The sequence below is a fragment of the Choloepus didactylus genome, chromosome 1 (assembly GCF_015220235.1).
Source record: "Choloepus didactylus isolate mChoDid1 chromosome 1, mChoDid1.pri, whole genome shotgun sequence".
Lineage (NCBI taxonomy): Eukaryota > Metazoa > Chordata > Mammalia > Pilosa > Megalonychidae > Choloepus > Choloepus didactylus.
In genome coordinates this window covers 116,713,221-116,857,399 of record NC_051307.1, presented here as the reverse complement: position 1 = coordinate 116,857,399, position 144,179 = coordinate 116,713,221, and the positions used below count along the sequence as shown (strand labels likewise).

The 144,179-nt window shown below is 35.0% G+C and overlaps 1 long non-coding RNA gene across 1 annotated transcript; it reads left to right on the top strand.

Annotated features, from left to right (window-relative positions):
* Positions 1-43,589: 43,589 nt before the first annotated feature.
* On the top strand, positions 43,590-112,586 carry LOC119537837. The gene is made up of 3 exons (XR_005217470.1): positions 43,590-43,637; positions 110,155-110,233; positions 112,319-112,586. It is a non-coding gene; the product is annotated as an uncharacterized LOC119537837 (long non-coding RNA).
* Positions 112,587-144,179: the final 31,593 nt, after the last annotated feature.

Genomic DNA, 144,179 nt, shown 5'->3' with positions numbered 1-144,179 from the left:
TTAGTTAAATCAAGAGGTTGAATGAGATTCAATTTCCATTTTGTAGGCAAAAATCCTTCAAAGATGTGGCTGTATAACTACTTTTGCATCATCTTAATGAGGTTTATAATTTCTGTCTCTGTTAATTCCACTCTCTGCTAAAATGGCTCAATGGCAACAGGTGAGTTCATGACACTCTCCTCTTTCATATAGTCCTCCAACAAACATTACATCTAATATTCTATTTTGTTAATATATCTTCTTAAATCTAAGAACAAATGTGTAAGCAATTTTGTTGAATATTGTAGAATTCTTCTCCACTAAATTTATACCAGTATGCATACCTACCAGCACAGTATAAGAATGCCTGTTTCCTCACATTTATACTGGGAGAAATTATTGTCAAGCATTTAGATATTTGATAATCTGATTTGGGAAAAATAATATCAGCATTAGAATTTTAATTTGTATTTCAATTATGAATGAGTTTGAGCAAGTTTTTATATATTTATAAGACACTTGCATTCTTTCTTCTATGAAGAATCAATTACATTTTTGCACATTTCCTGTTGGATTGGTTTGCTGTTTTTATTTTGTTGTTGTTCCCAATTTTTTTGAAATATTTTAATGTTGAGAATATTATACCTTGGGATATAAGTTGCAAGTAATTTTTCCTAAGTTTGCATGAATATTTTGACATTTTTGCCACTCAGAAGTACAATTGGTCAAACTTTTTTTTATGGTAACAGGAATTTGAGATTATTGCTTATCTTACTTCCAGAATACGAAGTGATCCATGACTATATGTGTATATATATATATATATATATATATATATATATATATATGTAATTCTTTTCCATCTAAATGTATGATCCATTTTATATTTGTCTTGGTATGGTGTGAGGAATAGATCTAATTTAATCTTTTCATTTTTCCATATGGCTAACCAGTTGCACCATTTATTAAAAATTCTGTCTTCTTCACTGATTTTGAAAGAGACAGTATCATACAGATTTGTAAGATGTTCTTGAATCTGTTTCTGGGATTCAATTCTATTTCACTGGTCTCTAAAACTAGTCATCTGTCAGTACTACTTTGCTTTAATATGAAAGCTCTACTATATAATTTAACATCTAGTATGTCAAACCCTACTCCACATATCTTGTTTCTTTTAACACAGTGGCTTTCTAAATACATTTTAATACCCGGTACATTTAACAATACACCCAATCATTGCTTTTATTATTCAGGCTTGTGCAGGCTTTTTTTTTTTCTCTCAAGAGTTTTATAATCAATGATCTAACTCCATAAAACAACAACTTAATGTTATATATACTGGCTTCATGTGTAATTCATAAATTCTTAAGGAGAACTGACATTTTATGATGTTGTGTCTTCCTAAGAATATTGCTTACATTTCCCATTTTTTCAAGAATACATTTGTATTTTTCAAGACTGCTTTATTGTTTTCCTCATATATATTTTCTAATAGACTTTTCCCACCATTCTTTCTAGGTATATTCCAAGTATTTTATTTTATTTTTGATGCTGAAAATGGGGTCTTCTCATCCATTGTATGTTCTATTTTTTTTCTAAATATGAAAGCTATTAAATTATCTGTGTTATTATGTTGATTTGATAACTTTTCTCTCTCCTCAATTTTTTATTGATACTCTTATGTTTTCCATTTAAACAATGTTATCGTTTGCAATCACAGTTTTGCCATTTTCTTTTCTAAATCTCATGTCTCTAATTGTTTTTTTATGGTCCAATTGCATGGTCTAATATCTTAAAACCAGTGTTACATATCAGAGGATGTGCTGGTTTGAAGCCGTTATGTACCCCAGAAAATGCCGTGTTCTTTTAATCCATTCCCATGGGTGCAGACCTGTTGTTGGTGGGAACTTTGGTTAGGTTATTTCAATTGAGATGTGACCCAGCCCATTCGAGGTGGATCTTAATCCTTTTACTGAAGTCCTTTATGAGAGGATAAACTCAGAAGCAGAGAGATTAAACCAAGAGAAGTCCACAGCAAGAAAAGCCCTAGAGAAGCTGAGAGAGAACCCACAGAAGCTCAGAGAGGAAGCCACTGGAACCAGAAGCTGAACACAACAGATACTTGGAAGAGAAGCAGACACTGGCCATGTGCCTTCCCATGTGACAGAGGTGTCCCGGATCCCAGCAGCCTGTGTTCAGAGTCCAAGTATTATCCTGTTGTTGCCTTAATTTGGACATTTTTATGGCCTGAGAACTGTAAATTGTAAGTTAATGAATCCCCATTGTAAAAGTCAACCCATTTCTGATATATTGCATTCCAGCAGCTTTAACAAACTGAAACGGTGGAAATAACATTCATCCTAGATATGTTTCTGACTTAAACAATGAGCCTCTTGTGTTTTTTCTTTAAGACAACAGACTTTGGGCCTAACAGATAGATATAGATATAGATATAATTATAGATATAGATATAGATTAGATATAGATACAGGTACAGATATAGATATAGATATATGTAAGAAAGGGTTAAGTTTAGCTTTCGCATAAAGGCAACATGGAGTAGGGAAAATGGAAACTAAACAAGACTGGCTCAAATGGGCTCTGCAGTTAAAGGGAAGGAGAGAGCCCCGACATAAGCCCAGAGTTGGTGCCAGTTATAACGAAAGGCAGGAACTCTCGGCTGGCAATTTAAACTGGATGAGCTCTCTCAGATAGGCTGTACAATTTAAAATCCCAAAGATGAACTAGTTAGCTCTCTCTACTTGTCAATAATTCTTATGTGTATTTATGCCTTCTCCGATATTAGAAAAATACAATCTCAGAACATTACTAATATCACCACCAAGTAGATTATTTAAAATGTTTAAATTTTTGCATCTGCTCTGTGTATAGTCTCGTCAGTTTGGCCTACATTCCCCTATAATGGAAATTAGCAAATACCCTAAGTAAAAAAGAGGGAAGGAATGTTGTTTTATCCCAGAGCATTTCCCCTTTTTTCTGGGATTATGACCAATGAGGTCCTGGTGGCTTTAGTTGTTTTGCATCAAGTAGTAGTTATTGTTGTAGGTGTTTGGTATTTTATCAAGCTTTTAAAATTATTCTTGTAAGGAGGATTAGTTTGATACAAACCACAATGTTAACACCAGAACTGCAGTATCTTTAACTGTTTCCTTCTCCTCTTACTACCTTTTAATTTCTTATCTGCACAGAAACTCAGAGAAAACTTTCAAAAATGGAAATACGAGTATATTACTCTCCCTGCTTTTAGTCCTCCAATGGCTTCCCTTTGCCCTTGAAATGAAATCCAAACTCCTTGCCATGTCTCAAATATTTTCTACAAACTGGTGCCTGAGAACCATTCTTACATCTTCTCATTCCACTTCTTCCTGTACTCCTGATTCATTTTTGTTTCTCAAATGCCCAAGCTTATTTGTTCTCTAGAGCTCCTGTATACCTTATTCTTTCTTCCTGGAGCCCTTTAGTGCTTCTTTTCAAGATTAGCTCTTCTTTATCCTTGACACAAAGGCCCTCCTGATCATGCTTTCCTAGGTAACATCCCCTCCAGTCTCCATCAAGCTGTCCTGTTTTATTTTCTTTGTAGCAATTATAATTTTGAAATTATTATTTTTTGTTTATTGACCATTTTATTATTCTAGGATACCTAGAAAATAACAGGTGCTCAAGAAATATTTGCAACATGAATGAAGAAACTGTAAGTTGTAACTATTTTTGATGTAAATAAGAGTGACATTGTAAAATTTTGGGCCCTTCAAACACATTACAGCAAGAAGTAAACATTGACTTTAACTTTAAGCATAACATCTAGGATCTGGTTTGCTCTGCACAGTTTGTGTGTTTGGTCTAGCGATTTAATCTTTGGTAAGCTCCTGTTATTTTAAGCTGTAAAATGGAGCAGTGAAAGTTCCCTTTCAATTCAAAAATTTATATTGTGACTTAATATACTGTCAAATTTTAAAATTATAACTTATAGTATAATCTTGTTCATTTAAAAAACCACTGGTGCATTGGTTTCAATAGGGATTTTATAGGCTATATTAATTTTACAAGGAAATTTCATTCTCTTTTCATATCAATTATCTTTAACACATTTATATGTGTTATATATACTAAGCAATGTTTGAGCAAAGATCACAATCAAAAGGAAGCTTTAATATGCATGTCATGGAGGAGAATATGAGTAATATTAAACTTTCCTAGATAGTTTTTACTCTGCATATTCAACTTGCTGCATTTTACATGAATATGAAATATAGTAAAACTGATGGAACAATCCTCTTGTTAGAACAGTTATGAGATGAAAGCACAAAATCTACAAGGAAAAGTGATTAAAGAAACATACCTCTAACAATAAAAAGATGAAGTTCATTTCCCCATTTACATCTATGTTTGGTGTTATGAATATTAGATCATATTTTTAAACTCATTGATAGTTTTGTAAGACAGCCCATTTTTGACAAGCTGCAGCAGTGCTACAAATATAAAAAGATTCATGAATTAATTTTAATATTTAAATTACAAAATCCTCTGGTAAATCTGAAATTTAGCCTCACAGTTAAACCAAATGTTTCTTTAGCATTTGGAACATCTACCGTGTTTTAGACATAGATTAATGTGAAATGTCTTCATTTATAGGAAAGTACTATAAAACTGTCTTCACAATTGGTCTTCTGGATATATTATAAGAGAATATAAGAGTCTCCCTTTTCAGCCATTAAAAAAGGTAATAAAATTCAAGCTTATTTCTTCAAATATTACCACTTAATAATATAATATAGTCTTTTCATAAGAGTAATATTTTAACAGATTGAAAAAATTACATGTATAGTGTAACTAAAACCATTAAATTCCATTAGTGTCATATGTCTGCAAAGGGTTATTTCTAATGTTTATAGTTTTCACATGTTATTAGTGATAGACTGATGCAAAGATCAAATGAAATAATTTGTTCAGAGTTTAGTATCAAATCCCTATTTTGCTGTGATCATTCCAACCACATTAGAAACAACTTGTCATATTTTATGTTCATAGAACTTATGTTTTTTAATGAATGTATCTTTATTGTTTTTCATGATTACAAAAAGATTCATTAAAAATCAAATTAGAATATATCATACACAAATCAGAAAATGAAAATAGTTTGTACTTCTAATCTCCAGAGAAACTACTCCTTTTAATGCTTGGCAAAGCTTCTTTCAAATATTGTTTTTACGTATTGCAGATAATAGCATTCTTCAGGAGCGATGGATGACCATCAGTCATGGCTATTTTAAAATGAAATCATGAGCTAATAAAGAGGAAAATTTACTGACAGCAGTAAGGTTCCTTGAAGCTGTAGTGGAACTAGAAGTGTGCAGACCAATGTTCATTCATCAATAAACAACAGTGTTATTGCTGTGGGGCCAAAACAAATGCTGTCTGGTATAAAAGAGAAGCAAGTTATGAAGTGAGCCTATGAGATACAATTTTTAAACAGGCAAATGCATATTTTATTTTATTGAAATTTACTAAATACCTAGACAAATTACACTATTTCAGGATATATACACATATATAGAAATTTTCCTTCACTGAAAAGGAAGCAAAAATTTATCTGACTAGTTTCTTTGAAGGTGAACTTTCACAAATAGCTTGTTTGTAAGTAAAGAGCTCAAATGGTCTTTTAGATAAGTCCTCTAAAATCAAAACGAAGAGAAAAATGCCTGCTCCTCCCTTTCAGAAAGTAACTTGTAGCCACTCCCACACGTTGGTGTTTTTGTGATTGCTGAGGGCTGGGAGGCAGGAGTATGGAACCCATAGATAGGTTCAAATCTTTCCTCCAGCACACCTAATCTATGAATCCAAATGAATTTTCCCATTTATGGGTTTTAGATTGAAGAAAAGAAATATTAAATTGCCTTAAGAAAATAGATCATGACATTGACAGCTAATAATGAATGTGGTTGCAAGAATTTTTATTTATCATGCCCAACTTACTATAAAAATAAAATGCACTCATTTAAACACGTTTTAAATGACCATCACTTTCCTTATGACATGGCATTCATTAGAGACCAATCTTAGGAAAATTCTTTCATTATTTCCTGGGTTTTTCTTAATTCTTTCAAAAATAAGTCAACAATTTTCTGATGTCCCAAATTTACCCTCTTACACTGAAGATATTTCAAACACCTCCTCTCATTATTCCCCTTTGCATGCATGGAAAAGCAAGTCAGATAATATTGCATAATTGATAACCATATTTATTTTGAGATGTCTTATGAAATACTTCAAACATGAATGGTAGTAATACTATAATAACAAAGAGCATTTTATGCCCTGCCCCCCCAATAAAGAAATAAACCTTATGAAGGAATGGAATCTCTTTAGTTCCTTTCCTCCCTCACCACCAGAGACAAATACTATCCCAAATTTGATGGTCATGCTTGAGTACTTATTTATAATTTTAATACATGTGTATATGTCCTTAAGTGATATATATTTTATTATTTTACCCTTTAAACTTTATTAGCATGTATCATACTTTGTGTTTCTGCAATTTGTTGAATTTTATTTTTGCTAAATATCATATTGGTGAGATTCGTTGGGTTGCTGTCTAGTATATTCAGTATCAATGTAGTAGTATATCCCGTTATATGTCTACTCCACAACTTATTTATTCTTCTGCTTGAACTTATTTCTTTGTCATGCCTTTTCACTTATCCAGAAGCACAATTGTCAAATTAATAAATTGTAATGTAGATGATTCAGCTCCATCATTGGACCCTCCTAGAATTTAGGTTTCTTTCTCTGCACCATCCTTGTGTATATGAGTTGTTTCGAATCTGGTGGGTCATCAAAATCACCTGGAGATCTTATTTTTAAAAATATGACTCTACCCTAGACCTTCTGAATCAGTCTCTGAGGCTATGGCCAGGAAAATGTATACAAAATAATAAAATAAAAATGCATTGGTGATCCTAAGAGACAAACAGATTTGAAACCATTCCATTAACAAGGGTATGCATTTAACTTTATTAAGTAAAACATACATATGGAAAATTTCAAGTGTCATAAACCCACAAGTCAATGGACAAGGATAAACTTTTTGTAATTTTGTGTGCGTTCGAAGTGAAGTAAAAATTATTTTGTCAGCAGCTTATTTTAGCAGACTTGAAAGGCTAAAAAATAGCCAGTGCTATGAGGAAAATAAAATTAAAGTGACAAGGCGATAGTAAATAATTAACAACTTGTCCATTTTTTGTGTAATTTATTTCCTCCCAGTGAATCCATATAAAACATCCCCATCTTTCTAAAGACATAGCAGGGTAGAATTATTATTGACTCTAGCCAAAAACATAGTAACAAAATGAAATAGGAAAATCAGAAGACGATAGAGCTTGAAAATTATGAGTCCCTGGGGAGAACATTTACCAAAGATGCATAAAGAATGAAGCAGGCCAATGAGATTTCATATTTAGCAGAATCATAACAGTTCTTGGATACATTAACCAAATGCCAAATTAGGGTCCTATTTGTCATCAGAAAGATGCCTATAGGAATGTTATGAAAGTGTTATGAACTTGCAGATGCCTTGAGAAAGCATAGGGTGATCAACATCTTGTTCAAAAAACAAGTTCAGCTAGTAAAATATAAAAATTATAAAAGGGCAAGGGAGATAAAAGCCATGGGAAAGCACTGTCCTAAGGAACCTTCATTGAAAAGGAATAAAATGATGCAAAAGTTTTCTTTTCGCATTTCATAAGAGGACTTGGTTATCTGTGGACACAGAGAACAGGTATTTATTAATGATCATGTAAGTTGAACTGAGGTCACTTCACAGAATGTTTTATAATGAAAATGTTATTATTATTATTAACATTAATATGAACATCTGAATTGCTACAGTATGATTTTTTAAACTTGTATCAGCTCTCATTCTGTGATCTTGGGATGACTTCTTTCTGCATAATAATGAAATTATATATTAGTAGTGTCAAATTCTTTGGAGATATGAATATAGTACACTACAAATGTATTTGAATTTAGATTATTTCTCATCTTATCTATCTTAAAAAAATTATCTTCAATGTTCAAAGTGCAACAGTCATCACCATTTGTCAGAGTGCACAAAAATGTGCAAATAATTTTAATATTTGCACATCCATACTATAGAGAGAGTTATTATATACTATCTTTTATTGTGTATGTTTATTTAGATGCTTCTCTTCCACATATCACTTTACCTACCTATCCTTCTTGGAGTTTTAACTTTTTGAATGCAAGAAAAAAATTCACATATATATGAATGAATCTAAATACATTAGCAAAGTAGGTAAGTTCTTATAAATAATGTAGTAAGTTCCTATTGAATTTTGAGAGAATTATACTGTCATCATTACATACCTTTATAAGCAATATGAAATTGCCTTATATTATTACAATTAGATGATATTGATTAAGCTTCTAAATATGTGATGTTATAAAAGTATATGATCCATGACTACAGGGTCGTGTTCGATGGATGTTCATTGGGTGTACTAAAATTGTGTGAAGAATATATTTATCTTTTTTTAAAAAGCCAATGATCCAAAGTATAAATAAATGATTATATAAATATGACATAAATCTTATAAACAAACAAGTTTTTTCACAAATCTTCCTTAATTCTCCTATCAAATATCTGTCTATCCAAGTCCAGATCTATGATTTCTGTGTAATTCCCAATGATAAAATAGTATCTAAAGCAACAGAAGTTTTTTTCTTTGGATGATGGAGTTTGGTACGCTTTCTAAAAAGAGAGAGAAAGAGACAGAGGGGGAGGGAGGGAGGAAGAGAGAGTGAGATTGAAAGCGAGGGAGAGAGAGAATGTGTGTGTCTTAAGTGCTAAGGGCAAGAAATGTTTTCGCTAACTACAGGCACTTAAAAACATGACTCACCATATGACACCATGGAAAACTTCTAGAATATAAATTAGACACAGAATTGGAATGAATTCACAGAGACAAAATTTAAATGCTCTAATACTAATCTGAAATTACCCATTGGATCAATAAATAAATGCTAGCTCAATTCTGCCTTTTTTTTTTTTTTTTGCATTTTTACTTTTTTTATGGATTTAGATCATTACTGAAGGTATTTCAGTCCATCTGCTTCCATTCAATTACAGAAAATAACATTTGAACAGGAAATTTCCCTGAAGACATTGTTTTAGCTTGTGCCTGCTTTGGACTTCAGTCTGGTAGCGAAAGGGGCAGAATTGGACACTATAAAAGTATAACTGATTTTTCTCTAATGCAGGGTTCCTCAGGCAGAGGAGTGCAAATCAACAGTATGAGAGTTAGAATAGGCACAGTTCACACTGAAATTTTATGTTATATATTTCTTTTAAATTTTGTATTTCACCTGAAAATATCATATCCCAACTTTTTATTTCTGGCTCATGCTACATGTCAGCAGAAGGGCTCTGCTCATTATATTTTCTCAGGAATCCAGGAGGATAGAGTAACCACCACCCTGTGATACTGCCAGCTCACTATGAAGCATCAGACTTTGCAGGGGCAAGGGAAGAGAGCAATGGAGAACTTAGCACTGGTAACTGAATGCACTGCCCCAGAAACAACACAGACCAACCCTGCTCACATTGCAAGGGCCAGAATGAGTTCTGTGTCCATACCTATTTTCAAAAGGGTGGAGAAAACAATTCTCCAGATACCTGGAGTAGAGAAGAATCAGATTTTGTGAACTATTGGTAAAGATCCTAGCCTTTGAACAGAAATGTTTATTTCAGTAACATTCAGTAAATGTTTCCTATCTGTTGTTTATTTATTTTTCTATGTTAGTGATATGTGTATGCGTCATGGGTATAACACAGTACATATGTAAGAATGAAAGAATAATTTCAACCCAATTTTATATTGGAAACAGTTTTGTTGTAGATTTTTATTATAAAATGTCTGTGAATAAATTTCAAGATGATTCAAAACATGTAATAAGGGTCACTTACCCCACTCCACCTTTTCACATCAGTTTCAAGTAACAGTTGCTATCAGAACCTGAGTGAAGCAGGAAGAGATATTAACATGCTTTGTTAGATCAGTCATAGGCTTTAGATTACACAGATCTGGGGGCTGAATTTTTCTCCTATTAATCATTTGTCCATGGGCCAGTTACTCAAAAATTCCTGAAACTCAATTTCCAAATCCACAATGAGCCAAGTCCTTCTGTTGACAAGTAAAAATGAGATTAAGAGAACCTCTTGCTCAATGTTGTTCTGAGAATTCAAGTATATCTCTAGAAAATGTGTAATATGGTGTACGACATGGAGTGTTGTAGAATGAAAACATTATTGCTATTATTAATATCATCATGCCAATATATGATATTCTTTAAATTACTGTTATTCTGGTGAATGCTTTTAAAACTCAGCTAAGAAAATGGTTTGCTGTGGGAATGTCTAGAGAAAGCCTTTATAATGTGAAATACCCAAAGACCAGTCAACCAAAGTCTATGACAGTCTACTCTGTGATGGTATCACTAAACACAAGAGAAGTACTAATTAAATTACTTCTGTATTTGATGGTGGTTTAAAGTTTCTGAAAATGCCAAATTATTTCTGAGACAAGTAAAGTTTCAGGGTATCCCAAATAGGCCTTGTGGTATTTATTATAACCTCCCCACACCCTTCATCATCTAAAATAATTGCTTACTGTCAGGATTTGATAACAAAGATTAAAGCAAGCATACTGGTAGTTCAGATAAATGAAACAAACCTTGCATTTGTCTTAGGATTAGGCCCATTACTGAAGAAAATGTAAATAATTTCCAAGTATATAACTAAGACTAGGATAGTAATTGGTAACTAGATTTTAATACAAATAAGTGTATTTCTTGCCTTTCATTTAAAAGTTTTGATAAAGGGTAAGCTACTGGGAAACTATTCCTGCCTCCAGCATAAATCAATCAATATTATAAAGTATACAATAATGAATCATTATTGTAATTTTGGGTCAAGGGAGTAATAGAACATGGAAGGAAGACATCTCTAGTAGAAATATACAACTGATTTGTTTTGAATACCTTTCTAAACTGCATTCCTGTTATCCTCCTCAAGTCATTATGGATTTATTTGCCTTTTGTATAGTGAAATTTGTTTCTACAGGCCATGTTAAATGTTATTAATGTGAAGAACAAAAGTTACAATACATTCTTGTTTATGATATGTAAGTGAACCATAAACTTTATTTGTTAAATGCGTTTAAGCAATATGTTTCACGACCTAGTAGATGAATTATAACACTAAGCCATTCTGAATTAGGACTAGCTAAGAATTGTTTTATCTATGTGATACTGAGGGAAAAAATATTTTTGTCTAATGGATGACTTTATTTGTCCTAACTGCTTGAGGTGACTTATTTTATGAACTAGTTTTCCTGGGTTAGGAAGGAAGCTGTCATATTTTTTTATAGTATTGTGACTCTCCATTTTGCATACTCTCTTCAAATATGTCCTAAATTTCACTTGAAGTTACTTCAGTCACCATTCTGGGCAGTTTAAGTCTTTAATGTTTTTTGTCCCAATTTACTAAAGAATAGAGATTTTCATGCAAAGCTAACATAAATACTTAAAAATATTTAATACACTTTTTCCTAATAAAAATTCATAGAATTTTAGAACTGGAAGGAAACTTACAGACCTACTAATTAAAATGTCCCATTTTAAAAAAGAAAAATTTAATCTCCCAAAACATTAATTCCTTGTCCAAAGTCAGAGAATACAGTATCAAAACTTGAATTAGAAACAGGTGTTTTGATTCTTGGTTCAGATATCTTCTTACCTAACTTCAGAGTGTCTTCTATTATGCATATGAATGATATGGTTGAAGAATAAAAATAACAATAGACCCACAAAACTATTTTCAAGGGAATTGAACATTTATTCAAATATTGGTTTTGTTAATAATATTGGACCAAAGAAGGAGTGGGCAAATGTTTCAGCCCTGTCTTGCTGTTAATATTTCTTTACCAATAGGGAGTACTGAGGAGTCCAAACTGCTGTATCTAAAATAAAGAGTATATACATGAGAGGTAGATGAGTGGGCATGAGGGAGAGGCCATTAGTTATCAACATTAGGTCTCTCCGTATGCCACATTAGTTAGTGGCAAGGAGTGGTTGCTTGTTAGAGAAGCAGCTGCTGGCAGAAGCAGAAATCAGTTTTCAGGAGGAAATAGATGGAAATATGGAGAGCAATTGTTCTTAATACTCTAAATAGAATGCAGAAGACCTTGTAAAGTGAAGCATCTGAATCTTTTTGATTAGCTCTCAATGTTGTGATAGTTTCCTTTAATACAATACAGGGATTCATCCAGAATTTCGTATTGCTCTTGTAAATGGAACACAGTGAAAACTTTAGAGATCATTGTGCATAAAAATTCTTTCTAATTAAAATAGTTTTCCCTAGTATCTATTGTTGAAAAGATATCAGGAAACATTTAAGTTTTAAGTAAAACAATGTGGAAATGGTTGCCAACGGTGTAATTTTCTCATAACAAAATCTGTACTACCTGAAGAGTTGAAATTAATTTATACTAAATCATTATCTTTCTATGGCAGGCAGATGTTAGGGTTACGGTATTAATGAACTGTGGATGCGTTTCATTCACAGATTAAGATCTGCTTTTAATAAGTTGAGAAACTAAGGTCTAACCCTTTTGGCAGCAGATTGACTTTCTAATTATCTTAGTAATAGCTCTAAATTATTATTCAATGTAGGTCTGTGTCCCACTGTTAGTGGGTCATGATATCTCTCTGGATTCACACTTTTTTCCTGTTTTATTAAATGACTTGTTATCTGCAGAAAATTCAAGTTCATTCTCTCACTTTTTTTTATAACATTGATATGGTCAGGAAGATATTGGTGCATTTGAAAAATCTGGATGTGAACTAGGAAACAGAGCAGCTGTTTTTGTTTTTTGTCTTTTGTTTTTTGTTCTTTTTAAGGTTCATTCCCTCTACACTCCTAAAAAACTCATCAACTTCGGTAATTTCATATCAGAGCACACTGTTTTTCCTTTCAATTTTATTTTCGCTCTGATGCATTCAATGCTTCTGGATGAATTTATATTACTTAGAATAATAAAATTATATTAAATTGCATCAGTAAGAAGGCATCAAATTATAAAGGATGGCCCAAAGGACTATGCTCTAATGCCACCTCTGACAGAGATTAATGTTTGATTTTCAGGATCCACTAACCTTCGTAAGCCTCAGTTTATTTATCTTTAAATGGAAGTAAAAATATTTTCTCTTCTTGAGACATCAAGAACCTTTAAGAAATTACCCACTTTGACCTGTTAATTCAAATTTTCTTGGATTGCCCCTAGGAAAAAAAATCCATGATTTCTAAAAAATAAATAAATATATGATTAGAGGATAAATTAGGCTAAGAAAAAGTGACAAATATAAATTTCTGTGAATGTAGGAATTGTATAAATAATGATGCTACTGCATCACAGAATGCTATGAACCATAACAAATAATTTTTAAAGCATTTTAACAAGATGGTATACACCACTATATATTACATAGGTAAACACACTGATACTATTAACTATTAACATACAAATACTTTGCTAAGACAAAATATAACCAAATGTGGATAATAGAAAAAAAAATTGAGACAAGATTTGATACTTGAAAGGTTTTAGTAAAATTACTCAAAAGTGATTAATTAAAAATGTCAGAATGCACAAATAATATCAAAAATGAAAATTTGCACCACATAATATAGATATTAGATAAAGAGAATTTTTATAATAGAAAAAAATTACCCAACACATTTGAATATTTTGATGAAATGAAACCCTAGAAAAAGAAGAAAATATATTCTACATCTATTAATGAGTTAAATCTTTTAAAAAATTTTCTTTGTGAAGATAAACACAATTCTAAGTAGTATCATTCATGATTTAAAACAAACATTCAAGTAAAAAATAACACCAAATCTTAAGGAAATTCTTCTATAGAAAAGAAAGTATAAATTAACAAACCCCTACTCATTTTATGAAGCTAGCATCAAACCTTGCTAACATCAAACTTTATAAAGATACTAGAAAAAAAGATAAATTCCCAACCAATCCCTCCCATTAACATAATATTAGCAAATTGAATATTATCAAGTTAGATCTAGTAACTTATGGAAAAACGATAATTCATGATTAGTCTGGAGTTGCTGCAATGGTATGTCATGAGAACACTGGCTCAGGGCACAATAGAAACTTTCAGCAAATAATCCCTTTATTACTTGCACAGTGTAAAGAGTACAGGAACGGACTCTGGGGCTACTTGTTCCTGTTTCCCACGCTTAAGTTCTGGCTGGACTTTTTCATTATACTTAGCATCTACACCAGGTTGTGGAATGACACATGACAGAAAAGGAGGTGGAGGTAGTGGGAGGAAGGAGGATGGCCACTTTGATGGGGTCTGGTTATGGCCACTTAACAGTTAGCTGTATCTTCCCTAACAATTAGTCATTTCTTTTTTTTTTTCAGATACACAAGGGTAGTTTAATACTTGACAAGCAACATAATTTACCAGATTGCCTTTTAATAAAGAAGAAAAAATTTTAAAACTAATCATCTTATAGATCCAGAAAAAACTTGAAAAATCCAATACCCATTCAATAAAGAATAGAAAGAAATTTACCCAATGTAATAAAGACAATCTAGAAGAAATGTATAGCAAACATCGTAATTAAAGGTCAAATACTGAGAACTTTATCCCCAAAGTTGGAGATGAGACAAAAATGCTCAACCATCACCTCTTCATTTCACCATTAGTAATGAAGGGCATAGTAAGAACAGTAAGTCTGAAAACACAAAAGATAAGGATTAAAAAGTAAGGAATAAAACATTATTTTCAGACAAAATTATTATATAGGTTGGAAAACCTAAAAAATTAAATAGGATAACCCTTAGAATTAATCTTAAACATATGAAAATCCCTGGATACAAGTTCATAAACAAAAATCAATTTTATTTAGATATACTATAAAAATAAATAGATAATAAAGAGTAAAATCAACCTTTAAAATGGTATCAAAACCATGGGAATAAATCTAATTAATGATATGCATTCATTAGATACATATTGAGAGAAATTAAAGAAAGCTCAAATAAAAGGAGAGAGAGAATATATTCCTGGATTGAAAGACTCAATATGATAAAGATATCAATTTTTCCCAAAATTGATCTATAGATTAAATGTGAGATAATCAAAGTCCCAGCAATTTTGTGTGGGAAATTGAGAAGCTAACTTCTAAAATAGAAATGGAAATGCAAATATCCAAGCTAATACTGAAGAAAAAGTGATAAAGCCAGAGGACTTTCACTATTAGACATGACGACTTTTATTACAAACTTGAATAAGTAAGGCAATGTGGTACTGAGTTCTGTAACTAAGAATAGTGCAGTGGAACAGAACAGCAAGTCAAGAAACATATACTGTTAATTATGACAAAAGTGATACTGCAGTTTATTGGAAAATGATGATCCTTTTCAATAAATGATTTTAATTCCATTGGAAAATATATAGAATAAAAATGAATCCTATCTACAACCTCATACCATACATAAAAAGCAATTCCAGTTCAATTTTTGATCTAAATGTAATAGGTAAAGCAAAACTTAAAGAAAAAACATATATACAAACACTTAAATACAGTAGGGAAAGGCAAAAGTTTTTTAAACAGGACATAAAAAGCACTGTATAAAGGGGAAAATATGTGATAAATAGAACACTATTAAAATGAAGATTTTTTTTCCTAAAAGACATCATTGGGAGAGTAAAACAGAATACCACAGACTATATACTTATCCAACAAAAACTTTTATCCACAGAATTCCTAAAATTCAATAATAACACAGTAGAAAAATAGCCAACAGACTTCAACAAGGACTTCAAAATAGAAGGTTCCAAAATGGCTAATAAACATCTGAATAGCTACAAACTTCATTAGTCATCAGGGAAATGCAATTAAAAAACAAAATGAGGCACCACTATAAACCCACCAGAATGACTAAAATTACAGAGACTGGCAAGTGTTAGTGTGAGTGTGTAACTCACTTGGAAAGCTCATATATTGCCGGTATTAGTATACACTAGTACAATCACTTGGAAACATTTTTGGCAGGATCTACTATTTCTAAACATATGCATACCCTATACTGGACAATTCTGATTTTAGATAAAAAGCCAACAGAAGTGCATATGTCCACCAAAATACACATACAAAAGGTATTCACAACAGCACTATTCATGATATACAAAACTGGGAACCATCTAACTGGCTGTCAAGAGAAAAACTGAGAAATAAGATGTGGTATATTTATACAATGGAATGTTTTAAACAATTAGAATGAACTAGAGCTATATGCAAGAATATAGATGAATTTTGAGTGAAAGAAGTCAGACCCCAAAGAGTATGCACTTTCTAATTCCACCTATAAAAATTTTTTAAACAGGCAAAACTAATCTGAGGTGTTAAAAATCAAAGAGTAGAGAAGCAAGAAGATGTCAGCATAGAGAGGAGTGGAAGCCAGTTAGTTCCCCTGAAACAATTCATAAACAACAGAAAAATTAGTAAAAGCCTGGAATAACTGCGGGGAGACAAACATGACTGTCCACTCATCATGCACCAACCTGAACTGGGAGAAATGCCTGGGATTGCAACATAAAATCTATAAGTGAAAACTGAGGACCCACACCGAGAGCTGAGAACCCCTCCTTCCCGGAAGCCACACGGTGCTAGAGAGCAGCATTCGAACAAGAGAACATATCTCAGCCCAGCTCCAATTGAGGTTTTAATGTTAACTCTTCAATACAGACAGAGAATCCCCAACAAGTAGACAGAGGCTTTTGGTGATGACTAACCTTGGGAGAGTCAGGGTATGTGTCTGTCTCAGGATGGGGAGCCCAGAGGATCGGGTGCTATCTCTGGCTGACAGGTGAATCTGGGGGCTTTCTGTCCCTTACTCTCTCTGTTAACCTGGGCAGCTCAGTGGAGAAAGCCTCAGCCATTTTTAGCTCGCAGTGCTTTGCAGTAGAGAAAGCCTCAGCCATTTTAAAATAGTGGCACCCTGTCCCAGACAAGAGTGGAGATAGCATAGTCAGAGAAACAAAGAATCTATTTATATGCAAATGACCCCTCTGTAGGGGGCATAGCTTCCCAAGAGGAAAGAGGAGGGGCCCAGCTCTACTACCTGCCTTACATTCAGAACCAGATCCCAGAGCCTGGAAGAGGAGAGCCGTGGGCCACAGCCCCTTACACCAGCTCATGACAGGCTGACAGGCACCACCTGCTGGTCAGAAAAGCACAGGGTGTGTCAATCCTCCAAGACACAACATCAGGGAAACCAGATACTGAATATTTCCTTCTTCTGTGACCTGAGCATGTTCTCATCTGGGAAAACCTGATTGAGGTGGCCTAGGAGGTCAGATGCCTAGACAACAGAAAACTACAACCTACACTAAGAAAAACGAAGTTATGGCCTAGAGTGTTCAACAATTGTGATAAAATGTACAATATGTTTTTTCACAAGGGAGAACAAATGAATGCCAACCTTGCAAGGTGTTAAAAATAGGGAGGCATTGGGGGAAAAATACAGTCAATGTAAACTAGAGGCTATAATTAACAGAATCACTGTATTATGCTTCCTTTAATGTAACAAAGGCAATATACCAAGGTAAATGCAGATAAGGGTGGAGGACAGGGGAGGGGTGTGAGACACTTGGCATTGGTGATGTTGTCTGACTCTTTATTCTACTTTGATTTAAGATTTTCTTTCATTTTGCTGCTTCCTAGCTGTCATTTTTTTTCCTCTTTCTTTTTTCTTTTTCTCTTGCTTCTCTACCTTCTTTAACTCTTCCTCTGGCTTTGTGGAAGAAATGTAGATGCCCTTATATAGATAGTGGTGAGGGTGGTGAACACATAATTATGTGACTATACAGGGAACCCCAATTGTTTACTTAGGATGGAACGTATGGCATGTGAGCAAAAACATCTTAAAAGAAACAAAAATGGGTTGAAGACAAAACCTTGAGGGCAATATATAGAGTGAAATAAGCCAGACACATAAGGACAAATATTGCAGGGTTACCAAGATATAGAATGAGGCTAAAGAATGGGGAGCAGTTGCTTAGTATGAGCAGAATGTTCAACTAGAGTGAACTTAAACATTTGGAAATTAACAGAGGTGATGGTAGCACACTGTGAGAATAACTAACAGTGCTCAATGGTGTGGGAATGAGGTGGAAAGGGGAAACTCAGAGTCATGTATGTCACCCAAAGGAAAGTTGGAGGTCAAAAGATGGGAATGTATAGAACTGAATCCTGTGATGGGCAATATCCATGACTAATTGTACAAATATTAGAAATCTCTTCCATGAACCAGAACAAATGTATGACAATTCAACTAGCAGTTAATAATAGAGGGGCATATAGGGAAAAAATATATACCTATTGCAAACTATGTACTACAGTTAGTAGTATTTCAACATTATTTCATAAACAGTAACAAATGTACTATACCAATACTACAAGTCAACAATGGAGGGGGGTGGTTAGGGATATGGGAGGATTTGAGTTTCTTTTTCTGTCTTTCTTTCTATCTGTCTTTCTTTTTTCTCTTCTTTGTCTTTATTTCTTGTCTGGAGTAATGACAATGTTCTAAAAATTGAACAAAAATTAATTGTGGTGGAAGCAATAGAGTTATTTTAGGTTTTTTTTTTTTCTCTCTTATTCCATTGTTTTCTTAGGGGTTGTTAATTTTCTTGGGGTATGGTAAGAACATGTTGGAAGCAATGTAGTTATTTTAGATTATTTGTTTTTCTTAGTCCTCTGTTTGGACATGGTTTATTAATTTTCTTGGGGTATGGTAGGAACATATTTGTGGCAAAGTAGTTATTTTAGGTTATTTGTTTTCCTTAATCCATTGCTTTGTTTGAAATGTTGTGAGGTTTTTTTGGTTGTTGTTTGCCTGTTTGTTTTTAATTTTTTGATAAACAAAGTTAAAAAATTGAAAAAAAATCAGTAGAAAAATGGGAGTAAAAACTAAATGACAAATAGGGTGGGATGGGGGGATGGTTTGGGTATTCTCTTTTTACTTTTATTTTTTATTCTTATTCTGATTCTTTCTGATGTAAGGAAAATGTTCAGAAATAGATTGTGGTGATGAACGCATAACTATATGATCATACTGTGAACAGTTGATTGTATACAATGGATGACTGTATGGTTTATGAATATATTTCAATAAAACTGAATTAAAAAGAAAAAAAAAATTAATTGTGGTGATAGATGCACAGCTGCATGAGGGTAGAACCAGGGGCAATTGATTGTACACTTTGGATCTTTGGATAATTGTATAGTATGTGAACAATCTCAATAAAAATTTAAAAATATCAGAGAGTAGTTACATTTGCAGAAGGAGAGCAGGGCAGTAGGATGGTGTGCTGGTTTGTAGTTATGTCTCCCAAAACACCATGTTCTTTAATGCAGTCTTGTGAGGGCAGACATATTAGTGTTGATTAGGTTGGAACCTTTGGATTGAGTGTTTCCATGGAAATGTGACCTGCCCAACTGTGAGTGACACCTTTGATTAGGGTGTGACCTCTTGATTGAATGTTTCCATGGAAATATGGCCCCGCTCACTCAGCATGGGTCTTTGATTTAATCACTCTAGCCCTATAAAAAGAGCTCACAAACAGAAGGACCACAAAGCAGCTGTGAGTGAATAAACCCCCTTTATAAAAGCCAATCCATTTCTGATATTTTGCATTCCAGCAACATTAGCAAACCAGAACAGATGGCTTCTATTCTGTTGTCAATATTCTTTTCTCAATCTGAGTGCTGGTTACACAAGTGTGTTTGTGTTGTTGTTCTGGTTTGCTAGAGCTGCCATTATGCAAAATACCATAAATGGATTGGCTTTTATAAAGGGGATTTATTAGGTTACAGTTCCTAAGTTCTAAGGTCATAAAAGTGTTCTAACTAAGGCATTAGCAAGACTTTCTTTCACTGAAGAAAGGCTGATGGCATCTGGAACACCTTTGTCAGCTGGGAAGACATATGGCAGGTGTCTGCTGTTCCTTTGCTCCTGGGTTCTGGTTTCAAAATGGCTTTCTCCGAAATTCTTCTGGGCTTCTGTCTCTCTTAGCTTTTCTCTCTCAGCTCCTGTACATCTTTGCTTGTTCTGCCAGGGCATTTCTCTCTAAGCATCTAGGGATCCTCTCTTAGCTTTTTGAGGCAAACTCTGGGCTTCATCTCTTAACTTAGTATCTCCAATCATCTCCAAGCATCAGTGTCTGAGTTGGCTCTTGAGCTCTCTTAAGTAGTCCAGTGAACTAATCAAGACCCATCCTGAATGGGCAGGGTCCACATATCCATGGAAATAATTTAATCAAAGGTGACACCCGCAGTTGGATGAGTCACATCTCCATGGAAACACTCAATCAAAAAATTCCACCCAACAGGATTGGATTAAAAGATCATAGCTCTTCTGGGGTCCATAACAGTTTCAAACCTGCACAGTTGTGAAAATCTATTTAGCACCACACTTCCAATGTGTGCACTCTTATGTGTGTATACTATACATCAACAAAAATTTTATCTTAAAAAATGATAATAAAATATGCACAAGTGGCATTTAATTAGGTGGATTAAATGATACCATGTGTGAGAAAGCACTTTATAGTCTGTCAAATCATCACAAAATCACAGAAAATGTGATCACTCAGCTCTGAGTGCATAGAGTCAAGAGATGAGTTCTGTCCCAATAAAATATCTCTTTGTACTCCACTGACCTCTTTTGCAATTTTCTTTATTGTCTGTGTTTAGAGAACAGCTTGATTCCCACTGAATCAATTGTGAATGCCAAGAAATCCATTTGATATGTCATTCCCAGATTCACTTTCAGAAGAAAGTAACTCTGTTTCCTCAATATTAAGTTTCTGGAGAGTAAGGGATTAAGTATTCCAGTGATCTTTAGGATCACTAAGTACCTTCTGTTCCTCTACTCTCCCAGGACAAATTAAATACTTGGATAGGTAATAATAAAGACTCTCCTGCAAATACTAAGAACTTCTAATCATCAAAAATACCCAAAGATCTGCTCTTAGAATCATTCTTTAGAATGACATTTAAAAGCTTCAAATAGTGTTAAAAACTGGACTTTGGAACCAGAATGCATGAAGCCAGATGTACACATTTAAACTAGTTTTGTTCTTTAACTTCTGAGATTCCTCTTCAGTAAAATGAGTATAATAATCCAATAATTTTTAAAAGGATCAAATAAATTAATACATATAAAGTGCTAAAAAAGTGCTTAGAATAGAACAAGTGTTCAGTGAATGTGTACCTAGCAAGTCTATAACAGATAAAACCTGAAGTCTAGTTTATCAACTTGAAATTGTGGTCTAGGTTGACAGACTTCTATCCCTAAGAGCAACAGTTTCCATCACTCTTGAGACCTAGCTGTCTTCAATGTGTTGTGTGCAAGATTTCTATGCTTATCTGTTTTAAGCCTGTAGAAGGGAAAGAGTATGAAGAATTGTATGTGGGGAGCTGTGAAGTGTATAACACTTTAGCTCACATTCTTTTGGTTTGAACCCAGTCATGTGGGCTCACCCAACTCAGAGAAGTGAGAAATATGGTCTAGCAGTGTGCACAAAAAGAAAGTGCAATGGAGTTGGGAAAAACTTGTTGGTTTCTGCCTTAGTCTTTCTTTTGTTTTCCCCTTCTTGTCTTCACTTACTAACCCTTGTTAATTTTAGGACTTTGACCCCACCCAAAGGGGAGAATAGAGAAAGTCAACATTTTCTAAATTTGCTGCTTTTAAAACTAGGGACAAGTTACATCAACAGTTACTAAGAAAGATTTTAATTGTGTTTAATGTGAATACCAAGGGTAATAGAAGAATATTGAAAATGAGTAAAGAAAAGTAAACTTGGTACTTGGAAAAGCCCAAACAATCATTCCTAAAGCTGTTTAATGAAGTCAGCCAGTGCAGCAAATATAGAGAGTCAGATAATTAAGAGACTCATAAGATGCCACAAAGCCTATGAATATGTCTTTATTAAAGACAAGAGATAAAATACAGCAGGAGATAGAGAAGGAGCCAGGAAGGTCCAAATTCCCAAGGCATGGCTTCCAGGGTCCTCTCTCAGTCACACAGGGTAAGTGTCATCACCAGACCACAAACCACCAGGATAGGTGCAAGGTATCTCAGTCTCAGGAAAACCCAAGCACAATGTTACCAAGAGGTTTTGGATACCCCACTGGTCACTTAGCGAAATCAGTTTTTATAAGAGATAAACCAGTTTCGAACATCAATTTCTGCATTTCAAGAAACAATTTAGAAAAACTGGTCCAGGACACCTCCAGGGGAGTTTTGGTCTTAGCACATTACAAATCATTAGCTAGACTATCTCATCCATTTCTTATCCAAAAATCAAGGTGATGGTTCCAGACATCCCAAGGGATAAGCATAGAGCTAACACAGATGATCTGAAAGGTAAGCCTGTAACTACACAGACATAAATTAATCCTAAATATTTTTTAAAAGAAGGTCAGAGTGTTCATCAACTAGAGGCATCCAGGACAGTTTTAAGACTTATGAGGTTTGCATACACAAATCTGAAGCTCTGATTCAATAAGTTTTGTTTTGTTTTGTTTTGCTTTTTGTCAATTTCCTCTATGAATTTAGAATGTTGCAGTATTAAAGTAAGTGAGGAAAATGTTGCAAAATGAAGGAGTCACACATGGACTTTAAGTAGGAAATGAGGTCATGTAAATGTATAAAAGTTTTCTTTAACCTTTAAGATTATAATATATCAACTTCACATATGTCTTCCCATGTTCTACTATATGTAAAGATGTGTTCCAAAGAAGAAGCAATGACATAGCTTTTGAGAGCAAAAAGGAACAGTGTTCCTAGAAAAATACAATGACAAGTCGAAGACACGTGGATGGAGAGGAAGATGATCAAATACTTTTCAGACCACATTATCTCTAGGTGAAGAAAAAGCACAAGTCTTAAAATTTAGGGAACAGGATAATTGTTGGTTTTCATCTGTAGATTTTCAAACTAGGTAATATTCAAAGAGCTTCAGCCCTTCATAATTTGGAGTAAATAATTATTTAATAAATCATGTAGTCTGAAGCCTTAAATGACTCACAGAATGAGACATTAACTGGAATTTGCCAGCTTCAGTCATTTGTTAGAGACAGTGTCCTTGCTTTATTATATAAATTTTGTAAAACAATATCTAGCATTATAAACATTATGTGTATGGCTTTGTATTTATTTGAAATTTTGTTTTAATTACATCACAAAAACATTGTGATTCCTTTTTAATAACATTTTTTTGTATCATCTGAAGATCTTAATTTGTATGAACATGAATTTAGAGACACAAACTGTGCTACCTAATTCAAGGCTACTCTCTCATTGAATCCTTTTTTTCTGTAACCAGATGACTCAAAAGAGTACTCCACTTCTTTGAGAGGCAAAGCATGAATAAATATTTCTTTTTAAAGAAAAATAAATGAATAATGGATATTTTTAATCTGATAAGAAAGTGAGTTTAAACAATAAACATTTTTAAAGTTAACTTTAAACCATATTAGTTTGCTATTGCTGCTGTAACAAACTACAATAACTTGGTGGCTTAAAACAACACACATTTGTAATCCTATAGTTTTGTAGTCAGAATTCTAACACACAACTCACTGTGCTAAAATAAAGGTGTCAGGAGGGTTGTGTTCCTTTCTGAATGTTCCAGGGGAGGACCTGTTTCTTCGCCTTTCCCTGCTTCTAGTGACCACTGCATTCCTTGGCTCATGGCCCCTCCCTCCATCTTCAAAGCCAGCAAGAGTAAGGAGCCCTGTGGTTACACAGGGTTTATCCAAATAATCCAGGATAATCTTTCCTTTTTAAGGTCAAGTGATGTCCCATCTGCAACCTTAATTCCCATTTTTCCATGTAAGGTAAAATGTCATAACTCGTATAGATTTAGAGCTGGACATCTTTGTGGAGCCATTAGTCTGCCTACCACAGTAACTAACATCACACCACTGCTATCTATGCTTTTAGTGTGTAGAAAGCTAAAGGTATTTCTTATTTTGCTTTTATTTTTCTTATTGTAATTCATTCATTTATGCCCCACTTTATTTCAACACAGTGTAATATGAAGTTACATTTGCTAGTAATGAATACACTTATTTATTCATTAAATATCTATTAGTGCCTACTATTGAGCAGATGTTTTTTAAAGTGCTGAAGATACAGCAGAGGAAAAAAAAGACATAAATTTCTGCTTTCATAATCTTATAATCTAGTGGGAGAGACAAACAATAACAATATAAATAAGGAAACTATATATTATATTAATAAATTTGTGAGAAGTATACAAAGTGTTGTGTGTATACGTGGATGGCTGACGGGGATAACTCGGGAGGGTCCATGACTCTTTTAGATTGAAGAGCAAGGAAACTATGAAAAGGGCCATCTAGCCTGTGGATGGACAGTGCTGTAGATCTCTCTTTGTTTAAGATGACAACTAGATGCAAAAACCCTGAATTCAGTACCCTATGAGTAAAGGAAAGGCACATGGAAAACTAAGAGAGATGATTGATGAAGCAGCAGAAATCACTGCCAGCCAGGTCAGTCTTTACATAATACCAAACCATTAAACCCAGATAGCAGCAGAATCAGTGACATTCAGGGATGTGGCTCTGCTAAAATGGCATGGACATCCTTGTGGCTTTAAAAGTTCCACACCCCCATGTTTCATCCTCCCAGCTGAGACTACATACTTAATTGCTTTTCCTATCAAGAAGCAAAAACTGTCCACATTCACTCTTGTGTCTCTTAGTCTTTATTTTCTCTTTAACAATATAAAGGCCAATGAGAAGGTGACATTTTGATTTAAGACTTAATCCTGAGAGAAAATCAGGATACAAAGTGACTCCAAGGATATGGCTTTAAGCTACCTTAAAAAAGATTTAATTTAATGGTTTATGAAAGATTTTGGGAAGAGCAGATTTGGACAGAATTACAAGAGCTTATTTTGACTTTGAGTTTCCTAGCTGCCACAGGAAAGAATATAAAATATATGACTCAAAAACAAGGTGTCCAAACCAAATTTATTCAGGGAAGTGAAATCTTATTCAGGGAAGTGAAATTTATTCAAGGAAGTTAGAAGTGACAACTTCTTCAGCACTGCTAATTTCCTTGAGGAGGTATTTCTCCCAAACAGACAGCTGGTCTTTTTCTGAGTCTTTTCTGACTCTAAGTAGAATGACTTTTGTTTCATTATTTTGGAAAAAAAAATCAGTTATGCACGGCTCATTCTGTTTCCTTGGGAGAATGTGGTAGTATCATTTGGAAATATTTTGCTTTATTAAGAAAAAACAGATTCTGGTTATTTTATGGAAAGCCTTCCAGCCTTTAAACTGGACAACAATTTCATTAAATTTAAAAATACACTGTTCTGGCTAAAAATAGAAAGGTTGCATTATGAATTAAGTCTATTCAATATCCACTGTTTGTGACTTTTATCCTTCACCGATACTTAGATAACATGGTACAAGTTACTGCTTATGCAGCAGGTGCAGTATTTTTTGGCTTTTATTCATAAGGTGAAAGAAAATACTTGTTGCATTTTACAAAAATATTACTTATTTTGACTGAATAACAGGCCAATTAAATCCCTGTGGTTGGTATTTCTGTTAATCAAATATAAATTTTATGGAAATTATATTGAATCCCTAGAGATAGGAATTAGTGTATCTGTTTATATATCATACTCCACTAATCCATGCAAATGAAATGGAATAGCTGGAGGTAGATATTTATTTCCTCTGAAATTTGCTTTTCATATTTATGTTCATGCTATGTTTCATTATATCAAAATAATGCAAAAATTGCAGTTACAGTATGTTTGGCAAAAATTTTGCTTTCTTCTCCCTTAAATTATTGCTTTCTCAGTGCATTATTGTTTAATAAAACTGAATTAATAAAATGGAACCATTAATATAACCCCTGTATTCTAGAAGCAGTTTGGCAATTCGTGTTCCTAATATAAAATTAGCATGTAAATTATACCATAGAAACTTGAAGAGTCAGTGGCAAATAATTTTTAATTGTTGATAGGATAATAAACATCCCATTATCATCCATTATTCTGAATAACTCTTACATATTAAGACACAGGTTTCTACCTTGTAATTAAACTACACAGAGTCTATAAACATGCTGATATTGATGGGTACATGTAGTAGACAAACCTAAGGAAGGCCTCCCCAGGAATTGATTACTTGAGGATTAGGTCATCTTGATTTGTGCTGACAGTTAAATATTAAATCTAATGTAATTAATGAATTTTTAATTTATTATTTGCTTAAAATGTTTGAGGTGGCTTGTGAAAACACAGGTATAAACTAAATACAGAAAAACAAAACCAAATAAAAAGAATGAAGTGTAACAATGTGCATGATGTAAAAAGAAAAATGAACGTGTATACAAATGTTTCTAGCAGTATTATTTTTGGAGCCAAAAGGTAGAAATAACCAAAATGTACATCAACAGATGAATGGATAAACAAAAGGTAGTATCCCAGATCCCATACAACAGAATATCATTCAGCCATAAAAGGGAATTAAGTACTGGATACATTGTATAATGTGGATGAACCTTGAAATTATGGTAAAATTAAAAGAAATCAGACACAAAAGACCATACATAATATGATTCCATTCATGTGAAATGTCCATAACATGAAAATGTACAGAGAAAGAAAGTTGATTAGTGATTACTTAGGGCTTGTGAGGCAGTGGTGGAATAGGGGAGTGATAGCTAAAGGGTACAGGGTTTCTTTCTGAGGTGATGAAAATGTTCTGAAATTGACTGTGATGATGGTTGCACATATCTGTGAATATACTAAAAAACTGAGTTGTAGGTGAATTGTATGGTATGTGAATTATATCTCAATAAAGTTTTTAACAAAAAATCTTACTTTTCTTTCAAGAGCTAACTCAAATGTTCCCTTCTCCACTGAATCTTACCCCAATCAGAAGCATCTATATCTTCCTTTAAATTCCAATCATTGCTTACATCTCTTCTTAGCACTTATTTTTCCCTACCCGTTTTCTTTAACTCAATAGTTTTTGGATCTTCCCCATATGAGAAAATATCTTGAAGAGGAGATACACCTCAACCATGTTTATATTTCTCACATACTGTGCATGGATTTGGTACTAAACTATTCTTGAATGAATGTGACTACTGAGTTTTTTTGTGTTATGTGAATATAGTTCTTGGTAGAGCACTAATATTCTGTAATTGGTATCATTGCCTTAAAATTTATATTTCATCGAGTCAACTTTCTAGCCAATTATCCACTTTATAAATATCTAGAAATATTCATTTTTAATACCAAAACATGCTTATTTTTCCTTTAAAAGCAATCTTTTCGCTCTCATCTTTTCTCAAATCTTTTCCAACTGCATCTTTTGGAATAAAACAACTTTTTGCACAAAGCCCAGCTCAACACAGGGATAATCTGAATGATTTCTGCATTTCAATATACTGAGATTGGAGGAGATTAAGACTAAGATCCATTAAGTTAATACAAGCATTTCTCAACTTGTAAAGTATTTTCATGAAAGCTTCATTTTATAAATGATGTATTGCAAACTTTATTCAGACTGCTTAGATATAGAATATGCATCGTGCAGTTTAGGCATCAATATTGTCCTCTAAGGAGAAAAAGAGCAGCAGTTTTTGATTGCAAGAAAATTATAGGTTTTCCTATACTGTAAATATCAAAGACATTAAAGGCAGGCAGAGAGTTGTAAAATGTCTGTCTTTCAGTAGCTAGACAATAAATAGAAAATGAACATCATCTTGGGGTGTCATGCACAGAAAGCAAAATGTTCAATAAAAATTATTAATTACTAGTAGTTTCTTATTTTTCTTATTTATGCAGGCAATATATTTCAACTAATTTTCTGTACCTTTAAAGAAAAATATTAAATGTATTATGAGGAAGATGCTTTAGCTTGGTGGTTCACAGTAGGAAGATAATAAGTAATCACAGAGTTTTCTTGATTTCTTAAATTTTAACATGTCATGCTGTCTGATAGTAAATGTTAACTGGGAATTAGTAATTCCAACTGACTGAGGGATTTGAGGAAAACTGTTAACTTCTATTTGAGATTTAAAGTTGAAAATGGAAGAAAAATAAATCTTTATATCTCAGAGGAAAAAGTAGCTCCTTATATTATGGAAGTATACATTTATGCTCCTGTAAGAGCCCTTGGAGGCAGCCTCTTACTAACCCACCTTTGCAGAATGAGAAAGCTGATGTCCAGAAAGTGAAGTGACTTGCCTGTGGTTAAAGCTTATTGGATCTAAATAAAGGTTAGAACCTGATTCTAAACTGAATTAGAACGCAAATCTGTCAAAAGTTTTATACCGCAACTTGCTTTACTTTACTGAAATGCTAATTAGATCAGTTTGGAACTTATTTGTGTAAAAAAATTTTTTAGAAGTAACTGGACTCAAAAATCATATTAAATGGTTAAAAATTTCCAAATAATTACTTTTATTTTTTTACATATTCAAAGTTCCTATAGCTTATGAGGTGGCATATCTGTATTCATAAAGCAAAAACTTTGTTTTTTAAATTTCTTTTCAGTATTTCCATTTTATGGAGGCAGGCTAATCTGACTTCAAAAATTTAGTCATTTGGAAGTAGTACAAGGTTGATGTTGCTGTCTTCCAATAAACTTGCTTCATTTGTAGGAGTTCCTGATCTGAGTGGTTTCATTCTGTGTACTATTTCTGGAATTTGACCTAGACCTTTAATTGAGTCTGTCTGACTAGCTACATGTTGTCATCTTTAGTTGTCTGTTAGTGATGCAGTTTCTCCAAGTGCCTAACTATATACAGAGTACCTATGGCTCCAGTCCTTTCTGGCCACCATAATCACCAGTGAGCCTCCCTTTGAAGTATGTTCCAGAATGAGCCTGATGATTGTCCCATTTCAGATCCCTTGCTCCTGTCTTTTTGCACAACTGGCTAATGGAAATGGGCTGCCCCTCTCTTATCTACAAAACAAAAACAAAAACAAAAAAAACTAGTCTAGTTTAGACTAGAAAAGAACTCTAGTCGAAACCACTCTCATTATTTCTTTCCCCAAACAATAGCTCTTGGCACTCCTGGCCACCAACAAAAATAGGCATGCCATTCCATGCACAGGGAAAGACTAATTTACGTAAGATTTTCTGCTGCTGCCATAGCTAAGAGATTCCTAATGAGAAAATTGTATACATTCTGACTTCTCAGCAAGGCCAGCAAAGATTTTGCTGGTAAAAATGATGCAGAAAACTGTGTAGGAAGCAGAATGATTGTAGCAGTTCCTGTACCACTCCATCAAGACATACCATTTTTTGCAGTTGTGTAGTTTGAGGACATTTTATGATAGTTTGCCATCCTTTGTTTCTGGGCTTTAAGAAACTGCAAAAAGAACTGACAATGAATTTTTTCCTTTGGGGAGGTGGGTAGGTGGTAAGGTGTTGGAGAGTAGCAGAAGTGAAACATGGTGGGTGGAAGTAAATCAGATTGGGTATGTTTAATGACCCATAATAAACTTCATCAATATTAAGGGAGGCATTAATATCAGATCAATTCATGTAATTATTCTTCCATATTCTGAACTGGAAAGACTACATTTACAGACAGCCTAGAAAGAGCACTGGGATGAGACCTGATTTATCACAATTCTACCTCCAGGTCTGTGGACTATACTTAAATTCACATGATTTTTAACCACTACCCTATAATTATATTAGACTCAGTTACACAGTGTAAAACAAATATATATATATATAATTATTGGAAAGACTTGCAATCCACTTATTCCTCCAGATACTCAAAACTTTACAATTGAGCTAGTAAAAAATAAAAATCAAAAAAGGAAAAAGCAGAATTTTAGGTATCTAGAACATAAAATTCTTGGTTTCCCAAAGAAATGACTTAACTGATCTAGGTTTTGGTCTCAGGACATTGGCCAGGTAAAGAGACTCTATAAGTAAAAAAGCATATGAAATTTATCATATTTTATGAAAATCTGCATTTGTATATACTGCATTCCTCAATCCTTTCGATAAAGACACTCAGCAGAAACTCTTTATTCTTGGCATGAAATCTAACTATATACTGTTAAATAATTTGGTTTTTTTGATCTTACTGAATTTGGGAACTGAATAACTATTGTCTCATTACCTGATAAGAATATCTGCACCATATCTCTGACCCATCTATAGCAAGTGCACAGTTTTTTAAATTTTACTTTTATTGTTAGTTTCACTCCTGACTCCGTTTTATATCCCTAGTTTTCATAATTACTTCTTCCTTTTTTTTTCTATTTTTTCCCATATTTAAGGTATACAGTTTCATTTGTTTTTCCTAGAAAGGAGTCTGACATACTTCCTGAATGAAATTGGAGAATAAAGAAGCAAAGAGATGCACAACTTTTCAAGGAACTCTCTCTATGAATGATCTTTAGCAATCTAATTAACCTCTAACATTATTTCTTTTTAAGTAAAACTGGAAACTAATTTCTCTTTATTTCTCTTCTTTCTTTTTAAGTAAAACTAGAACTAATTTCTCATATATTGTTTTGAGAATTAGAATTATTTTAACATATGTGTAAGTACCAAATGCAGTCCTGGAATCTAGTAAATGCTCAGTAATAGCTAATTGCATCTGAAGTTATATTCAGTCAAGTGCAATATTTCAAGAAAGATTCATTGACAAGTTAGAGTATAACCAAAAGAGACAACAATTGATTTTCACACGGAAAAACAAAAATGTCATATTAATATGATTTCAAAAAATCCCTTTTTTTCTTTACAATAGAACAAACCTCCAAAATGCTTATTTGTTTATTTGTGCTTGTATATGTTTGTATAAGCAAAGATGACATTGAAGAAAAATCAAATTCAAACTGTTGACTATCATTACCTTTGAGGGATGAGAATGGAAAGCAGTGAGAGGACTTTACATTTATATTCATGCCTAGTTTTAAATAGCAAAAATGGAAAACAAGTGGAGGGACCATTGGCATTTTTTCCATGCTTTTTTTTTTTCCATTTTTGAATTGTTTTATTTTGTCTATTTCTTTTTGTAATCAGATAAATAAATAAAGTACTAAAATAATCACTGAAGTGAGGGATCTGGAAATCATTTTATAATATGAAAACTGAGGACATTTAGCCCAATGAAGAGATGACTAAAAGCAGAATTATGGCCATATACAAATACTTGAAGGGCTCTCAAATGAAGGATAATTTAGGCTTATTTCTATAATGCTTCAAAGAACTGAAAACTTAGATTGTTAAAGAAATAACAATATAACCAGAGTGTAGCAAATCTTAACTGGAGCTGTCACTCAATATTAACATTAAGAAGACTTCAGATGATCATTTTCCAGAGCGTTACATGGAAAAGGAGATTGCTAAGGTAGATCCCATTAGATTCTGAGGTAACTTCTTTACTGTTATTTTCTTTACATGATAAAAGATATCTATGTGCCTTTGTATACCCAAATTTGCTAAATAAACCAGCAAAAATTCATTGAGTAACATCTACGTTCTAAGTAATATATTACATATTAGGAATAAGTAGGGTAATAAGATGTGTCCCTTCAAAGAGTTTATGGTCCGATTAGGAAGACATTCACAAATAAGTAATTTTAATAGACATGATACTCATTAGGGCAGAAATACATGCAAGGCACCATGGAAGCATAGCAAAGAGAAGGACAAACTCAGGATTAAAAAGCGATTTCTTATTAGGTTTGGATATTTGTTTTGAAATGTCATCAGCCATATTTTCAACATAAATTAGAACATAAGTAAACTTTGTAGACAATTTGACTTTAGCTTTGAATGTAATCGGGGCATGGTTATATTTATAAACTATTATATAAATAAGAATAAAATGTTGTAGCATCCCAAGGCATTCAAAATAAGCCCACTGGAAGTTTAGAAATGCTTAAGAATCAAGAAAATTAAAGACCTTTCAGTGAGGTGAAAGGCTTGATTACAGGGTGATTGCAAAGGACGCAATGATGCAATTCCAAGTTTGAAAGTTATAAATGATGCAAGTGATTTCAACAGCAGGAGGGTTGTTTGTCCTGATGTGGAGATGTTGCAAACCTCATGAATTTCAGATCTGTAAATTAGGAACAAAGTATTTATAGCTTGTTAGAAGCAAACAAAAGAGAAGTTATGCCAATAGAGATCAATGTATGTGGCTCAGCCTTACGACTAGCGGTTGTTCAGTGCTACCCTCTTTCCTCCACTCTACCCCCAAGGAGGAAATGTGTTGCTGTATCATATCCAAGAAGACCAGTGATGAAGGTAACAGGGTCTGCAAATTTGGAGGTGATATTAAAAAATAGGTTAAAAGCCCTTGTGTCTGCCTTTCATGATGTGTTTAGATGCTATCTCTTGTATTCCTTCTCCTGTTCATTTTTTTTTTTTTTTTTGTGGGGGGGAGTTGCTTTCCTCTTTTCTCCCAAGTAGCGAGTGCAGGAAGAAGCTTCTGCTCTAAGGACAGCACAGAAAACTAAGCCCAACATTTCATGTTAACAGACCATAACATAGTTCTGCAAGGTACCCAAGGTACCCAAAAGTTTTTGGTAACATTAACTTTATAATTTGTTTAACATTTTTTCATTCACAATGTGCCAGAAGTCTAAATATCTAATTTCATCTTTATTTTTAATAGAACTAATGATGGCAGATAAAAATAACCACACCTGCTGTCGTGACCTGGTTTCTTACAATTACAGTATTATCAATTGTACCTATTGAATCAGCTATTGTAGACTGTCAAAGAAAAGAAAAAAGTATTGACCCAAAAGAAGGTCAAACCAATACTCACACAGACATTAGTTTTATTTGACACTATATGACTAAGTTTGTATTTCCCCTCATATTTTATTTCAAAAGATTCCTAATATGCTGTAGCCAAACTAGGTGAAATGAGAATGGTTCAACAAAGAAGTTGCATTAAGATAGCTGTATTTTACACATTCACCAAGTGAGGTTCCTGAAATTACTGGAATTCAATGCAGATAAATGCCAGATCAATAGGCTTTTAAATCACAGAAAAGTTGGGGAGTGGCAAGGGAAATTGAAGTGTTCTTTGTTTGAATTAAATTTCTCCTGCATATTTTTCTTTAGTTGAAACCTGTTCAAAAGTCACTTCACTAGAAGCTCTTAGTGAGGAGAAAGAAATGTAAATATATGCTGTTTGGTTTATCATAGTCTTATGAAGTTTGAGAAGATTTTTTCTTTTGCGTATGTATTGTTTTGCAATCCTGTATTGTTTTATTAGACTGACTTTAGTAGATATATAAGAAAAGGCTTTTTATCACAAACCAAAATGTAGTTATCATGTGTACTATGGCCCTAATTATTGAATTAAGCATTTTGATTAATATTGCTTTCTCTACAAGTTGTAATTTATCATGTCTATATTGTTTGTTTCATCATCATTGCAGAACTTTTTATCAGTACATTGCATTAGACCAACTTTATCTTTATTTTATTTCCTTGTTTGTAAATCCTGGACATAATAGAAAACGTTTCTGAATGATCAAATACTTCTAACAACAATTTATCCTTAATGGGGTAATTTGTGCTTCCAGATTTCAATATAATATTTTATGCCCATATAATGACAATGGCTTAAGCCAAACAGTGGATAGAACAACGATATACGAAGTCATCTTCAAAAGCCTTATGATTTTATTTGAAACATTCATTGAGGTTCCCACCATTTTTGATCTAGCAATTCAACCTCCTTCATTTTCTGCTATGACAAATCATCTTCTCTAGCAAATTTTCTTCCTGCTTCTTGCTCACTTTGTTGTTGTTGTTCTTCTCTCATCTATTTAGTTATACACTGAAAACACAACTTGTTTTGAGAAAAACTTTGTTAAATCAATGGTTAAATCTTTGATATATAAAAAATTGAGAATGATGACTATATTTTACATTTTTTAAGTTGATGCCTTAGAGAGAAATTATCCTCTTAACCTAGGGACCTTCCTTGGCATATTTTATTATGTAGCCAAAACTAATGTTTTGTTTTGTTTTTTTGTTTCTTTGTTTGTTAGACATTTAATTGCCTTTTATAAAAGCAGTGAGCCAGAGTGCCAGCATACCAAGAGACAGATATTGGTCAAAAGTTGTTTTACTGTTCCTTTTATCTCTTAAGCAAGACAACGTTAAGCCACACAGACACAATGTCAACATTGATTTTCTGTTTGTGCTGCTAAAACTTCTTTATCCTATAATATTAAACTCATCAAGTTGATGCAACAAATCAATAATAATAATAATTTTTCCCATACCCAGAGCCAAACATAATGGGCATTTCTGGGTAACTATGTCAAAGAAGAATTGGATCCTGGTCCTTTTTATAACCTTCTAGGTGTCTGAAAGATGGGTGTGATGATATACAATCACAACTTACTTTTCATCATATTGTGATTATCAAATAAAAACACATTTAGAAAAATAGCAATTTCTAACTTCTGTAGCATTAGCTCACACTCACTATCTAAAAACCTTTAATTATGAAGTTTGAACTCTATGCAATATGAGGAAATTATACAATTGGTCCCAAAAAATAACCTCAAGAAGAAATAGGGTCTCAACAAATACAATCTGGCCTAATGAAAATAAATCCCCAATGCATAAGTGCACTAATAGATTCCATTATTTGTAGATATTATCCAAAGTTTTATCTTTGGTCCTCAAACAAAAAAGGACACAATGTCAGACCATGAAAACATAGGTTAGGTTATACAATAAAGAAATTATCTACTTGAAATATACGTGCTTATTTTCATTAAACATGGTGCTGAATATTGTCCTACACAAGAAAAAAACCAGGTTAATGTTCCAAGAACTTAGAGTTTGTTATCAGAAGGTTTCAATTCTCAGCTCAAACAATTATAAACAATGAGATAACAAATAGAATATTATCTCTGAGCCTCAGTTTCCATACCTGTAATAATAACATGTAGCAGAATTATTTAAAGGAGCAGTTAGGAATACATGTAAAGGTTTATTTATATGACCTATAAATTTTGTTTACATTCATTCAGCATGTGGTAGCAGCCAGTCATTCTACTAGGAACTGGAAGGTGAAGTCTATATGTTTGAAGTCTGTATTCTGGTGAGGAGAAATAAATGTATAAGCATCAATATAATATGGCGTTATGGGTTAAATCATGTCCCCCAGAAAAATAAATTTCAAGTTCTAATCCCCTGTGCCATGAATGTGACCTTATTTGGAAATAAGGTCTTTGAAGATATGATTAGCTAAGAAGAGGTCAAACTAGATTTGGATAGACCCTAAACCAATCAGACTGATGTCCTTATACAAAAAGAAAATTTGGAAACAAACATAGACATAGACAGACACTGGGGAGAAGGCCATGTGAAGAGGAGGAAGCAGAGATTGCAGTGATGTATCTATAAGCTAAGAAATACAAAAGATTGCAAAGATTGCCAGCAGATACGAGAAGCTAGAAGAGACAAGGAAGGATTCTTGCCAACAGGTTTTAAATGGAGCACCTTGATTTTAGACTTCCAGCCTCCAGAACTCAGAAAATAAATATCTGCTGCTTAAAGCCATCTACTTTGTAGCACCTTGTTATAGTAACTAAGACACTGTAAGTGAGGAAAAGCTAAATAATTTGGGGCCCCTAGGATGAGAGAGACTAACCCTGTCATTGGATGTTTCATGTAAGAGAAGGTTTCATGTAGGAGACAATATTTGAATGAGTTTTGAAAGAAAGGAGTGCTCCAGGAGGAGAGAATTCATAGGTAAATGAACACCACATGTACGTGTAAGAAGAGAGAGGGCAAAAAGAGCAAACAAACAGTGCTTCAGAAATTTGAGGAACGTGGTGTGGATGGAGCATATAGTCTGTAGAAGAATGATATCTTAATGAAGCTTGAAAGAGTCAGTAGGGACAGATTGTAAAGATCCTGAAACACAAAGACATTTAGACTTGATGTGAAGGATACAATTGAGCTGTGGTTCTTGATGAAAGAAATGTTTTAGAAAACTTAGTATTGCTATACCATGTGAAATAGTTTGCTGTTCTCAAGACCAACTAGTATCTACGATAACAATTCAGTTGGGGGGTGGTGAGAGCAGGGGATAAAGGAGAAATGCAGTTTTGGGAACCAGATGCTGTGTTTGGTTTGGGACACATTTAATTTCAATGATTGTATTAGATATGTGGAGGAGACAGCAACTGGGCAAATAGTTTCTTACTCCATTGAAACTTTTATTTCACAATAAACTTTTTCAACTTTGAATGTCTTCCCATTGTATAGAACAAAATCAAAGCCATGTATACATGACTCTCATTGACCTCTGTGTATTTCTCCAGTGGCATCTCCAATTGAAATCTAGGTTTTAATATATCTAGTAATAATTTCACAAACCAGTGATGCTCTTTTTAAGCTCTGTACCTTTTCACACTCTGCTTCCTAAGCCTTGGATTTCTCCTGCATACACTTATTTGTATGATATTTGTGATAGGGCAAACTCTATCTGACTAGGTTCTACATCTATTTTCCCCCTTCTGGCATGCGGTAAACACACACAGACACACACAAAATTTAGTAAATAAAACAACATGAATAATGAAGTGTGAAGCACAAGGTCAGAGTGACTTTGCACAATGAAGGTGTGTCTTTCGACAAATATTTGTTCCAAGCATTCTCAAAGCTAGTGAGATAGGTTTCTCAGCAGAGTTAGCATACAAGAACACTCCTTTACCTACAATGTGGATCTCTTTTTTCAAAGCATAGTGGCAATAGGGTATGGTCTGAATTTCATAACTATAAACCTGTTTAAAAATTTAAAAGTCAAATGCTTTCTTAAAATACCTCATAATCTCTTCTACTATTTTTCACACATGATATGTTTAGACTAATAGTAAATATTCTCTATTAAATGCAATAAAATGAAGTCTCAATCCATGTTTTGACAGCGTGAAATAAAAAGAATTTGAGTTCATCCTTTCTTGACTTCTCTGCGCTCATCTCCACTGTCTTGCACAGAGGAGCACTGTTTGAGAATAATTAAAAAGTGAGGCCAGAAATACCAAAGTTAATGTCATTACTGTATATTAAAAGATTATCTCACTATCAAAAGAAATTGTTTTGTTCTCTTCCTGACCACCTAAATGAACAAAGCAGGATAATGACATTCTCATTATTTTAGGAGCACATTTGCATCTGTAATGAAAGAGTCCCTAAAGGGCACAGACACCACAGAGGCAACTGTCTGAATTAATTAAAATTGTTTCCTTGATTAGATTAAAAATGCAAGTGTAAACTGCATATCAGGGAAAGTTTCTCTCTTTTCATCAAAACACAGGAATAAGTGTTTTTAGCAAAAAGCCTTGCAGGATTAAACTTCAGAAAACAAAATATGTTTGCATTTATTTCTCTGCTTCAAAAAGACCTAACTCAATAAGTCAATACAAATAACAATATTCATATACTATATTTTATGGTATCTTCTAAATTCTTCAAGACTTAATGAATTCAATCCAAATAGAATAAGGTTATTTAAAAGGAAAACACATATACCCCACAATGATAAAATGCATGTTTAAATTTTTGATAGATAACTCTCTCTAAATTGCTTATATTTTCTTATCATTTTTATGTGAATGCATATTTATCAAGATAAGGAATCATTGGCTCCTTATGTAAAACATGCTCCTCAGTTTCAGAATGAAATCAAACACCTCATTGTCACTTTAAATATATGCTTTCATGTGTGCAAATCAATTCAAATGAGTTATTAATATAGTATTCAACAGAGCCTTTAAAATGTGAATTACCTTGAAATTATGATACTTCTTTTCCAACATTTTTCTAATATAATTTCAGTCACAAGAACAAGAGATTTTTGTGAAGATACAAAATAACATGATATATATCCTTCTAAGATAATTCCACAGGAACACAGATTCAAATTTACTTTGATCTTCTGTACAATGCTAATTAATACCAATCCCATTTTTATGTGCTTAAGCAATACAATGTGAAGACATTGGTTAGTAACTATAGAAAACAGAGTAAAGAAGAATTTGAAAAACGTAGAGATGCACACCTTGTCAGTGCGCTACAAAGCCTTCTAAAATACCCTAGACCCACACTTTTCTACTTCCTCTCTGATTTCCTTTATTAATAATAGTCATAAGTGATTACATTCTATATTTCTTTTACTATTTCTTCTGCTTCAATCTTGTCTTCCCAAAATAAATTTAAGATTAGCAAGAGCAGGAATGTGTGAGTGTGAGTGTGTGTGTGGAGTTTGCCCCAATCCTGATTTTACCAAGTTTTCCTACACAAGCACAGATACACACCCACACACACACACACACGTTTCTAAGAGATACAAATTACATCTTCATAAATTATAAAGTTCTGACACTCCCTCTCCATCTCTCTTCTATTCTCTTCTCTTTAAATTTTGGCTCTTGTACTTCCTAGGATATGTGTCTCAAACAGAATGTCAAAAAAAAGAATGCATATCTCCATGTCAGCTAAGAAAGAACAATGCTCGGTGCATTTTAAGAGTTATTGGAATTAAAATACTTTGATGCTCTATATTGTTCCAAGAGGCAGTAATTTGGTTCAACTCACATGGAAAAACACCAGACTAGTAAGGAGAAACTCTTACTTTATTGGATTAATGATGTATTTCAGTGGCTTAATAGAAAGTTTATCTCAGAAGCTCATTATACCAGAAAATGGTATCATACTACGCAAATGCACTTGTTTACTTTAAATGTAGATAGGAAACCCACATTTTGGTGTTTAGTTTTCTAAAACCCATTGCAATAATTATATGATGCTGAAATGACTTGTCATGAATGGAAATTTTGAGCAGAAATTTTTCCTTTTATAGAAGCAGAAAATTGATTGGTGGAGATTTTTCCTTACTAAATTATTTTAATGCTGTGTGGGCACATCATATAGATACAGATTAAAGGTAGCTCCATAGCCATATACCTAGTATTTTTATCTCATTACTGCCCAGAAGTCTTCATTCCAAATGGTAGACTCTGTATTAGGAAGGGTGCAGAGAACTTTACAATATGCTGTGAAGGAACTAATTTCCTAGGAAAGAGGTGCTTGTGAAAAAATAAATAAATATAAAATAGAAAGTGCCATTTGAAGTTCAGTAAAGTGTTAGGTGAGTTCATACAGTGGAGGGAAAATTTACTTTCAACAGACATCCAGGAAAGTCTTATCAGAAGAGACGATGTTTGTTAGGTATAATATTGTAAATAAAGCAGTGAATTTAAAGTTAAAATAAACCTCATCTAAAAGTAGTGCAGACTTGGAAAATCTCAGAGGAGTGATTAGTTGGGTAGGTTTCAGCATCAGATGTAGAAAAGGAAACAGAAGAAAGTAAAGTTAGAAAGATAAAGAACCATAGAGGAGGGCAATAAATTTTACCCTGAAATTTGGTACACAATTCAGTAAGAAATTAAAGGTGATTGAGTAGTGTAATTTCATCAATAGAACTATGCTTCAGAGACAATAACATTTCAGCAAATTATAAAATCAGTTGGAAGGGACAACATTAGAAATGAACATAAGCTTAAGAAGTTATTTCAAAAATCCATGCAAGCTATATTCAAGTACAGAGAAGAAAAAGGAACAAAACATCATGTAAAATCATTATATCATGTTGACAATAACATTAATGGAGTATCTAACATTTTTATTGAAACTTTCCTATTTATCAGGCCCTGGGATAAGCACTTTACATGAATCATTTTGTTCAATCGCCACTAAACTGTATTCCTGGATAGTAAAAGTATCTATATATTATAGATGAAGAAACAGGGGTTGTAAGAGATTAAACAACTTGCTCAAATTCTCCTATCCAGTAATTAGTGGAGACAGTATTCAAGTCCAAGCTTTCTGAACTTAAATCTATGCTATCAACAACTCCAAATTTGATACTTAGTTGTTTTGGTGCAAAACAGAAGAAATCTCAAAGATAACAAGAGATTTGAGCCTAGGAGGCTGGAAGAAGAGTTATGCCATTGAAAGAAATCGGGGACATTGATAAAAGTGTTTCCTTTCAGAAAATTTTGATCTCTGCAGTTCTGGTTTTGGTCTCAATGACTTGACCTTATGTCTTAAGAATTGCACCCTGGTTATGGGCTGCTACGAGCATTGAAAAGCAGAGGGAAATGGCCTTGGCTTGAGTGATCACCTGTATTCCAGCACTCAAAACTATAATGTAATTCATTTTCATGCATGCCAAGAGGGAAATGGTATGATTGAAATTTACAGATGAAGTGAAGGGCTCAGAGAGGTTAAGCAAATTACCCAAAGTTATTTGGCTAATCACTGATAAAAGCAAAATTATAATTCACATCACCCCCTTGTCAGAGTCCAATTCCTTTTCAGAATATTCAGGTTCAGATAATTTTATAAATCCAATAATTAAAACTTCAAACACACCTCAATTCCAAGAGACTGCAATGAGCATCCTTTAAAAAAAAAAAAAAAAGAAAGAAAAGCTTGTTGGCTGTGAGTGAGTGTTAATCTACAATTCCTTCATAATAATTACATTAAATGTTGATACATGTCCAAATGCACCCTTCTTCCTAGGTTCTTATTCTAAACTCATCTTACTTCTTATATGCATGACATTCCACATACATAATTCACTGAATCTATCCTCAGATGTCCATAGTGACCTGTTAAATTCTGAGATCTCACAGACTTCCCAAAGAGCTCACCCTCTTTGACTTCTCTGTTGACCACACCTTCCTTCCTTAAGTTGTCTCCTTGGCTGTCATAACACTGCACCTTCTTTCTCTTCCACTTCTTGGTGTTGGTCTTCATCATAGCTCCTTTTCTGACCAATCCTTTAATATAATCCTTCCCCTGAAATCAGTATCCTTTACAAATATTAACACAATTAATCCTCAAACAATTCATTTTACAACTTATTTTACAGATTTAAGAATTGAGCACAGAGAAGTCAAGTCAATTTTCCTTTGTCATAAGTCTTGGTCAGTGCCACTGAGAATTGAATCCCTGTGACCTGACCCCAAATTCCATTCTCTTATTTCTCAGGGCATGCTTATAGGAAGATACCTGTTGATCAAACATCTACAATAAGTACTTGCTAGTCAGAGAGAAACAGGGGAAAGAGAAAAGAAGTCTGACAGTGTGATATGTTTTAGAAATAGATAGAAGATCGATGTGATTAGACTTTGGTGAATGAGTGTGAGAGGGGAATAATAAGAGACAAAACCTACAGATAGGGAAGATCAGAATATGCAAGGCCCTAAAGGACATGATGAGAAGTGTTACATTTATTCTAAGTTCAGCAGAGAGTCACTGGAATCCAAATGACCTGATTTAAATTGTTGAAGATTACTTTGTTGGGGAATAGATTATGGTGTCAAAGGGTAGACGCCAGGAGACTGGAAAGATGCTGCTTGAATGGTCTAGATAAGTGATTGGCAAACTTTTCCTGCAGAAAGACAGAAGATAAACATTTTAGGCTTTGAGGGCCATCCAGTTTCTGTTGTAATGACCACTCAACTCTGCTCTTGCAGTAGAAAAGCCTTCACTACAATACATAAATGAATGAGCTTGGGAGTACTCCAATAATACTTATGGACATGGAAATTTGAATTTAATAGAATTTTCAAATGTCACAAAATATTCTTTTTCTTTTGACTTTTTCAATCATTAAAAACTATAAAAATCATTCTTATCTTGAGGGCCATACAAAAACATGTAGTGGGCTAGATTTGGCCACTGGCTATAGTATGCTGATCCCTGGACTAGATGAGAGATGATTTTGTCTCAACTAGATTCATAGAGTTAGAGGTTCCATTTATTAACATAAGAAAGTCTTGATAGGAGAAGGTTGGGATGGTGAAGAGTATAGAATTTTATTTTAATATGCTATATAGTCAATTTTTAAAAATTAAAAATTTTCTGCAATTTATTTTGCTTTCCTTGAAATGTTATAGCACTCAGGAGCTCAATTTCTCACAAGACAAACCATTTCATTCATGAATACTGGTAATTCAATTTATTAGGAAGTTTGTCTTTATTTTAATTCTAGCTTTTTCTTCAAAGACTTCACAGAAGAACTGGTATCTCTTCCACATAGAAATGTGGAAAATTTTTGAAGGCATCTATTTTCTTCTTGCTTTCTCCCAGTTTCCAGGCTAAACATACCCAGCCATCAGTCCTCATTAAAAGACTAGGTTTCTAGAATACTTACTAAACTGTTAAACCACTCTAACTTTTTCTTTCTTTTAAACATCCTCCTTAGAAGTCTAAGGATTGAACATAAAATGTGCCCTTGTCTTAAATTATCAACAAAACTACATAACTTCTCACTTGCCTTTGCTGACAAGAGTAATAAAAGCCTTCAAAAACAATACTCAGTGCAAATCAATCTATGTCAACATCTATAAAACTTAGCCTCATCTGAATAAGGGACCAGCAGTCTACTATATTGCAGGGTTAATTATCAGTCACTCTGACAAAAGTCTCCTCCATTGCAGCCTTCCAGTCCAGCTGGAATTACTTACAACTAAGGTCAAATTACTATAGCCACAAACTTCAAATCAAAATACTACCAATGACATCCATTAAGCTGCTTCAAACCATAAATCCCATTTCTGCATAGAGAAGAGTCAAAGATAATTGCTCCCCTTCAATAAAGCATCAATTCTTCCAAATGAATCAAACAGAAGAGGCATAAAACCCTTTTATCTCCATGTCTTTCCTTTTTTTAATGCATTCTTTATGATTGGAGCTCCTGCTTTCTATTTATGGTCGCTCTGGCTATGAAAATATGCCCTAATATGATCACCAAATGTAGATGGGCTCCTCTTTATAAGTTTTCTTCTAGAAACAGTGTTTGAGAATGAAAACCCAGAGATAAAATGGAACTGACTTTATGAATGACTTATGTAGCAAGAATCCTACTGAGCAGTACATAGCTACCTCCCCCTAAAAGAAGCATTTAGGAAACTACGCACTTCAGTTCTCTCTGGTACCACTGTTGCATTAACACTCATCACTACCAATGACTATAACCTGATTTTCTCTAAGAACAGCTTGCTTTATTTTCACGTCCCAAAGCCAGCCTTCTCTAGGAACCCAATTCCATACAGTCCACTTATGACAGATGTGGTGTTTATGTAGACCCTATCATAGACTCATATTTGGCCTGTGTATAAACAACATCTAATAACATGAAACCCACAGCAAACACCAAAGAAGTTCTTGCTTTCATTTCATTGAAAATGCTGAGTGTTTAGTTCCAAGTGGAGAACATAACCTCTCAATTATAAGAGCTCCAAAACAGTAACGGTAGTTAGGAAAACAGAAACCACTTTATGTATTTCAAACAAAGAGAATTTAATACATAGAATCTGTTCCCTATGTGACAGAACATCTGAGAAGCCAAAGAAGAGACAGTGAGGTAAGCCAGAGATTAGAAACAAAAAGCAGCTACAATGTCAGAGATAGGAAGGGTACATAGAGGAAATAGTTACAATAAGGATTTTGCAGGATTTAGAATCACATTTCTGTAGATACTGTTTTGCAGGAGTTAGGATCGTAAAGGAAGAGACTGTCTGGCAGGGATATACTGGTTCAGATTACTGAATATTTTAAGGGTAAATTATCTTCAATTGTGGACTTATCCTGGCTCAGGCAACAAGATAAAGATCTGGTTATATCTGTTTCTATTCACAAATTTTCTTTCTTGGTGTTGGTGTGATTCTTAGACTAGCTCTATTCTCTTGGTCAAAAATGGCAGCCAGAAGCTCCTGCATATGCTCTCTTCTTCTTATCTGGTAGGGAAAAAGAAGAGAGAGCTTTCTTCTCCCAATCAGTGAAAAAAATGAGATGTCAGATGACAGTTTAAGGCAAGTGCCCATACCTGAACCAAACACTGTAACAGACATGATGAGATTACAATGAGTGGCTTGGGCAATCAAGACCCACCTCAAGCCCCTGTGGATGAATTCCACCCAAAATGCTTGTTTAGCATTCAGTGGAGGATAAGTGAAATGAAAATTTGCACAGTACTAAACTATACCTACCTTAGGAATGAATGAATGAATGAATGAATGAATGAATTCATCATTAAATCAATATGAATTTGTTTAATCATATAAAAATAGATTATAGGAAAGCTTTGGAATTTAAAAAGCTTTCATCAGGTGACAACACACTGAGTCTTATGCTGAGGAGCTCTATGCTATTAACTACCATGCAAAAATAATTACAATAACATTAGCCCCTATTTATTCAAGACCTACTATGTGCTAACAACTCTTGTAGGTATACCTCATGCATTGACACATTGAATCTTTACAACACACCAATGAGGTAATTACTTTTAACATTTACATTTTACAGAGGTAATTACTTTTATCATTTACATTTTACGGATGAGAAAATTGAAGCATGAGGAGGTTCATTAATAAGCCCAAGCTCACCCAGGTAGGTCAAAGAAGTTGGAAATCAAACCTATATACTCTAGCACCGAAGAAAAATACTCTTTGTATCTATGTTAAATGGTGTATTATGGAAATGAGAGCCAAGATTCTGGTAAAAGTTTGGGTTATATCTTATTTTTGAAAGGAAATCACCTACAGTGATGTTAATCTATTCTTCTCCATGGCCAGACTGTCACTAATCCCAATTTCAGTCAAATATTTGAAATAAATTGTTTGCATGATTGAAAATGTTCTAGATGTTTATGATATTGGGTAGCATCTCATCTTGCAGTATCACATAAAAATTCAATGTTTCCACTTCACCCATAGAAGAGAGCCTAAATTCACTACCCTGACATTCAAAATATCCATAAGCCAGTCCCAATCTACTTTTTTCAACTTTAATTCCCATCACCCATGTATTTCAGTAGCATATTCCAATAAATGCACCCTTTTCCATGCTGCTTTATGCATCTTTCAGCAAATTCCAATTCCTCCACAAAATTTCAGTAATTCAGTGAGGAATATAATATGCTTTTTATGTGACATTTTGAAAACATTTATATAGAACTCTCTTGTAGCATTTGATATAGGACACTTTTATCATTATTGAATATTCATAGTATTCCATGCAAAAGTGAAAGTTCATAAGTACAAGATTATACCTCACTCAATTATATACACCTATAGGTACCACCCAGAGCTCATAAATGTGTCTAATAGTTACGCTAATAGAATTAAGGAAATCAGAAATAGAAATGCTGAAAAAGTATTTTATCCAGTTGTTTGAAATGTCTGTATCTCAAGCCAAAGAGGAAGTATAAAAACTTATGAGAAAACCTGCCATTAAAAGTTACTGTTTTTATAAAAGTAATCCATACATAATTGATTAAAAAAAACCCAGAATACATGATATATTAATGAAGAATTCTATATTTTCATACTTTCTGAGATTCAATTACCATTATCAACATTTATAAATATTTAATTTATATTTTATTCCTTTTCAGTGCATCAGATTCAGAAACATAGTGTTTTTAAGGAATTCTATCTTTTCAAGTGTTACTTCCTTTCTGATTAATTTCCTATAATAAATTATGTATTTTAGCTTTCCATTTATCATTTTGGAAATATGATTCATGAATTGCTAAGACCCTTATAATTCTTTGTACTGTAAATAAGGCAGAAATTTAACTTGTGTTATTATGAAAGTTTGATATCACCTATAGGTAATTCTCTACCATAAAATTTAGTTAATCAAAATTCCTATTTAATTTACACATGCCAGGGTTTCACCAAAACTCTCCAGATAACATTAAATCCTTCAAGTAATTAACATGTAACCATAAGCTCTCCATCAGATATCATATAAAAAAGAGAAGTAGGGTATCAAGAGGTAAATATTGAGAACTTCAATATTTCTATGAGAAAAATAGTTCTAGAGCCATGCTTTCCAATAGAACTTTCTGTGATAATGGAATTGCTCCATATCTGTACTGTGCAATGTGGAAGCCACTACCCATATGTAGTTACTGAACAATTAAAATGTGGCTAATATCAACAAGAAAATACATTTTAATTTTTATTTAAATTTGATTAATTTAAATGTAAATAGCCACATGTAGTTAGTAGCTACCATATTGGACAGTGCAGGTCTATAGTATAGTATGTCCAGAATAGGTCCAATAGGAAATTGGCATTGGAAGGTGCTAAGCAGCCGTGTGGCAGCTGAGACCATTGGATACCTAGTTTGAATATTTGCTAAAACAGAGGAAAGGAGAATGCTAAATACAAGTTTGCTTTGTATCATAATTATGTATTGGATTCACCTTGCTCATCTCCAGAGGTGATTTTATTGTGGAGGAATAGACTAGCAGAGTTGCCAAGGTTGTTTATTTCCCCCCAACACTCATTCAACATTTTGCACATAGTAGATGCCTAATAAATTTTTCTTGAATGAATACATAAAATTAGGACATTAAATTCTTGATGAAAATACCTGAAAGTATATCAACAAAATATCAACAAAAATAATAGTACTTTTGTAGGCATGAATTTAAGATCTTAACGTAATAACTCGTATATAACATTTTCTAGTGGTAGTTACCAGAGTCATTTTTGACAAGTAATTGCTACATCAGGGATAAAGTTTTTTTTATGTATTCTAAGTCTCTGTTCTATTAAAAGTGGATATCTTAGTACAAGGTGAATGTTAATTACTTGTTACTTGAGCATTCCCATTAGTTCAATGGTAGGATAAGAATGCCACCAATTACTGTTTTGCTGAAACATTTCATGATGAGAATCTGTTAAACTAATGATGAGACAGGTGTTCATCACTTAAGGGAATCCTGAGAAGACTGAGACATTTTCCATAAAGACCTAGTTTCACTAGTATTTAGATCATTAATGGAAAAAAAAAAAAGTAAAAAAGTTTCATTAAATTAATGCTAGCATGTTGTAAAATAAAATATTAAAAAAAAGTCAGTTAGAGCCAGATGGTTAGAGTACTTTGCAATTATTTTAAGATAAAAAATACAAATAAAAAAGCAAAAGGACAAAGTATGTTTAGATTTACAAACAGATGTTGAAAAAGTTTCAGCAACTACCAACTTAATTAAAATTAAATTTTGTTGAATACCTACTAGTTATAGGGTGCTATCCAGGTGGACTGCACCCTAGCAAATAGAAATAAAGTAAGGGTTACACATCCTAATTGAGGAAGATAGGAACATAGACTTGAAATGTAAATAGCAATAAGAGTTTTTAATAGGAGATATAGTCATAATGAATTCCTGGGTAGATTTTAGAGATACTATTTGCAAACAAGGATTTTTATTTCAGCCTAGAGTTGGCGGAGGAGCATCCATGGCTTTATGATGGAGATGAAAACTCAACTGAGTTTTGAAGGATTAGGTTAGAAAGGAGTTAGGAAAATTACCCAGAAGACTGAAATGGCATTGATAATCTTGGAAAAGGGAGATAGGAGAATGTATAAGTGTAAGAAAAAGAATAAGTATGTTGGGATGAAGCATAATGGGGGATTAAACTGGAAAGTTTTGTTGGAAAAGAAAGTGTGGAGGGCCTTGCAAAACACCAGAGATTTGTAAATTGAACAGAAAAAAAGGCCCATAAAAAGAACCTTCTGTGCATACAAATGTGAGTCATCTGGAATAGGTGTTTGCCAATGGGAGATGCTGCCTGAAGCGCCAGTGGTCTGTTTTTCATCCACAGACAAGGCTGCTCTTATGCCTTCCCTGTACAAAAGGAAACTGATGGGAAAGGAGGTCAATGGGCCAAAAACCTGCCACTGAAACACAGACTATATCTGGGCATGCCACTCTGTGAGATTTTGGAGCTTCAGAGATAATGGAAGGAGGAGATCCATCTAAACACCTTCCCTTGCTGGCTTCTGTCTTCTAAATTTCCCCAATAAAACTTCTTTCAGCTCATATCATGTAATATTGTTTTTCTCAAGTCTTATTGAAGAACAGGCAGGGACCATACATAATAGTAAAATTTTATACCAAAAATTATACCAAATTTTTCTTGAAGGTGATTTGTTCCGGGAGGAAGTAAGTGGTCTCATTTTGAATATTTTTTTTATTTAAAATTCAATAAGGGAGAATAAGGCATTCCCATAGTGGAATGCTGGACCTGCTTAGAGGATCAGAGTTAGACTCTGCCATCTACTGCATATACAAATGCTTCTCTCCTCTAAAGAAAAATTGCATACCGGGCTAAGGGGAAAAGCCACTGAAATTCATAATTTAGGGCTGTAAAATTTGCAAGACTCAAGAAGGTATTAGGATTTGATTATTACTTTAGGGAGGGGTGCTTTGTTATAGGAAATTGTCAAAGTAAATCCTCAGGGAAGGAGTCAAAGGGGAGAGAGCGCAAAAAGAAAGAGAAAGAAAATGAATAGAAAATAAGGAAGTTTGTGGATGAGACACTCAGCGGGTGTCTTTGTGAGCTTTCCTTCAAGAGGCTAGGCTGGACACTTCACCTCATATGCAGCAGGAAGGAGTAAAGCAGTTAAACCAGGGCACATCCAATCTCTAGTTCTAGCTTTGTGCAGTTTTGCTACAACTTCAATTCCTTTAGTAAGAACTGCTTAAACATTTCCTGATATACACTGTATAACCTCTTGAAAAATCAGATGAAATGACATGCAGAATGTGTGGAGAAAGAGAACCACCTTCTTCTCTCATCATTGATGGCAGCATTATTCCAGTCTGCTGGGAAGGAAGAAGCATATTCCAATCAATGACAAAGCGCTGGAGGAAAAGCAAAATGATGCCACTACCCCTTCCCTAGAGGTTAGATGGAGACACCCTGTATGACAAAAACACCCTTTGTGATGGTTTGAAGCTGTATATACTCCATAAAAGATCATGTTCTTAAAGCTAATCCATTCCCGTGGGTATGGACCCAGTGTAAGTAGGATCCTTTGGTGAGTAGGACCTCAAGTTTAGATGTGACCCACTTCATTCAGAGAGGGTCTTAATCCTCTTACTGGCGTCTTTTCTAAGAGGATAAAATACAGAGAGAAAATAAAAAAAAAAAAGCCCTAGAGAAGCTGAGAGAGGACACACAGAAAACAGAGAGGAAGCCACTGAAGCCAGAAGCTGGAAGCAAAGAAACACAGGAGAGAAGGGAGAGATCAGCAGACATCGCCGGTAGCCAGTCTTCAGGGAGAAAGCATCATCTGTTGATTGATGCTTTAATATGGACATTTTCATGGCCTAAGAACTGTAAACTTGTAAGTCAATAAATCCCCATTTTAAAAGTCTGCCCATTTCTGGTATACTGCATTTCCACAGCTTTAGCAAACTAAGAATCTATCACAATGGCCATATAAGAATGTAATATATGACCAAAGTTTCATTACAAGTAAATGAGGAAGAGCAAATTCTTCAGCCAGTAATCTAGGAATACTGACTAAGCATTGGGAAACTGAAGGGGGAAAAAAGTAGTTTTCTAGCACACACCATACTCCAAAATAAATTCTAGATGTCTAAAGATTTAAATATACAAAATCCACTATAAAAATACAAGAAGAAAATATTCTGGATATATAAAATTAGGGAATCAAATACCTTTCTAAGGATGAAAGTATAAGCAGGTACAACAAAGAAATGACTAATGGATTTGAATATTTCAAATCTTAAAATTCTTGTAAGCAAAAAATTTCCAAATAAAATGAACAAGTACATGGTTAAATGGACAGAAGAATGTATAATAGATTAAAATGTATGATGAAAACAAATCAAATTAGAAAAATAGGAAAAGAGCATGAACTACCAATTAAGGAAAAGATATAAATATCCCATAAACAAAGGGATAAAACACTCACCAATAGTTAAATAAATACAAAATGTAACAACATGATATAAGAGTTTTTGGCCCTTCATTTGGGCAAAAATATTGACTAAGGGCAAGAGTAAAATGGAAATTCAAATTAGATAAAACTAGGCTTTATGAATGCCATGTGCTGACACAGTATTAGGAGACTTACAACATTTGTTTAGCCATCACCACATCCCTCTGGGTAGGCTAATAGAGCAACCCCATTTTACAAATTGAGGAAACTGAGGCTCAGAGACCTTGTCAGTTGACCAAGATCAAAAAACTAGTAAGTACTAGAGCTCAAATGAGACCACAAATTTATTAGATTCCAAAATCCGTCTTTCTAGGGTGTTATATAGTGTTCCTTTAGTCCTTAATAAGGACTATTAAAGATGTTTGATTTAGGAAGTAACATGATAAAATCAGTAATTAAGAAAAACTGATTGGGCAGAATTAAGTCATAGGGATGTGTATATAAAATTTTAAATAAATTGGTCATCAATAAAAAACAATTTGCATGCCATGCTTTTGCATGTTGGTTCTCACAAATTTAATCCCTGCTAAACCAGGAGCACTTACTAAGGTGGTGTCAGTATTTATGCAGTATGCCTGCATGCCTGAATATTTCAGTAGCAATAGCATCCCACAATAACCACAATCCCTTTCCATTTCAATGTGCATCATGTAGACAAGAGACTTTTAGTGACATTTTCTGAGAAATCAGTTTGAGCCAAATACAGTAAGGATTTAAATTGCCAACCTCATGGGAGCAAAACTGACACTTCTCAAAGTGCCTTTAGCAGGGATTTTGGTGACCCATCAAGGCCAAGACTGAGGTGAAATCTCCGCAAGGAGGGCACTACTAAAAGCTGCTCTACATGATACCCATGGATACCAGAAGACAGTACAGGCAAGTGACCTATTCAATTTGAAGAGCTTAAATCCTAGAAACAGCTGGCTCCACATTACAAAAAGCACAACTGGTTTTGTTTATGTGTTTTGTATTTCCACTTCAATAGCAAAAATAATTCCAGATTGCAACAACAAAATAGTTCCTGGATCGTTTTGGAAATACACCATTTTAATGTACTCCTTTCATGGCTCTATCATAATTTAACTATGCTTGAAATTGTAAGTATGATGTTTAGACCCAAAATTGCATTTTATTCTTTTAATAACATGGTATGGAATTTTAAATGCTGAGTAACTAAAAACAAATCAACATGTTGTTCATACATGGTGTGTGAGATATTTTTTTAGTAACATCTGCCTTTCCAGATGATTAACCTTCACCATTATAGCTTTATTCCATCCTCAAAAAAAAAAAAAAAAACCACTAATACAGCAATTCTTACAATTCTGAAAGTTGGAAAGAACACATACACCTGAGTGACTCAACAGGAGACAAATGAAGCTGTGCTTTAGCCCTATACTTTCTTGAATAATAAACAGAAATGGAAGAGAGGATAAAAGATGAATATCCTCATACCTAGTATGTATATTAGAGATTTTTTATATTATCTTTTCATTGTATTAGATTTCATGCATAAAATCACCATGTACCTGTTTGTTCTGCAGATTAAAAACAAATTAATGCCTTTTATTTGTGTTATGTTTTCACATCTTCAGAGTTTTACATCAAAATATTTCCTTATGGCATCAGGCAAAGTTAAGCATTGCAATGCAACAGATTTGAATTTCCTTGAAGAAGGAAGACAACTCAGAGTGGTGGCTCCTTTTCTTACTATTTATCAGTGGTGAATGTATGAATTTAAATAATGTATTCATTAGCATATTTCAGTGTCCTGTAATAATTTAAGAGCTTCACAAATGCAGAAGGTATATCTATACAAATTTCTAGTGAGATAAGCTCTTATTTTTCCATTTCTTATATATGCAGAAAGCCATGTCAAATTTTTAAATTTTTGTTTACATTTATCATATTGTACTATATAAGGATCTGTTCCCACTCCTAAAATGATGGCAAACCATTTAACTCTGTTAATTTTCTTATCAGAGCAAATTTCACTCAGAATTTTTAATCCAATGGATAGACTTTTATTATTTTGTCTAACACATGAAGCACTTGTGGGGCTGTGGTTTGGTTAGCTTTCCTGATTTGATATTGAAATTCCTCAGTTATGTTCTATCTCTACACTATATTTCCTCTTAAGTTAAAAGGATTCTAAGCTTTCATTGAAATGTTATGGAAACCTCAAATTCAATTTCTCAACAGGTTTGGGGAATCTGATTTCTGTTTTAGGATGCTTCATCTCCTGACTCTCAAAAAAATTGGCATATAGCAAGAGGTTTTATTGGGAAATCCACATGCCAGTTATTTGAAGTTTATGACAGCTATCACTGAAATTGAGTTATGTGACTCATCTCAGTTGAAAACCAATGAACAAATAATTATTGAACAATTCAAAATGGAAAGAAATATATTTCAGGTAGTGGATAAAATGCTAAGAAATGTCAGTCAGATTCCCTGGCCTTGAAAATTTTAAATCTAGTAAGAATTAGAACAATTTTACCCCAACTCTAATCAAGGACATACACATACACACTCAACATTATATTATTAAAATACAAGTAGGGATTATATGTGAAATGCATATTTTCATTCAGACCTAGATGAATAAGCCACAGTTAACTGTAAGGAAACTGTAACTACAAAGCAATCAAACCTGGCTTATCTATTTAAACAGCTTCCTTAGGAATGACAAGAGGGTGTATAATATCAAGATTTTCCCTTCTTTAACATTTCATTGAGGGGTCACAAAAGGTAAATGTAATTGTCTTATGTTTTTGATGCAAAGCCAATTGTTTTATTAATTTTGTAGTATTGAAGGCAAACACCAGGAAAAAAAAAAATGATTCCTAAACTCAGTCTTAGAAGAATTTAGAATATCCAGGGAACTTTTTTCTACTGTAAGATCTTTAATAGCATAGCAAAATGGAAAAACATTTATCCAGTTCAAGCAGGGTACTAGCCAAATCAGTACTGGGAGATGATTCATGCTAAGGATACCAGGAACATTTAGAACTCACAAGAGAAAGAGTTCTATTCATTAAACTACAATTTTACAAAGAAGGTCATTTAATCACATAGTATTATTCATGACCTACAGGAAAAGAAAAGGAATCAGTATCAGTTCTCAATGGAAATTTATATATTTTAGAAAATCAAAACAAAAAGAAGTAGGTGCTTAGCAATGATTTACTACATTTAAAGGAATAATGGCTGGTTTTTGTATCTTTTTTTTACTTGGATTAAGATTAATGTTATTTAAATGTACATATCGTGTTTAATAATATCTGCACTTTATTTAGGTTGTTTTTACCTAATATTCAGACCAAGGGACTTTATAACAGTAACATATAGTACGTGAATTTCAGCAATAAATGTTAGAATAGCTGACACTGCACACTACAGCCAAATCCTCTAATAGAGTCACAAAATTTTCCATAAACTCATCTTATTCCTTCAGCAAAAGTGATCTCCAGCATAGCTCTCCAGCAATAGGTTTTACATTAGAAAAATTTAATTCCCTGGACAAAGGAATGGAGAACATTTGCCATATTATGTTATTAACTTTTTTTTCAGTATAGAATCAGATTTCTCTAGCTCTTAATAGAAATCCATCTATTGTTCTCCCAGAGTCACAGAAAATATATCTCTCTAAACAATTCTACATTCAACCCACCTAATATCAAATACATAGTTACATAATATTATATACTTGTTTCTGTGAATGCATTTACCTCTGTTGTTATTACCATCATCATTTACTAGAATATAGATTATAAGAAGGCAAAGAGCAATGAGAGGGAAAGAAACAAGTGTTAGTATCTATTATCAACATTTTCTTAGCATTGTTCCCCTCTTTCCTTCATATTTTGCATGCCATCTAATTCACAACTACACAAGAGATCATCACTTTGGCAACTGTCAACAATTTTAGTCCACACGAAGAATTTTGGCCTTCCCAACAACTGAGGATGAGGTGATTAAACAATGAACATTCAATGCAGAGCTTTGATTAATGTGCTTAATGTAAAAATTAGTACCTGAAACACAGAGGCAATCCAGAAATTATGTAGACATAATCAAAAGCCACAACTCTAACACAAATTACGTGGGCACCTGTGCAATCATCTCTATTCTTTGGCCAACCCCTCAATCAACAGTACATCATTCTAATGGAATGAATATATGGTCAACAGATTTGTGCATAAATACAGTTAAAATGACCAGCCTATCTTTTCTAAAATATAGTTATTTTAATAACAAAGATAGAGGTTGGCACTAAAAAAGTCAGAGGACTTTTCACTTTAATTTATTTTCCAAGTTTTCAATATAAAATAAGAAAAACGAGGAAGTCTTGTCAATATTCAAATGGCAGTACACAAGGTTTTCCACAAGTGGAAGCTATTCAGTGAAGAACTATAGTTATTTACTGTGAAACAAGGAGAGATATGACAACTGGAAACTTTCAAGTAATCATATACTTTAATTTTATTTTTAATTTTATTTCTAATGCCCTTCAAACCAGCTTTCCTTATACTAAGTTTTCTATTGAAGCTATGACTAATGTATTCCTGTTAAATCCTGGGGTGTATAGGGGGTGGGTGGTGTGGGGTATGGAGCTGTTTTAAACTAGACTTGTCACCAGTATATAAAAATGTATCATAACATAAAGACCAAACAAATGTGTACCAATAAATAAATAAATAAAGCCCTGAATGTTACCTGGGATAGTCATCTCTACCCAAACATTATCTTGTACACAATGCTATTTTTCAACAAGAAACTACAACTAATAACAGACGCTATTTTTTGCTTCTGAACTAATTGGGTTCTCAAGTACTAGAACACTGTTTGTGAAATTAAGGATATACTGACTTCCCATGCTTATGCAGGGATGCTTTTGCACCCTGTTGTGGAAAATGCATAATTATTATTAATGTTTTACAAAATTATTTTATACAAATACCCATTGTTACAAAACATTATTTTGATAACTACTGATGTTTCCAGTTTAAATGTTAGTAACCTTTCTTTCTTCTTTCTTCTGCACTAGAAGGTTTAGAAAAGATAGAAACAACCACTGATAACTTTTTAGTCCACTGAGTTCCACTGTTTTCTTTATGCAACATAGTTTATATCATGATGTACATAAGATTGTTAATCCTTTAAAGCCCTGTTCTTTCCCCTAAATTATATCACATATTACTAGCTTTATATGGAAAATATAAATATATTACAATTTGGGGGTTTAAACAGTACTGAGTGAGATCTTACTTTGATAAGAAAGTAAGTAGGAAGAAATTCTAGATAAATTGGATATTAAACTTTCATAAGTAGAAGGAGAAACTGAGAATGAGATACAGAAACTAATAAAAACAAAATAGAAGTGTAGCAATCCTCCAATATAAGTGTTTGAAGAATAATAAAAAGATGGGGAAAAAAGAAATAGGGTGCTGTATTAACCCAAAACATTTACACACCAGAAAGTGACTTTTTCGTACTGTATTTATTTACTGAGGAGAGAAAAGAAATAACTAACATTAATAGAGTATCTAGTGTGTTCTAAGCACTGAATCAGTTACTCCACAAACGGCTTCCTTAACCAGTACAACAGTGTCATAATGTTGTTATCATTATTCCCAATTCACATGCAGGAAACAGGCTCAGAAAGACAGGTTTGTTCAAGTTTACATGATTAGTAAAGGTTATGAACAAGAATTCGACTTTCCAGTCACTTGGAAACTGAAGCCTCTATCCTTCTTTCCTTGCAGGAAAATAGAGATTCATGCCACAAGGGAGCTAGAGATGCACAGAGGCCAGAGAAAACATTAAACTGTAAATCTGCTCCTTCAAAAAATTAGCAAAGTCAGGATTGTTAGCAAAATGAGCCTGAACCTTGAAGAAGATATGAGAAATATCCTATGAGAGGGAGACTAATAATATATTTGAGGAAAATGCACATAATATAGATGGTAGACACCTTATCAAAAAATTAGTAGCATAAATGTTACACGATTAGCCTTAGCATTTGGGGGTCAAATTTTCCTTTGTTTGTTTGCTTGTTTTTCTTAATATACATATTAAACTGGGGGTCAAATTTTCCTTTGTTTGTTTGCTTGTTTTTCTTAATATACATATTAAACTTTGAACTTTAAATTGGATAATAGTTAAAGTAATGAAAATATATAAAAAGTTCTTTTATACACCAATCATTCAGTCAATACAGTGACTAAACATGTGTCTTATAGTAAATCTACTATTTTGAGCCTGATCAGTAATCGATTCTGGAGTTACATGGATATTCGAGGGTATTACTTTCAAAACATTACAGTAGACTCACTTCAAAGATAGAATAGTTGTATTTTACCTTATTTCACCTGATAAGTACAATTAAAACCTTAGACATTATAAAGAAAACAAACATTAGAAGCTCTGAATGGTTGAAAGAAGAAGGCAGAATGGCTAGGGAACTTGGGACCCAAGAGCTACACAGTGGCAAGATTCCTGGGTTTTTTTTGGCCTCATATGCAACACTTGGAGCTGAAAAAGCTGGCAACACAGAAATGCATTGGGCATAGAAAAAAAAAAGCCCCAGCAAAAATCTGTCTTTTCTCCCCAAAAGACTAGGAAAAGATTAACCTAGCAAGATGAAACCATTTAGACAATAACCGCTTTACTCCAGACAAACACTGCAGAAACGACTGTGGCCTTCTCCTAGTCAGAGCAGCAGATGCTGAGTGGAGAGCCTAGAATTCCTCCCTTAGCTCTCCAACGTGGCACCCAATGACGCCTCCCACCACTACCAGTGAGGTGACACAGGAGACTGAGTAGGGAGGGAGCTGGGAGTAGTGAGGAGACCCTACTCTGCCTTCTGGAACAGTGTCAGAGGGGGCCTAATAGAGATTTAGGACATTTATCACTACCCAGTGATAACAAGGCCATCATTGCGTAATGGTATCTAATCAACATTTATAGAGGAATAAAACCAACAAGCACAAAATAAATTCTACATAGTGTCTATGGAATATATAGCAAGACAGATCATATCCTGGGTCATAATACAAACTTCAACAAATTTAAAAGGACTGTCACCAGACAGAGTGCATTCTTTGATCACAATGGAATCAAACTAGAAATCAATATCAGAAAAAGCAGGAAAATTTCCAATAGCCCATTTTAAATAAATCCATGGCTTAAACAGGAAATCTCAAAATACATTGAAAAATACATTAACTGAATGAATATGAAAGTTCAACAAATCCAAATTTGTGTAACACAGCTGCAGCAAGCAGTGTTGAGAGGGAATTTTATAGCGCTAAATGCCTGTGTTGGAAAAGAGAAAAATTCTGAAATCAATAATCAATGCCTCTACCTCAAAAATCTAAAAAAAGAAAAAGAACAAAGTAAACCTGAAGTAAACAAAAGGAAGGATATAATAAAGATAAGAACAGGTATCAGTGAAATTAAGAAGAGAATTTCCATTGAGAAAAGTAAATGAAAAAGAGGTTTATTACTTTGAAATACTTTTAAAATTGACAGACCTCTATCAAGACTGAAAAAAGAGAAAGGAGAGAAGGAAAAAAGGATCAATAACAGAGAGGAAATAAGGGATATTGCTGCAGATCCTGCAGCCACAAAATAAAAAAAAGATAATAAAGGAATGCTAGGAACAACTCTACCTAAACAAATTTGGCCGCTTAGATGAAATAGACCAATCCCTCAAAAAAATGCAAACTACCACAACACAGCCTTTATGAAATGGATAATCTGAACAACTCTCTAACAATTAAGGTAATTGAGTTCATAATTTTGAAACGCCAAGAAAATAAACCTCTATACTTGGGTGTATTCACTTGAATTCTACTAGATGTTTAAAGAAGTAACACCAATTCTACACACTATCTTACAGAAAACAGAAAGAAGGGAAATTTCCAATTCATTTTATGAAGGTGATATTACTCTGAGATCCAAAAAAAGACACAGTACAAAATAGAAGACTATATTATAATATCCTCCATGAGTAGAGCTGAAAATATTCTTAACAAAATATTACCAAGTAGAATTCAGCAATATATGAAAATAATTATGTAAAATAATCAAGTAAGGTTTATCCCCAGGATACAAGGCTAGTTCAGTATTCAAAGCAAAAAAAAATGTAATCCAATTTATTAACAGGCTGAAAAATAGAAATCATATTATCACATCAAACCATGCATAAAAAGCATTTGGAAAAATTCAACATTTCCATGATAAAGATGATTAGTGCACTAAGAAGAGAAGGGGGCTTACTCAACTTGAATAAAGAATATCTACAAAATAACTACAGATAACATCCCAATTAGTGGAGGAAAACAGTGTTTCCTCCTAACATGGCAAGAAAACAGGGATGTCTGCTCTCACCTTGTTATTCACATAGTGCCTGAAGTTTTAGTTATTGCAAGAAGTCAAGAAATGGAAATAAGCATATACATATCAAAAAGGAAGAAATAAAACTATCCTTATCTACAAATGATATGATTTTCCATGTAGAAAATTCCAGGCTATCTACTAAAAAAAAAAAAATATTAAACTAATATGGGAGTTCAGCAAGATGGCAGAATATAAAATAAATATACAAAATTAAGTGCATTACTAGTAATCACCAATGAATGCATAGGTACCAAATTTAAAAATATAATAACATTTATAATATATACATTTACAATATTACAACAAAAATATGAAATACTTAGCTGTAAATTGAACAAAACATGTACAGGATTGTTATGTTGAATACTACAAAGCTCTGATGAAAAAAATCAAAGAAATCTAAATAAATGGATTTATTTATTCATGGATTGGAAGACTAAACATAGTTATTGTGCTGGTTTGAATGTGTTATGTCCCCCACAAAAAGCCATATTCTTTGATCCAATCTTGTGTGGGCACACAAATTAGTGTTGATTAGATTGTAATTCTTTGATTGTTTCCACAGAGATGCGACCCACCCAACTGTAGGTGATAAATCTGATTAGATAATTTCCATGGAGGTGTGGCCCCGCCCATTCTGTGTGGGCCTTTATTAGTTTACTGGAGCACTATATAAGCTCAGACAGAAGGAGCGAGCTTGCCACAGCCAAGAGGGACACTTTGAAGAAAGCACAGGAGCTGAGAGAGGAGCTGCAGATGAGAGACAGTTTGAAGATGGCCATTGAAAGCAGACTCCAGAGAAGCTAAGAGAGGACAAACGCCCCAAGAGCAACTGAGAGTGACATTTTGAAGAGGAGCTGTGGCCTAGAGGGGAACATCCTGGGAGAAAGCCATTTTGAAACCAGAACTTTGGAGCAGACACCAGCCATGTGCCTTCCCAGCTAGCAGAGGTTTTCTGGACACCATTGGCCATCCTCCAGTGAAAGTACCCAGTTGTTGATGACTTACTTTGGACACTTCATGGCCTTAAAACTGTAACTTTGTAACCAAATAAACCCCCTTTATAAAAGCCGATCCATTTCTGGTGTTTTGCAAAAAGGCAGCATTAGCGAACTTAAACAGTTATAATGTCAATTCTCCCCAAATTGATATACAGGTTTAATGTATTTCCTATCAATATTCTAGGAAGATTTTGTAATGTTAGACAAGATTATTCTAGAATTTATATAGAAAGACAAAGGAAATAAAATAGCTACAACAATTTTGAATTAAGAAGAACGAACTGGATGAATCAGTCTACCCAATTTCAAGACATAATTTATGTATAGAACCCCAGAACATTTAGTTTTGTTGGAGAGATAGACAAGTAGATGAATGGAACTGAGCAAAGAACCAAAAATAGATCTGCACAAATATGCCAACTAATTTTGGATTAATTTGTAAAAGCAATTCAGTGGAGAATTTTTCAACACATGGTACTGGAGAAAGAGGACATCAATAGGTAAAACAAATAAACAAAAAAAGAACTTCAATTTAAGTCTCAAATATTCTACAAAATTTAACCTAAAATGAACTATGGACTTAAATACAAAATAATTTTTCTAAACTATAAAACTTTTAGAAAAAATGGGAGGAAATCTTTGGGATCTTTGGTTAAACAAAGTGTTCTTAAATCTGAGTTAGACGAAGTGTTCTTAAATCTGACCCAAAAAACAGAGTTCTTAGATCTGACACAGAAGTCCAGTCCATAAAATAAAATGGAATTCAGCAAAATTAAATTTTTTTTTTCTGGAAAGACCTTGCCAAGAGGATGAAAAGAGGAGCTGAAGTCTGAGAGGACTATTTGCAATCTATATACCTGACAAAGGGCTTTTATCTAGATTGTATGAGGAACACTCAAAACTCAACAGTTAAAAAAATACATTCAGGAAATGGGTAAAATAAATTAATAGGCATTTCACCAAAGAGGATATGCAAATGTCAAGTAAGCTTGTGAAAATATGTTCAACATTGTTTCACCATTAAAGAAATGCAAATTAAAATGGAAATAAGATATCACTTCTAACCTATCTGAATGACTAGAATTTAAAAAAAAAAAAAAAGCTGAAAACACCAAATGAGAGTGAGGATGCAGAGAAACTTGATAACTCAAATGTTGTTGGGAATGTAAAATAATACAATTACTCTGGAAAACATTTTGGCAATACCTTAAAAATTTAAACCTGCTGCTTTCCTACAACTTAGCATTTGCACACCTGGGCATTTATCCCAGAGAAATGTAAACCAATGTTCATACAAATAACATATACGTGAATGTGTAGAGTAGCTCTATTCTTAATAGTTCCAAACTGAAAACAGCCCAGATGTCCTTCAATGGGTGACTGGTTAAACAATCAGTAGTATATCCACACAATGGAATGCTACTCAAGAATGTAAAGAAAAAACTTCTGATATACCAAAAAGGTGATGAACCTCTAGAGAATCTTGCTAAGTGTAAAAAATATATATCTCGAAAGGCAACATACTATATTATTCCATTCATAAAGCACTCCACTCTTTGAAATGACAAACTTATAGAGATGGAGAAAAGATTAGTGTTGCCAAGAGTCAAGGACGGTTTATGCATGATTGTTCTGTAAACCCACAACTTCTCTAATAAGATAATTTTTAAAAAGAGTTAAGAGCAGTGGCAGGGAGAATGAAATTCCAAAAGGGTGTGGTTATAAAAGGGCAGCACTAGTCATCCTTTCAGCAATAGAAATGCTCTGTATTTTGACTATAATTATATCAATATCCTGGTTGTGATACTGTACTATTGTTTGGCAAGATGTTATCATTGGGGGGAAATTGGGTAAAGAGTACAGAGGATCTCTCTGATTATTTTGTACAACTGCATGTGAGTCTACATTTAGCTTAAAATAAAAATTTAATTGAAAAATAAAACAAACTTTTGAACGTTTTCTTGTTTTAATATTCTCAGATATGAAAACAGAATGTCTGTTCATATCATCAAATGCCAAGACACAAATTTGACAAGTGAAATTCTTAGTGAAAAGGCGAAGTTTCAAAGTATTTAGGGAGCCAATATACCCAGAGTATTGTTTTCTCTCACAGGAAACTAGGTTTAGGGACTTGTATTTCATGTATTTGTTTTCAACAATACTTTTTAAAATTTATCCATTTGATAAATGTTTACTGAGCACTTGTTATGTGTGTGGAAGTATTCTAGGTAGAGATAAGTTGGTAAGCAAAAGCAGCATGCCTAATGGATTGTGATTATAATAAGTGATATTCCAACTTGTATTTAATAAGATTCAAGTTTGCTAGAAAACTTCTCTGACTACACTACTGCTATTTTTTCTATTTCTGATTTTCTGATGGAATTTATTTATTCACCAGGTTTGTTGCTTTAGACATATATGCATCATTTTTCTTCAAATTTAATAACGTCATATGATTCTCATGTATGAAAAGTTCCATTTGCACTGAAAATACAATGGGTATGGGGGATTCTTTTTTTTAAAAAAATAACTTTAAAAAAGAGAAGATATTTAAACTTAATTTATATACACTGCATAGACAGTTTTATGTTACACAATACCAGAATGGGGTCTATGTGTTACTTTTCATTTAGCAAATAACAGCATCTAATTTGACTGAGAGGAGTATACTTGTGAAGGAAAATCACTAAATATTTTTTCCAGACTGTCAATATTAGTACCTTTAAATGCAATGTCCATGATACTAAATTCATTTATTTTTTGGAAGTCTTGAAATGGAAGTCTAAACATTTGCTTAAAGAAATCAAACATAGTGTGCAGCTCCATAAACCAGACTAGCCCATAAAATGAACAAGCAAATAAGAAACACAATAGCTATTTCATGGATAGCTGGGATTTATGTAACAAGTAATTTTTTCTTGCCTTCGGTTCCCCAGTCACACAATAATCTGTCCTTGAGTTGCAGAATATTGTGTTTTTATGGGATTTGTTTGGGAGGATTGAATTTAAAGTCCAGTAAAACACAGCTCTTTTTTCATTTAATATTTTGAAGACAAAAACACACTCTTACTTTAGCTCTTCAATGCTCCTTATTATTTCATGGATACCTCCTATTGTTTTTAAATTTGACATCTATTTTCCTGTGGATATCCTTTCTTAGTCTGACATAATAGGCAAAAAATATTTTATGATGAGAAGGTCTTAGTTGTTCTTTAAGTTTCACTATAGAATAGCTGCTTTTTTTTTGTTTTTTTTTTTGTTTTTTTTTTTGTTTTGTTTTGTTTTTTAGAAATAAAGGCTGCAATAACTTACCATAATTAATTCCCACTGTTAGTAATACAAAAATCTAGACCTTGGTTCCTCTTTATTGAACTCTTCCTAGAAACAATCCAATGTCAGATTTGGATTAGGAATGCCAAAGTCAGATCTTATTTAAGGAGCAGAAAAATGCTTTTTAAAATATTGTCCATATTTTTTTTAGAAATCTCAAAATTTCTGCCACCCCCACTATCCTCCAGACCATAGACAAATTTTCACAAGACAAGCATTTCTGATCGTGGCAAGTTATTTCTAACCATTTCTTGACACAGTGCATAGAAAGATGAAGAAGTGAAATAAATAAATTAGAGCAGATTTTTATCTTTGGGTCCCAATAATCTCAACATATGCCACACTTTCTCCCTTTTACACCATGAGACTCATAATAGCAAATTAGATGAACCAAGATAGCACAGTACTTACAGCTTAAATATTAATTTTATATATACTATATCTAATCTCATATGTTAAGCATTATTGATTGATATAATAATTGCCACATGCTGAAGAGGAAAATGTGGATCAGGACACTTAAAGGACTTACATCACACAGTCATGTAGAATTCTTATTTGAATGTGACTCAGGTAGTATAGTCTATGAATGTGAAAATAATTTACTGTTCTTTGTTTATTTGTTTTCTATAGTCAATACTGATAGGATTTCACTTCTTTTTAATCCAGAATCTGCCATACTGACATTTTCATTTACTCATTTTCAATTTTATTTAGCACTAATTAGGTGCAAAATATTTAAACAGACACTGATAGGAGAAAAAATAATAAGCTATAAATGCATACCCTTGAGGAATTTATGAGTTAACACATAATTTAACTCATAAATTCCTAATAAAAATAATAATGTATAACATTTATCGAGCACTCTTTAGATGATGGACACATATATATTTGCATTTATTAATCCATTTAATCTCATGACATTGCTATGAGAAAGATACTGTTATTATCCCCATTTTTTATTATAGAAAATCTTAAAAATTTACAAACTATTACAATTTATAAATGAGTTTACCAAGGTAGTTGGGTATAAAGGCAATATATAAAAATCAATTATAAAGTTATATACCAGAAACAAACAAACAGAAAATATAAATTCAAAAATACACCATTTGCAAAAGTGTTACATAACCAAATACTTAGGAATAAAGCTACCAAAAGATGAGCAACCAAAAACAGGGGTAAGACAAAAGAAAACTAAATAAATGAGAAGATAGACTAGGTAAATAATTTGTGAGATTCAGGAATTCAAAAATGTCAATCCCTTTAATCTGTAAACTCCTTGCAATCCCAATGTTACAAATCCCATTAGGATTTTTTATTTTGCAAATTTTACAAGATAATCCTAAAAATTATATGGATATGCAAGAGAGTCAAGAATAGCCAAAAAATCTTTAAGGAGAATACAGCTGAAGGATTTATACTACATGATGTCAAGATCTATTCTAAAGCTAAAGTAATTAAGACTGTAATATTGGTATATGAATAGAGAAACTGACCAGGCAACAGAATACAATCCAAAAATGCAAAGGGGGAGTGAATTTCAATGGGGAAAAGATAGTATTTTCAATAAATGATATGGATCAACTGCATAACTCCCCAGAAAACAATGTATCTTCATCCCCACATCACACCACACCAAACAGAAGCAAAAAATAAAGTTTTCATAGATTAATTTAAGAGAACATCTCCATGAACCTAGATGGGGCAAAAATTTCTTAAACGTAATGCCAAATGTGCTAACCATAAAAGAAAAAGCTAAACTGCATTAAAATTAGAATTTCCTTTAAACTAAGAGACCTTTAGGAGAGTAGAAAGGCAAGCCCTAAAATGGGTAAAAATATTTGTCCATACAAAGGACTTTTATCCAGAATATATAAAGAAACATACACTCGGATGCCAAATGACAAATGGCAAATACTCAAAAAGATGCTTCGCAAATGAAGATATCCAAATGGTCAGTAAACATGCGTAAAGATACTCGTTATTCACTGGTAATCAGGCAAATCAAATTTAAACTGTAGAAACCATCACATACACACCAAAGAGGCTAAAATGAAAAGGACAAAAAACACCATGTGTTGAAGAGGTATGGAACATCTACAACTCCTGCATGCTGTTTGTAGGATATACATTGCTATAACCTCTTTGAAGAATTATTTGAAAGTATCTACTAAAGCTGAACATGTGAATAAGCTATGACCCAACAATTCTCCTTGTGGGTATATAACTAGCAGAAATGTGTACAATAAAGAGTTGTTCATAGCAATACCATTTAAAACAGCCCAGAACTAAAAACTATCCCCAAGCCAATCAATAGTGGAATGTAAAATAAATGTTTGCATATCCATAGAATGGAACCCTTGAAAGCAATGGGAGTGATCTACAACTACATGCAACAAAAGGGAAGAATCTCACAAGCATGATGTTGCGATAAAGAAGCCAGACATAATTTTGTTTATGGAAAACATAAAAATAAGCATATCTGATCTGTGCCCTTGGAAACTGGGTAGTGATTATGCTTGGACTAGTAAGAAGTTAAATGGCAGTGATTGTAAGAGGGCACAGAGGATGAGGAGAAGGTGGTTCTGACATGATGATAATGTACTGTTCTTGGGCCTGGGCCCTGATTGCATGGGTGGGCTCAGCTGGTGAAAATTCTACCAGCTATACAGAGTGTGATACATGAACTTCTAAATATATACATTATACTTCAAAAAATAAATTCTAAAAATTGTTTTCAAAGAAAAATCACCACCGATATGGTGCTTAAAATCCCTGGGTTCTAAACCAATCAAATATTATGACTTTGAGTTCACAGACAGTGATGTAAAAAGAAAATCAGTTAACAAATTTTAATTTAAAACGTAATTCTCTTTTATGAATCTAATGTTACTCTATATCTTAATATAATGAATTGTTTTATTTCTAAAAATCATTTTTAATTAAACTTTCTTTAATGTATACAATTTCCATCAATAAATTTGTGAATGTTTGCCACCTGGCATCAATTTTATTGGAGTAGGAAAATGTGCAACAAAACCAAGCAGCAACTATTTGGAAAAAAAATCAAGTGTTGCTATCCTAGTTATTTAGTAGCTCAATGGAAAATTTAAAACAGAATGTCTCAGTCAAAAGTGCAGTGTGTGTTTGGGTCTCTGAGATAACCTTTTCCACTCTGTATCTTAAGACAATACGCTTGGGTACATTTGTACTATTCTCCACTTTTACCCACACTACTGTTTCCAAGCACTGAAGCCATATGTAAAGCCAGTTAGAGGGAAATAATTACCTCATATTTCTTTAAAAATATTTAATGGAATCCAATGTCAATCCAAGGACAAACTGTGACATAGTGTAATGGGTGCCTCCCAGCCTCCTATTTTCTTCAGGCCCTCTTGGTACTCCCACACTTGCAAACACACACACACACACACACACACACACACATTAATGTCTACTACCAGGTGCTCTGTGTCCTCCAGGCCTGTGCCCATAGAGGAACCATGTGCTGAACCAGTCCTCCAAGAAGAGAGCAGCATATGTCAAACTTTTCCTGTCATTCCTGTGGACAAAATTCACCAGTATTCCATTCTTTCAGGACAAGCTTATTTTCCAAAGGGGCAGCTAAAATTGATTTGACCTGTAGTAGTAAGTATAAATGTGCCAATAGCCCTTGTTTCCCCTCTGGCAGTAATACATCTCTCACAACTGAAGGTCTCACTAGATGCCATGTGACATTTGCAGGAGAGATTTTTTGTGCAGAAAGGTCCTCCCGGTGCCCTTAGTCTTTGAATGCAAGTACCTAGGCTATGGTCTTTTCCTGCAATCCACTCTCATATAATATGTCAGTGTTTGCCATCCTGTTTGAAAAAAAATGATCAAAATAGATTTCAAAATTGGCAATGTTGAAATATTTGTTTATAAAAAAGTAAATAAGCAAATTTGAATGACAGTCATCTAAATCTTCAGCTAGATGGTAAAATGTTAGTCATCTTGGTTTAATTCCACATAGCACAAAACTCTACCTATATCCTTTTAATTCAATTGTATCTATCATTTGAGAAGATAATTATTTGAAAACTTATCCCACTTATCCTCTTTATCAAATTTCATTTTTTTATAATGTGGTCTAGAAATGCCATGCTTGTTGGAATTTTCTGAGCTTTGACATTAAAAACTCAATTTTAAATAATTAATCCAAGTGGTTTAATAGCTGAAAGAATATCTTATATAAGTTTTACTCAGAATCTTTGGAATAGCAAACTACCATTTTTACATTTCTGATTAAAAAAAGATGATCGACACTGAAAAAAACAGGTCTGTTTTAAGATTTTCCTATCAATTTAAGCTAAAAAAATTTGCTATTCTTGTTATGACATTTTCTCAGCACCCAAGTGAATGTTATACATATGAAAACCAATTTCTTTGAAAATCTCATATGAATTGCTTCAGAAGATTTCATGGGACTTTTTAGTTGGATATAATCAAAGGGAGAAAAACGGAATAGACATTATGACTCAGCAGTTGTTTTAGTGAATGAGTGCTCTAAAGGTCTTGACATTTATTTCCTTAGAAGGGACTCACTTTCTCATTATTTATTTATAGCACCAAAGAAGAAGGTACAACATATATAATGCAAACCATTTTGTATTATTGAAAAAGGCATGGGAAGTCTACTGGTGTGGTATGTAGACAGGAAATAAAGCAAGGTCAACAAGGATTAAGGTCGTAGCCAAGGGTGAGATCTGAGTTAGGAGCTGTATCTGGAAACTTAGAGAGGTTACAGATATCAGTTAGTCAGAGACGGGAGTGGGAAAAGCCAGGTATCAAGGAACTAATGGAACCCCAAATGAGATCTTTCCAAGAATACTGTTGAGTAAAAATGGCAAGTTGCAGAAAAATATATGAAATATTAGGATTCCAGTGAAATAACAGTAAAAATACACACAGCATTACTGTATATAAGATTGCCTATTATTAGTTCTTACTCTTTCCTTCTCTTTTTTTCTCTCCCTCTTTCCATCTCCAAATAAATATTTTAAAAAAAAAATCTCTAAAAGGGTACATACTAAGCAATTAGCAGCGTTATTGCTACTTCCAGACTTCCAGGGAAAGAAGAGGGATATTATTCAGGTTGGGGAGCTAGTATTGAAAGGGTACTTAGTTTCAGTATAATGTCATAATTTTTATAAAGAGAATGTATTCATGTAATAATTTCAGTATAATTAATTAAGAAATATAAATAAAATAAAGTAAATTACTGATTCAACTAAAAAAACAGAAATGAGAAGCCACAGACACTACATAGGGTAGCAGAAACTGGGAAGGGTAGATCAGTGAATGCAACAGAAATAGTTTCCAGCTGCAGACCCCAAAGTTTGCATCATATTACCCTATGTCCCTTGCCCAATGAGTCATTCAACAAATATTCATTTACCTACAATGTACCACATACCATACAGCTGTTGGGTAATTGATGGTTCCTAAATCTTGTGGAAGTAAAACAATTTCACTACATAATGATATGAATTTCTTGTACTCTGGAGGCCTGCACACAATAATAAACCTCTATTGTCGCTCTATGAGGTGAAGAAACAGTGTAGTAAAAACATTTCAAGGAATGATGTAAGCAGTAAAGTGCAGAGGAATTTATAGAACAAACTACTTCAATTTGGATTTTAGAAATGTTGACCTGAACAAGGTCACCTCATTAACTAGTATGTAACCTCTAGAAAAGCCTTGACCCATTACTGGGTTCCTTGACATTGGACTTGGTCAAGATGGATGCTGATCTCTGTTCACAAACATAGCTTCCTTCAAATGGCATCCCAGGAGGTACCAGAAGAAACTGCAAGACACAGGAAAGTAAACAAAACCCCACAGTCTGGCATGCCCACAGGAAGTTACACCATCTTCAGTGGGCTTGATAACATTCCATATAATCATCAAAATTGATGAGCAATTACAATTGACATGACAGATTGCTGTGCATCTTATGATTACTCTGCTGATACTGATAGATTTAAGATTGTGTATATATGAGATGACCACTGCTTGCATTTTCATAGAATTAGTTTCTTACTAAATTTAGCAATTTTTAGTTGTGTCTGTTCTTTAATTTTCCAGATGACTCAAATGCAGGCATTGAAGATTTTCTCCTAAAGGGGAAGCCCATCCTGACTCCCAGACAATCCTGACCAAAGTAAAGAAAATATTTGGAAATTAATTAGGTAAAACAGCTGAGATCAAGAATTAGTATGTAGTGGATTTGAGGAAATGCCCACTTAAATTTGCAGTATGTAAAATTTGGCTTATAGTTCTGTTTCTCATTTGATATTTTGTTAGAACCTGCCAAAATTTGAAATGGTTTCCCTCTCTTGGCCCTCCCTAACTTGATTGCTTTAATTGGGACCAGATAATAATTTTAAGTAAACAAGCGGTATAGACCAGTCAAAGAATTTCCCTATGAAATTTTCCCAATGAAATGTATTGCCAGTATTATTTGAGCTATCTCTTCTTTTTGAAAGTGAGAGTCTTCAGTAACCAGGGTATTGACATTAATACAGTCAAGATACAGGACATTTCCATACCTACAAAGATCCTATTGTTTTGCTCTTTTATAGCCACACCCTCTTCTCTCCCACCCTATTTAACCCTACTTAACACTCTACCACCTACTTAACCCCTGGCAATCACTTCTATAATTTTGACAATTCAAGGACGTTATAGAAATGGAACCATAAAGTATGTAGTCTTTTGAGATAGGCTCTTTTTCACTCAGCTGACTTTTCTGGGGATTCATTTAGGTTGTTATGTGTATAGACAGTTTGTTTCTTTTTATTGTTGAGTAGTATTCTATGGTATGATTGTGTCATTCACTCATTGAAGAATACCTGGGTTGTTTCCATTTTTAACCTATTTTAAATAAAGCTGCTTTAAACATTTGTGTGTAGGCTTTTTGCATGAACATAATTCTTCAATTCACTGGGATAAATGCCCAGAAGTGAATTTCTGAGTTGCATGGTTATTGCTTGTTTAGTTTATTAAGAAACTTCAAAATAGTTTTCCTCAGTGGCTATACCGTTTTACATTCCCAACAGCAACATATGAGTGATCATGTTGCTCTGCCTTTATATCAATGTTTGGTGTGGTCAGTATTTTATATTTTATCCATTCTGATAGGTGTATAGGGATATCTCATTGAGGTTTTAGTTTGCATATCCCTAAAGGCTAATGATAATGAATAACTTTTCATGTGCTTATTTAAAATTTGTATATGCTCTTTAGTGAAATGTCTCTTTGTGTCTTTTGTCCATGTATTAACTAGATTGTTTGCTTTTTTACTTTTAAGTTTTGAGAGTTAATTATGTGTTCAAGATCCTTGGCCTTTGTCAAATATGTAGTTTGCAACTATTTTCTTCCAATCTGTAGATCGCCTTTTCATACTCTTAACAAAGGACATATTTTTAATTTTGTTGAATTTCAATTTATTGATATTCACTTTTATGGATCATGCAATTAATGTCAAGTCTAAAAACTCTTTGCCTAGCCCTAGATCCCAAAGATTTTCTCCTGCGCTTTCTTTTTTTTTATCCTGTAAGTTTTATAGTTGTATGTTTTGTACTTAGGTCGTTTGTCCATTTTCAGTTAATTTTTGTATAAAGTTTGAGAATTAGCTCAAGTTTCCTTCTTCTTCTTCTTTTTTTTTTTTTAACCTAGACATGTCCAACTGCTGCAGCACTGTGTATTGAAAAGGCTATCTTTCCTCTATTGAATTGCTTTTGAACTTTGCCAAACATCAGTTGAGCACATTGTGTGGGTCTATTTCTGAGTTCTCTGCTCCATTCCTTTATCTACCTCCTATCTCTCTGACAATACCACATAGTCTTGATTACTGCAGCTACCTAATAAGTCTTGGAATCATGTAGACTGATACCCTCCCATTGTATTCTTCTTTTCCAAATTGTTTTGGATATTCTACTCCCTTTTCCTTTCCATACAAATTTTAGAACAACCTTATCTATAACTACAAAAGTCTTTCTTGGATTCTGGTAAGAATTACATTCAGCTGGTATATCAATTTGGAGAGGATTGACATCTTTACTCTGTTGAGTCATTTGATCAACGAACATAGTATGTCTCTGCAATTATTTACATCTTTTATTTCTTTCATCAGCATTGTGTAATTTTCAACATATTAATGCCTTACATGTTCTTTTAAATTTAGACGTATTTTATTTTTGAGTTATTATAAATGGTATTGTATTTTTAATTGCAGAATATAAAGCAAGCAGAAGGAAATGAATAATAAAGATAAGAACAGAAATAAGTGGCAGTTGGTTACCTTTACTGGAGGTCTTCATGTTTTTATGACACTTTGATCCACTGTCTGGTACCCTTTCATTTCAGTCTGAAAAACAACCTTTAGCATCACTTATAGGTCAGATTGAGTGGTAGCAAACTCTCTTTTATTTGTTTGGGAATGTTTTAATCTCTCCCTCATTTTCAAAAGTCAGTCTGACTGGATATCAAATTCTTGGTTGGCAATTGTTTTCTATCAGAACTTTAAATATTTCATCCCACTGCCTTCTTGTCTCCATGGTTTCTGATAAGAAATTATGCTAATTATCTCTTGTACATAATATTTGTGGTTATTTTCTTGGTTTACTGGGTTTCCAGTAGCATTATAATGATGTAAATGAATATGACTTTGTTTCCCTAAAGGTTATCAACTTTGCTATTCATTCATTCTAAACTGAAAAAGAGAAAAAAGAAGCATAATCTGTCATTATAAATTTCTAGCATTTGCTTGGCATCCCAATTTTCACATTAACTTTTTCTCTTCAGCTCCATTTACAGTATTCCAAAATTGCTGAGAAATTATCCCCTCAAAGAAAGTAAGACCATATTCTTAATAGCTATGCTCAGATAAGGATACTAATCTATGCCTCACAGAATTATTCTAAAGTTAAAATGAGTTTCTTGTCTTTCCATTTTCTCTGAAAAACTCTTTGAGAATAAGAATTCTGTCTTCTGCTTCTTTTTCCCTTATACTGCATCAGTTGAGCATTTTCTCCTCCCAGAAGGCCTCTGTGCTAGTTTGAATGTATTGTGTCCCCCAAACACCATTATCTTTGATGTAATCTTGTGTGGGCAGACGTTATCAGTTTTGATTAGATTTCCTTGAGTGTTTCTTTGGAGATGCAACCCACCCAGCTGTGGGTGATGACTCTGATTGGATATTTCCATGGAGGCATGGCCCCACCCATTTAAGGTGGACCTTGATCAGTGGAGTCATATAAATGAGCTTACGGGCAGAGGGAACTCAGTGCAGCTGTGAGTGATGTTTTGAAGAGGAGCTACAGACAAGAGGGACACTTTGAAGAAAGCACAGCAGCTGCAGATGAGAGAAAGTGTGAAGATGGCCGTTGAAAGCAGACTTGCTTTGGAGAAGCTGAGAGAGAACAAATACCCCAAGTGCAACTAAGAGTGACATTTTTAAGGAACTGAAGCCTAGAGAGGAACGTCCTGGGAGAAAGCCACTTTGAAACCAGAACTTGAAGCAGATGCCAGCCACATGACTTCCCAGCTAACAGAGGTTTCTCGGACACCATTGGCCATCCTCCAGTGAAGGTACCCGACTATTGACATGTTACCTTGGACACTTTATGGACTTAAGACTGTAAGTGTGTAACCAGATAAACCCCTTTTATAAAAGCCAATCCATCTCTGGTGTTTTGCATTCTGGCAGCATTAGCAAACTAGAACAGCCTCCAAAATGCTCATTGACCAATTAAAAGTATAATATAGGCTTATTGTCTTCTGAGTACTTCAATCCTAAAGCTAGTGGGTAGATAAAGCAAGATAGATGTCCATATTGGAGGTTCCTTCTGTGGTCTAGAGCATGTTAGAGCCCATGCAGAGTGAGGATGGTGTCCCTGCAGAAGGGACAGCATGACTTGGAGACTTAGAGTTCAAGCACTGTGGCAGGGGGTATCAGAGTCCAAGTAGGTTGAGGAGGATCCTTGCATAATTGGAGAGGGATGCATCCAGGAATAGAGAAGCAGATCCTGAGCAGGGAAAGGATAGCATTCTTGCAGGGGAGGAACTAGAAGCAGAGATGAGAGGTTGTATACACACAAGAGGATCAATCAAAAAAAGAACCAGAGCTCCTTGAAGAAATGACATATTCCTGGTGTGGGGTAGGGAAAGTAAAAATTGGATATTTTTGTGCAAAAAGTAAGGAAATGATCAAAGAACAATGGGAACATGTCAAAAGAACACAGTAGCCAACTCGAATGGGCTCATAGTAGCCAAATTGTGGGAAAATTTTAGCATAAAAAGTAAATATTGATAGCGACAGATTATAATCCATTGAATAACAAAAAGAAACAATGAATCTATGTTATGGAAAAATAAGTGAATAAAATGAAAGTTTGAAAAGGAAAGACATATTTATAGAGATTCAGAATAACTACCTACATAATATTAATTTCAAAAGGAAAAATAGTAACTTTATAGTGATAAGCTTGAAAGACACCACCAATCCAAGTGAACATCATCAGTAATGAGACAAATGTAAAGCTTGCAACAACTGATGAGTTGCAATGAGACAAATGCAGTATCACTTCTGTAACACTCCTGTCGAAGATGAATAGTCTGAACCTAAACATGAGAAAACATCAGCCAACTCCAAATTGGATTACACTGATGAATAATCCTCAAACGTGTCAAGGATGTGAAAATCAAGGCAATATTGAGGAACTGTTGCAGATTTGAAGGAGACTAACAACTAAATGCATTGAGTGATTCAGAATAGAACCCTTTGTCTTTTGCAAATTACATTATTAGGGCAATTGGCAAAATTGGAATAGGTTGGAATGCATCAATGTTAACTATCTGACATTGATGGTAACATTGTGATTATGTAGAGTAGCCTTGTTTGTAGGAATGGATGCTACATGCTGCTAAAAACTAATAAGTTCTAGTAAGTATTATGTGCTTTTTAGGACTAAAGTATTGGAGTGTTTCAGGTCATCAAATTGGCAATTTAATCTCAAATGGTTCAGTAAAATGAAAATGTCTTTCCCTTATACATCTTATGTTTTTGTAAGTTTATGATTGTTAAAGATTAATTAAAATACTATTTCTGACATAATAGAGAAATAGAATAGCCTATAACACACCAGTCACATACACATACACACACACAAACACAAATGAAGAACAATTATATGTACACTCAATAAAACCATAATACAAACGTTTGTGTGCTATTTATCTGCACAGGTAAACATTATGCTTCTAGATAGAAATCAAACATTATCTCTTTTGCTGGAAAGCAAACCAAATCACTATAAACAAAAATACAGAAACAACTTATTTGTGTGAAGTAATTGTATGATGTTGGCCTATGTGATGCATAAGTGCTTTTGTTCCTTCTTTCCCTTTTCCTCCTTTGCTTTTCCATTACATAAGTGTCACTTGGAGATTAGAGCAGAGCTATTTCAATTCACTTTACACACTACATTGTAATTGTGAGTTTCCTTGTCTATCCACCACTCTGTGACCACCTTGAGAGCAGGACCCATGTCTTATTCATCTTGGCATTCTCAATATCTATACCTTCTTCCAAACAACTTGTTATGAAGCTGTTGCTTAAAAGAAAAAAAGAAAAAAAAACACGTAGCTTTCTTCTTAGTTATTTGGGCAGTCTGATGAGCATAGAAATGATCACCATCACTCAATGAATGAGCTATTCAAACTGAAAACGCCCTCAAACATATCATGACACTTGAGGCAGAAATGGAGACAAGAGTGAATAAGAGAATCTATATGTTCCAGTTTGCTAATGCTGCTGTTATGCAAAATACCAGAAATGGATTGGCTTTTTATTTGATTACAAATTTATTCTGAAGGCCATAAAAATGTCCAAATTAAGGCATCAATAGGAGTATACCTTCATTGAAGGAAGGCCAATGGTGTCTGAAAAACCTCTGTTAGGTGGGAAGGCACATGGCTGGCATCTGGTGATCTCAGGTTGTGTTCCAGCTCCTCTCTCAGCTCCTGTGCTTTCTTCAAAATGTTGCTCATGGGGTGTTGTTTCCTCTCTTAGCTTCTCCAGAGCAAACACTGGGCTAGCATCCCCAAAGTGTCAGCATAAGTCTACTTTCAGTGGCCATCTCCAAAATGTCTCTGAGCTGCTCTCTAAACTGTCACTCTCAGCTGATCTGAGGTCCTTCTGTTTGTGAGTTTTTTAATAGGACTCCAGTGATCAAATCAAGACCCACCCTGAATGGGCGGGGGTCCATATCTCCATGCAAGTAATTCAATTAAATGTTTTGCCCACAGTTTATTGAGTCACACCTCCATGAAAACACTCAAAGGATTCCAAGCTAATCAATACTAATGCATCTGCCCCCACAAGATTGTATCAAAGAACACGGTGTTTTGGGGAACATAATACATCCAAATCAACACACTATATAATAACACAAAGGTCAAAAATGAAAATATAGAGTCCCACAGATAACATAAAAAAAAGTATTAGTGCAGTTGAAGATTTATAGAAAAATCATGCAGAAAGTACATGGTTCCCATATATCCCTAAACATACACACAAACACACACACACACACACACACACACACACACACACACACAGAGTTTTCCCTGTTGTTAACATTTTACATTAATGTGGTACCTTTGTTACAACTAATGAAACTTTATTATAATGATATTATTAACCATAGACCATAGTTTATATTAGAGGTCACTCTTTGTGTTGTACAGTTCTATGTTTGCAACACATGTGACCTAAGGTTAATCATTTTAGCTGCTTTCAAGTATTCAATTCAGTGGTGGTAAATACATTCACAATGTTGTGACACCATTATCACCATACATTCCTAAAATTTTTGCATCACCCTAAACAGAAACTCTCAACCAATTGAGCATAAACTCCCTAATCCCCACTCCCCGCCTTGCCCCTGGTAAACTGTATACTAATTTCTGTCTCTATGAATTTCAGAGACATCAATTTTTAATCTATAGACAATACATGTTTACTTTCCTCTCCTTATTGACTTCTATGAGAACTGTATTTCTCTCCAAGGTAGGATCCCATAGTCTTTGTACCATATTACTCTCCAGGGCTATAGCTGAATAGGACAAGGAGTGGACATCTAACCTAATGAAAACCTCTCCAAAGGCTAAGTTGGTCCAATTAAATTCTCTCTTACAGGAGTTTGGAACTGGGCCAAGTATGGACTTTGAACCAGTGAATAGAGGTATAGGAGCAAAAAATCTGGACTGAAGAAAGAAAATAAAGAGAGTAAAAAGGAGCGAAAAGACCAATTGGTCACATAAAGAGCTGTGAAAGTGCTGCTAACATCTTCCAGAGCTGATTCTAATCCTTAATAAGACCCAAACTCACTTCCTACTATTGGCTTTCATGCAATGTCTCTGTATCCTTCCAATATTTCTCCTTTGCACTACCCTTACTTTAAACATTTAGTTCCTTACAATTAAAGTATTGCTGATGAAGAATTGAGTGCTGTGCACAATATTCTACATCTGTCTACCAAATGCAAAGTGATTGCTGAACCAGGGGGAGAAATTGATGAAGGGAAAACAAAACCAACTAAACTGAATTTACCAAGGATTTGACTCAACTGAAGAACAACCTCCAATGCAGAATCCCTGTTAAGATTGATATTAACAACTTGAAGGGGATGGGTAATATTAGCAAGTTATTTTAGTGGAAGGCTGGGGACAGATACCAGATTAGAGTGGTTTGAGTAGTGAATGGAAGGTATAAAAAATATATGCAAGTCTAGACACATTTGATGTGATGTTTACATGTGGAGAAGAGGTAGGTGGAAGGGGACTGGAAATTAGATAAAGGTTTTAGATTGTTGTTCTATTGAAGACTGACATGATACAAAGTTTGAATATGTAAGAGAGAAAAGGGATAAACAATATAATTGATACTGCATGATTCTTCAAATACAGTTATTTATTGATTGCCTACTGTGCACGAAACTCTATACTGGGGGCCAGACAGTGAACTAAACAATGGGACTGCTCTCATGAGGTTCACATCCCAGTGTGGCAAAGCAGACAATAAACAAAGAAGCAAATATATAGGAGTATATGTAATCAGTTCAGATAAATATCATGAAAAAATTAAGCAGATTAAAACTAAGCAGAAATAAAGAGTTTTCGTGGGGAAGGATGCTGTGCTTACATGCAGAATGATCAGGGAAGCTTGCTCCTGTCAGGGGGGAATATTTTAATCAGGATGTGAATGGAGATTATGGAGTCAGATAAATATCCAGGGAAAAATTCCCTGCAGAGAGTACAGGAAGTAGAAATGTCCTGAAGGAGGATACAATTTTAAGGAACCTCAATAAGTTTGGCTACAGCATTCTGTGCAAATTGGAGAGTGGTAGAAAGTCAAAGAGCAGCCACAAACTAGATTATGTAGGAATTTGTAGGTCTTGGTAAAAAACTTTGGATTTTTCTGAGTAAAATAAAAAGCAGCTGGAGTTGGTTTTTTTTTTTTTTTTTAATTGAGATATGACACAAAAAGTGTTGAAAGTATGTCTACAGTTTGATGAATTTTATATCCATGTAATCATCATGCTATAATATAATTTTCTATTTTCCTTAAAAGCAGTTTCAGTTTTGAGACCCTCACTAGAGGCCTGTCTGTTCTCCACATAGGACCATGGATGAAAGCCTGTCATCAGTTACTTGAGCAGCTAGCAAATTTAGTACATACCCAACCAATCCTCTGCTCAGGCCCTCACACTTCAGGGTCACTATTCATCCAGCTAATCTCCCCAGGGAGACAACTAGGGACAGCACCTATTGAAATAGGTCAGTTAGCCAATCTGGAGGGAGTCTGTGAAACCTAGCTAACCCCATCATCTCCTTTGCCATACTTAAGCTGCCTCCTACAGTTTCAGTTTTCTCTTCCCCCTCCCTGGGTGCTATCCCTTGTGTGGCTCCTCATGGCAGCCTTCGCTTGTTTGGAGCTGAAAGTGATAAAGACTTCTGCTTCTTGTCTCTCTGAGTGTCTTTATGTCATGCCGCACCATCCAGAGAACCTACAATCACCCCTATTTTAGAATTATAGAACACACACAGATCAAGAATATAATATTTTTAGCAACCTACAAGATTTTCTTCCCCAAATTTGGAAACATTGAACTTCCCCACCTGGGAGATTCCTGATATTCTTGCAAGCACTGGGGACTACCATTGTAGTAGGCCAACTCCTCGATCTTGGGGCTTGCCCTTATGAAGCTTGTTGCTGCAAAGGTGAGGCTAAGCCTACTTGTAATTGTGCCTAAGAGTCATCCCCAGAGAACCTCTTTTGTTGCTCAGATGTGGCCTGACTCTCTCTAAGCCCTCTTGGCAGGTAAACTCACTGCCCTCCCCCCTACATGGGACATGACTCCCAGGGGTGTAAATCTCCCTGGCAATGTGGAACATGACTCCTGGGAATGAGCCTGGGCCGAGCATTATGGGATTGAGAAACACTTCCTGGCCAAAAGGGGAAAGAGAAATGAAACAAAATAAAGTTTCAGTGGCTGAGAGATCTCAAATGGAGTCGTGAGGTCATTCTGGAGGTAACTCTTATGCATTATATAAATATCCCTTTTTAGTTTTTAGTTTATTAGAATAGTTAGAAGGAAATATCTGAAACTGTTGAACTGCAATCCAGTATCCTTGATTCTTGAAGACAATCGTGTAACTAGTTATATAGCTTATATGGTATGACTGAGTGATTATGAAAACTTTATGGCTCTCACTCCCTTTATCCAGTGTATGGACAAATGAGTAGAAAAATGGGGACAAACAGTTAATGAAAAATAGGGGGAAGAAGGGGTATGAAATGTTTTTGGTGTTCTTCTTTACTTTTATTTTTATTCTTATTTTTATTTTTATTTATTGGAGTAATGAAAATGTTCAAAAAATTGTGGTGATGAATGCACAGCTATATGATGATACTGTGAACAACTGTGGTACACTTTGGATGATTGTATGGTATGCAAATATATTTCAGAAAAAATAATGAAAAAAGCAACAGACGTGATATTTTTTCTGCCATTTCACTAGAACTCCTGTTCAAACCTTTAGAGCAACTTGTAAGAAGCCTAATTTTTCTACACACTTTGCAGAGGCCCAATAGGTCACTTATTATTTAAGATCCTTGAATGTTTATTTTCACTTCCAGGAATGATAAAAATTCAACAAGAAATCAAGCAAAACTGGCCATAGCTCAGCTAGAACTGACTTATAAAAAACACCTCTATAGTTAGCTTATGAATTTCTTCCTATTCTCCATTCACATTCTTCTATGTGTTTCTATTAGCCAAAAATCAAGTTTCTTTAGGAATTAAAATGCTTTTCAAAATGCAGATTTATCTTACTTTGGTATAAAGGCAGGAGCCTTTTCCTAAGAAAATGACATGAAGCAAATGAAAAGAAAAAAGTTCTATTAAAGGCAGAGAACATATTAAATTTATCTGCCAACTAAAATAGGATTTTTTTAAGTTACCAGATACAGAGATTATTAATTGTCCTGAAATACTAAAATAACTAATATGAATACTAATAAATACTTTTATTTACTAAAATGCTAATAAATGCTAATAAAAGTATATTATAAAATACTAAGAAGTGTATTACAGGGATCTTCTCAAACAGATTATTTCTATTTACAAATAGAAGGATGTTCAGGCTCCAAATCCTTTTTATGGATAACTTAATCCACCTCCCACAGAAAGGAAACAGGCAACCCTTGCTAGTGAAGTCAACTGGAACCTAATTTTCCCAGCTTCCTTTGGTACTGTAGCTTCCAGGAAATTGCTGCTACTGTCCAAACTCAGAAATTCCATTCCCAATATTTTAATTGAACTTTTTTTAAAATTTAGAAAGAGCAAAAACTACAGAGTTTATTTTAAGTAGTTTAACAATTGTTTAGGTAATAGGTGAGCAAATCAATATAAAACATTTTGTGGAGGCATTATGATTCATATAAGCTAAATCAATTTTTAAGCAATTAAAATAGATTACATAAATGAAAGAGATAATAGTAGAGCTGAATTCCTGGTCCTATAAGTAAGAAGTGGAAAAAGTTTATGAAATTTATAGGGCTAGGGCAAGATTAATTAAAAGCTGTATGCAAGAATTGTCAATCCCTTGGTAAAAAAAAAGAAAAAAAAATCAAATATCCTTTCTGCAGTTTGAGATAGTGGGGATAATTGCCTGTTTTACCCTTAGCTATGGCAGAACAGAGAAAGAAAATGCCTGTCTCATGAATTCAAAGTAAAAACTGGCCCTCATTTAGCTTTGGGCCTTCATTTTTGCTATCAAGTAGTTCACAGAATTTTAAGGTAAAAATTTAATTTAAGGTAATCACTAATTGGTAGTAGCTCCAAGCATATGATTGGAAGCAAGTACAAATTCATTTTGGAGAAACATACTTTAAAAAGGCCTCAAGGATGCCCACATTATGAAGTTCTATGTCCCATGAGGTTAAAATCACCATGTATACAAGGAAACAAGTCATCAAGAAGAAAAATCAGCAGAAGTAATTAAACCAGATATATACAATCAGATATGCAAAAATTATAGACATTTTATTGATAAGCAACATATTATAAAATCAGTATTTTTCAACAAATAAGATTTTAAATATATGACAATAGGGAAGAAGACTACAAAAAATAGTCAATTGTTTGAAAAATAATCAAACAGAAATTTTTGAAATAAAAATATATTAATTGAATTTGGAAATTCACCTATTTTAAACAGTAAATTCAATAGAATCAGTGAGAGTATAAGTGAAATGGAATATAGTAATAAAGAAATTGCCCATAAAAGAGCACACTAACATAAAGAAAAGGAAAAACAATAAATAGATCTTAAGAGACATGGAGAAAAATTGGTAGGTTTGAACATTCATCTAATTGGGTATCCAGGAGAAATGAGATGACGCAAATGTTAAAAATTCCATAACTGCTGAAACTCCCATCATCAGATTCTGGAATCTCAAAGAGTCATCAGCATAATAAATAAAATGAAATTTGTACTAAGACACATAACACAGAAATTCCAGAACACTAAAACAAAAAGTTACCTTAAACACAACCAGATAGAAAAGACAGATAATAATAATAATAGATTAGATTGTTTGGCAAATTTCTCACCTCCATGGGAAGAGTATCATTTCCTTCTATTTTAATGCTGGGGATTCTCTGTGTATCTTCCTTTGTCTTGGGATGGACAGAATATATTTGGGCTTAATATATTTGGGCTCAATATTATGACTTGTTTTGGCCAGTGTGTATCAGTGCCCCCCATGTAGAGGCTTAAAATTATAATTTAAAAGTTGGCCATGACTTCTCACGCTTCTGTCTTCCCATGAGAAGGCATGTGCAGTCTAGCCCACTCACACAAGGAGAGTGAAAGACAAGTGCAGCAAACTTGCACCCAACTGTCTTGGACCAAGTCCAACCAAGCCCAGACTTAATTAGCAGATACCCCTTCCCCCAGAACCCAACTAGAATAGATGATTTATTGTTTTACTTCTCTAAATTTTTTAGTGGTTTATTATGCAATAGTATTAACACAAAAGCTAACCAATAGAGAAATTGGCTAGAAGTGGGTTGCTTCTCTTACCAAAACCTAAAATATGTGGCAGTGGATTTGGGACAAGGTAGCAATTAAGAAGGAAACTATTATAAGAGGCTAGAAAAATGATGAGAAAACTGTGGTGGAAGGCTGAAAAAGTGACAAATGCTTATGAAGTGGAAAACATTTATTGAAAATGTTGTCCAAGATATTGTTAAAGGTAGAGTATATACATAATAGATTTGTAGACTTAGGAAGGACAATTTTAGGCAAGGTTTTAAAAACATGATTTTTGTTCCAGCTGCATTTGATAACATACTGTAAGAAAGATATGTACTATGGAAAGAACTGGATGGTTTGCAAGAAGAATCTAATGGGCATCTGGAAAGTTGCTTGATTTTAGGATTAAAAGATGAAGTAATTTTCTATGAACTCAAAGTTGTGACTATTACATCACAATCCCATAGAAAGGATCAAATCTAGGGTTTTGCCAGAAAGATAAGACCTCAGGGTAAAGACCAAGAGTGAGGCTATAACACCTTTGTTCTTCCTAAGCACTTAATCTTGTCATGATTATTGGCCTGGGGTGACTCAAACCTGTATTCATGAAATTCCTGCATCCTGAGTGGTCCTGTCTTTTATTGGCTGCTCTAGTTTTTCACTTATATTATAAGAGACACAGCAGTACTAAAAGACATGGAAGCAAACCCAGAGCCTATTCAAGGAATATTACCTTCCCCAAGAGTAGAGGGACCTGTCAACATTTGCCAAGTAGGATTTCAGAATTTCTATATAGTGGTGACATCTATGTGCCTCCTATTTTTCCGTTTGAGTGAAAACATACATTGTCATTATCTGCACCTGCTTCATCACTGTATGGTTATGAATGGTGAAAGATGCACCTTTTTATTTCTTAAATTGACCAATCAAGAAGTTATGACTCCAAACCTGTAATAGATCATGTGATCCTGGACTCCAAACTATTTTCCATGATTCAATGAAATTTGGGGGTTATAAGATGGGGTTAGTGTATTGTGCATGTAAGAGAGTCATGAATATTTATGAATAAGAGACAGTGCTGTGTAGATCAGATATTATTTCACAAATAGGCCCTCTAGCCCTCCACTTCCTTGGGAGTAATATGCTTTCCCCTTAATTACTGTGGGCATAGACATGGGACTTGCTTTGCCATCAGGTGGAAGGAGTATTCTGTCCTGCCTCTTGATTTTGAACTTGGTCATGACTCGATTTGACTATGGGAAGTAAGCATTTGTGCCTCATTCAAAAGCTTGAAATATGCTTATATAGTTGGCTTGACCTCTTGAAATTTTGTTACCACCTTGAAAAGTGGATTCCTCTACTAAGCTACAATTCTGAGAAGGTTCAGAAACAGGTGGAGCAGGCCTGTACTCAACCTACAACTTAGAATAAGGCCAAACAAGCCTAGATGATATCAGCACACCCCAAGCCAAAACATAATTCTGTATGGGAGAATAAATAATTGTTGTTTTAAGCCTTGGGCTTTGAGAAGATTCAATTCTGCTATACAAGAAAAGCAAAAATATGAATGATAATCATAAAAATTGTTGACCATGGATATGGTATTAGTCAGAGTTCTCCAGAAAAAAATAAACAGAACCAAAAGGATATAAATATATGTGAATGTTATAAGATTTATTATAAGAATTGGCTCATGTAACCATGCGGATTGGCAAGCCCAAATTTCAGAGGGCAGGCCACAAATTGGGAACTCCAATGAAGGTCTCGGTGAATTCCCCAGGAGAAGCTGGCTGACTTAAAGTAGAGTTAGAAATTCTTCTTTCTGTCTTGCTGAAATTATCAATTCTCCCCTTAGGGCTTCAACTGATTGGATGAGTCTTATCTCATTGCTGGAAGCAATCTCCTTAGTTGATCATAGATGTATTCAGCCATAGATGCAATCAACTGACTAATGATTTAAATCCATCTATGTAATACCTTCACAGTAACCATCATGCCAGTTCTTGCTTGAGTAAACAACTGGACACTATAACCTAAGTTGCCACATGAATTTAACCATCAAAAACACCAAGTAACTTAGAACTTATGCAACACGGCTACAAATATTTGTAGTTCCCTTTTTTCCATATTTTTGGCCTCTCAATTCCTGGCTGCATTGATAACATTAGACTTCAGTTTTTGGCCCCTCAGTTCAGTGAGACTGCAGCAAACTCTAACCATCATTTCCTGCTTGCTTCTATGCCCTGAAACTGCAAATTGCCAAATGCCCCAATAGAAAAAAAGCAGCCATGAGTGTAGAAATCACTTCAATACATTTTCCTTCTTTGCAGAATTGACCCATCGAGACCTGACTGTTTTGATTTCTCTATGGAGCCTTCAAACAACGGTGTCTCCCCGCCTCAAACTCTTTTAATAAATACACCCATTTTTTACAGATTTCATCCTAGGAGTTTTTGTCTAGAATGAACTACTCTATCATAGTCAGATGCAGAAATTCTACACAGTCAAATTGAGGTTTATTTAAACTTTTAGAATTGACCACTAGACACTCTGAATTCCAATTCTCTCTAGTGTAGTTGCCTCTTACTTTGAGAATGAGGTTTCCTTATAAGCACCAGAAAACTTCAAGAATCAACATGATATCAATTGTATAGTTAGTTCACATTGAGAAAATCATATTTAAAACATCACTATAAATTCATTGATACTTTTATATGAACACATAGTATTTATAGAATATTTACAGTAATTTTTTTTATTAAGCCAACCAGTAGCTATATTGCTTGATAAAAAGGCATGCATAAGTACAAAATATTATTTTTTCAGTATACAGATTATGCTACTATATATAGACTCTTAGAAATGTTGGTAAAATTATCTGGTCTCACAGGGTTCCATGATGCACAGTTTGGGAACCATTCCTCTATGAAACTTAGCTGCCGTATTTCAGGATCTTACCAAAATTTTCCTAGTTAATGATAGTGCTAGAGAGTAAGCGAATATGTATAAGCACCCAAAGCTAATATGCCTGAGTAGGAAGAAGTAGATTTTAGAAGAGCAGTGATAGTAGCAGACCCTGGGAAGAAGTTAAACATGACTGGCAAAATCTGCTTTCTAATATCTGCAAAATGAATGAGTTTCAGTTTAAAAAAACAAAAAATCTGACTTTGGTGAGGAACGTCTGGATTATTTCGTGTCCTTGGTAGAACAAAGGATCAGAGGACTAGAGGAACAGATGATGATATGTAGTGCTGTTTAGTACAAAAGGAACATAGGCATTCACTTATTCAATATGTACTCATTGAGTGCCAGTTGTGTGCCAGGCACTTCTCAAGTGCTACATATGCATCACTGAACAAAAACATTCAATGATCCTTACTTCAAGGTTTGTGTATTGTAGTGGTGGTTGGAGGGAAAAAAGAAACATGATGAATAAATAATCTAATACGTTAGAATGAAGTAAATACTATGAATAAAACATAACAATTTTTTTATGAAGGATCTGAAGTAATAGAAAGCAGTTGCTATTGTAAGTAAGACTGTCAGAACAGGCTTCCTTGTGATGATGACATTTGATTAAAGACTTGAAATGAGTAAGTAAGTTAGCCATGGAAAAACCTGGCAAAAGTACATTCTAGAGAGAGAGATCAACTAGTGCAAAGATCCCCAAGGGTAAGTACACTGGGGTGCTCAGTAAACAGCAAGGAGGAAGACCACAGAGTAAGAAGAGCAGAGGCAGGAGATGAAGCCTGAGAGGGTGACTTCATACAGACCATGTAAGCCACTTACCCACCTGGAATAAAATGAAGAACAACTACAGATCATGAAGAGAAGCAACAATATCTGTTTTATATTTTAAAAGAATCATTCTGGCTTTTTGCTAAAAATAGAATATAGTGCTTTATGATAGAAGAAAGGTGACTAGTTAAAAGGTTATTGAAATAATCCCAGTGAGAGGTGATTGTGGCTCAGCAGTGTAGGTGGTAAGAAGTAGTCAGAACTTAGACACTTTTTGAGAAATAGAGGTAAGATTTCCTGACTGACTGTATGTGGGATGAGACAGAATAAGAGGTATCAAGAATGACTCAGGTTTTTGGCTAGGGAAACTGGAAGGATGGTGTTCCAGTTTGCTAAAGCTGACATTACACAAAATACCAGAAATGGATTGACTTTTATAAAGAAGGTTTATTAGGTTACAAAGTTAGAGTTCTAAGGGCATAGAAGTGTCCAGACTAAAGCATCAACAAGAGCATAGCTTCACTAAAAAACAACCAGTGGTTTCCAGAACACCTCTGTCAGCTGGGAAGGCACATGGCTAGCATCTGCTGGTCCTTTGCTCCTGGGTTGTGTTTCAAAATGGCTTTCTCCAAAATGTCTCTGGACTTCTGTCTTTGCTCCTATTTCTCAGCTCCTGTATATCCTTGCTTCTTTCTCCCAGAGCATTTCTCTCCAAGCATCTGGAAGTCCGGGGAAAACTCTGGACTTCATTTCTTAGCTTAGCATCTCCAAATGTCCTTCTGTCTTTATCACCAGGTGTCTCCAAGTGTCAGCATCTCTGTTGGCTCTTAAGCTCTCTCTTTTTATAATATTCAGTTTTATTGAGATATATTCACATACCCTACTATCATACATAGTATACAATAAATTGTTCAGAGTACCATAATATAGTTATGTATTCATCACCAAAATCAATTTTTGTATATTTTCATTACTCCAAAAAATAATAAAAACCAGAATAAAAATATAAGAACACCCAAAACATTCCCCCTATTTTTCATTTAATTTTTGTTCCAATTTTTCTACTCATCTGTCCACACACTGGATAAAGGGAGTGTGAGCCACAAGGTTTTCATAATTGCACAGTCACACAGTGTAATCTACATAGTTATACAATCATCTTCAAAACTCAAGGTGACAGGACATTGGGAGATTGAGAACATCTTCTTGACCAAAAGGCAGATGCGAAATGAAACAAAATAAAGTTTCGGTGGCTGAGAGATTCCAAATGGAGCCAAGAGGTCAGTCTGGTGGGCATTCTTATGCATTATATAAATAATCCTTTTTAGGTTTTAATGCATTGGAATAGCTAGAAGTAAATACCTGAAACTATCAAACTGCAACCTAGTAGCCTTGACTCTTGAAGACAATTGTATAGCAAAGTAGCTTACAAGGGGTGACAGTGTGATTGCCAAAGCCTTGTGGATCACATGCCCTTTATCCAGTGTATGGATGAATGAGTAGAAAAATGGGGACAAAAAACTAAATGAAAAATACGGTGAGGGGGATGGTTTGGGTGTTCTCTTTTTACTTTTATTTTTTATTCTTATTTTTAGTTTTTCCAGTATAAGGAAAATGTTCAAAAAGTAGATTGGGATGATGAATGCACAATTATATGATGGTACTGTGAACAGTTGATTGTACACCATGGATGATTGTATGATATCTGAATATATCTCAATAAAACTGAATTAAAAAAAAAATGCCCTCAAGATCCATTCACCTAGCTGCATGCCTCACAACTTCATTCCTTCCTGCAGCCACTCAATATTCCATAGTATGCATACCTCAGAGTTAACCATTCTGTTCATCAGTCAATGTACCCTTAAGGTGCCTCCATCCATTGCAAATCATGAATACTGCCACCATAAACACCAGTGTGCAAATGTCCACTCATATTCCTGCTCTCAGTTCTTTCAAATTATATACCTAATAATGAGGTCACAGGATCTTATGGCAACCCCATACTTAGCTTCTTGTGGAACCACCACACTGCCCTCCAGATGGGCTGTACCATTCGACTCCCCCACCAACAGTGAATAGGTACATCCCTCTCTTCACATTTTCTCCAGCCCTTGTATCCCTCTGTTTATTTTTTCTCTTCAATTTTAAAGAGATATATTCACATACCAAACAATCATCCACAGTGTACAATCAGTTGTTCACAGTGTCATCATATAGTTGTGCATTCATCACCACAATCAGCCTTTGAATACATTCATTACTCCAAAAAAAAATAAGTATAATAAAAAATTTAAAAGAAAAAATGAAAATGCAATACAGTACAATAAAAAGGTAAATAAATAAAATACCAAAAAAAGATCAGACAACACCACCATCACCAAGAATCCCATACCCCTCCCTTATATCTCCCTTTTATAGACACTGGCTTTGGTATACTGCTTTTATTACAATTAATGGAAGCATATTACAATGCTACAGTTAACTATGTTCTCTAGTTTTCCTTGATTATATTTTTCCCTGATACCATCCCCTTCTCGACACCTTGCAAAGTTGACATTCATTTGTTCCCCCACATGTAAAAACATTTTTATATTTGTACATTTAGTCACCACCCTAGATTTCACTAAGTTATACAATCCCAGTTTTTTTTTTCTATCTTTCATTCTGGTGTCATACATGTCCCTAGCCTTCCTCTTTCAACTTTATTCACAGTCATCATTGATCAGAGCACTTACAATATCATGCTACCATCATACAGTATTGTGCTATCCATTTCTGGATCTGTACAATAAATCCTGTTGAACATTCTATACTCCTTCAGCATCAAATTCCTGATCTCTACACTCTTTCTATCTCCTGATAACTGTTTTCTCAGCTTTAACCCTCAAAGTTTGCTCAGTAATGTTAGTTCATTTTAGTGAGAACATAGAGTATTTGCCCTTTTGTTTTTGATAATTTCACTCAACAATGTTCTCAAGCTTCATCCAGATTGTTATATACTCTGTGACTTTATTTTGTCTTACAGCTACAAAATACTCCATCATATGTATATACCACAGTTTGTTTTTCCACTTATCCACTGATGGACATTTGGGCTGTTTCCATCTCATGGCTATTGTGAATAATGCCACTATAAACATCAATTTACAAATGTCCATTCATGTCTTAGTTTTCAGTCCCTCTGAGTATAAACCTAGTAATGGATTGCTGGATCATATGGCAATTCTGTACTTAACTTCCTGAGGAACCACCAATCTGCCTTCCAGAGTGGCTACACCATTCTACATTCCCACCAACAGTGAATAAGTGTGCCTCTTCCTCCAGCACATGTAATTTTCTGTTTTATATATATAATGGCCATTCTAGTAGGTGTGAGATGATATCTCATTGTGGTTTTGATTTGCATTTCCCTAATAGCCAGTGAAGTTGAGAATCTTTTCATATGTTTTTGAGCCATTTGTATTTCCTCTTCATTAAATTATCTGTCCATGTCTTTTGCTTAATTTTAAATTGGGTTGTTTGTCTTTTTGTTGTGGAGTTGTAGGATCTATTTTATATTCTGGATATTAATTCCTTACCTGGTATGTGGTTTCCAAATATTGTCTCCCATTGCATAAGCTGCTTTTTACTTTTCTGACAAAGTCCTTTGATGTACAAAAGTGTTTAATTTTGAGGAGATCCCATTTATCTATTTCTTCTTTCATTGCTCATACTTTGGGTGTAAGGTCTAGGAAACCACCTCCTATCACAAGATCTTTAAGGAATTTCCCTATATTTTCTTTTAAAATTTTTATGGTCTTAGCTCTCATGTTTAGGTCTTTGATCCATTTTGAGTCAATTTCTGTGTAAGGTGTGAGATAGGAGTCCTTTTCATTCTTTTGGATATGGATATCCAGTTCTTTAAATAGCATTTATTGAAGAGGGCTTCTCTGTCCCAGTTGTGATGGCTTGACCACCTTATCAAAGGTCGATTGTCCATAGATGAAAGGATCTATTTCTGAACACTCAATTTGATTCCATTGGTTGCTCTATCTTTATGCCAGTACCATGCTGTTTTGAGCACTGTAGCTTTGTAATATGCTTCAAAGTCAGGTAGCATGAGACCTCCCACTTCCTTTCTCTTTCTAAAGATACTTTTGGCTATTTGGGGCACTTTTTCTTTCCAAATAAATTTGGTTATTGTTTTTCCTGTTCCTGCAAAGTAAGTTGTTGGGATTTTAACTGGCATTGAATTGAATGTATAAGTAAGTTTAAGTAGAATTGACATCTTAACCATATTTAGTCTTCCAATCCATGAACATAGTATGTTCTTCCATTTTTTTTAGGTCTTGTTTGATTTCTTTTAGAAATTGCTTATAGTTTTATGTGTATAGGTCTTTTGAGGCCTTGGTAAAGTTGTTTCCTAAATACCTGATTCTTTTGGTTGCTATTATAAATGAAATTTTTTTTCTTGATTTCCTCTTCTTGTTGCTCATACAAGGAGCACTATTGATTTTTGCATTTTGATCTTGTACCCTGCTACTCTGATGCATCCATTTATTAGCTCTAATAGTTTTGCTGTAGATTTTTATGGATTTTCTACATATAGGATCATGTCATTTGCAAACAGTGAAAGTTTCACTTCTTCTCCAGTTTGGATGCCTTTTATTTCCTTTTTTTTTTTTTTTTTTTGCCTAATTGCTTTAGCTAGAACTTCCAGCACAATGTTGAATAACAATTGTGACAATGGGCATCCTTGTCTTGTTCCTGATATTAGAGGGAAAGATTTCAGTGTTTCCCCATTGAGTATGATGGTTAGCTGTGGACTTTTCACATATTGCCTTTATCATATTGAGAAAGGTCCCTTCTATTCCTATCCTTTCGAGTATTTTCATCAAGAAATGATGTTGAATTTTATCAAATTCTTTTTCTGCATTGATTGAGATGATCATTTGGTTTTTACTCCTTAATTTATTGATGTGGTGTATTTCAGTAATTGATTTTCTTGTGTTGAACCAGTCTTGCATACCTGGAATAAATCCCACTTGGTCATGGTGTATAATTCTTATAATGTGCTGCTGGATTAGATTTGCAAGTGTTTTGTTCAGGATTTTTGCATCTATATTCATTAAAGAGATCGGTCTATAATTTTCTTTTCTTGTAGTATCTTTTCCTGGCTTTGGTATTAGGGTGAAGTTGGCTTCATAGAATGAGTTAGGTAGCTTTCCCTCCTCTTTAATTTTTTTTTGAAGAGTTTGAGCAGGATTGGTACTAATTCCTTCTTGAATGCTTGGTAGAATTCACATGTGTAGCCCTTTGGTCCTGGACTTCTCTTTTTTGGGAGTTTTCAGATGATGGACTCAATCTCTTTCACTGTGATTGGTTAATTGAGGTTGTCTGTTTCTTCTTGGGTCAATGTTGGTTGTTCATGCTTTTCTAGGAAGTTGTCCATTTCATATAAGTTGTCTACTTTGTTAGAATATAGTTGCTCTTAGTATCCTCTCATTATTTCCTTTATTTCAATGATGTCAGTGATTATGTCCCATTTCCCATTTCTGATACTATTTATTTGCATCCTCTCTGTCTTTGTTGTTGTTGTTGTTGTTAGCCCAGCTAAGAGTCCATTGATTTTATTGATTTTCTCAAAGAAACAGCTACTGGTTTTGTTGATACTCTACTGTTTTCATGTTCTCAATTCCATTTATTTCTACTCTAATGTTTATTATTTCTTTCCTTCTGTTTGCTTTGGGATTACTTTATTGTTCTTTCTCTTGTTCCTCCAGGTGAATAGTTAATGCCTCAATTTTTACACTTTCTTCTTTTTTAATATAGGTATTTAGGGCAATAAATTTGCCACTCAGCAATGTCTTTACTGCATCCCATAAGTTTTGATATGTTGTGTTTTCATTGTCATTTGCCTCAAGATATTTACTAATTTCTCTTGTAATTTCTTCCTTGACCTACTGGTTGTTTAAGAGTGAATTCTTCAGCCTCCATAAATTTGTGAATTTTCCAGACTTCTGGAAAAATCTGAGAAAGTGTTTTGTATAATATCAATTATTTTAAAATTTATTGAGACTTGCCTTGTGACCTAACATGTGCTCTATCTAGAGAATGTTCCTTATGCCCTTGAGAAAAATGTGTATCCTGCTGTTGTGGGGTATAGTGTACTATAAATGTCTATTACATTTAGTTCATTTATCATACTATTCAACATTTCCATTTCTTTATTGATCCCCTGTCTAGATATTCTATCCATTAATGAAAGCAGTGTATTGAAATCTTCAACTTGTATTGTAGAGGTATCTACTTCACTCTTTAGTGTTTTCAGTGGGTGTTTCATGCATTTTGGGGGCACTCTATCTCAGTGCATAAATACTTATGATTATTAAGTCTTCTTGATGAACTGTCCCTTTTATTAATATATAGTGTCCTTCTTTCTCTTTTAATTGTTTTATATTTGTAGTCTAATTGATATGATATTGTTTTACATTTGTAGTCTAATTGATATGATATTAGTATAGCTACCCCAGCTCTTTCTGGTTGTTGTTTGCATGAAATATCATTTTCTAACCTTTCACTTTCAACCTATTTTTGTCTTTGTGTCTAAGATGAGTCTCTTGTACACAGCATATAGCTGGGCCCTGTGTTTTAATCCATTCTGCCAGTCTATGTCTTTTTACTGGGGAGCTTAAGCCATTAATATTTAATGTTATTTCTGTAAAGACAGTACTTTCTTCTACCATTTTTTCTTTTGGATTTTATATGTCACAACTTATTTTTTTCTCTCTTTCCTTTTACCCTTCTTGATAGTCTTAATTTCTACACTCTTCTCCAAACCTCTCTCTCTCATCTTTTCCTATCAGCCAGTAGCACTCCCTTTAGTATTTCTTGTAAAGCAGGCCTCTTGTTCACAAACTTTCTCAGTGTCTGTTTGTCTGAAAACATTTTAAATTCTCCCTCATTTTTGAAAGACTGTTTTGCTGGATATAGAATTTCTCTTTCAGTATCTTCAATATATAATACCATTGCCTTCTTACCTCCATGGTTTCTGCTAAGAAATCTGTACATAGCCTTACCAAGTTTCCGTAGTATGTGATGGATCAGTTTTCTCTTGCTGCTTTCAGAATTCTCTCTTTGTCTTTGACATTTGACAATCTGATTAGTGTCTTGGAGTAGCTCAATTCAGGTCTATTCTGTTTTGGGTATGCTGCACTTCTTGGACCTGTAATTTTATGTCTTTCATGAGAGATGGGAAATCTTCAGTGATTATTTCCTCCATTATTCTCTCTGCCCCTTTTCCCTTCTCTCCTTTGGCAACACCCATGACATGTATATTCATGTGCCTCATGCTGTCATTCAATTCCCTGAGACCTTGCTCATATTTTTCTTTTCTTTTCCCTATCTGTTCCTTTGTGTGTAGGATTTCAGATGTCCTTTATTCTATTTTACTAATCCTTTCTTCTGCCTCTTCAAATCTGGTATTGTAAGCCTCCATTGTGGTTTTATCTCTTCTGTTGTGTCTTTCATTCTCATAAGTTCTGCCATTTGTTTTTTCAAATATTTGGGTTCTTCTTTATGTTTGCCCAATGTCTTCTCTGTATCCTTCAACTCTTTTGCCATATCTTCCCTCAGTTCATTGATTTTTTAATTAATTTAGCATGTTTGAGCACCTTTCATTAGTCATTTCAACTTTTGTGTCTTGCTTGATGTGTTAGTCTGTTCCTTTGACTGGACCATATCTTCATTTTTCCTATTGTGACTCATAATTTTTAGTTCATGTCTAGGCATTGGTTTCCTTGATTAGGTTTTTCTAGAGGTCTTTTTCACTCTTTTAATTTGTGTTTTCTTGGTGGTTTGCTTCATTTTCTATTTGTTCTTTGACATTCAGTTCAACTTACTCTAACCTCTAACATAGCTTTTGTTTAACTGATCAGAATTTTTTAGCTCTTTTTATTCTGTTTATTTTCCCCCCTGCCTTTATGTCTCTCTCACCAGCCAGTTGTCAGATTAGCCCTGCCACAGAGTATCCCCTATATCCAGGTGCCCACAACAGCCTGCCTCTTGGGGGTAGGCACTTGGCACCACAGAAAGTCTGCTGGCTCCCAGTGGTGTTCTGGCTTTTGCTAGCCAACAAGCCCTAAGTTTGTTTTAGAGCACTGCTTTAAATGTTGGGTCACCCATATTTCTCAACTTAAGCTGGGCCAGTTTCCCAGGCAAGGGGTAAGGTGCAGAGAGGTTCTGAGAAGTCCTAAAATTCTCTTGCACTTTCCAGACTGCCCATCATATGGCACTCTTCGGGGACTTAATTGTCCTCAGAGGTGTTTACTTCTGGAGCCAAAGCTGTGTCTGACCAGGTGAGGCTGAATTACCTCTTGGTGCTCAGCTGTATCTGGCTGGGTGGGGCTGAATTACCTCTTGGTTCCCAGGTGAATCTGGCTGGCTAGGGCTAAATTACTTCTTAGAGCCCAGCTGAATCTGACTGGGTGGGGTTCAATTATCTCTTGGAGCCCAGCTGAGTCTGGCTGGGTGGTACTGAATTGCCTCCTGGTGCCCTTGTCTGACCAGGTGTGGCTGAAACTGTTTCTTGCACCCTCACTTTACTGGGCAGAGTCTGACTTAATGTGGGGGCCTATGTCCCCCACTTCCCTGCTGCCAGTTTTCAGCCATCCTCCAGGCAAGTATCGGGCTACAGCTACTTATGTTCCTCAAGGGTGAGGGAAGGGCTTTCAGAATCAGGGCTAGAAATGACCTCTGCCCACGTTTTCTCAGACTCTTCACCCCTTGCTTGTCTGGGCCTTGAAATGTTCTCCTCTATCCCCCTGATCTCCAAATAACAGAGATCTGTCTCACTGCTGTGAGCAATTCTTTAGTCTATGTCCCTGGCAGGAAGTCATGGAGCATCCTAACTGCTGGCTCTGTGTTCCTTCTGTGCTGTGCGAGACTAAGTGAGGGGGAGGAGAAAGGACCCACCAGTCTGGAACTACCTGAGCAGAACTCTCTTCTTCTTCAACTTGGCTCTGTAGGGTCCTTCTCCGATCCATACCCCCCTCCAGAGTCCCCAACAAGTCAGGGTTGTCTCCCTTTTTTGCTGAATATCTGGGGAGAAGATTTTGGCAGCTGTTTATGTCGCCATGCTGATGATGTCACCTCTTAAGTTCTCTTAAATACTCCAGTGAACTAATCAAGACCCACACTGAATGGGTGGGGCCATAACTTCATGGAAATAATTTAATCAAAGGTCTCACCACAGTTGGCTGAATCACATCTCCATGGAAACACTCAATCAAAAGGTTCCACCCATGAAGATTGGCTCTTCTAGGGTCCATAACAGTTTCAAACTGGCACAGATGTTAATGCTGTTAACTGAGGTGATGAAGCTGGGGTGGAGACAGTGCAGGTAGGAAATTAAGAGTTAAATTTTGGGTGTATTAATTTGGAGGCATCTACTGGGCATCAAGAGAAGATACTAACTATACACAGGGCTGTATGAATACAGAGTTTGATAGGAATAAAGGAACAAGTGTAGGGACCCAGTAACCAGAATATTTTAAAGGGGTAGGTATGGAGGGAAGAGAGGGGTAGCTACGTTAACTAGGCCACATGGTAAAAGCTGAGCTGAAGGAAGATGTAGATGATGAGTACTAGTTTCTATCTGCCTAATCCCTCTGTCTAAGGATCATATTACTGTAAGACATGGGGGATAATATGGAAAGTACAAGTGGAAAAGATCTACAGAGACAAGTAACCACTTACCCTCTTTCCTAACTTATTTCTATCCACAAAATGAATGAACCTATGGTTGTAACATGACATTTACTTCATTAATAAAACTGTTAACACTGGATTCAGAATCAAGTCCTCCAAAACATAACCTAAATTTTAGGAATATATTCAATTCACTTCATCAAGCTTTTATCAGATCTGCACAGTATTCCCATCTAGGATTTTAAATTTAAAAATTATGATTCAAACAAGAATTCAAGAATTCACATTCTACTTCATAGTTGGAGGATTCACTTAAAATATAACACAATACAACTAGAAATTTTCCTTTTAAAAGGTCAGCAAAAGGCTTATTACCCTTCATCTCTATCCAAAATAAGTACGTTCTTTAGAGTTGCGTGATACAAATCACACTCCCCCTATTTTTAATGAATATACCAAACACAACTATTTTACAGTTTGGGCTGAAAGGTACTATATCTTCACTCCATCCTACATAGCCAGAACTTTTAAAAAATATTCTAAGGAAGTTTATGTAATCTTCATATAATCTTTTTTTCCTAGTATCAAAGTCATGCTTTTTATTTCATCAGCTCCTCCTGTCTTCTAGGTGTGCATACACTAAAGGCTTTATGCTTGTTTCCTTATTTTTTCAAGTATTCAAGGTTAAACATGCACATCAATTACCAACATAGAGAAAAGTGTTTTGATTATGCCTTTTAAATTCAGGAACAAATTCAGAGTTACTGAAGAGTCAAATCACCTTGTATTTTGCAACAGAATTTGCATTACAAATACATGTAAAATAATCATAAATATATTGTTGCAAGTTGCAATGTAACAATTGTCACGTTTTTCTTCTTGTGAAAAAGGGCAAGTCACACACCAAAATAGAATTGTTAAAATAACCCTTTTCTGACTCTCCATCAGACTCAATGAAGGTGCAATTGGTTTCTTGTGTTCTCAGAAAAGAAGCAAATGGCCAATTAAACTGGGAATGAGCCCAATGAGTGGTCAATTTTTGGCAGTCATTAAGTTACAGATGTAAAAAATTGGCTCTCACATACTCAGAAAACCATGTCATTCCCCAAGAAGAAAACAAGAGAGGACACCTTGATATTGGTTTGGTCTCTTAATAACTTCTAAGAGAGACTTCTCTTTCACAGAACTCTTTGTATAAAACAGTAGCTTCATAGCAGATTTATTTTCTTTAATATTATTAATAAGTGTGATTACCTCTTCTATGTGTACATTTTGCTAACAAAATTATGAAACAGTGGGGAAAGAATTAATATTTGATGAACTCATCAGCAAAGAATCCATTTAACAGAGCAGTTTCAGGTATTGGGTGTGTTGAAAACAAACTCAACATGTCTTTTGATGGAATTCAACTTTAACCCTTCCTACTTTAGCAGTAATAATACTATTTAAACACCTTTCTTGCTCTGAGGCAGTTGTGAATATCCATCCTGGTAAAAGGTTGTGTATGTGTGTATGTGTGCATGTATGTTTGTATATCTATTTGGAAATTTCCGTATTGATATCCATGGTATAAATCGACAAAAATTCCTTACTTCCAGGTGTATTTTAAATATCATCCTCATTTTTTTTAATCAATATCTGAATCTAGGAAAGCTATTGAAAGCTTTATTCAATGCTATAGACTGAGGACCAGAGGTCCTGTAAAGCCTTACTTACAGCTTCCAGAACTTAAAGACCAACCAAACCGAAGTAAGAGGCACAGATACTGGCACCAGACACAGACAGCAATTATAAAAACAGACATACACAAAAAAAAACCCTTGGGGTCAAATAGCTTAAGATCATAGGTAGCAAGCTTACACACACACACACATGCACACACACACACACACACACACACACACACACACACGCAATGAGTCAAGACACCTCTCTATTAGTGTGGTTTAAGCTTTCTAGTTTCTGGTAACATTCCAGCAAAGAACACACACTCTTGTCAACTCCTTCAGTAAAAAGCTCTACCTGGATATCAGAAATCCTACCTTCAATCCTAGCTCTGCCCCTAACTCTGTGATTGTGGACCAGTCACATCACTTCCTCAAGCCTCGATTTCCTTATTTGTAAAATTAAGGGGCTGGAGTCAATGATTTCAAAAGTTCCATCCACATTCAATGATTCTACATTTAAAATAAAGGTGTGGATATTTCTTCTATATTATCACATTATGCTACTGTTTTCTTTCTTTAACAGAAAATTGAAGAAAACTGTCAGATATTTTTTTATTTAAAAGTAATCTTACCCCAAATTTGAACAAACCCATCATGTAGGTATTGACTTAACCAATTTTTTATCAAATGAAAAAGTTAATTCATTCCAACCTTGTATTCAATACCTGATGACATTGTAAGTGAATACAAATGGGAGTTATACATTTCCATTGATCCAGAATGCATTCCTTCCTGAGGCAGCCTGTCCTTCTTCATACAATTTGACTCAACATTTTCCTTACATTGAGCTAAAACTAGCTCTCTATAGCTTATACTCATTTATCCTAGCTCTAATCTCTTGGAGGGATATAAACCCTCTTCTCCATAACAACTCTTAAAATATTTGGAGATAGCAATATCTTCTCTAATCTACCTTCAGTTCTCTCAACCACTCCTTACAGGAAAGTTTCATATTCCCTTATCTTTATCCTCTGAATGTGTTTATATTCCACTTAACATGTGGATCCAAGCACAAAAATTGGTAAGCTTAATAAGTGCCAAGAAAAGCAGTTCTTTCTGCCCTTATGGTAGACAAATTATTAATAGAAGATTAAGAGTAGCCACACCACACTATTTACTAATATTGGGTTTACAATGAGCTAAACTAAAATCTTAAGTATATTCCTGCTAAGCCAAATTTTTCCTTCATGTATTTGTACAGTTTAAAAAATTGAAGAGAACAGAAGCATAAACTGGAAGTAAAGAGATTTCCATCTGCATAATTCCTTGTTTGTTCTCCAATTCATGCTATCTGATAACTGGGGCAGACTTAAAAATGGAGATGAAATTTCATCTTGGATGTGTAGTTTTCTGCTTGTTTGTTTTCTTCTTTTTTTTTTTAATTGAAAAACTAGTAATTCTTCAGTGCAAACTTCCAACAGGTACACTTTCTCTTTCAAGTCTCTATACATTTGTTATAGAAGAATAAGCAGAGTAGAAACAAGTGCCGGCTTTAGCTTGGTGTCACACAGGCCTGAAACTTTCAAGGAAGATAATGGCCCATTACACAATAACACATAGGAAAGGTTTTGGTGTTCAGTCACTGGGAACAAAACACAATAGAACAGTCTCTTTGAAATGCATAAAAACATGACAGCCTCAGTATTTAATGAAACATGAACACCCTTTTCTTGTACAGAAATATACTCAGAAAGCAAGAGTACTGATTATGGGACCCGGGCTTTTGATGTGTTAGAATAGTTACTTCCATAACATGAAGACAGAATGTATTACATTGTCAACAGTTTTCCACAAAATAAAAATTAGTGCATAAATAAATAGCAACAACTCTAAGTGGTGGTCATCAAATTCTCTTTTATATTTATGAACTCAAAATATCAATGTGGTTTTTTTTTTACCTATTTCTTTAAAAGAATTAAATGGGTAACTATCTTAAAAGGAAGTGGTATATCTTTTGAATTTGATAATTAGGGCACACTTGTTTTTAGCTCAAATGAGGAGCATTTAGCATTTGGTACATACAATACAAAGAAACTACCAAAACAATATCACTTTTAATCATTTAGATGAGGATTTTTGCACTAACAATATTAAGTTTATTTCATATGATTTACAAATGAGTGCTGTGACACACTTTGCACAAAAGGCAGATTCATGACAATTGCTTTTTTCTAATATTTCTATCCAGTGCTTTAATTCACACAAGTTATCTTAATTATAAGGATGATCCTGGACATAAGTGCTCTCCAAACACACATCCTTTTCCAGTCCCTGACCTTGTCAAAAACCACCCTAAACTCCTTTCCTTGATACAAGAGTTTCCTATAACCTTGCTCAATAAAACAGATTGTTAATCCTTGCCCTTTAGAGAATTGTGGAAACCCCTTCAAGGGATTTTATAAACTTCTTAAACCACTGAAGGGGAATCTGACTAGATGTCATCTCTGAGGAACCTGTAGCACCACCACCTATAGTAAGTATTTTTCGAGGTACCAACTTGGAATATCAAAGTCAGCATTTTGTGACCCCATCCATATCTCTTACTTTAATCCACATCTTTCATCATCAGTGTGATAGAGGCAGCAAAACTTCCTGAACTACCTAATGATGCCTGGTGTACAGACATTCTCTGTTATGAAGGCAATTGTCTCCCTGTTCCAGGGAGCCTGTAGTCCCGTAGCTGCAGAAATCCTGTTCTACCTGGTTTCCTCATCCTTCCAGGAACGGGTCCCAGTCCCCTGAGGTTTACATGCAAACAATCCCAGGGCATTTCCTTTAGCTACTAATGACAGTTATTCAGCTGTACAGTGGTCCTTACCACCTCTGAGCTACAAAATCAAAATTCAGGGTGTACTCCACATAAGTTGCTGAAGCCTAGGAGGAGTAGTAGACATGTCCTACATTTTGTATTCATTTCAAATGAGAGTTTTAGTTGAAAACAATTCCTTAACCACTTAAAGCTAGACTATGTTATCACTGATTCATTTCTAACAAGCAGAATACATGATGTCAAGCAGTTAGAGATCCTTTAATGATTACTAAGATGATTGTTCCCCTAATTTAGGAACTATACAAAAGTGCTTTAAGGCTCAACTTGTGTATAGTATAGCCCAATATGTTTAAATGGACTAGCTGTCAAAGCTGTCTTGTGGGAGCAAGAAGCTATAAGCCATGCTAATTATTTATAGATATGCTGCAATTAATTACTTGCATACTGCATGAAGAGACTAAGAATTTGTTTGTGGGGAAAGAGTGCACTTAATAAATATATTGGTGAATGAGAAAGGCCAAATTGCTTATGGTTAAGAACACAGCCTGTGAAGGCAAAATACATGGATTTAAATCTCAGTTGTACACCCTTACTAGCTGTGTGACTTTGGTCAAATCATTTCACCTTGTTATGCCATAGTTTATCAACTATAAAATGGGGAGAATACTAGTATAAGTGTCATAGCTAAAGAGGTACAATTCAAATTAATTAGCACATGTCAAAATGTTATTTAGCTCACTTATGAGGGAACCACCAGCAAGATATAATTGCTAGAAAGGACAGTTGAAGTAAAATTGCAGACTGTGTGCACTAAGTTCACTATATTAACTTTCTACTGGGCTATAAAATCATATCACCTTTGGAGTTAATAAGTCCCCTGAGCTATCGAGTTTTAGAAACTTATTAATTTCTTCAGGTTAACCTCTAACCTCAAAGGGTTATAAACTATCTGCACATTTGTTGGTTGTTAATTGTTAGCCAGACAAAGTATGGTCAGATGGGCTTATTGGAAAATGATCCAGCATGAAATTTTTAAAATCTAACAACTATTTTGTGTTAGCTCCAAGTTCAGTATAAATCATTCTTTACTAGCTTTGCCATGAGTTTTATGTAAGTTCATAGTTGCAAAGCAGTTAGAGAGGTGCCTGGCACAGTGTTAAATTAAAATGCCTAAGATATGGGTAGTAGTCAAAAGAATTTTTGTAATGTTCTACAGAGCTTACATCATTTGCCTACAATAATGCTTTAGAGATACCCTAAGGATGGTTTGGTTGTGGGCCTCATTTCATAAGGAATATTTTGATTCAGAGTTCATATCTTTTATTCTCTGGGAAATTTATACAGAAGTTTAGGGATATGCTTGTTTAAGCTCTAATTTTGAATATTGCATTTTTACAGCCATTACTTCAATTCTTAAAAGGCTACTAAAGAAGAATTTCCATACTTTTAAGAAGTTTTAGCCTTACTTACCTTAGTTTCCTAGAAGGAAAAATCAAGCAGCAAAAGAAAAGGGAGAGAGGGTGGGGCAAGAGGGCTGAGTGGTGAGGTGTACATTTTAGTTACTCCTCCAGGGCAGTAGGTAGAAAGCCAGAAACTGTGTGGACCGGACACCGCAGAGCAATGTGACTTTGGACAGACTTCATACAGCACTCACGAACATGTGGAACAGCTGAGATCAGCGAAATCTGTAAGTTTTCATGTCCGGGGGACCCACGCCCCTCCCTGCCAGGCTCAGTCCTCTGGGAGGAGGGGATGTCAGTGCTGGGAAGCAGGAGAGAGAACTGCAGTTGTGACCCTTATTGGAAACTCATTTACTGATCCAAATTCCAAGCATAGATAGATTGAGACCAGACACCAGAGAATCTGGGAGCAGCCAGCCTGGTGGAGAGGAGATACGGATAGCAAAAACAGCAAGGAAAACCCAAAACTAAAAGCAGAGGCTTTTTGGAGTTCTGGTGAAAATAGAATGGGGAAGAGAGAGCTCAGGCAGAGTCAGGCTCATATGCACATCCAGAAGACAAGTTTCTTTGTCTGAAAAACTGGTTTCTCTGCTCCCTGGATCATTCCTTAACAGCCCTAATTGCCTTGTCTCTTAGCATTTCAATAACCCATTAGATCTGCAAGGAGGGGCCTTCCCTTTTTTTTTTTTTTAATCTTTTTCTCTTTTTCTAATACAATTACTCTAAGAAGCCCAATACAGAAAGCCTCAAAGACTTGCAATTGGGGCAGCTCAAGATAAGAGGAGAACTAAGAGAGCTCTGAGACACAAGGCAATAAGTCCAGGGGCTGAGAAAATTCACTAAACACACAACTTCCCAAGAAAAGGGGAGCTTCCCCTCACAGCCATCTTCCCGGTGGGCAGGGAACACTCCTGCCAGTCACTGGCTTCACAGCCCAGAGCTCCCCCAGACAACCCAGTGTAATGGGAAGCATTTCCAACAACATACGCACACAGCACAAAATCAGGCATGGACATTAGCCTTCCCTGCACCCTCAGCTGGTTGTCCCAGAGTTGGGAAGATGGAGCAATGTGAATTAACATGCCCCATTCAGCCATCCTTTCAGCAGACTGGGAACATCCCTACCCAGCCCTGCAGCCCAGAGAAGCCATAGGGGGATGGCACTCACCCATGACATAACACAGTCATGCCTCAACAGAAGTCCTGGGGGTGCATGGCATGGAAGAGGAACCCACTCGCAAGTCTCAGAGGCCATACGCCAATACCAAGGACTTGTGGGTCAGTGGCAGAGACAAACTGTGGCAGGACTGAACTGAAAGACTAGACTATTGCAGCAGCTTTAAAACTCCAGGCACACCAGGGAGATTTGATTGTTAGAGCCGCTCCCCTCCCTGACCACCCAGACACACGTCCCATATACAGGTTGGGCAACACCAACCACAAACGCAAGCTTGGTACACCAATTGGACCCCACAAGATTCACACCCCCACTCACCACAAAGACAAAGCGGGAGAGCACTGGCTTGAGGGGAATAGGTGGCTCACGGATGCCACCTGCTGTTTAATGTGTACTCCACAAAGCTGTTGATCTGACAAATTATAGATAAGGGTTTTAATTGGTCTACAAGTCCTAAAAGAACCCTATCAAGTTAAGCAAATGCCAAGAGGCCAAAAAACAACAGAAAAATTTAAAGCATATGAAAAAATCAGATGATATAGATAACCCAAACCCAAACCCCCAAATCAAAAGATCAGAGGAGACACAGTACTTGGAGCAATTAATCAAAGAACTAAAGATGAACAATGAGAACATGACACAGGATATAAAGGACATGAAGAGCATGGCACAGGATATAAAGGACATGACGAAGACTCTAGAAGAGTATAAAGAAGAAATTACAAGAGTAAATAAAAAAAAAGATGATCTTATGGAAATAAAAGAAACTGTTGACCAAATTAAAAAGATTCTGGATACTCATAGTACAAGACTAGAGGAAGCTGAACAATGAATCAGTGACCTGGAAGATGACAGAATGGAAAATGAAAGAACAAAAGAAAGAATGGGGAAAAAAATCAAGAAGGAACTCAGGGACATGATAACATGACATAAAACATCCAAATATAGGACTCATTGGTGTTCTGGAAGGGGAAGAGAAGGGTAAAGGTCTAGGAAGAGTATTCAAAGAAATTATTGGGGAAAACTTCCCAAATCTTCTAAACATCATAAATACACAAATCATAAATGCCCAGCGAACTCCAAATACAATCCAAATAAACCCACTCCAAGATATATTCTGATCACACTGTCGAATACTGAAGAGAAGGAGCAAGCTCTGAAAGCAGCAAGAGAAAAGCAATTCACCACATACAAAGGAAACAACATAAGACTAAGTAGTGACTACTCAGCGGCCACCATGGAGGTGAGAAGGCAGTGGCATGACATATTTAAAATTCTGAGTGAGAAAAATTGCCAACCAATAATTCTTTATCCAGCAAAGCTCTCCTTCAAATTTGAGGGGGAGCTTAAATTTTTCACAAACAAATGCTGAGAGAATTTGCTAACAAGAGTTGAGACACTAAAGAGAGCCCTACCAACAGAGAAACAAAGAATGGAGAGAGAGATATGGTGAAAGGTTCAGTGCTAAAGCGATTCAGTATGTACATTAAAGGACATTAAGAGAGAGAGGGAAAAAATGTATATCACAAACATAAACCAAAGGATAAAATGCTTGATTCAAGAAATTCCTTCACAGTAATAACATTGAATGTAAATGGATAAACTCCCCAATTAAAAGATACAGTTTCACAGAATGGAACAAAAACAATGAACCATCAATATGTTGCATACAAGAGACTCATCTTAGACACAGGGACACAAAGAAATTGAAAGTGAAAGGATGGAAAAAAATATTTCATGCAAGCTAAAGTGAAAAGAAAGCTGAAGTAGCAATATTAATCTCAGATAAAATAGACTTCAAATGCAAGGATGTTATGAGAGACAAAGAAGGCCACTACATACTAATAAAAGGGGCAATTCAACAAGAAGAAATAACCATCTTAAATGTTTATGCACCCAATCAAGGTGCAACAAAATACATGAGAGAAACACTGGCAAAACTAAAGGATGCAATTGATGTTTCCACAATAATTGTGGGAGACTTCAACACATCACTCTCTCCTATAAACCAGACAGAAGACCAATAAGGAAATTGAAAAGCTGAACAATCTGATAAATGAATTGGATTTAACAGACATATATAGACCATTACATCCCAAATCACCAGGATACACATACTTCTCTAGTGCTCATGGAACTTTCTCCAGAATAGACCATATGCTGGGACATAAAACAAGCCTCAATAAATTTAAAAAAATTGAAATTATTCAAAAGCACATTCTCTGACCACAATGGAATACAATTAGAAGTCAATAACCATCATAGACTTAGAAAATTCACCAATACTTGGAGATTAAACAACATGCTCCTAAACAATCAGTGGGTTAAAGAAGAAATAGCAAGAGAAATTGATAAATATATGGAGACAAATGAATATGAGAACACAACATACAAAAACCTATGAGATGCAGCAAAAATGATACTGAGGGGGAAATTTACAGCACTAAACACATATATTAAAAAGGAAGAAAGAGCCAAAATCAAAGAAGTAATAGATCAACTGAAGCAGCTAGAAAATGAAAAGCAAACCAATCCTAAACTAAGTAGAAGAAAAGAAATAGCAGGGATTAAAGCAGAAATAAATGACATAGAGAATATAAAAACAATAGAGAGGATAAATAACACCAAAAGTTGGTTCCTTGAGATCAACAAGATTGACAAGTCCATAGCTAGACTGACAAAATCAAAAAGAGAGAAGACCCATATAAACAAAATAATGAATGAGAAAGGTGACATTACTGTGGATCCTGAAGAAATTAAAAAAATTATAAGAGGATACTATGAACAACTGTCTGGCAACAAACTGGATAATGTAGAGGAAATGGACAATTTCCTGGAAACATATGAACAACCTAGACTGACCAGAGAAGAAACAGAAGATCTCAACCAACCAATCACAAGCAAACAGATCCAATCAGTCATCAAAAAGCTTCCCACAAATAAATGCCCAGGGCCAGATAGTTTCACAGGGGAATCCTACCAAACTTTCCAAAAAGAACTGACATTGATCTTAGTTAAACTCTTTCAAAACTTCAAAGAAAATGGAACACTACCTAACTCATTTTATGAAGCTAACATCAATCTAATACCAAAACCAAGCAAAGATACTACCAAAAAGGAAAACTACAGGCCTATCTCCCTAATGAATATAGATTCAAAAATTCTCAACAAAATACTTGCAAATTAAAACCAAAGACACATTAAAAAAATCATACACCATGACCAAGTGGGGTTCATTCCAGGCATGCAAGGATGGTTGAACATAAGAAAATAAATCAATGTATTACAACACATTAACAAGTCAAAAGAGAAAAATCAAATGATCATCTAATAGATGCTGAAAAAGCATTCAACAAAATCCAACATCCCTTTTTGATAAAAACACTTCAAAAGGTAGGAATTGAAGGAAACTTCCTCAATATGATAAAAAGCATATATGAAAAACCCACAGCCAGCATAGTACTCAATGGTGAGAGACTGAAAGCCTTCCCTCTAAGATCAGGAACAAGACAAGGATGCCCGCTGTCACCACTGTTACTCAACATTGTGCTGGAAGTGCTAGCCAGGGCAATCTGGCAAGACAAAGAAATAAAAGGCATCCAAACTGGAAAGGAAGAAGTTAAACTGTCATTGTTTGCAGATGATATGATCTTATATCTGGAAAACCCTGAGAAATCAACCATACAGCTACTAGAGCCAATAAACAAATTTAGCAAAGTAGCAGGATACAAGATTAATGCACATAAGTCAGTAATGTTTCTATATGCTAGAAATGAACAAACTGAAGAGACACTCAAAAAAAGATACCATTTTCAGTAGCAACTAAATAAATCAAGTACCTAGCAATAAACTAAACCAAAGATGGAAAAGACCTATACAAAGAAAACTACATAACTCTACTAAACGAAATAGAAGGGGACCTTAAAAGATGGAAAAATATTCCATGTTCATGGATAGGAAAGCTAAATGTCATTAAGATGTCAATTCTACCCAAACTCATCTACAGATTTAGTGCAATCCCAATCAAAATTCCAACAACCTACTTTGCAGACTTGAAAAAGCTAGTAATCAAATTTATTTGGAAAGGGAAGATGCCTTGAATTGCTAAAGACACTCTAAAAAAGAAAAACGAAGTGGGAGGACTTACACTCCCTGACTTTGAAGCTTATTATAAAGCCACAGTTGTCAAAACAGCATGGTACTGGCACAAAGATAGACATATTGATCAATGGAATCGAATTGAGAATTCGGAGATAGACCCCCAGATCTATGGCCGACTGATCTTTGATAAGGCCCCCAAAGCCACTGAACTGGGACATAACAGTCTTTTCAACAAATGGGGCTGGGAGAGTAGGATATCCATATCCAAAGGAATGAAAGAGGACCCCTACCTCACACCCTACACAAAAATTAACTCAAAGTGGATCAAAGATCTCAATATAAAAAAAGTACCATAAAACTCCTAGAAGATAATGTAGGGAAACATCTTCAAGACCTTGTATTAAGCGGACACTTCCTAGACTTACACCCAAAGCACAAGCAACAAAAGAAAAATAGATAATGGAACTCCTCAAGCTCAGAAGTTTCTGTACCTCAAAGGAATTTGTCAAAAAGGTAAAGAGGCAGCCAACTCAATGGGAAAAAATTTTGGGAAACCATGTATCTGCCAAAAGACTGATATCTTGCGTATGTAAAGAAATCCTACAACTCAATGACAATAGTACAGACAGCCCAACTATAAAATGGGCAAAAGATATGAAAAGACAGTTCTCTGAAGAGGAAATACAAATGGCCAAGAAACACATTAAAAAATGTTCAGCTTCACTAGCTATTAGAGAGATGCAAATTAAGACCACAATGAGATACCATCTCACACCAATTAGAATGGCTGCCATTAAACAAACAGGAAACTACAAATGCTGGAGAGGATGTGGAGAAATTGGAACTCTTATTCATTGTCGGTGGGACTGTATAATGGTTCAGCCACTCTGGAAGTCAGTCTGGCAGCTCCTTAGAAAACTAGATATAGAGTTACCCTTCGATCAGCGATCGCACTTCTCGGTATATACCCGGAAGATCTGAAAGCAGTGACACGGACAGATACCTGCACGCCAATGTTCATAGCAGCATTATTCACAATTGCCAAGAGATGGAAACAACCCAAATGTCCTTCAACAGATGAGTGGATAAATAAAATGTGTTATGTACACACAATGGAATACTACATGGCAGTAGGAAGGAACAATGTTGTGAAACATATGGCAACATGGATGAAACTTGCAGACATAATGCTGAGTGAAATAAGCCAGGCACAAAAAGAGAAATATTATGTGCTACCACTAATATGAACTTTGAGAAATGTAAAACAAATGGTTTATAATATAGAATGTACGGGAACTAGTGATAGAGAACAATTAAGGAAGGGGGAATGATAATCCAATAAGAACAGATAAGCTATTGTGGGTAAATTTAATATTCTGGGAATGCCCAGGAATTACTATGCTCGTTAATTTCTGATGGTATAGTAGGAAATGTTGCTATATTAGGTTATTGTTTCGGGGTAGAGTAGGAACATGTTGGAAGTAAAGTAGTTATCTTAGGTTAGTTGTCTTTTTCTTACTCCCTTGTTATGGTTTGTTTGAAATGTTTTTTTGTTGTATTTAAAAAATTATTATTTTTTATATAGTTGATTTAAAAAAAAAGAGTCAATTAAAAAAAAAAAAAACAATGAAAAAAATATGCAGAGCCCCCTTGAGGAGCTGGTGGAGAATGCAGGGGTATTGGGCTTCCCCACCTTGATGGTTGCTAATGTGCTTACAGACATAGGGTACTGGTGGTTTGATGGGCTGAGCCCTCTACCCACAGGACTTGCCCTTGGGAAGACTGCTGCTGCAAAGGAGAGGCTAGGCCTTCCTATAATTGTGCCTAAGAACCTCCTCCCGAATGCCTCTTTGTTGCTCAGATGTGGCCCTCTCGCTCTATCTAAGCCAACTTGGCAGGTGAAATCACTGCCCTCCCCCCTGCATGGGATCTGACACCCAGGGGAGTGACTCTCCCTGGCAACATGGAATATGACTCCTGGGGAGGAATCTAGACCCTACATCATGGGATGGAGAACGTCTTCTTGACTGGAAGGGGAATGTGAAAGGAAATGGAATAAGCTACAGTGGCGGAGAGATCCCAAAAGGAGCCAAGAGGTCACTCTGGTGGGCACTCCTATGCACAACATAGGCAATCCTTTTTAGGTTCTAATGAATTGGAGTAGCTAGCAGTAAATACCTGAAACTATCAAAATACAACCCAGAACCCATGAATCTTGAAGACGATTGTATAAAAATGTAGCTTATGAGGGATGACAATATGATTGGGAAAGCCATATGGACCACACTCCCCTTTGTCTAGTTTATGGATGGATGAGTAGAAAAATGGCTGAAGGAAACAAACAAACAAACAATCAATCAAACAAAGGTACCCGGTGTTCTTTTTTACTTTAGTAGCTCTTTTTCACTTTAATTATTTTCTTGTTATTTTTGTGTGTGTGGTAATGAAGGTGTCAGGGATTGATTTTGGTGATGAATTCACAACTATTTAACAGTACTGTGAACAATCGAATGTACGCTTTGTTTTGTATGACTGCATGGCATGTGAATATATCTCAATAAAATGAATTTAAAAAAAAATAAAAAAAGAAAGAAAAGGGAGAGATGTTTAAACAAATTGGAATGCCTTAATAGGATAATCATTTATATTTGAGGGCAAAAGTGTTAAGTATCTTGCTTTTTATTTCTAAAATATCTGGGAACCATCATATAGGCATATTTTTTCACTTTTTTTACCCACTATGTAAACTTATGAAAAAATGTTTTACAAAGTCATATTCACACTCCATTTAAATAACATTACATTTTATTAGAGAGGCTTTTGCTCTTACCAAAACGTCAAAGCCTACTTTACCTCAAATGATGTTAAAGATGGTATTTGTTTAAAATTGGGAATCGATTATGCCACAACCACTTAATCAAAATCGTGTTTAGCGTCAGTATCTATTCAATTTTACATGTCTCCTGCTTGATGGAAACTAACTACCTCACAACACTCCATAAATATTTATATTGTAATCCATTGTTGATATCTTCCAAACATTTTACTATAGCTTCCAAACGGCTGCAACGTGACATTTCTGGGTGGAGCTGAACCATTATTTAAATTTTGTTTCCATGGGAGATGCTCTGCACACATTTAAAAAAAAATGCCAACACTAACATTTAATAAGGGCAATCACACTGCCAACACAATACAAAGCCAAAGTATCTAAATCAAGAACTGACAATGATATAGAGAATGTTTACAAGAATATTTTAACATGGCAATTCAATTCCTCTTATGTTAAAATCCCTCACACGCATTAATACTGTGACCTTCTTATACTCAGATGAACTCATTGGAAACTTAAAATATCCCTATAATATAGAAAATATTTTTAAAATCCCAGTTTACAGATAAAGAAACCTCAGAGAGGCTGAATAGCTTGTGCAAAACCAGACATCTAGCTGAGATCCAGGGTTTTTACCTCCAGTTCTTTAGTAGCCATAACAGCCTTGTGGAACATGCATATTCTCCTTTATTGATTTTCATTGCCTTACACATATGCTAAAAGCCTTGCCTACACCAGATAGATAAATTTATCTTTGTGTATCACCTGAAATGAGACCATCCTAAAATGTACCTAGCATTTGAGTTTGGCTGAGTCTTTACTGCATCTGTTTTCTGGTTTAGATTGTCAACTCGCTGAACCAGGTTTACTATCTTTGAAAAGCAGGTTAAGTAGTTTTTAGTACCAAGATAGCAACTAATGGATAAAAATAGGGTCAAGTCAGGAAGCAGAATGCTGCAAGACATGAAAGCAGTAACTTGGGAACCAGATCTATTGGTATTTAAATCCTAAACCTACTATTTACCAGGAGTGTGACCTTCAATAAATTAACCATTCAAAGCATCAATATTAAATGAGATAATGTAATAAAAGTGCTTTGTACAAGCATGACATAGAAAAGCTTTTCAGTAAATTAAATGGTGATCAATTCATGTACCCCAAAACTCCCCCTATCGTAGTTAGCATTTGCAACAAAGATAGTCAACATTTATCTTCTCTCACAGAAAACGGAATTTTGTCTTATTGTAGAAGACTGGTATACCATCTCAGGCAAATGGACATGGTAAAAGCTGATCAAGAATGGTAAGAAGACCTCCTCACATGTATAATGTTTTATAGTTTGTGAAGCATATTTACCTCCATTTTCTCATTTGACTCTCTCAAAGGTTCTGTGGATTTGGTTTATAATACACCATCATCATCATCATTTTCATATTTAAAAAGAACAAACTGAGTTTAGAGCAGGTAAAGTAATTGGTGCAAGTTCCCAAGCCCAATAAAAACTGGACCCTGGAATACATATTCTTTCTTTCCATTAAATCAGTTGCCAACATGTTTCCTACCTTCCTGGTTTTTGAGGGTGCTTTGTGTGAAATCTGACACTAGCTGCATAGCAACAAATAACCACAACAAAATATCAGCCAGCCTTTAAAAAATAAAAAGGCTTACCTAAGCCCATCATGCTAATTGATCTCAACAGAATTCACCTCAAACAGAATTCTGTAAAGAGGGGGAGAAAGGAGGGAATTCACCATCATATCTTTTGCTAGCCTATGACAAAGCAGTTTAATACAATGACCGAATTTGTTAATCTTTTTCTCCATTACCTTAGTGCCATAATTTCAACTATATTTTTAAAACTACTGACATGGAATTGCAAATATATGATTGAAGAATTTGATTCTCAATTCACAATTGCATAAGTAAGAGGCAATAGTATTGAAAAGAAATCAGAAATATTCCCTTTAGCTAGTTGTTAAAGATGCAGTGTAGAAATATGATCGTGCTAAATCGTAAACGTGTTCTACTCCATTCATTCTCCCTTAATTGGTATCTATTCAGCAAGGCTTCCTTGCACCATTTAAACCTTTAATGGAGTGTATGGTTATATGCAACTTCTTTACGGATTCTTAATCTGCAGCAATCATCTTCTAGCATCTCTAAATTCTCACAAGCATAGTTTTTGTTTTCCACTTAGTATATAGTGTCAGATATAAAAAAGGCCATAAAACCAACCACATTCTTTTTTTCTTTTAAAGAATTGCAGCAGTTGAGGATCTCTGCTGCTCTCATTTGTCTATATCTTACATTCATGAAATTTTAGAGATCTAGCTCCCTCAATTTACAGATGAGGAAACTGAGAGCCAGGGAAGTGATGTGACTTGTCCAAGTCCGGTGTCACTGGTAGACAGCAAGGTCAGAATCTAGATCCAAGTCTACTGATTTCAAGAGCAATGTGCTTTTCTGCTACCATGCTTCTTCAAATTAAAAACATGCCAACCTAGAACTTTCACAGATGATGTTACAGAATGTTATATTAGTCCTTGCAAATTTTTGATCTTGAGTATAATTGAGGTGTATTGCTTAATTATTCCTTTTTAGATAAGCTCTATCCTGTTTATAACCTTTGGAAATCTACCAGAAATGAAGGAGGCCTGAAAAGAATATTTACAAGCAAAGAGTAAAGAAAGATAGGAATAAAAGAAAGCATATGTATGTTTCTATCTTGCCCAATAATGAGTGAATGACTTAGGAGAGCGAGAGCATTCTTAGATGCTGTTAGATGCTTTTAGTAGAGCATCTACCAAAAGGTAGAAGGAAAACAAAACATTTTCCTATAACAAAATCAAAACAGTCAGGCATAAGTTTTTTCCTTGTGTGTGTTTGTATGTGTGTGCATAGATGGATAGATAGATAGATAGATAGATAGATAGATAGATAGATAGATAGAATAAATGAATATAACCAGAACTGGAAGGTGGTAAGCTAAAACAAAATTAGGGTATTGTGTTTATAAATGAATTTATTCAATATAAATGTGTTTAAATTTACTAAACTTAAGCTAAATAAAATTAATACTTTCTCCTTCAGAAATATATTTTTTTAAATATTAGGGGAGGCTTCTAAATTAGGAGGTTTATTGATGCTTCAGGTAATTATCTGTAAAAACCATTTTACTTTTCTGTGCTTATTATCAAAAACCTGAGGAAGAGTGAAATAATAAAGTGTGGTGATTTAGAACTGTATGTACCCCAGAAAATAATGTTAAGTTAATCCATTCCTGTGGGTGTAAACCTATCATAAGTAGGAATTTTGATTAGGTTACTTCAGTTAAGGTGTTGCCAAGGGTCAGTCTTAATCCTCTTACTGGAGTTCCTTTATAAACAGGATGAATATGGAGAAAGAAAGAGAGAAAGCCAAGGAAGCAAGAAGTTGAAAGCAACAAAACCTGGAAGAGAAGGGAGACACTAGCAGAGGCTGCCATGTGCCTTGCCATGTGGCAGAGGAGTCAAAGATCCCTGGCAGCCCGTCTTTGGAAAGAACGTATCACCTTGATGATGCCTTGATTTGGACATTTTTCTCAGCCTCAAAACCAAGAGATTTTAAGCTAATAAATTCCCATTGTTAAAGCCAATGCATTTCAGGGTATCTGCTTTCAGCAGCCTAGCAAACTAAAACATAAAGCCAAAAAAAAAGTTTCCATATTTGGTAAAACAATTTATGACATGTAACCTAGCTCCACATACGTTTTATATGAAAAAAAAAAAAATTCTCTTGCTAGAAAATGTTATCCAATGATTACTTTTGGATAAAATATTATCCAATGATTACAAATTCTCTTGCTAGAAAACATTATCCAATGATTACTAGAGGCCATAAACAAAACATGCTCACATTTTCAAAATGCAGAATTTAATCACTGGAAGGAAAAGAATATAGGTGTAATATAGGGAAATTTGCAATGCTGATGAAATGTTCACTGTTTTGAAATTTCAAGTGATTTGACCTGGATGATATAGAAAGCAATCTGTTGCATTTACATGGCAGGTAGTGAAAAACAAAGGTAAACAACTCTTTTGAATATTTTGGCAGATGCTCTAAAATCACAGTGTATGCAATTACATGAGAAAAAATGTCCTGAAAAGAAAAAAAAAATTTTTAAACTTGGCTTTTAACCTCTGGAAAGTGTCTAATCCTAGGAAGAATGACTCACAGGAGACACTTATCAAAAAAAACATTTTTTTTTTATTTCCAAGGAGGATTACCAAAGACAAAAGCCACATTGACATTCAGTGGCTCCACAAAGCCCATACTGCTCTTTTTTTTTCCTTATATCTGATATGCAGTTGCCACATATCTCTATCTATATCTAAATGCTACCCTTCCTTCAAAGTTCAACTCAAGTGCCACCTCTCTGATCTCACACACATGTACACAAACACACACACACACACAAAGGTCTCTTCTCTGAACTTCTGTTCTCTGAACTTCTGTCTTTTTGAATATTGAGTATTTTCTTGCACTATTATTCTTATAAGTACACAGATCTTACTTAACCTCTTGATTAGCCCTGAATAGCATTGTCCACATCTTTATATTAATCCAGTCCCTTGTACAGAGTAGGTGCTCAATTTAAAGGAAGAAGAAAATAAAGGTGTTAGAGGCCAGGGGTCTAAACTGAAATCTGAATATTTGACCTTGAGTGGCATTTAAACTCATTGGACCTCAAAACAGAATTTCTTTGTTTTGTTTTTGTTTCTGTTATATTAACAGAATATTTTTAGCTAGCTAATTCAGCCCATCATGTGGTTGTGAGGATAAATTAGGAAATGTCTATGAATTGATTTTCAAACCATAAAAAATTTTTTATCTTATATGAGAAGCAGAAGTCTAATGCCATAGAGAGAGGAACTCAGGCTACAGAGACAAATAGACATGGGTTCAAATCTGGTCTCTGCCAGTTATTAACTAGGTCCTCCCACAACCTCAATTCCATCTTATAACTGTGCCAGTAATACATACCTAGAAAGAAAGTGTGAGGATTAGCATTGTGCACAGTCTGTAAAGTTATCAATAATCAGATTTATCATTATCATCTAAACATAAGTTTCCTTCATTATTCTTTCTATAGAGGTAGATATTTCAAAAGGAGATATGATGCAGAAAACTGAGAACACAATCTAATACAGCACTAGAAAGTTATTGATAATGGGCCTTTATGCCATATTTTTAGCTCCTTGATACTGAAATGCAAGCAAATATGACCTATGCAATCAATTCCCAGAAATTGGCCAACATTTGACCAAAAGAAATCAACTTTGTGATTTTGTGGTACTTTTTGTCTAGACAAATTGAACCTAAACCTGCACTATATCAGAAAAACCTGTAGAGATTTATAAAATACTGAACTCTAAGCCCCCTAGCAGGTATAGATCTTTTATGTTATTGGAATAGTTGCATTTTTAACACAATTTTATTGAGATATATTCATACACCATATAATCCATCCAAAGTATACAATCAATGGCTCACTGTGCATGCATCACCAGAATCAATTTTGGAACATTTTCATTACTCCAAAATAAGGAAAAATAAAAGTAAATAAGAACACCCAAAACATCCCATAACCCTTAACTCCCCCTGTTCGTTTGTTTGTTTATTTAGCTAGTTAGTCTTTATTTTGTTACATATCTGCCCATCTACTGGATAAAGGGAGTGTCTGTCACAAGGTTTTCACTATCAAACAGTCACCCCATAAAAGCTATATACTTATAAAATCATCATCAAGAATCAAGACTACCGGATTACAGTTCAACAGATCCAGGTATTTCCTTCTAGCTATTCTAATACATTAGAAACTAGAAAGGGATATCTCTATAATGCATAAAAATTACCTCCAGAATAACCTCTAAACACCATGTGAAATCTCTTAACTGCTGAAACTTTATTATTTTGTTCCACTTCTTTTCCTCTTTTGGTCAAGAAGACATTCTCAATCCCACAATGCCAGGACTGGGCTAATCTCTGGGAGTCATGTCCCATGTAACGGGGAGGGTAGGGCATTTATTTGCAGGGTTGGCTTGGAGAGGCCAGATCTGAGCAACAAAAGATGTTCTCTGGGAGTGACTCTTAGGCATACTTATAAGTAGGCTTAACTTCTCTTTTGCAGGACTAAGTTTCATAAGGGAAAGCCCCAAGATCCAGGGCTTGGCTTATTAAATTGAGAGTCTCTAATGCTTGAGAGAATATATGGAGTACCTCAGGTGAGGAAATTTAATATTTCCATGTTTTTCCCCAGTCCCTCAAGAGGACTTTGAAAATACGTTTTTATTTTCTGCGCCAAATACTCTGGAATGTAACAAGGTATTACATTAACCTGTGCAGAATAACGGGACCTCATTCCCTATTCTAGGTTTCATGTAATTATGTTGTTTAAACAAACTGACCATGCAGGTTAAATTAGGTAGTGTATTGCAGAATATTTAAATTTTGTACCGAAAAGGCATCTCGTTCTTTGGTCTCACACACAAGTTGAAATTTTAAAATACAGTCAATATCATACTTATCCTATATTCTGATTTACTTTAGTCCTAACCAAGTCTGTTTCATTCATATTCCTAATTGAATTCTGATCTCTTTTTCAGTTTCTTTAGCAGTTGCTTTGTGGAGTAATGTTGCCTTTCAGAGCTGCAGAACTCTATCTCTGGGTCTCAGGTGTCAGTCAAATACTCAAGGTTCCAGGGAACTACCAAGCTATATGAAAAAAGCTCAGCATCTCATAATTAAGAAATAACCATTAAAACTCAGGAATAAATGTGACTGCTGTAAAATCTTACAATCTGGGAACCTTTACAATGAGACTTATTGAACATTCTGTATTCTTAAATCATTGATTGCCCAGTGTCAGCCCATATTCTATCCCCTGATAACCTATGCTCTCAAAATCAATTCTTAGCATTTGCTCATTATAGTTAGTTTATATCAGTGAGACTATACAGTATTTGCCCTTTTGTTTTTGGCTCATTACACCCAACATATGCTCCTCAAGTTTCATTCACCTAGTTGCATGCCACATAACTTCATTCCTTCTTGTAGCTGCTCAATATTCCATTGTATGTGAACACTACAGTTCACCACTCTGTTCATCAATTGATGTACCCTTAGGCTGCCTCCATCCATTTCAAATCATGAATACTGCCACCATAAATACCAATGTACAAATTTCTATTCATGTCTCAGCTTTCAGTTCTTCCAAGTATGTACTTAATAACAGGGTAGCAGGATCATATGACAACCTTATACTTAGCCTCCTGTGGAACCACCACACTGCCCTCCAGAAAGGCTACACCTTTCTACCTCCCTACAAAGTGAATAGGTATATCTTTTTCCATGTCTTCTCTAGCACTTGTATCTCTCTGTTTATTTTTAAAATAGTTTTATTCACACACCATACAATCTATCCTAAGTGAATAGTCAATAGCTCCCAGTATAAACACATAGTTATACATTCACCAACACAATCTATATGAGATCATTTCCATTTCTTCTGCAAATAAAGAAGAGGGAAAAAGAATAAAAAATCAAGAATAAAATTTTTTAAAAAGAGAAACAATAATAAAGACAAGAATCCCATACCCCTCCATTATACCCCTCTTATTGACTTAACGGAAGAATATTACAACATTACTGTTACTATAGGACTTAGTTTGCATTGATTGTATTTTTCCACATTCCATCCCATTTTCAACACATTACAATGGTGACATTCATTTGTTCTTCTCATGTAAAAACTTTCTTATGTTTGTACATTTAATCACCATCATTGTCCACTCTAGGACTTGCTAAATTATATAGTCCCAGTTTTTATCTTCTATCTTTCCTTCTGATGTCATACATGCCACTAGCCTTCCTCTTTCAACCATAATCCCACTTGGCTTTGTTCATTATACTTACAATATTGTGCTACCATTGCATAGTATTGTGCTATCCATTTCTGGATCTTTACAATCAATCCTATTAAACATCCTTTACTCCTTCAGCATCAAATGTCCAATATCTACCCTCTTTCTATCTTCTGATAATCTGTGTTCTTAACTTTAACTCTCAGAGTTTGCTCAATATAGTTAGTTAATAGTTGTGAGACTATACAGCATTTTTCCTCTCATTTCTGGCTAATTTCACACACACAAAAAAAGTCCTCAAGGTTCATCCACATTGTTGCACATTTCATGACTTTATTCTGTCTTAACAGCTGTGTAATATTCCATCATATGTGTATACCACAGTTTATCCACTCATCCACTGATAGACATTTGAGCTGTTTCTGTCTCTTGGTAATCATGAATAATGCTGCTATAAACATCGGTGTGCAAATATCTGTTTGTGTCCTTGCTTTCAGTTCCTCCAATAATATACCTAGTAATGAGATTGCTGGATCATATGAAAATTCTATACTTAGCTTCCTGAGGAACCACGAAACTGCCTTTCAGAGCAGTTGCATCATTCTATATCCCCACCAACAGTGAATAAGTAAGTGTACCTCTTTATCCACATCCTCTCCAGCACTTGTAATTTTCTGTTATTTTGATAGTGGCCATTCTAACAGATGTGAGATGATATCTCATTGTGGTTTTGAGGAAGAATCAACAAAATTAGAATTTAGTTCTTTGAGAAAATCAATAAAATCAACAGACCCTTATATAATATGACAAAGCAAAAAAGAGAGAGGATGAAAATAATGAGAGAGGAAAGGGATATAACTACTGACCCCTCAGAAATAAAGGAGATAATGAGAGGATATTATGAGCAACTATATGCTAACAAACTAGACAACTCAGACAAAATGAACAATTTCCTAGAAAAGCATGAACAACCAACAATGACTCAAGAAGAATTGGAAGACCTCAACAAGCAAATCACAAGTAAAGAGATTGAATCAGTCATCAAAAACCCCCAAAAAGAAAAGTGCAGTACCTGATGGTTACACATGTGAATTCTACCAAGCATTCAAGAAAGAATTAGTATTAATCCTGCTCAAACTCTTTAAAAAACATTGAAGAGGATGGAAAGCTACCTAACTCATTCTATGAAACCAACATCATCCTAATACTAAAGCCAGACAAAGACACTACATGAAAAGAAAATTACAGACCAATCTCTTTAGTGAATGTAGATGCAAAAATCCTCAACAAAATACTTGCAAATTGAATCCAGCAGTGCATTAAAAGAATTACACACCAGGGCCAAGTGTGTTTTATCCCATGTATGCAAGGATGGTTCAACACAAGAAAATCAATTACCATAACACATCAGTAAATCAAATGGAAAAAACCCACATGATCATCTCAATTGATGCAGAAAAGGCATTTGACAAAATCCAACATCATTTCTTGATAAAAACATTTCAAAGGATAGGAATAGAAGGAAACTTCTTCAATATGATAAAGAGAATATATGAAGAACCCACAGCTAACATCATACTCAATGGGGAAAGACTGAAATATTTCTCTCAAAGGTGAGGAATGAGACAAGGATGCCCATTGTAACTATTGTTTTAAACTTTATGCTGCAAGCTCTAGCTAGAGCAATTAGGTAAGATAAAGAAATAGAAGGCATCCAAATTGGAATGGAAGAAGTAAAACTTTCATTATTTACAAATGACATGATCCTATATGTAGAAAATCTGGAAAAAATCTACAGCAAAACTACTACAGCTAATAAATGAGTACAGCAAAGTGACATGATGTAAGATCAACATGCAAAAATCAGTAGTGTTTCTGTACACTAATGGAGGAAACAAGAAAGAAATCTATTTACAGTAGCAACAAAAAGAATCAAATATTTAGAAATACACTTAACCAAGGACATTAAAGACCTATACACAGAAAACTACAAAAAAAAAAAAAAAAAAAAAAAAACACCAAAAGAAATCAAGGAAGACCTAAATAAATGGAAGGACAAACAGTGTTTATGGATTGGAAGACTAAATATAGTTAAGATGTCAATACAACCCAAATTGATTTATAGATACAATGTAACACCAATTAAAATTGCAACAACTTACTTTCAGAACTAGAAAAACGAATAATAAAATTTGTTTGGAACAGCATGGCACTCAGAATAGCTAATAATATCTTGAGAAAGAAAAATGAAGAGGTCTCACACTACCTGACTTTGAAGTATATTACAAAGCCACACAGGTCAAAACAGCATAGTATTGGCATAAAGACAGATATTCTGACCAAACTGAGTTGAGTGTTCAGAAATAGAACCTCTCATCTCTGGACAATTGATATTTGTTAAGGCATTTAAGTTAACTCATCTGGGACAGAGCAGCCTCTTCAACAAATGGTGCATGGAGAACTGGATAAATATATCCAAAAGAATGAATAAGGACCCCTATCACACACCTTATACAAAAATTAACTCAAAATGAATCAAAGACCTAAACATTAGTGCTGAGTCCATAGGACTTTTAGAAGAAAATGTAGGAAAATATCTTTAAGATCTTTTGATAGGAGGTGGTTTCCTAGACCTTACACTCAAAGTGTGAGCAACAAAAGAGAAATAGATAAATGGGATCTCCTCAAAATTGAATAGTTTTCCACATCAAAGGACTTTGTCAGGAAAATAAAAATACAGCCTACATAATGGGAGACAATATTTGGAAACCACACATCAGAAAAAGGTTTAACATCCAGAATATGTAAAGAGATCCTACAACTTAACAACAAAAAAACAAACAATCCAATTTAAAAATGGGCAAAAGACATGGACAAACACTTTTCTGAGGAAGAAAATAAATTTCTCTCTCAACATTGCCTTTGCTGCATCTCATAAGTTTTGATATGTTGTGTTCTCATTTTCATTTGCCTTGAGATATTTACTGAGTTCTCTTGTAATTTCTTCCTTGACCCTCTGGTTAAGAGTGTTGTTTAGCCTGCATATATCTGAATTTTCCAGCCTTCCACCTGTTATTTATTTCCAACTTCATTCCATTATGATCTGAAAATTTGCTTTCTATAATTTTGGTCTTTTAAAATTTATTGAGAACTGCTTGGTGACCCAACATTTGATCTATCTTGGAGAATGTTCCCTAAGCACTAGAGAGAAGTATATATTCTGCTATGGTGGGGTGCAAAGTTCCATAAATGTCTGTTAAGTCTATCACTTATCATATTATTCAGAATCTCTGTTTCTTTATTGACCCTCTTTCTAAATGTCCTATTGATTGTTGAGAGTGGTGTATTGAAGTCTCCAACTATTAGTACACAGCTGTCTACTTCTCCTTTCAGTGTTGTCTGTGTTGGCCTCAAATGTTTTGGGGCACTCTGGCTCAGTGCATAAATATTTATAATTGTTACGTCTTCTTAATGGATTGTCCCTTTTATTAATACAGAGTGTCCTTTTTCTCTTTTAAATGGTGGTGGCATGGCAGTAATGACTATCAACCTTAAATTTACTCTGAATACTTGCAAGCAATTAAAATATTTGTGTTTATTTTGATGCAGCCCAATAATAAATCCTATCCAAATGTATGCACAGCCTGAAACACATAGAATACTTAAGATACTTAGTACAATTTTTATTTATTGAAGTAAATCTTGACTAACTGCAAGGGACAAAAAGGAAATTATTGTATATGTTAATGAAATACATAGTCATTTTGTATATTTATATGGAACTTCAGATTATTTGCTCAGTTCTTTAAAAATAGACATCTGCCATATGGTTTTTATAAATCTTTATTAAGGTGTTGAAGGTTTTTTATAAAACTTGATTAAGGTATCAAAGGTGTCCTCTTTCCTCTTGAATGTTCCTTCTACAAAGCCAACAAAGCCAGTGTAATTTGTCCTGTAATCATAGTCCTACATTCTCCAAAATATATAGCTTATTTACATAAGTAATTGATCACTAATGTGGTACCTGAAGTACCCAAATGGAGTACATCATGCCCAGTATTAGTTTGCTAAATATCTGCATTTTTAATATGTTTCCTACAACTTAACTTGGTATTATGGTAAAACTATTTGCAAACTATTTCCATGTGAAAGGACAAAAGTTACATCAAGCACTCACTTGTTTCACAATTTGAACATAAAAAAATATATATATAATATAATATAATTTAATAGAATAGAATAGAATATTCACCACCTATCTGTCTTAAATGGGCATATTGAAAAGTAGCCAATAAATTATTTTAAAGAGCTTTTAACATATAATGTGACACATAGGCTAAATAAAAGTAAACAAAAGAAAGCTGGAATTCTTTAAAACTGAAGTGACATCATATACAACTCACAATGCAAACTCTCCAAATATTTCTATTTAACAAAGATGAAACAGGTACTTAGGCAAGATTTTCACCACCCTAGTCCCCTCCCTGTGCTAGGAAGTGGGATAAGGCCATGTTTCCCTTCTGAGGAGCTGCTGAATTCAGCCTCCAGAGTGTCTGAATAAGACACATAGTCTATTCAGTAAGAGGGTTGTCAGGATGTAGAATCCAAATCTCATTTTTCAGGCAGCCATTAAATTTCTCCACAACATCAGCTGCCTGTGGGTGGTGGGTGATGTAGAAAGCCCTTCTGATTCTGTGAGTTTGGGTCCATTGTTCAGTGGATTGAGCAGTAAAGTGGGGTGTTTGGTCAGAGGAGACATAATCTGGGTACCCAAAGGAGTGGCAAAGTTGCTTTTCCAAGACATCCCAGGTATGTACTTCACACACCCAGTGAACTGGAAAGGCAAAACCATAGCCTGAGTAAGTGTCTACCATGAGTAATGCATAGGGCATATCTTGGGATGGTGGGAAAGGGCTGATGTAGTCCACTTGCTTTCAGTGGCCTAGTACAACCCTTCCAAGAATAGCCTCTAAATGCTCTTTTCAGGCTCTGTCTTGTAGTCGACATCTCTCACATTGGTAAATGGCAGATTGAGCTTCTTTTAATGAGAGAGACAGTGTTCCTGGGCCCATAATTTCATGGTGTCAGCATTTCCATGTACAGTTCATTGGTGGATCCATCCAGTAGCAGAGGCAGCCATGGGAAAGTCAGCTATTTCAATAAAGTTGCTGAGGATAAGTTCATTGTCCTCACCCTCAGGGTGGGGCTCATCCTCTGCCTCTGACCCAGGAGGATCTCTCGTCATGGGGGCTGTGAAAAGCAACTCAGTGCATCCTTTATCACCTAGGTCATTCCAACAATGTTTATTGTGACACATGCCCATGCCATACACATCAATGTGGACCACATAGATGATGCCTTTCCACACCATTAATTGCTTCCAAAGGTTAATCATGGTGGTAGCAGTGCCCTGCTGATAAAGTCAGGACAGCACTGAGAGGAGATCCTCTCCAGGCTTCTGCCCATACCTATCCTTTATATCCTACATCTCCTTCTCCATAAAAGTTCATACATTTGTTTTCACCTCTAGTTCAGTTCTAATAGTCCCCTGAATAATGAGTGACCTCACACTAACCACAAGATCACCATGGGTAGCCTGAGTGTGGATATGCCTCATTCCAGAATGAGAAGAGATCTAAGAAACCATGAACCACAGGAGTTTTTGTCAGGCAGTGGCAGCCCCAACCTTACTGATCTCAGTGTGGAATCACCCAGCCAACTCCTTGGCATTCATTGTGGGTGGGGATGGGGGATTGCAAAGTCCCATTTATTGCCATCCTTGCCAAGAAAATGGAGACAGTAGCAGGATGGAGGTGACCCATCATTTTAACCTACCAAGCCATGAATCCTGTGTTGCCCAAGATGCTGTTGTACAAAAGGAATGAAAGAACAATGAAAAGAACAGCCCAAAATCAACCCACTCCATACTTTTCCAGTGTTCCCTGCTCACTCTGCCAAAATCTGTGGTGTGAGTTGCTACACAGTGTGTGTGGGAACACAGGCTGAGACACAACAGATACTTTCAATAAATAGCCATTTTATTACTTACACAGCACAAAAGGTCCAAAAGAGCAGGGGAAGGGATCCCTTCACAGCCAGTCTCCTGGGAGACCAACTGCTTGGGTCAGGGTCAGTGGATGGCAGCTCCACACACCCCACTTTGTGTTGGAGAGGAGAGACAATTCTGTGCTGCTTGAGTGTTGAGTATTTAGGCACCCTATGAGAAGGGGGCCCTGCCACTGAAAGTTCCTGTCCTGATAAGCATCTGGTGCTTCTTGTTCCTGGGACCTGAGTTTAAGATATGGTTGGACATTTACATTAGACCTAACAGCTCCCCTGGGCTGTGAAATGGAAACAGACTGAAAGCATCTGTGCACAATAGAAAAGGAGTGGAGGAGTAGGTGAGGGCTGGGAGACAGCCACTGAGTGCATGTCTGTGACTTCCCCAGTACCGTTCTCTCACTTCTTCTAGTAGCCTGGCCTGTTACCCCAGGAAAACCCTAGTGAGTGCATGGTGGGGAGGATAGAGTGCAACAGGGCCACAGCTATCCTCCAGAACAGGTAGACAAGTTTAGGTGATCACTCTCTGAGTAATGTTTCTTTAAATATATTGCAGATTAAGCCAGATTGTTTCCCAAGTCTCCATCAAAAGAGCAAGGTATATTCTTGGAATGAAATAACTGGAATAGAGTGACTTAAAGCAAGCGAAACAAAAAGCAGCCAATTATTTTACTTTTTCTGGTATATTATAAACTGACTGAAAAGATATTTTTATTTTTAGTCCATAGCTCTTTTCTCAGTTCCAGACCTACATAGCCATCTGCCAACTTGATATCTATACTTGAACAACTTATAATTGTCCCAAATATAACATGGACAAATATAAACTTTTGAAACACTCCTCCAAACATTCTCCAATGACTGGCTTATTCACATTTTAGAATGTGGCCCCTTGTATTAGTTCCCTAGGGCTGCCATGCAAAGAGCCACAAACAGGGCAGCTCAAAAACCAGAAATTTATTCTCTCCCAGCTCATGTGGCTAAAAGTCTGAGATCAAGGTGTCATCAGACCCACATTCCTTCTGAAACCTGAAGGGGAGAATCCCCCCTTGCCTCTCTTAGTTTCTGGTGCTTGCAGGCCATCCTTGGCATTCCTAGACTCGTAGTTGCTTCACTCCAATCTCTGCCTCTGTCTTCACATGGATGCCTTCTCTCTTGTGTCTGTCTGTCTGTGTCTCTTCTCTTTTTATAAGGACATCTGTCATATTGGATTAGGGCCCACACTAATTCAGTATGACCTCATCTTGATTTGAATACATCTGCAAAGACCCAATGTCTAAATAAAGTCACATTCACAGGTGCTGTGGGTTTAGATTTCAATATATCCTTTTTATTTTGGGCAGGGGTGGGGGGCACTATTCAACCTATAACATCTTTCCATGTTCCCACCTGAATTATCTATGATAGCTTCATCACGCACACGCCACTTATCCAGTCTTACTAATTCTATTTCCATAAAATATCTAGAATCAAACCACTTTTCTGTATCATTACAGCCACAATCCCAGGTTAAGATATCACCCTTTCTAACAGAACTACCTCAATAACCTCTTTACCATCTCTCTGCTTCTGTTCTTGCTCCTCTAACCCACTCTCCACAGAGTACATAGTGAAATTTTTAAAACATGAATTGGATCTTATCCCTCACCTACTCAAACTCATTCTCACTGAAGTGGGAATGAAATAAACTTTCTTAAAACAGTTTCCAATATCCTGTTTCATCTAACTACTCTCTTTCTCTCCAGCCTCATGCCATGCCCTGGATTGTAGATAAACATCATACCCCATACTCATACTGAAAAATTATCCATTGTTTATCTGAAATTCAAATTTAACTGAGTGCCCTGTATTTTCTCCAGTCATGGCACTCTCTGCCATGTAGTAACCTTTTTAAAATTTCCTCTGAGTCATGCCCCTTCCTGCTATACTGCCTGCTATTTCTATTGATGGGAATGCTTTACTACAATTGAGTTTTCCAGTTTTACCTTAAATGCCACATTGTAAGAGAGTTGCCTCCTATGCCAATCTAAGTGAGGTTACATGATTAGCTCTGAAACAGCAGATACCAGTTAAAGTTATTTTAGAGCTCAGTGCAGGAATACTAATTAAGTTGGTTGGTGAAGACGAGATTTGATGCTACTTTTCTTCTGCACGCATATGATGAGAACATTGATGATGATTAAAATATAACAGAGGAAAAATATATAACTGGGATAAAGAAAAAAATAAACATTAAATGTATTTGAAGACCTTAAATGGAGCAGAAAAATAAAGTGGGTAAAATGTATTTCTCCATAGATGAAGCATGCTCATTATGGGCTTTAATTTATCCTATGTAGTTCATTCTGTAGCTTCCAATGTGAAAAACATGTTTAGGGAAGCATTTGAGTTATACAGACTGACCTCAGCCACTGACCTTCCCCTAATATCCCAGAACTATGTCTATCATTCCTAGGAAGCTTACTCTAAAATTCTGTAGTACTTGGGAGCAGAGTACAGAAATATATCTCTCGTGGAGGTGGGAGGATCACCCCAGGTTTCCAGACCCCTCTTAGTAAGTTAAGGGTGTGGATTCTAGTGGTAAAAGAGCCAACAACAACAAACTAATATTCCTAAGCATTGTGAAAAATAAAATAGGATTCTGAGGAAGCTTTGTTGTTGTTAGTGTTATGCTTTTGCTTTCTTGTTCATTTCATATCCAGATTCAGAAATCAATTGGCCCTCTAAACTTCAGGGCTATTCTTTAGATAAGAAGTATTAAGGTTGTTAGAAAACAAATCTTGTGCTGACTCTGCTAGCACTAGTACAGATCTTGCTGCAACCAAGGAAATTCTGTCCAAATTTATAGCCTTTGGTTAATTCCTCAGACGGCTTTGTAGTAGATATGTCCCTTGAGCTTTTTCCTGGGTCATTTTTCTTTTATCTTATATTTATATATTTTAAGAAAACTAAACCACCAGTAGATTGGAATAAGTGACTTTAAAAAAATAGGTAAGATAAATTGTTCATGGGCAAAATGGTAGAAAGCAAAAAGCTTCAATTGCTGCAAGTGGCGTCTCTCAAACACAGTAAGTCAGAGTCTTCAATATTCAATAGCTCAGGGGACTTTTAGCCAATAAATTTAACAGACTGCAACCAGTGGAAGCTTTGGCACTATATGTAAATGAAAGTTCAGGAAGCAGATGTCTTCTCAACCCTAGAACAGAGTTAATAGAGGGGAAACGACAAAATGTATAAGGAGGATTTGACAGAGTATGCTTTTCTCTGTTCTTGTTTCTTCCCTATTTAACTTAACTGCAAAGAACTAGGGATTCTTAGTTTTGAGAGATAAATGGAGCTAGAATTGTTAAAAAGAAAAGCTTTGCATATGAAAATGGTATTTTCAAGGTCAAGAGCTTAAGTATTTCACATTGCAAAAAGAGATCTTTAGATAAAAAGTGCAACTCTAGACATGGAAACACTTGTTACGAGGAAGTTTATATCATAGACTAACCACTTAGTTTTTAAACTACTGAAGTTTACGATGTCAACAGTGATCTCCCAAAATAACACCCAGAAACACCTGGGCATACATTGATTAATGAAAATCAAGTTTGATAGACTTACTGAAGAAAGGGTGAGCAGTACCCTGACAGAATCTTAGTAGAGTCTCAAACTGTGGAAAAAATTGGAGTGGATATCCACTGAGCCTGGGCTAGGATATTTTAAGGCAGCTTTTGCAAAACAGAGAATGGTGGAAATTGGTTGGATTATGACATAAGAGCTTTGGATTGGAGGGTATAGGAACACTAGAATCTTGAAACAAGTCTTAATAATCAAACTGTAACTTTTTAAGTTGTTTCACAGTCTTATCTTCTAGTAGCAAGTGTTTCTTGGAGCAAGAAGTTAAGTCATTTTTTTTTGTTAGTCCCAGTATTATTTCACACAGAAACTAAAAAGTGTATTTGGTCCCCGAATTTTTTAGTACATGACCACAAAATTGTGTTGGCAACAATTTTCCCTTCCAAACTTGTATTCACCTCATTTCTACAAAACACCTCTACTGTAAATTAGAACTATTTTGATCTTAGATATCCCTGAGTCTTCTACTGCCTTGGTGAAATGTCTTACCTACCCCTAAACAGCAGCCTAATCCATTATTTAGTGTTCTTGTTATACCACTTAAGACATTAAAGGGATTTTACTCTTTAGCTCTTAAGTCACTGAAAATAAAGCATAGTCCTTATTTCTTAGCATGCCACTTCTTTATGAATCATTTGAATGATTATGTACCTAGTTTACCAAAATACAGTATCAAAAGACAAAAACTTATTTATTAAAGTAGAAAATTTCTTATTATGAATAATATGAGGTCAGGAGTATGACATAGGTTTGCCTTTACGAAGTTGAAGAAATTAATTTCATTTCTCTTGTAGGAATTGAAATTTATACCTGAAAAGAATCTTGGGAAATACCTAATTCAAACTCCTTCATTTTAAACATGAATAAATAGACCGAGCAACACTGTGGTCTTCCCAAAATCAGCTTGCACCCAAGCTTTTTAGATGCCATATTTTAATAACTCCCACACGATCTCATTCTGTCTCAGTTTTTCTTTCTCTCCCTCAGACCCTGGTCTCTGAGGAAAGAATGGCTCTGCTTGTTGACATCATGCCCCATCGGAGTTTTTTCTTTCCAGCAACACTTAATGACACTGTGCTTCACGTATTTTTTTCCTCTGGGTCCCATCCTCTGAAGTCTCATGAATGAAACCTTTATCCAGGTGCCCTCCTAGGTAAGATTACTCTACACTTAGTTGGACACTCAAGTCTGTGCTTATGTTTCGGTTTATCCTTGGGATTCAGATATATCATAGCATGGTTGAGGACAGATGGAACACCCTGCCAGGCATTTATCTGCTTGAGATGCTAAAGACAATTCTGGGAAATGATGCTAAAGTAACAACCATAAACTCTGCTATTATTACACAGCCATCCCTCAGAGTAAACAAACTATTAAGTGTAGGCATTTCTAACAACCCTCAGGAACTCTCAACATACCAGCTAATCACAGTCATACTTGGACCTTTTTACCAAGTCTTTTCCTTCTTTGTGACAGTATAATCTCTAACTAAATAAGGAGTAATTTACTCTGCAAATGGATTGCCAGAATAAATGTCCCTTCTGCAAAATCCCTGAGAAATACCCTATTCATATGAAATTAATTCATAATCGATTTGGATATTGACTTACTAGTATATTACAGGTAGTGTTTAGTTAACCTGAAGAAGGAAAAACTCATGACAGCTTACCCTCTGTCTGAGAAATATCTATATCCCAAACAGATTTATAGAAATGCCTCTAGAAATTCCAGATTTAGTCTTGTTTATTGAAAAGTTATACCTTGGGCATGAAACAGGAAGATATCAGTCAGCATACACTGTAACAGATTTCAGCTTACCCCTAGCATATGACTTCTTTCCAGTGGCAAAATAAACGGAGATGCTACTTGGTAGCAGCAGAGAACCTCAAATGAAAGTTTGCAAAACATTATACATGAAATTATCATCCATATTGAGGATAAATTAGCCACCATACTCAGCTAACATTGTTGAAAAACTTTACTACAATTTTTGAATGTATCTCTTTTCATTGTCATATCTGTTATCTCTATCATAATCCTGATAAAATTATAAATGTGGGGCATGCACAAGAGCCTCAGACTTGCTTTGAACACCTCCAAAAAGATTTCATACAATTACTCCATGCAATGGGTTTTAAGTATATCCTTCTCATTGCTTATTCTCAGGGTAAACTGAAGCTTTTCCTTGCTAGAGAGCTACAGCTATAACAGAGGAAAAAAGGCTTGATTGTATGTTTCCAAACAAAAAACTATCAATTTAACTCTTCAGTAATAGGAGGACTGTTATTAAAGTGATTTGCAAAGTCTTGTTACTTACTTATAGACTTTATTGTCCCTACAATTGAATCTTTAGAAAAAGTAGGGTGAGACAATGACACTTTATAACTCCAACAGGATGAGGACTCTTGGGCTTCCTTGGTCAAGAATATTACCTGTGATCCTCATAATCTTGAAGGCCACATTTTCTAAGAACCATTGAACTTTTCCAATTTGAACTTGTCCCAAATTACGCTATGATATAAGCTTGGGTATTTCTCTTTGATTTGGGGCTCTTCCTTACTTCATGCAGACATGGCAAAGATGTGCAAGAGATGCATGCAAAATACGTAAGCTTTTCTCTAACATGTATAAGAACACATTCTTCCATATTTTCTCAAGCAAGGAAAGCTATGCCTTTCAAAATGCCTTGGAATCCACATTCGAAAGGACCTTATTAGGTACTATTGACTACTGCCACAGTCATTAATCTTCAGTGCATACACCTTGGGATTCATGTGTCCCAACTGAATATACTAGGTTTAACTCATTGACATCTGCACCATCATTCTTTAAAAAGACTTTAAACTGAGGGTTCTTAGGAATCCTACAAAAGCAGATGATTTTCAGAAGGAAATAGTTTCCACCCAAAACCTTCAGTTCAAATAGATAACTATGTAAATTAGACAGATTCCAACCAAGAACTTTGGAACAAGATCCAGATGAGAAGAACAACAGAATGGTCATGCTTTAATCTGTACATTAATCTCTATATTTCTAGCTATTTTCTTTCCTCTTCAGTGTTAAGGTTCTGGATTATTAAATGACACTTATTCACTGTAGCATAAACATGCATAAAATCTTAGTCTTACTATTGCTTTTTGTATCCTTAATCACTTCTTGATATGAGTTGAAAACCTATCTACAAATTGCTTGAGATATAGCTAAAAATGATGACAAAATGATTGCTGCATATACTCACTTTTATTTGGTTGTCACTAACATAGTACTGGTTCCAATTCCTCATAATGAATCAGTTGGTTGTCTGAGCAATTGGACCCATCCACTAATCAGCCTTTAAAATGTCAAACACAACAACAGACCAGATGGTGAAAATATAAATGCTTTTTCACATTGTACATCAAAAAGTCTGAGATGATGGAAAAGTTTTGGTAATGGATGGTGGTGAGGGTAGCACAACATTGTGAATGTGATTAATCTCATTGAATTGTATGCTTGGGAGTGGTTGAGATGGGAAATTTTATATTGCATATTTGTTTTCTCAATTAAAACAAAAGACAGAGAGATTAAAGAGACAATGATAATTAAATTCAATACATGATCCTGGTCTGGATTTAATAATGGATAAGTGCCCAAAAGGGTATTATGGGACAATTTAAAAAATGGATTATTGACTGTATACTTTATATCAATGTTAAATTACTTGAGCTGGATAATAGCACTTAATGAGGTGAATATGTGAATATTCTTGTTCTTAAGAAATTTATATAATAACTACTAAGTGTTCAAGGAGTATGATGTATGCAACCTACTCTAAAGTGTTTAGAAAATAAACGATAGATCGATAGGTAGATCGATAGATCAATAGGTAGGTAGATAGATAGAAAGTGTTTCAATTTGCTAATGCTGCCATTTTCAAAAACACCAGAAATGGATTGGATTTTATAAAGGGGGTTTATTTGGTTACAAAGTTACAGCCTTAAGGCCATAAAGTGACCAAGGTAAGGCAATAGGGTAAGACAAGGCAATAGGGTAAGACAAGGGTAAGACAAGGTAAGGCAATAGGGTAAGACAAGGTAAGACAATAGGGTACCTTCACTGGAGAAAGGCCATTGCATCCAGAAAACCTCTGTTGGCTGGAAAGACACGTGGCTGGTGTCTGCTTGCTCCCAGGTTGTGTTTCAAAATGGCATTTTCCAAAACATCAGCATCAGCTTTCAACCGGCATCTTCAAAATGTCTCTGTAGTCTGCAGCAGCTAGCTCCTTCTGTCTCAGCACTTACAGGGCTCCAGCGATTTAATTAAGACCTATGCTGAATGGGTGGGGCCACACCTCCATGGAAACAACCTAATGCAATGATTCCAACCTAATCAACATTAATGCTACTGATCCCACAAGATTGCCTTAAAGAACATGGCATATTGGGAGACATAATACATCCAAACTCGCACAAATAGATAGAAAGATAGACAAAACAATGGTGGAAAAATGTTAAAAGTTGGTAAATCTAGGTAACTGGGTAAGGGGTATATTAGAGTTCTCTTCAGGGGTTTTGTTTATTTTTACAACTGTCCTATACATTTGAAATTATTTCAAAATAAAAAAGCTATCCATTCAAAAACCACTTCAGGAACTCTCATCATAGCTAAAATTTTATAATGAATTTTCATAGAAAGAGAGGTTGGAAAATAATGAGAAAATTTATTGTGTATATTTGGAGGCTATTTTGCTTTCTACAGATTTTACAAGTAAGGTGCAACTCTTAGGACTGATCCTAAGTTCTTTTGCTTTTCCTTTAGATCTACCCAATGACTGTTTTTCTACAACTTTCATAACTTGAAATTTTACTGACTTAAAGACTGATCACACAACACTTTAATACTGTTCTACAAACCCTTAAAGATATGTTGGCCAGAAAAAAATAATATGTGGCACCTAATAATTATACTGGATTTGTGACATGAAAGCTTATTGGCTACTACATACAAAGTAGACAGCAATTTGTTATCTTGGCAAAGTAATGCCCAGCGTTAGGATAGTTCCTGATGCAATACAGGGTTTATTTTGATCCATCAGTTTTCTTTCTCAAAAAAATTAGAACTCTAGATAATTTTTTTCAAGAAAGAGAAAACCAGACCTTGATTTCAGATCAAGAAATATAACTACTGAAGGGGAATTTTGTATTGTTTTCTTCCACCACTGAAGGGGAATTTTGTATTGTTTTCTTCCACCACTCCCTCCCTCAAGCATGTTCATATCACAACTTACAAAAGACTGAAAAACAGAAGAGTACTACAGACTATGCAGGGCCAGCTTGATGGGCATACCATGTCTGTGGTTGAGTAGAGTCCTGCTCTCTGAAGACTCCTGTGCTTCATTTAATGCTCTGCTGTTTCCGTCTTGAAATTCTTGATAATTTTATCTTTGAACTTGTGTTTTGTAAGTGAAGTTAGATAGGAAAAAGGGGCATGATTGCGAGCAGAGGAAGTATATGAGGGACAGCATGCTCATGCACTCAGATCTGCAGGCACAACAGGCAGAGGGCCAAGCTGTCAGCCCAGCTGTCCAGCTACCTGGCATGCACTCACAAGCCTGGGGCAATCCAAGGTAATGCTGGTCCCCAAGGGGGTAGCCAGGACTGGCATCTTGGCCCATATTGATGGTGGCAATAGCAGTAACAGAAATATCAATGGTGGCAGCAGCAGACACAGCCCTTGGGAAGTGAATGGGCTACGCACAGTGGTAGTGCCAGGACAAAAGTAGGAGATTGGCTTGCTCACCCATTCCTGGACTCCATCCCTGCAGCATCTGCACAAATATCAACTCTCTAGTCCAAACACCAGGGCAGGAATTGCCTATGTTCGGGCAATAAACTTTGGCAGTAAATTATTACAAAATAAAAGCATACACATGCCCATTGCAATAAAGCATATCAAGTATTAGAGTCCTTCACAGACTTTGGAAGACTTCAAATACTTCAAATATTTTAAACTCTCTGGTTTTGAAAAATGCAACAACATTGCAAAGAAAATTTTCTATTTTCTATTTGGGATTAGGATATAAATTAAATTTATATATGGTCTCATACAATAGAAAAGAACACTACTTTCACATGACTGTTGGGATAAGCCAGTTATTAATAAGGAAGGCAATTTAAAATTATTTCTTTTGTAAGGATAAAATATATATAAATTGACATTTTGATTTATATACAATGCAAGATACCACTTTTGCTTTCTTATACAACCCCCAAGAATTATAGTAAATATAAAAGGAAATATTAAGACATCATTGCTTAAATTTACATTTAAAATAAAATTCAGACTTGCACAAAACTGATTTGTATGAGAGTTAAATCTTTTTAGAAAAATTGTTCTGCCAGAATCATGAGCTTAGATGCACTAAAATTTATATTTTAAAGAAATGTATCTGAAATGTGCACCAATGTCAATATGGCCTATAGAATACTCTTACCAGCTCCAGTAACAGTTGTATCAGCAATAAATATCTGAAAATTAAAAATTATCAAAGATCATTTGTGATCTTTCATTTACCAAGAGCAACTGACATCACTCTCAGTTATGTTGATTGAAAATGAAGTTGCTAAAGTATAGATTTTGATGACCTAATCAATGAATTTGCAGGAAACAAGCCAGAATTTTTTTTTTGATGAATAAAAATATAACATTACTAAAAGATACTTATGTGTTGTATTAATAAAATTATAACACCAAAATATTTTATTTTTTATAATGTGTAAGTTCATGTTATTAACGTGTCACTAATATCCCTATTACATTTTATGTCAGAAAATATTTTTAAAGGAAAAAGTTTTATATTTTAGTATATTTAATCATAATTTCTTTATTCCCCCAAGTTTTGAACAAGAGGCTTCACATTTTCATTTTGCACAGGCTCCCACAAATTATTAAGTAGGTTCTGATGTCAAAGTTCAAAGTAGAACAAGAGAATGAGACAATGTCAGTAAATCCTTCTATAGACTTCCTCACCTGAAGCTTTCATAAAATTGGACAGGAAGTGGATAAAAATAGATCACTTTAGATACAATACTGGGTTTTCAAGTGGGAACAAGTCTAAGGGGAAGGATGTTATTCTTACATCTCTACAGACCTCTCTGTTATCTTTACTATCTCATAAAATATGTCAACATGACTTAACTATGTGTTCTAGGAAATTCTTGCCCAGAGATATAAGCCTGTAGCACAATAAATATGTAAGTATTTGTTACAGGAAATTCTTGCAACCAATTTTTCTGAGAAAATAGTTTGTCCATCTGGGGATGCAATTCTCCTTTCAAGTTGAGATATTGCACAGCTGGCAAACAGCTTGCGTATCAAACAACAGTTTACTTCTTAAGACTCACTTGAAGACTCTCATCTCACTGTGCCTGCCAATTTGAAATTATTATCCAACACAATTTGTTCAATCCTCATCAGTTTTCAGCCTGCAAACACCCTAGTTCACTTGAATCAAGACCCAGTAACTACATAAATTTCTTATCCTTTTACACCTCTGAAATACTACCAAGCCTCTGTTAAAGAGGTGTGTCTTCTTATGCAATAATCTTAGCTTTGCTTGACCAATAAATTTCCTGATGGACTTGTGAGTAATTGACAATCAAAAGGCACTTTCCTATCAACTTGGTTAAACTTTTCAATATAGAAAGTTAAATGAAAACAGAGAGAAAAGAGTGTGGTCATAAACAATAATCAATCAATGTAGATGGAAACTTCACTAAGAAACGACAAAATAAATGAGTTTCTCTACCATCCCTAAATCTATTGCTGTATGAGGATGATACCACTTGGTCACACTAATCTCCAAATTTATTTCTTCTCAAATATTTTAATACCCAAATACTAAATGAGGTAGGATAGTAGGGCAGTAATCAGGCAGAAGATCTCCAGAAATACTATCTATGATGTCATTGCAATGGAAATCAAGATTTATTTTATTGGATTTTCTGTAAGCAAACCTGGGTTCAATATCAAGTTCTTCAACTTATCTATGTAACTTTTTTAAAAGTCACTGATTATTTCTTTATTTAGTTCTTAAATAAGTCACAAATCTACTGGGCAATCAGTTATAATTTTGATTGCCCATTCTTTATCAGGCAGTGTTCCATGCACTGGAAATACATTCTAGTGGACACACAAAATCATTAAATCAAGTAGTGATTTTAAATTCTTAAAATTTATAAAGTAATAGAAAATGTAAAATTTTTCTTATTTTGCTATCATTAGTAATAATATCTTTATTCCCTAATATCTTGATTCAGAGTCAACATGGTAAAAAATAATTCAATCATTCAATTCTAACACTTCTTTAAAGTCAGAGTCCTTTGATATGAATTTTTAGTCGATATGAATTTATCAGATTTATTTTTAGTTGGGCACCATAAAATGCTTTGATTTGAAAATCATGAAAAAAAGGATAAAGTATATTATTGACCTCTTCTAAGACTTCTCCTTATGCTAAAATAATGACATGAAATTGTATTTCTTAATGCTTACATGTAAAGAACATAGGTGTGACATGGCCAAGAATTAACTATTAAATTAATTGTGTTGGGGTTATGCTGTTTATGAAAGTCAAAATGTAACTGAAAAAACAAGAATGAGCTCACTGGAAGGGGAGACAGATTCAGAGAAATTTGTTAAATAAATTCAGGGAAGAATGATCCACTGCACTCTTCATCTGATAATAAAGAGAAAGAAAAATACCAAAGTACTTCAAACTTAATAGGAAAATAGGAAACAGAGCTAAAAGTAAAAGTGGAAACCAAGAGAAACCGTGGATCAAGTCTTGTTTTTCCCAGCAGCATGGTGGGCCTCCTGCCAAGAGCCATTATTTCCTATGCAAACAACATTTCCACAAAAAGATAAGTAGCCCTGCTATTGAGAATGAGTGGAGAGAAAGAATTCTAAAATATGTTGGGTGCACACCATCAAGTACTATTCAATATCTGGAAATACAAACTATATCTATACCAAGAATCAAGGGGTGCTCTTCAAAGAAGTGAAAGCATTAAAAGAGAGAGAGAGAGAGAGAGAGAGAGAGAGAGAGAGAGATGAACTTGTTTGAGCATTACCATTTATGTAAATTTAAAACAAATACACATAAAAATTGAATATTTTACAAATATGGAAATACAAAGATATCTATCAAACCCAGTAGAAGGGGTAGTGTTTTAAAAGCAGAAAGAAAAATAAAAGTAAAAGGGATAGAATTAAATAAATGCATAATCGTATAAGAGGGACTTTGCATAGGTTGATGATAACAGCATGCTATGACGTAAGGACTAGAATTAAGTAAACTGTGCTCCTACAGTCTCATTAAAAAAAAAAAAAGTAGGCCTTATGGAGATGTAACCAAGGACATTAGTGACTTAAATGGCCAAGAGATCAAGTTGGGGACCACTTAGTGATGTCAGTAACTTGAGGTCTGTCATTAGGAAATAGGCAACCATAGAATGTGCAGCCTTTATGAAGAAGCAAATGAAAATAAGGTCAGAAGGACAAAGCATAAAAGTGAAATAAATGCAGCAAAATGGAGTCAGAATTTAGTGCAAAATGAGTAATCCCAAAGGGAGTTCAGGGAGAAGCAACAAGAAGAATAAAATAAAAAGCAGCAGGAAGGAGAAAGTGAATGGGAAAAAAATGTGTGCAAAAATGAAAAGTGTTTATAGATTAAAGAAAGTGGGAGAAAGTTAAAATAGTTGTAACAGGATTCAGTTAGGGAATGCAAACTATAATACCCATAAATTGATTAAGGCATTTAGTGAGCTTGTAATGCTCCCTCAAAACATACTGTATAATTACAGGGATTTCTGAGGAGCAGAGCGGTATTTTGTTTTGTTTCATTTGTTTGTTTTAGTTCCAAAGAGCTTTAAAGTGAGTGGGTAAATCAGTGGTTTTCAACCTTAGCATCAGAATCACCTAGAAGACTTCTTAAAATACAGACTGTTGTGCCCCATCCCCAGAGTTTCTATTGAGTAGATTTGGGATGAGCTCAGGATTTGCACTTCTAACAAATTCACAGATGACAGATGATGCTCAAGCTGCTGGTCCCGGGACCATTGTTTGAAATTTGCTACTCTCAAAGATGCTGCGAGCCACTAATGTAAGTATTTAAAGCAACTAGCTAATGGTAGTGTGTTTTCTCTGGGGAAGCTTTTCCAGAGATAAAGCCTTAGCTTGGTAAATAACCAGAAGCTTAAGTTCTTGGCAGTGGGAAATCCAGTCAGGCCTTAGTTTTAAAATATTTTCAAGAGTGAATCAGAAAAGACAGGATTCAAGGATGCCTTAGTTTCAAGGATAAGAAGGATTTTGAAAGTGATCCAGAGTTTGAAACCAGTATTTGGGATACAATATAAGGAGTAATAAAGCTACCACGATATAGACCAGAGATCATCAACCTAGAAATTCTTGGTGACGTAGCAGTACTTTGGTATAATATGGTAGTTAGAGCATATTTTAAAGGATTAGTGTACTATTTCAGGTCCTGGCTCTATCATTTACTAATTGTTTTCCTGTGAACAAGTTGTTTCAGACTTTTCCAGCTTGGTTTCCTTACCTAAAAATGGGGATGATAATGCATAACTGAATTAGTCAGGATAGGCAATATGCTATAACAGAGAACCCCAAAATTTACAGCAGCTTAATGCATTAAGTTGATTTCTTGCTGAAACAAATTTCAATGTGAATGTTTCTGATTGGGAAGTTCTTTAAGACAACCCCCTTCTAGCAGTGACTCAAAGACTCAGGATGATGTCATCTCATGATTCCACTATCCTGTGGTTCAGAGGTTTTCCTGGTGTTATCCCAGCAGCAGATGTGGAGGATGCAGGTGGAAGGGAGACACAATGTGGAGCATTGTACAATATATAACCCCTAGTCAGAAGTGATACTCTCTACTTTCATTCAAATTCAAGGGAAGAGACCTAGTCACATGGCCACACTTAGATGAAAAGGGTCTGAAAAATGTGCAGGCACATCTCAGCACAAATCTACAGTATGAAAGAAGAGCATTAATATTCTTGTCAGCTAGCCATCTCTGCCATCTTAGCTCCCTGGATTATTTTAAATATTAAAATTTGCTGCAAATTGTAAAAAGCTTACAACATAGTGATGATAGCCATCATATTGATTTGCTGGTTCTTAAAGTGACCCATGGCTATGGCTAATCCTGGGAACATTGGAAGAGAGCCCAGAACTTTTTAAGATTGCAAATCATAATTCCTGCCTATAGACTATTCACCAGTTCCCTTTAAGGAGAATTTGATTATCATAGCAAAATTTGCTCTTTTTAACTTATTATTATAAACATTTCTAAACATCCTAGTTGTAGACAGAATGGCAAAATAATCTGCATGTACTCATCACCTAGCTTCAAAATTTTTCAAAATACCATATGGAGGAAGGAGCTAAGATGGGGGCATAGAGAGGTGTGGATATTAGTTAGTCCCCTGGAACAACTAATAAACAACCAGGAACAACTAGTAAATAATCTAGAACAACTGCTGGGGGACAACTGTGACTGTCCACACATCATACACCAACCTGGATTGGGTGGAAAGGCTGAGATCGCACCATAAAATCTGTAAGTAAAAGCTGAAGACCCAGGCCGGGAGCCCCATTCCCCCATGGCAGGCTGAGTGGTAGAACCCCCCCCCCGTGGCAGAAACCAGCATTCTCTAAGCAAGTGAATATAGCTCAGAACAGTTCCAGCTGGAATTTTAATTAACAAATGTGGACTGCTGAAAACAAACTGCAAACATAGACAAGTAGCAAAGTACCCTGAGGTCACTAGCAGTGGAGATGAGATGGGCTGACAGAGAGGGAAAAAATTAATTAAAAAAAGAAAAAGAAATGCAGAGACTTTTAGAGGCTGAACTTAGAGAGCTGGAAAACACCTGTGCCCCAGGAGGGAGGGCCCAGAAGATGAGGTACTCTTTCTGACTGATGGGCGAAATTGGGGGATCATGGACTGGCTCTAAAGGGGGGTTTTCTTCCCCTTTTTCTCTCTCTCAACCTGAGTGGCTCAGTGGAGCCTCAGCCATTTTCAGTTCACAGTGCTCTGATCCAGTCAAGAGTGGAGCTGACAGAGCCAGTGAGACAAAGAAACTATTGAAATTCAGAAGATAGCTCCCTAGGGGGTTTATCTTTTGTAAAAGGAAGGAGGTAGGACCCAGCTTAAGGGCCTGCACCTCCCTCAGAACTCAGACACCAGGGCATGCAGCCAAAACAGAAACAACCTAAGAATTAAAGGGGCCACACCTTTTTACACCAGTCAGGAGTGACAGGCTGACAGGCAACACCTGCTGGGCAGGTTAGGGAAAGCACAGCAACTAGAGACCTCACAGGAAAGTCTGTCAAAACCTAAGAGACTTGAAACTGAATATAACCCCATTCTGAAATCTGAACCCATGCTGGTCTGGGAAAATCTGATTGGGGTAACTGGGGAAGCCAGATGCCTAGACAACAAAGGACTACAAACTACACTGGGAAGGGTAGAGATATGGCCCAGTCAAAGGAACAAACTTACATCTCAATCAAGATACAACTGAGATACTGTTTCACTTTAATGAAAGTCAATTAAAGATTTTTCAAAGAAGTATGCTAAATCAAATCAAAAACCAAATCAGTGAGTTCAGGGAAGATATGGCAAAAGAGATCAAGGATATAAAGAAAACACTGGGTAAACATAAGATAGAAATCAGAAGTTTGAAAACTACTGGCAGAATCTATGGAAATGAAAGGCACAACACAAGAGATGAAAAACGAAATGGAGACATATAACAGCAGAGTTCATGAGGCAGAAGAAAACACCCAGAAACTGGAGAACAAGACACCTGAAATCCTACACACAAAAGAACAGATAGAGAAAAGAATGGGAAAATATGAGCAATGGCTCAGGGAATTGAATGACAACATGAAGCACATGAATGTACATGTCATGGCTGTCCCAGAAGGAGAAGAGAAGGGAAAAAGGGCAGAAGCAATAATGAAGGAAATAATCAATGAAAATTTCCCATCTTTTATGAAAGACATAAAATTACAGATCCAAAAAGCGCAGCATACCCCAAACAAAATAGATCTGAATACACTGACACCAAGACACTTAATAATCAGATTATCAAACATCAAAGACAAAGAAAGAATCCTAAAAAGCAACAAGAGAAAAGCGATCTATCACGTACAAAGGAAGTTTGATAAGACTATGTGTGGATTTCTCAGTAGAAACCATGGAAGCAAGAAGGACGTGGTGTGATATATTTAAGATACTGAAAGAGAAAAACTGCCAACCGAGAATCCTGTATCTGGCAAAACTGTCCTTCAAATATGAGGGAGAGTTTAAAATATTCTCTGACAAACAGACAATGACAGTTTGTGAACAAGATACCTGAGCTACAGGAAATTCTAAAGGAAGCACTACAGACAGATAGGAAAAGACAGGAGTGAGAGGTTTGGAACACAATTTTGGGTGATGGTAGCACAGCAATGTAAGTACAATGAACAAAGATGGCTGTGAGTATGGTTGAAAGAGGAAGGTTGGGAGCATGTGGGACACCAGAAGGAAAGAGAAAAGATAAAGACTGGGACTGTATAACTCAGTGAAACCTAGAGCACTCAACAATTGTGATAAAATGTGCAAATATGTTTTCACATGAGGGAGGACAAATGAATGTCAAACTTGCAAGGAGTTAAAAATGGGGTGGTATCGGGGGGAAAATGCAATCAATGCAAACTAGAGACTGTAGTTAACAGAAACACTGTATTATGCTTCCTTTAAAGTAACAAAGGCAATATACCAATCTAAATGCATGTATACCAAAGGCAATATACCAAGCTAAATGCATATAAGGGAGGGGTAAGGGACTCTGGGCATTGATGATGTTGTCTGACTCTTTTATTATACTTTACTTTAATTCTATCTTTCCTTTTGTTGCTTTTTTAGCTGTCATTTATTTTTCTTTTTTGTTTGTTTTTGTTTGTTTTTGTTTTTGTTTTTGTTTTTGTTTTGTCTCTCTACCTTCTTCTTTGACTCTTCCTCCTCCTTCATGGAAGAAATGGAGATGTCTTTATATAGATAGTGGTGATGGTGGTGAATGTATAAATATGTGATTCTACAGGGAACCATCAATTGTTTACTAAGGACAGAATGTATGGTGGGTGAACATAACAATGTTAAAAAAAATGGGATAATGAAGAAATCTTGTGGGCACTATATTGAGTGAAATAAGTCAAACACAGAGGGACAAATATTGTATAGTCTCACTGATATGAACTAATTTTAATATGTAAACTCATAGACATTGAATATATGTTATCAGGATATAGAATGAAGCTAAAGAAAGAGGAATGGTTGCACATTATGAACAGAATGTTTAACTAGGTTGAGCTTAAGTGCTTAGAAGTGGACAGAGATGATGGTAGCATGTTATTGTGAGAATAACTAACAGCACTAAATGTTAGTGGAAAGGGGAGGCTTGGAGTCCTGTATGTCACCAGAAGGAAAGTTGGAAGTTAAAATATGGGAATTTATAAAACAGTTAATCTTTGGTGGACAATGTCCATGATTAACTGCACAAATATTAGAAATATATTTCATGAACTAGAACAAATGGATGACACTATAACTAGAAGTTAATAATAGAGGGGTATATAGGGAAAAAATATACCTGTTGCAAATGATGTACTACAGTTAGTATTATTTGAACTTTCTTTCATCAACAGTAGCTAATGTACTATACTAATACCATGAGTCAATAATGGAAGGGGGGGTTAGGGGTATGGAAGGAGTTGAGTTTTCTTTTTTGTTTTTATTTCCTTTCTGGAATAATGGATTCACAGTTGTATGATGGTACCATGGGCAATTGATTGTGCACATTGGATGATTGTATGGTATGTAAACAATCTCAATAAAATTTAATTTAAAAAAAGACCATAGAGCTACCCCATGCTTAGCTTCCTGTAGAAACACCACACTGCCCTCCCGACGGGGGGCACCATTCCACTTTGCCACCAAAGTTGTTAGGTATGTCTCTGTCTCCACATTTTCTTTAGTACTTGTATCCCTCTGTTTATTTTTAAATAGTTTTATTCACACACCATACATTTCATCCTAAGTAAACAACCAAAGGTACCCAGTATAATCACATAGTTATTTATTCACCACCATGAATCTGTATGAGGATATTTTCAATTTTTCCACAAAGAAAGAAAAGAGGAGAAAAAAAATGACAACTAAAAAAAATGAAAGAAAAAATAAAATAAAAATACAATACAATACAATAAAAAAGTCAGACAACAGCACCAATACCAAGAATTCCATACCCCTCCCTTATACTCCTCTCTTACAGACATTTAGCTTTGGTATATTGCCTTTGTTACAATTAATATAAGCATATTACAATGTTACTGCTAACTATACTCCCTAGTTTGCATTGACTGTATTTTTTCCCAATACCCTACCATTTTTTTTTTAATTCAGTTTTATTGAAATATATTCACAAACCATACAGTCATCCATGGTATACAATCAACTGTTCACAGTATGATCATATAGTTATGCGTTCATCACCACAATCTATTTCTGAACATTTTCCTTACATCAGAAAGAATCAGAATAAGAATAAAAAATAAAAGTGAAAAGAGAATACCCAAACCATCCCCCCATCCCACCCTATTTGTCAGTTTTTACTCCCATTTTTCTACTGATTTTTTTTCAATTTTTTAACTTTGTTTATCAAAAAATTAAAAACAAACAGGCAAACAACAACCAAAAAAACCCCACAACATTTCAAACAAAGCAATGGATTAAGGAAAACAAATAACCTAAAATACCTACTTTGCTTCCAATATGTTCCTACCATACCCCAAGAAAATTAATAAACCATGTCCAAACAGAGGAGTAAGAAAAACAAATAATCTAAAATAACTACATTGCTTCCAACATGTTCCTACCATACCCCAAGAAAATTAACAACCCCTAAGAAAACAAAGGAATAAGAGAAAAAAAAAAAAAACTAAAATAACTCTATTGCTTCCAACATGATCTTACTATATCCAAGAAAGTTTACAAACCATAATCATTCCGGAGCATTCCCATAACATTGAGATTACCCTCCATAGTTTATCTGTTCTTATTAGATTATCATTCCCCCTCCACTAATTGGTATCTCTAGGTCCCCTACATTCTACAGTATAAAACATTGTACATTTTTCACAGAATTCACATTAGTGGTAACATACAATATCTCTCTTTTTGTGCCTGGCTTATTTTGCTCAGCATTATGTTTTTTTTTTTGTTTTGTTTTGTTTTTGTTTTTTTAATCTTCATTTCATTGAGATATATTCATATACCACGCAGTCATACAAAACAAATCGTACTTTCGATTGTTCACAGTACCATTACATAGTTGTACATTCATCACCCAAATCAATCCCTGAAACCTTCATTAGCACACACACAAGAATAACAAGAATAATAATTAGAGTGAAAAAGAGCAATTGAAGTAAAAAAGAACACTGGGTACCTTTGTCTGTTTGTTTCCTTCCCCTATTTTTCTACTCATCCATCCATAAACTAGACAAAGTTGAGTGTGGTCTTTATGGCTTTCCCAATCCCCTTGTCACCCCTCATAAGATACATTTTTATACAACTGTCTTCGAGATTCATGGGTTCTGGGTTGTAGTTTGATAGTTTCAGGTATCCACCACCAGCTACCCCAATTCTTTAGAACCTAAAAAGGGTTGTCTAAAGTGTGCATAAGAGTGCCCACCAGAGTGACCTCTCGGCTCCTTTTGGATTCTCTCTGCCACTGAAGCTTATTTCATTTCCTTTCACCTCCCCCTTTTGGTCAAGAAGATGTTCTCCGTCCCACGATGCCAGGTCTACATTCCTCCCCGGGAGTCATATTCCACGTTGCCAGGGAGATTCACTCCCCTGGGTGTCTGATCCCACGTAGGGGGAAGGGCAGTGATTTCACCTTTCAAGTTGGCTTAGCTAGAGAGACAGGGCCACATCTGAGCAACAAAGAGGCATTCGGGAAGAGGCTCTTAGGCACAACCATAGGGAGGCCTAGCCTCTCCTTTGCAGCAACCGTCTTCCCAAGGGTAAAACCTGTGGTAGAGGGCTCAACCCATCAAACCACCAGTCCCCTATGTCTGTGGTCATGTTAGCAACCATGGAGGTGGGGTAGGCGAATACCCCTGCATTCTCCACAGGCTCCTCAAGGGGGCACTGCATCTTTTTTTTCCCTTGTTTTTTATTTTTTTTTTTTTTTAACTTTCCCTTCTTTTTTAAATCAACTGTATTAAAAAAAAAGTTAAAAAGAAAACAAACATACAATAAAAGAACATTTCAAAGAGACCATAACAAGGGAGTAAGAAAAAGACAACTAACCTAAGATAACTGCTTAACTTCCAACATGTTCCTACTTTACCCCAAGAAAGTTACCTAATATAGCAACATTTCTGTGAACTTGCTCCTACTATATCCATCAGAAATTAACAGACCATAGTCATTCCTGGGCATCCCCAGAACGTTAAATAGCTTATCTGTTCTTCTTGGATTATTGTTCCCCCTTCCTTAATTGCTCTCTATTGCTAGTTCCCCTACATTCTACATTTTAAGCCATTTG